The sequence below is a fragment of the Rhipicephalus sanguineus genome, unplaced genomic scaffold, assembly GCF_013339695.2.
Source record: "Rhipicephalus sanguineus isolate Rsan-2018 unplaced genomic scaffold, BIME_Rsan_1.4 Seq691, whole genome shotgun sequence".
Classification (NCBI taxonomy): Eukaryota; Metazoa; Arthropoda; class Arachnida; order Ixodida; family Ixodidae; genus Rhipicephalus; species Rhipicephalus sanguineus.
The window spans coordinates 1-144,179 of record NW_023615777.1 but is presented as its reverse complement, the minus strand read 5'-3'; the positions used below and the strand labels follow the sequence as shown (position 1 = coordinate 144,179).

General features: G+C 46.2%; 2 protein-coding genes across 2 annotated transcripts; one reads left to right on the top strand and one right to left on the bottom strand.

Moving 5' to 3' along the window:
- Positions 1–67,982: 67,982 nt before the first annotated feature.
- Positions 67,983–108,728, bottom strand: LOC119378105 (protein FAM204A-like). The gene is made up of 6 exons (XM_037647350.2): positions 108,431–108,728; positions 104,440–104,570; positions 101,570–101,663; positions 92,425–92,514; positions 78,712–78,818; positions 67,983–68,324 (listed from the first exon to the last, which is right to left on the bottom strand). The coding sequence occupies exons 1-6, from the start codon at positions 108,569–108,571 to the stop codon at positions 68,282–68,284; spliced, it is 606 nt and encodes a 201-aa protein (XP_037503278.1). The 5' UTR covers positions 108,572–108,728; the 3' UTR covers positions 67,983–68,281.
- Positions 108,729–108,882: 154 nt separating this feature from the next.
- On the top strand, positions 108,883–144,060 carry LOC119378104 (protein quick-to-court). The gene is made up of 8 exons (XM_049411704.1): positions 108,883–108,999; positions 116,619–116,856; positions 117,191–117,417; positions 119,997–120,189; positions 123,340–123,508; positions 132,376–132,480; positions 137,365–137,499; positions 139,173–144,060. Exons 2-8 carry the CDS (start codon positions 116,673–116,675, stop codon positions 139,432–139,434), a joined length of 1,275 nt encoding a protein of 424 aa, XP_049267661.1. The 5' UTR covers positions 108,883–108,999; positions 116,619–116,672; the 3' UTR covers positions 139,435–144,060.
- The last annotated feature ends 119 nt before the right edge of the window (positions 144,061–144,179 follow it).

The following is a 144,179-nucleotide window of genomic DNA, read 5'->3' as shown; positions in this document are numbered from 1 at the left end:
ACACATCGCGCGCTCAAGTGTCCTCCTTGGGCGCCTCTTCAACGAACGTTCTACGTGCGTTCGTAATCTAGGGATGTGCCACCGCTTCATGCAGCACAAACGCGTTTAGAACGCGCTGTTTTCAGGCTGTGCCAAGGCAGCACAAACGCTACAAACGCGTTTCAAACGCACTGCATTGAGGCGTCGGCGCAGGGGGAGAGAGAGCGAACGGCGAGAGAAAGAGCGGAGAAGCACCACCTTTCTCTCCTACACACTCCCACACACGTGGGAGCTCCGGCGAGCTCCCACGATGCGAGCCATACACGCCAAAGCGCGCTCCTCCTCTCCACTCACTCTCCGCTACTCCGCCCGCACCACCTGCTCGGTTGCTAGGGACGAAGATAAGCCGCGCGCGCCGCAGCTGTTGCTATGAGAGAGGCAGTGAGAGCGGAGAGGCGTGCGGACAACGTCGGATGCCTTACATGCCCACGATAAGAAATGCATTCGCATTTAAAACAAGTGTAAAAGACGCCGGCGCGCCTCTGCTCCCTCGCCCACTCGAGACAGCCGTAAACAACCAGCCGCCTGGGATCAAACGCGGCAAACTCTGGAAATATCGAAAGCAACAAATGATGCAACGCCGAGTGACGCCACTGCGAGAGGAATGACGAGAAAAAATTACACATCATCTCCCCTACGGCCAACCATGGTGGGATGCGAAAGCATCGCGAGGGTGCGCATCGAGTTTCCGTTTCTCAGACAGTGGTTGTCGAGGCGTTTGCATTACCGCTTGCCGACGCTGACGTTTACGTTCGGCTTCCCGAGCCTTCCTCTGCTCCACGGCGGTGGCGCTGCCGCTGCAACTAGCGCCGACGTTGACCTGTTCAAGGCGTTTCGCATACCGCTGCACATAGAGAAATGACGGAAGCACAGCGAACGCGCGCTTTCGCAGCCTCGAGATTCGTTTGCCGGCGTTGCCGTTTACGTTAAGCTTCGGAGCGCCACCTGGCGGCTTCTGACTGAACCGCGCCTAGTGTGAATTGCCATGCGTCGTCTGCTAGCCACGTTTGTGTTTGCATGTGCGCGTACGTGATCCAGGTCCTCAAAAGGCGGTTTGTTCCGTTGCGTTAGTGCAACTTTAACCGCTCGTACGTATGCCTAACACGATGTAAAGAAGTTTGCCCTTGATCGGCTGTATATGTACTGCAATAAGATCAGTGAGTGCACTTGTAGAGAGTGCTGTGTGTGGTGTCGTACCCTCCGTTCACGACAGTTATATCAGTGTAGGGCCGCTCTGTGGTTCAAGCGCATTGCAAAGTGCACTTGGGTTCCTAAAGATGAGAAGTATTAAATCTCATGTGAATATAGCGTTTCAGACGCTCGGTGGTAAAGAAAAACGGCTCTCATGCACTTGCGCGTTGTGGTTAGGTGTAAACTTCGGACTGTCGTTCGTAGGTTACGCGACGAGTTTTAGTTGTGTACGGCCCTGGTTTCACTGCAGAGACATATTTCTGTCAAGTCCCGTCCGACACAATTCGGTACTTAAATTGTCCCCTAAACAGAACAGAAACATAGAATGACACGGAAATCGCAAAACTGAGTTGCCTTGCGCAAATAACTTCTGGCGAAATGTATACAAGACACCCGTTTACTAGTTAAGGTACGCGTAAAGAGCGCTGATGGTCAAAATTAATCCAAAAGGCGTACTTTACATTTATGTCGTAGTAATTCACGCGAAGCCACATCTCTTTTTTTTTCTTACATTACCTTGAGCGTTTTGTTTGTTGCGTTGTAATAGTATTGACGAGGCAGCGGACATTATTCGCGTGAAAAAACGCACTTGGTCCCGTGAAATAACCGGACCTTTTTTCCATTATGTCGTGCAAGTAATCAATCGAAGAAAGTTCCCTGCTGTACAGTTACCTTTGTGTACTGTTACTGGATAATAAACCATCGTGTGCGTGTTAAACGTCTCTGTAGCGCTAAAGCGCTGTCATCCCGTAGTTTTCTCAGTAAACCTATCAACTCTCTCCTACATTGGAGAACTGAATAAAATGCGGGTTATTATTTGAGAACGTAATGCACACAGTGCTATTTGAACTCATCGTGCAGGAATACGGGCTTTCTTTTGTTGGGGATTCCAGATGAACCAAAGTATATAATTTCAGTCGCGCTGGAGCAGTGCGGAGTAGGTGAAACTGTATTATCAGGCTGGGCAAAGATACTTTGAAATTGAAATCGTATCGCGATACGATACACATACGACAACACTGATTGTATCCGGTACAATACATTCCAATTGTATCTTAGATACTTCGATACATTCGCAAATTTGTTATTACATATCTATACAATGTAGCACTAAATGCCTTTGCTTATGTGCGCTTGAAAATGTATTAACTGCGACCAATTTTGTTTCATTTGAACGAATGTGTGTATCTCAAATGTTTTGTACTTTTTTTTCGAAAGTCTGCCCTTACGCATAATATTTATTCGAAATACACATATAAATTGCTTCGTGTATGAAGTCCAGTAACGAGCGATGGTGAGGTCCACTAATCCAGCGGTCAAGGTCGGGTGGTCGGGTGGTCGGCCAGGCCCGAGTGCACGTAGGTGACGACGACCGCTTAATTGTAGACCCGTGCATGTCCACAATAAGTGTCTGACTGTTACATCGCTGATTGGGGGCGTCGCAAAATGGGCACGATGTACCGTATGGGCCGCGGTACTTTTGCGCCCAAAGGGTGGTCACGGATGGGGTAAGCGCAGCACCAACGCGAAGCCTCCGCAATGTAACCTCCTCTCGGCGGGTTAAACCACCTGGGAGTCTGACCCACACGGAGGTATAAGACTCGTGTGGTACGTCGAAGCTTTCTTTTTCCCGTTGCATCTGTCCTTGAGCGTCCTCAGGAAATGCGGTAGTGCGTGCGGTGTGACTTGTGGGTGGGTTGCCAAATCAGCTTTGACAAGGTCCGGCAAAGCGGCCCGAGACACCCACTGAACACGTATCCGCACAGATGCGGAGGCAGCAAGATGGTGAATACTATCCGAGAGTGACGTAGACCGATACACTCGTCGTATATCGTGGATAGCTTGCGTCGAGTCCGTACGAATAATGACTGAGAACATCTGTCAGGTATAATAAAGGTATTAGTGCTGCCAATCCGTCACGTATGGCAGCCAGCTCAGCAAGGTGAGCCGGTGGCGCGGGATCCGCAAAATACGAGCATGTCTGCCAAGCCTCTGGTATTGATGGGATACAAGAGCGTGTGAATGGTGGTGCCACTCACACTGGCATCAGTATAGGCGACGAGGGTGGCGGTATCTTGGTGATCGGCACGAAGCAAACGGGAATCTTGGGAGTTCGCCTGGCGTGGATCTAGCTCAAGTATCTAGCTCAAGGTATATTAGTGTCATACCGAAAACAACTCATTGACGTTGCTTTAGCTGCTTACATGACAACACCTATACTCATCAATGACAGAGGTTTTTGCTTGTCGCTTTTGTAATTGATGGGAGTCGCTGCTCTGCTTGCCGACCAGCTATCGGGTTGCCATGTAATCATCAGAACTTCAATAAGAAGCCTCCGCACGATGGTGCAAATGCCACTGTGGAGTTCTACCTTGCCCGAAACGTATTGCGGTTTTCTCAATAACAGATCATCGGACAGGTTTACGTCACCGAGAACATGTGCCGCCTAGAAACGATTCAGACGTATTGTACGGTGGCACAAGGCGCCACAGGACACCGCCGCTGTTCAGACTAATGCCACTTATGGCCTCGAGTATCTGGTGTTAGTAACAGTAAAATAATTTAGGGAAGCCTTAACGAGGAAAACAAAATATCTAAGTGAAATAAAAAAGCGGTTGCGTATCAAGCACAGCGAATACGTATAGAAACACGATACAGGCAGCACCCCCAAGCCAATAAGTATTGTTCGTGTGACGTCCCAAAACCACGATATGATTATGAGAGACGCTGTAATGGAGAGCTCCAGAAATTTGACCACATGGGGTTCTAAAATCTAAATATAAGCACATGGGCCTCTAGCATTTTCTTTCCATCGGAATGTGGCCGCCGCGACCTTCGGGTCAGCAGTCAGAACCATAACCACTAGACCACCGCGGCGGGTAACCCCTAATAGCTATGAGAATTAAATTCAGTGCCTATGGAAAATAGCGTAAAACGGCTGGTTCGGACGCTCATGAGAAAAACGGACCATTTGGTGTAACAAAGCCTCTCGAACAACATTTGCAAATTGAAATGGCTCCTAATAATTTGTGTTATAATGGAAACTCAATTTCGCGATTTTGCCTAGTGGTAACCGAATTTTTGTTACTGTATACGCCAGGCGCACCCGGTTTATTATATATTTCCTCACAACATCGCCATTACATAAGAATAAAATTCAAGTGGACTACAAGTATGTGAACAGTAGCAAAAATGACGAAGACAGTTAAAAGCAAGAATAAATCAAACCTCCCAGGCGGGCTTACCCGCCAGGAGGAGGTGGTGTTGCGGAGACTTCGTGTGGGGGCGGCACTTACTCCGTCGGTCACATATGCCTGGCCACAACATCTGCATGGACCATTTGGGTATACTTGCCCATTCTGTACCACCGAAGCGTCCGCGGTTACAATCAAGCACCTGTTGTGGACATGCCCTGGCCTGAATCAGATACGGCGGCGCTACCTGAGAACAGTGGGCCTTCATCCGACAAGACCACCAGATTATGATTTGTGGCTCTATGGGCCCCATCATAGAGCATTGTTGATGTATATAGCGGAAGCCGGCCTCTACCTGTATATTTAACTGTGTATGCCGTTGGGCAAACTCTCGAAAATTAAAAAAAGAAAAGAAAAAGAAAAACGCACGCCAAGATAGCGTTTGGTAAGTGAATGCTTGTTCTGTTAGATCCAGGATCAGCACCTAGCTGTGGTGCTATTCGCCGCGACATCGGGCTACAGGTGGCAGCTCCGTGGCCGCGCTAGTGTGGATAGGAGGTTGTCGGCACGTGTACAAACGTGCACAACAGCAATTCGTTGTGAGCGATGTGACCCGATTTCCGGCAAACAAAATGCGTTGACTACAGCTTTGTGGTACTATGTGCGCTCTTCATTCCCGAATTAATGCACGAAGCGCGCCGAACGTTAGGATTACTTGTGAGAGAAGCGCATTCTGGCAACGAACGGGTTGCTCGCTTTCCGCGACAGTCGGCGTTTTCGCAGTGAGTGACGTTTTCTTGTTGTTTTATTTGTACATGTTTAGCTTGTGTTCCACCTACTACGCACTGCTGTATAGCGCGACTGAATTAACTATTTACTTCTTGTCAGGGGCGTAGCCAGAAATTTTTTTCGGGGGGGGGGGTGTTCAACCATACTTTGTGTATGTTCGTGCGTGCGTTTGTATCTGTGCGTGTATATGTACGCAAGCGAAACTGAAACATTTTTGTGGGGGGGGGTGTTGAACCCCCCAACCCCCCCCCCCCCTTAGCTACGCCCCTGCTTCTTGTTCATTTGGATGCCCCTCAACAGCACGATGAGTTGAAATAGCACTTTGTGCACTGCCTGCTCAAATATTCATGCGCATTTCTTATTCAGTTCTCCATGAAATGTAGGACAGTTGATAGGTTTCCTGAGGAAAGCTAGGTGGCTGACAGCGCTTTAGAGCTACAGAGACGTTTAACACGCACACGCTTGTTTTTATTCCAGTAACAGCACACAAAGGTAAACTGTACAGCACGGAAATTTCTTCGATTCATTACTTGCACGACAGTAATGGAACAAAGGTCCGGTTATTTTACGGGACCAAAGTACGTTTTTTCTTACGAGTAATGTCCGCTGCCTTCCGTCAATCTAAACAACGCAACACAAACGCTCAAGATAATGTAAAAAAAAAAGATGTGGCTTCGCGTGAAATTACTACGACATAAATGTAGACTACGCTGTTTGGATCAATTTTGACCATCAGCGCTCTTTAACATGCACCTTAATCTAAGTACACGGGTGTTTTTGTACAAATTTCGCCACAAGTTAAAATTGCCCAAGGCAACTCAGTTTTGCGATTTCCGTGTCATTTCATTTTCTGTCCTTTTTAGGGGATAATTTAAGTACCGAAGTGTCAGACGTGACATAACAGAAATATTTCTCTCTAATGAGACCAGGACCGTACACAACTAAAGCTCGTCAAGTAACGTATAAACAAACACCTAACCATAACCACGACCTCCTCTATAACACAACGCTCAAGTACATGCGAGCCTCTTTTTTTTTTACCACCGCGCCGCTAAAAGGCTATATTCACATGAGATTTAATACTACTCATTTTTAGGGCAACGACGAGTGCACTTTGCAACACGATTGAACCACAAAGCGGCACCTAATCTGTTATGACACTCGTGAACGTAGGATACGACGACCACACACAGCACTCTCGACAAGTGCACTCTCTGATCTTATTACAGTACATAGACAGTCGATCAAGGCCAAATGCTTCTTTACTAGTGTTAGGCATACGTACGAGCAGCTAAAGTTGCATTAACGCAACGGAACAAACCGCCTTTTGAGGATATGCATGACGTACGCGCACATGCAAACAAACGGGGCTAGCAGACGACGCATGGAGCAATCCACACTAGGCGCGGTTCAGTAAGAAGCCGCTAGGCGACGACTCCGCTCGATCTCGCGGCCAATATCGTTGGAATAGTATTTGCATAAAAGTTAATCTCATTTCATTTATGTCGAACTTACATATAAAGATCCTTCAAATCACCGTTGTGGGAAAACGACGAGACGCAAAGAAACCCGCCATTCTTGCATTCTTCAGACTTCGTAACGAAGCACCACGCAAGAGAAACTTCGATAAAGGCACTACAGCGGCATCAGAATGTGTGCGCGAGAAACCGCGCGCATTGGAGTACGCGGCACAGGACAGTTCCTAAGTGCCAAGTGTCACAGCACTGACACAACTAAAAAAAAAGCCATAAAACAAAAGGTCGGCTGGGCGTACGTTCGCGCGCTTGTCAATCGAGACGACGTGACCTCCCCCACGTGACTCTGCTCCACCAATAGGGGCGCTCACAGCTCATCGCCTATCCTCGCTGGAAAACTCTAGTGGGAAGATAGAATAATGTCACGGCCTTTAGTTCTAATATGGTGACTGATGTGGCAGCATTATCAGCTTGAGAAGCGGCGTTCAGCCAGCGTTTATTGTTTCGCACGGTGATGGTGCGATCGCAGTATCTTGTATCTTAAGATACACGATACATTCTTCACTGTATCGGAAATACAGATACTGATACATGTCTTGCGAGACGTATCGCGATACAGATACAGGATACCCAAAGAGCATCTAAGATATTATCTAAGATACAGGTACCTTCGATACTGGCCAGCACTGGGGAAACACAAGCTGAACATGTACAAATAAAGCAAGAAAATGTCATCCATTGCGAAAACACCGACTGTTGCCGAAGGATAGAGAGCAACCCTGTTCGTTGGCAGAATACGCTTCTCTCACAAGTAATAGTAACGTTCGGCGCGCTTCGTGCATTAATTCCGCAATGAAGAGCGCACATATTACCAGAAAGCTACAGTCAACGCATTTTGTTTGCCTAGCACTCCTTTAATGCACAGTTTTGTTTTTCCTATTTTCTCAGTTTCAAGTTTTTGGTCTCGTTACATCCTTCTGACAAGCGTTTCTGAGCTTTGGTACACTTGATATTGATCATTTTTGTATTGCTGAAAAGCTGGATGCTTAGTAAGCACAGAAGTGCCTTATGTCACTGTAGGAAAGTGTAAATTAATACAAAAATAAAATGAAAAATATCTTTTCTCAGTAACCGAATGGTGAACTTTGAAGCTTCATAACTTTTGTTGTAGGAAAGCTAGAACCATAAAATTTGCTTTTTGTCTCATTGATAAATGTAGATTGCAATGACATTCAATTCAGCGGGATCCGAGTAGCCAGTTTATTAAAAAGATGATTAAATAACATTTTAATTAATGATTAATTAAACAATTAGTGGTAAGGGGTACATGAAAACTTGAGTTCATATTTGGCTTGTACAAATGTAAATACATGATCACCAAAGTTTTCATCGTCCTAACTTAAATAAAAAGATGCTTTATGTCAAAATACCTGTCAGATGCTGGCTGTCTGTAGCAGCATAAAGGCATCACAGACAGCACTAGGCCACTCCATCATGCCAGCTCGGCGTTCCGCTGCAGGAGGAAGCCCAGTATTAGCAAATGTGTGCAACGATTATTCAATTTTCAAACATGTGATGAGCTGTATAACACTTTTTCATGGTATTAATTTTGGTTACAGTTACGTTCTAGAAAAGTACAACCGATTGAATCCACTATGGAAATCGACGGCGCATGATGCAATCAGTCGATAACACTGGGATGCCTAAAAGGTGTTTCATAGTCTCGTGTTATGTCCGCACTTGTGCTCTAGTCACCATTACAATACACTAGCCAACAGTTTGGATGGCAGCGTTGGTTTTATACGAGCAAATATATTGGCCTCCAGGACATAGCGTGCGCCACCTCAGTTGTGACGTCACTCATAGGATGCAGGGTTGAGTCGTCTGTTGAAACATGACATTTCCTGTGCTTTGGCCACCACGCATGCTTCCTCCTCGTTTTGAAGCTCATTGCTTAAAGAAGCAGTATGACCCGATAATCCAGGCAAGCAAACCACGACTCGGCGCGCCCGGTCGCACCAGTGTGTCTAATTAGCATGCTACAATCCTGACCTAAAGCCGGTGCAGCTGATGCCATGGAGGACGATGCAAGTGATGTCGCGAAAGCTAAGCTGCTAATATATTATGACATACTTTCCCTGTAATAATTCTCAGAATTACTATAAGACAAACGAGTGAACTTGCAACAATGAGGGAAACGTGCCGCCAAACAGTAATACCATTACGCGTTCGGTGCACATGCACTACTGTCAACAAACACGTGGGAATGGTGAGCCGAGTGCATTGCCGCACATACATAGAAGCGCTGATGGGATCTGCAAAACAAAGGGCCGATATCCCCTCCACTGCTCTTTCTAGTTGTGCTCCGACTTGATTGAAAATCATCACCATTTTTTTTTTTTTACTTTTCGACTTGATTTCACTTGTTGGCAACGTATCGATGTTAGTTTTCAGTGCCTTCGATGCAAGCTTAAACGTGATAAAATGTTAACGTTTCGTAAGGAACTTGCCATGAGAGATATTTGATACATGGGTGCTTTTCTATTTATGTATTTTGTTAATTTACAGTGAACCTGTCGTTCTCCAGCATCACCCGCGGTACGCTGCCGGGAACACTCACTAGCACCCGTCAGCTGTTATTGAACATCTTAGCTGTGGCGGTGTACACGAAATCCTCTGTCCTCGTTTGTATCGTGCTGAAACCATTCAACATGTCTAACGAAATCCTCTGTCCTCATTTGTATCGCACTGAAACCATTCAACATGTCTAACAAAATCCTCGTCACAAGAGTGCTTGTTGCAAACCTGCGAGTTAGCGTTGGCGGCTTTTCCCATTTTCAGCTTTACCAGTCAAGTGAAGCAAATTTTTTTAAATGCGAATGCATTTCTTAGTCGGTCTATGTGAGCCTCTCCGTTCTCACTCCCTCTCCCGTAGCAACAGCTGCAAGCGCACGCGCTCCTCTCGCCGTTCGCTCTCTCGCTTCTCTCGCCGTCCTCCCTGCGCTACCGCCTCAATGCAGTGCGTTTGAAACGCGTTTGTAGCGTTTGTGCTGCCTTGGCACAGCTTGAAAACAGCGCGTTCTAAACGCGTTTGTGCTGCATTGAAGGCGGTGGCAACATCCCTGAGGTGATTACGAACGCACGTAGGAAGCTTTCGTTGAAAGAGGCGCCCAAAAGGGAGACACTTGAGCGTGTCAATGTGTCCAGCTTTACGCCATTAAAATTACTACGCCCTGTACTCTCGGCGCAAGAAATGCATTCGCATTTCCTCACGATTTCCTTCGGGGAGGTGGGGGCATTTTTTACATTTGGGGTATTAATGAAAACTTACAGCGGGATCTGTCGTATACGTCTGGCATTGCGGCACCGAACAGTATACCAGCAATATTGCAAATCAGTTCTGCGGAATCCCGCAAGGTGGCGGAAGGGTTAAGAAAGGGAAAATAGACAACCACCCGTTTGTAGCACGAAGCCACAAGGAAATCCATACGGATTTCTCAGAAATAAAGCCTCTTAGTTGCCGAAAAATTCGTCCTGGTCCGGGGATCGAACCCGGGACCAACGCCTTTCCGGGGCGGTCGCTCTACCAATTGCGCTAACCAGGAAGCTAGCAATTGGCAGCGCGAGGGCGAATTCGTCGACAACTCGAAGCAACTGGACACATATTGCAAATCAGTTCTGCGGAATCCCGCAAGGTGGCGGAAGGGTTAAGAAAGGGAAAATAGACAACCACCCGTTTGTAGCACGAAGCCACAAGGAAATCCATACGGATTTCTCAGAAATAAAGCCTCTTAGTTGCCGAAAAATTCGTCCTGGTCCGGGGATCGAAACCGGGACCAACGCCTTTCCGGCGTTGGTCCACACATTTTGCAATATGTGTCCAGTTGCTTCGAGTTGTCGACGAATTCGCCCTCGCGCTGCCAATTGCTAGCTTCCTGGTTAGCGCAATTGGTAGAGCGACCGCCCCGGAAAGGCGTTGGTCCCGGGTTCGATCCCCGGACCAGGACGAATTTTTCGGCAACTAAGAGGCTTTATTTCTGAGAAATCCGTATGGATTTCTTTGTGGCTTCGTGCTACAAACGGGTGGTTGTCTATTTTCCCTTTCTTAACCCTTCCGCCACCTTGCGGGATTCCGCAGAACTGATTTGCAATATGTGTCCAGTTGCTTCGAGTTGTCGACGAATTCGCCCTCGCGCTGCCAATTGCTAGCTTCCTGGTTAGCGCAATTGGTAGAGCGACCGCCCCGGAAAGGCGTTGGTCCCGGGTTCGATCCCCAGACCAGGACGAATTTTTCGGCAACTAAGAGGCTTTATTTCTGAGAAATCCGTATGGATTTCCTTGTGGCTTCGTGCTACAAACGGGTGGTTGTCTATTTTCCCTTTCTTAGTATACCAGCAAGCTGAAGCTGCTTGCACGCAACCTAGCACTCCTTTTACGGCAACAATAGCTGGCCGAATTAAGCTTCACAGGTTTAGGATTGAATGTTGCACACCGCAATTTCACCCTAACGTTCTGTTCCACAACAACACACAGCAAGGCGAGCAGGAGCGTCCTATCTGTGACGTCAAAACGATCGCGGCGCCAGCCTCCAGTGGAGGCCCTCGCAGCCAATAGATTATATCTGTCATGTTGATGCTATGCCATCCTTGATGAGGTGTGCCAGAGATGTTATTTGCAGTTTTTAATTGTAGTGTATTAATTAATATATAAAAATACAAAAGGCAACTTGCCACTGTTAGGGACCGAACCTACAAGCTTCCGACAATGCGTCGGAGAAAGAAGCCACAACTGGTCGTGGTTTGTTTGAAGCTTCGTGAAAGAAAAAAGAAACGCACTTTATATCTCTCTTGGTCGGCAGGGGTGCTGTTGCTGTCTGGAAGTGGTGAAGTACTGAGTCACCGTGTTAAATGGACTGTCTACCGTCCTTCATCGCTTTCTGTTTTGTACCGCAATAGAAAGCATACTGCCTGAAGTGTCTGACCTTGCAGCGGTTTCTCTGAAAAGTGAGTAGAAATTTCTAAAACAGAATTTTTCGATCTGCATTCGGTCTTCTTCCACTGGCGTGAAACATGCCCACAATACTGGTTGATGGGACGGGATGACAATTGTAGTGTCGGTAAAAATTAAAACCGAAAGCACATCTGGTCTCTGTAGGATTACTTTATTTTCGCTGAACACTAATGTAATGAATGTAACAGTCGTTTTCAGCACGCTAGCTGTTAAATGAAGCCTTATTATACGATTACTGAACACTTGTTTTGCAGTAATCGCAGTCTATGCGTTTATTTTAGCACTACTGCCGCAATCCAAGCCAAGTTGACTCATGAAAAAGATGATAAATGCACGCCTTCACAGCGCATCACCTGTGAGACATCCTAACAACAATATAGCGGCACATTACGACCAGTGTGGAGGGCCGCATGGCATAGCGCATGAGTAGAAGCAGACGAAATCGAAGACGGCGCCGCAAGCAGCACTACCGAGCGCCTTTTTGGATGCGTGAGAAAAAAAAGCAAAAAATTACTCTCTGACTCAACCGAAAGCTGCCTCAAGTGCGTAAGAGAGAATTTCAAGTTATACATGTTTGTTTTTAAGCAAAATGAGTCTGCCTGCGAGGACTTCTTGTCCTACCAGTAGATTGACCACATCGCTGTTCGGTGACGCTAGCGGTCATTCTTTCACGATTTTCAACATCAAATTAAAAATATAGTTCCTTTTTTATGGCGCAAAAGCATGCTCGTTGCCTCCGATGTGACGAACGATTTGCTCATTTTCACCACAATCAGAAAATTTTTTCCGAGCGGTAGACAGTGCCTTTAAAGGGCCCCTCACCAGGTTTGACAATTTTGAGCTGACGAGCGCAATGCATGCACTGGGCGTTCACGATTACGTCTGCCAAAATTTGCAACGCTACGCGCCACGTAAATGGGTCAAATTTCAAGCTGAACGCCGCTTGCCCTTCTTCTCGCGGCCGCGCGCCCAGAGAATGAGGGGATGACGTACATGAGAGAATGGCCCTACGTAGATGGTAGTGCTGTGACGTCGCTCCTCTACGTAGACGACTGTGCTCTCACGTCGCTAACAGTAGCACGTGACACTGCGATAATTATTTGACACGACGTGTAGTTGGTGTAATTTGTTGCTTGATTGGATAAATAAAACTTGAGAGCAATAATCAAACACACAAACGGAATGTGTGCGTTTTCTGTTTTAATTTTTACTGCGAATCGCAGCGAGATTCGAGACCCGTTTCGCACGCGTTCGTGTTCTCGCGCTTTGCGCATCGTGCAGACGCCACCCTTTACAACGAAACTAATTTTCTACCGCGTTCCAGCGCTCATTAGGCTCATTTATCCTCCCGCATCTAACTAGATGTTCATGCGGCACACCGCTAGTCTCGCGTCCGTAAAAATGTTACAGCTTTCGTGCTCAATAATAGGTTGAAAAGCCAAGTGACGGCGGGGTGCTTCGGCATAGCTTGCAGAGATGAAGCTCAAAGAACGCTGCCACAACACCGCTCGCGTCTCGGGGGCTCGGGCTGGTTCGGGCACGTCATGCGCTCGTGACATTTTGTGCGCATGACGTGTTTCATGCGTATGCGTTATTTGATCCTCCTGCTCGCGTGCCGAAGAGGGCAGGGAAGGGATTTGGCTTGCGAAGGCTACGCGGGGCGAGCGGCAAGGGTTTGCAGCTCGCCTCCTCGCATCATGGTTTCGCGCCGCTACAAATTATTGTTTTTCTCAGCTTCTGACCGACCGATTAGAAATATTCTTCTGGCATAATGCTCTTAATTGGGCTCGCAACAACTTGCAATGTCTAACTAAAATTCGTTAGGTCACCTGGTGAGGGGCCCTTTAAGGAGTGCTTCGATAGCTTCAGTGCAGCAGCGGCTTTCGGGGCAGTATTTGCATGAAACTCTACGGTCAGTGCAATGCGGTATACAAAGTGATTCAGTTCGATGACGATGCAGTTACGTGCTTTGGCTGTCCTGTCGTGTTAGCATGTGACATATCCCTATAGCAGTGCAGCTTTCACATGCACCAGTGGTGTTTCTCCGGAGCCTACTGCTCGGAGCGTGATAATACCGAGTAATAAGCATCACCAAAAGGCAACGATGTTGATGGCCGAATGTCACGCAAGTGAGTGCTTTGGTGCAGCTAGACACGCCAGCGGGAAGTAGAACGCCTCTTTGCATTCACGGCTCAGGCTACAAACCCTGCCTCGTGTTAAGCACAGTGCGGTAGTGCATGCATGAGAACAAGCATAGGTTACCCTAATACTGGGGAGTGCACCCTGGCATTTCTCTCCCCAAATGAAGAGTTTGACAATGTATATCATGTATCAGTGTCTATTACGTTATTGTTGTCGACATCCCGGCATGAAACAATATGCAGTGTTCAGATTTACATTAACAACTTCAGCTGCCACAGGGTGTAATCATAACCTAGGCGTTAGTCGTGATGATAGAGATGTGCCACTAGGTGTCAAAGGGGGTGCATCCACGTCAAACGGTGCTACAGTTGCCAAACACTAATAGACTCTGGGCAAGCTCTCATATATCAAGAGACAATAAACAATAAAGTACTTCTGTGAAGCACGTTTCACTTTCGTGTTATACCGATGCCTATGATTGAGGCATCAACCGTGTTTTGCTTAAAGTGCCTGCAAAAATATTAATTTTTAAAAAGACGCTAATCGATAGCGATTAATTGATTAATTTTAAACCGGTGAATGGTTTTGTTAATTGATTAAAGGAATGAATGGATTATACGTACTTCGTTTGTGTCATGTCATGTGGTTTCTGTTTAACATGCCTAATGGTTACTGCATGTTTGCTTGCTGACATCGGATCGTGCTATAAGCTAGATTTAAAGGGACACTAAAGAGCAAAACGATTTTTCTCATATTAGTAAAGTACTCTTTCATGATACAAAAAACGCCACGTTTGCTGCGAGAAGACGCGTAGTAAGCAAGAAAACGGGCAAGAACGAAATATGGGTGGCAAGGCCACCTTGAAGTTTCCGCACCATGGCCGTGACGTCGCATGTTTTGACGGAGCTCCTAGAGCTACGTAGTTCTTAATCGGTAAAAGTGAAGTACATTGCCCTCTGAGGGGGACATAGACGTAACATACCAAGTTTGGAGTAATTTTGTTGAGCTAATGGCGCCAAAATACGATAAATACACTTTGAAATCCGTGACGTAACGCGGGGAGATTTCGGCGTGAAATTTAAAAAATGAAACTTGAACTTGATTTTCTCCTCCACTAAAAACCTATGATGGCGAAATTAACATTAGACTTCTCAGAGCACAGTTTATCTACCTAAGCCGATTAATTGTTCCTCTTTAGTCTCCCTTTAAGGCATGAGGAAGTAGTCAGTGTGCCTGTTTATTTCACGTCACATGCAGAACTACTCGATTTACAGTACGTCTATACGCATTGTGACACTTGCTACAAGTTAATAAAGCGTCATTCGTGCTACTGCCACTAATGCACGCCACAGGCCCTTTGAAAGCTAAGAGATAAAAATGAGATACCAAGAAGGAAACACTGGCTTGTTTTCACCTGACTAGCACAACAAGACCCACCTTTAAGTCACAACTTGTCAAATTAAATAACTTTGGCTGTAGTAAGAAAGACAACCAGTGCTATAACGATAGTTCGAACTCACTTTCTGCAGTCTTGAGTTCGAAGTTGCGGTGAAGGTGTACAGAGTACACCCATCAACCACAAGACAGGCCACCGCGCATCGTAGCATAAGCTTGCCAGCTCTTCCTCCTGCAATGGAGAAGGGGGTGTTTGTTTCGTAAGTTGAAACATATGTCAATGCTATAGCAATACATCACACATCCACAGCTGTACTCCTCCTGAAGAAAGCAGAAAAACGTGAGATCGATAGGGGGTCCGTCGAGGTGATACAATTCTCGCTGCTATGCCCTGCTTGTCTAAAAGAAGTACAAGGCTAGATTGGGAAGAAATAGGAATGAATATTAACGGAAAATATCTTAGCGATTTACGTTTGCAGAAGACAAAAACGTCTCAAGGCTTAAACGAGAAAACATTTATGTAGGGTTGAGGACGAATGTGCCGAAGAGAAAGGTAATAAGGTGGTCCGGCGAAAAAAACGAGAATTCCTAATACAGCGGGTTGAATCAATAACGACACCGAGGTCATCAAAGCACTCCTTCACTTCCTAGGAGACACTGGAATTGGATACGTGGCTGTGCAGGCCGTCAGTCGAGTCCGCACTTTGCTTTCATCTTCATTTCCCATTTTTTTCAGCCCCTTCACAATCCCCATACATTCTCCTCGAGGCATGCCCAAATATGGTCGCAGAAATAGCCTTTTTCGTTCCCAACCTCTAGCTACTTCTCTCCAATGCCGAATGTAATGCGTCAGGAAATGTGCAGAAGGCGTTGTAGACGTGAAACTGTGGCTTAATTGTTTATAGATTGCTAAGCGGAATCGCGAGACCAAGTTGGTGAAAGTACCCGCGAAATCATTGCACTAATGATGAATAGCTCACGTGTTGTGTATTGAACACATAGAAGCTGCCTATGTGAGTCCACCGAGCAAATACGACGGATGCAGCAAATACAACGACCGCCGCTGCGTGCTCCCGTGGATACGTGTTCGCTGGGTAGGCGACCACTAAGAGCAGGGTGACTCCCGAAGCAATGGTGAACAGGAGGGAGATCCAGGTGAGGATGGCTCCCAGCAGCCATAGTGCGCCGGCGCCTCTGTGTATGAACTTGTGCGTGATGCAGGCGGCAATGACGATCCTGAAGAAGCTTAGTGCTGAGCAAAGGAAGGCCCAAGTTGTCATTTCCTCCCTTATGCAGCGTGAGACGGTCACGTACCCGCTCTCCTGTAGTATGAAAAGGCAGAAGGAGTATTTACATTATTTTGGTACCCAGGAACCATGAATGTGATTAAACAGAACTACAAACACACATATGGTTACTCACTTCATCTTGATCTATCAAGGCCGTGACCGTTTCGTTGTATTGGAAAAAGGCAAAGAAGCCTACTGCTATGTAAAACAAAGCGCTAATCAGAGCAAGCAGCATTTTTAACCTTACGCGATGGTCGCCTTGTTCGAACTGGACGAAGAGCGCGTTCTGGGGGCACCCGCGTGCGCGAGCATACCAAATCACTTCGTTGTCTTCTCTCAAGAGGCTTTGCCGGCCTACCTCGCGTGATCAATTTCTCATCTCAAGAGCGAGTCCCGGTCGATCGGTTCAGGTGCAAGAGGACATCGAGCACATCTCTAAGGAGAAAGATGATAGCGTGAAGGAAAAAATATAAATAACCACAGTAATGCAGTACATATGGTGCGAAGGGGTTCGGAGTGTTGCTTATCACTAGGGCTCCGTGTTTTCGGGTAAATCCGAAAATATCCGATAAACACTAGCCGCTAAAATTTTTGACGATTCGGATTTATCTGACAAACTCCGTTTTTAAAAGATCATTTTCAACGTTCAAAGGGCATTTTCAAAGCTGAGAATCATCAATCGAAAGGAGCGCGCCTCCATCAGCGGCAGCAACCTCGTAAAGTATGCTTGCGTCTTTTACAACGAGCTTTGAAGTTGTAATACGAAGGAACGTAGATGGTTTGCATTCAAGTATTTGTGCTTGTGTGTATATGTGTTTGAGCGTTCCAACCTTATAGACATCTAAAATACACTTAGTGTGTTCGTATGTTTTCGTGTTCAGATATTTCATTTAAGACTTGGGAGTATTGAGAATAATAATAATAGTAGGTCCTTTATTTTTCATCAAGAAGGTGCGGGAGGCTGGGAGAAAAAATTTGCAGTGGCTTAGCTCGGCTATGCCAGGATATACGTAGCGTTAGAAAAGGTCCAGCTGATTATTCGTAGCTTTCCAGATTGTCTACGAATTATTAGCCTTCTGTTCATTCTTCGTACGCTGAACCGCTAATTGCCAGGCAACTACTTCGGGATCCGATGAGATAAGCTTCTCGGCTCTTCTGCACCGTTGAGCAGCATTTGCGCTCTCCTTCATGGCGCTACCCACCTGCAAACGCCAGTCAGAGGCGCTATCAAGCGGCTCCAGCGCAGTGTCAGACGGCGACTGCACAGCGAAGGCGAATAGCTGCGCGCGCGCCGGCGCCAGTGTGTGCCATTGCTACGACGCCACTCCTCTCGAATGCGCAGACCAGCAGCGGCGACTCGCGTGCGGTGGTGGAGGAGTCTGCGCGCGTGCCGGGGCCAGTGTGTCTACCGCGGCTACGACGCCACTCGGCCACTCCTCCCGAACGCGCAGACCAGCAGCGGCGAGTCACGCGCGGTGGTGGCGGAGAGCGCGTGAGATGCCGGCTCCGGTGAGCCAGCTGTGTGACATCTCTGATCCTCGCGCATGCGCAGCACGCTCATGAGGATCCACGCGAAATCGGCTCCGGCTAGCCAAGTGTAGCTAACGCTACAAAAGCTGGGAAACAGCTTGGCGCCTGCCCCAAAAGTACAGAAAAGTGCGCTTTGGCGAGTTTACAGCAGTGCGTTATAAAAAGGTTCGATTTCAATAACTCGATGGCGCTGAGGTTTCTAAGTGATACAAAAGGGTTTATTTACATATTTACAACTGTTAGGGAGCTAAAGAAGGGTGCTTCATCTATCCTTGCTCGAATGTCTCCTCTCTCCTTGGCCGCCGAGTTCCCCCGCGCCGGCACTCTATCTCCCTTATCGTTCCTGTTGGCGGTGCCCGTTCTCACGCAGGCGTTCCAATCACCCTGCCTCCACCGTTGGGAAAACCAACAACTGAGGCGAAGTTTTCCTTCAACACAGCGATAACATAATTAAAACGAAATTTTTTCTATGCTTCGGCTGTGATTTTCATCCATGCCTTGCGACTACGCACTGTAGCTCTCTGCGGTGCAGGCCGCCTATGCGATGCTGTCGCGCCTTGAGCTTCAGCATTGCAGAGGAGTTCACCGCTGAGCAAGGGCTCTAATGCTTTCATTCTACTCTGCCTGGCATGGAATTTACGTCATCTACGACGCCAATACGGGCGGGAACCAGCAAACGTTTTATGGGCCGATGAAACGCTCATCCTGTTTCAGAAAATTGATTTTCTTTCGTCGAAAAGGAACAACATGACTGCTCAGAAGTGTGAACTGTTTCAGTTGGGCAAAACAGGAGAGATAAAAAAGGTTTACGCTATAGTCTTCGATTAACTTGCTTTGTCTAGCTTATCATATGGTAGCTTGCAGCAATCGTGGCGGTTTGCGTTACCGCCCTACGTTACCTACAAAAAAAGTTAACGCATTACCATTACCATTACCATTACCCAAAAAAAAGGAACGTACCATTGAGTTGATATACTGACTCTAGAGGAAAAGCGGGCCAATGCTTTGAAACCTATAACCGCATGGCTTCCGCCATGATGGAACAAAAAGAACGGTGCCAGATCCTGAGACGCTCGCTATATTTAACGACAGTAATCTACCAAACGAAGCTAACTACGCGCTGTTGGCGCTATGTCAGGGAACAGGGGCGTAGCCAAGGGGGGGGGGGTTCAAACCCCCCCGAAATTTTTCAATTTTGCTTGGGTATATACACGCACACATACAAACGCACGAACACACATAATGTATGGCTGAACCCTCCCCCCCCCCCGACAAAATTTCGGGCTACGCCCCTGTCAGGGAACATCTGCTGCGTTTTGATGCGTGAAGCCGTGTGTTAGTGTAGCGTTGTCTGTTCAGCTGGCTCGATTGATAACAGTTACCATTTGCACCTGTTTGTGCATGGTTTGTACTAGGCACGCGCTACCAATAATGCATAACGAATAGAGTTTCTCCCTTCTCTGGCAGAAGGGTCACACAGCGGATTCGCAGCTCGAAACAAAGAGCGTAGGCCGTGGTCGCGTGGTGCTTCGACTTGCAATGAAGAGACACCTGTATCCACATTCTTTTCCAGCTCATTGCTGCCGTACTTCAGCGAAGAGAGCCATTGTCACAAACGAGCGCGTCAATAAAGCGCGCGCGCCGCCCCTTTCAGACACTCTAAGAAAAAAATCGAGTATTTGGGGAGTATTTCTGCCACACAACAATCGTCATCAACCGCGCGTACTTTCCTCGCGTTATCACCCCGGTCCAGGTACTTCCCGGTCACGAACGGCGCGCGCGTTATCAGCGTGACGTAGCATTCTTGACACGAAAATGACGAAAGCCGGATTTTCAAGAGAGGAAACACGAGCAAGTCAGATGACGATTATTGTGTGGCAGGAACACTCCCCAAATACTCGATTTTTTCTTAGAGTGGACGACAGCGAGAAACCACGACGCCGGCCGCTCGCACAACAAGCGCGCGCAACGAAAAAATTCCACAGCATATCCACGGGGTGAATGATGAGTGGGGCGAAGCTCTCGTACGGCAGGATCTTGGCGGCGGCGTCGCGCAGCTTCACGCCCAGTACATCATCAACGACGTGAGATCGGGCCGGTTTATACTAAAGGGTCGATGAGAGCCATGGCGACTTGCAGCTCACTTTAATTTTACATGTACGCTGTGAATTTTTATTGTTTAATCACGCACAGGAGAAATCTCACCAGTCACTACCTTGGAGGTAAACAATGGCTGCTAATGGGGAATGAGAGACAGAAGTAGTCGGCTTTTAGCTAACACTTACACTTCTACTTCTAACGTCTCCTACTGGAACATTTCAATGGCTGCTAATGGGGAATGAGAGACAGAAGTCGGCTTTTAGTTAACGCGCACGCTGCGAACTTTTTATTGTTCAACAACGCACAGGAGAAATCTCCCACCGGCACCACCTTAGAGGTCAAGATCTGGTACTAGCGTTAAGACTGGTTATGCACTACGACGGGGACGAACGGGTGCCGCTTTAAGGAGCTTCGCCCCTAAAATGCCCCCACCTCCCCGAAGGGAATCGTGAGGAAATGCGAGTCCATTTCTTGCGCCGAGAGTACACGGCGTAGTAATTTTAATGGCGTAAAGCTGGACACATCGACGCGCTCAAGTGTCTCCCCTTTGGGCGCCTCTTTCAACGAACGTTTCCTACGTGCGTTCGTAATCACCTCAGGGATGTTGCCACCGCCTTCAATGCAGCACAAACGCGTTTAGAACGCGCTGTTTTCAGGCTGTGCCAAGGCAGCACAAACGCTACAAACGCGTTTCAAACGCACTGCATTGAGGCGTCGGCGCAGGGAGGAGAGAGAGCGAACGGCGAGAGAAGGAGCGGAGAAGCACTGCACCTACCCTCTCCTACACTCTCTCCACACACGTGGGAGCTCCGGCGAGCTCCCACGATGCGAGCGCCATCACACGCCAGAGCGCGCTCCTCCTCTCCACTCACTCTCCGCTACTCCGCCCGCACCACCTGCTCCGGTTGCTAGGGACGAAGATAAGCGCGCGCGCCCGCAGCTGTTGCTATGGGAGAGGGAGTGAGAGCGGAGAGGCGTGCGGACAACGTCGGATGCCTTACATAGCCCGACTAAGAAATGCATTCGCATTTAAAACAAGTGTCAAAAGACGCCGGCGCGCCTCTGCTCCTCGCCCACTCGAAACAGCCGTAAACAACCAGCCTGGGATCAAACGCCCGGCAAACTCTGGAAATATCTAAAGCAACAAATGATGCAACGCCGAGTGACGCCACTGCGAGCGGAATCGACGAGAAAAAATTACACATCTCCCCCTACGGCCAACCATGGTGGGATGCGAAAGCATCGCGAGGGTGCGCATCGAGTTTCCGTTTCTCAGACAGTGGTTGTCGAGGCGTTTGCATTACCGCTTGCCGACGCTGACGTTTACGTTCGGCTTCCCGAGCCTTCCTCTGCTCCACGGCGGTGGCGCTGCCGCTGCAACTAGCGCCGACGTTGACCTGTTCAAGGCGTTTCGCATACCGCTGCACATAGAGAAATGACGGAAGCACAGCGAACGCGCGCTTTCGCAGCCTCGAGATTCGTTTGCCGGCGTTGCCGTTTACGTTAAGCTTCGGAGTCGCCACCTGGCGGCTTCTGACTGAACCGCGCCTAGTGTGAATTGCTCCATGCGTCGTCTGCTAGCCACGTTGTGTTTGCATGTGCGCGTACGTGATGCAGGTCCTCAAAAGGCGGTTTGTTCCGTTGCGTTAGTGCAACTTTAACCGCTCGTACGTATGCCTAACACGATGTAAAGAAGTATTTGCCCTTGATCGGCTGTATATATACTGCAATAAGATCAGTGAGTGCACTTGTAGAGAGTGCTGTGTGTGGTCGTCGTACCCTCCGTTCACGAGAGTTATATCAGTGTAGGTGCCGCTCTGTGGTTCAAGCGCATTGCAAAGTGCACTTGGCGTTGTCCTAAAGATGAGAAGTATTAAATCTCATGTGAATATAGCGTTTCAGACGCTCGGTGGTAAAAAAAAGGCTCTCATTGCACTGCGCGGTGTGGTTAGGTGTATAACTTCGGGACTGTCGTTTATAGGTTACGCGACGAGCTTTAGTTGTGTATGGTCCTAGTCCCACTACAGAAATATTTTTGTCAAGTCACGTCTGACACTTCGGTACTTAAATTGTCCCCTAAAAAGAACAGAAAATGGAATGTACGGAAATCGCAAAACTGAGTTGCCTTGCGCAATTTTACTTGCGACGAAATTTATACAAAAACACCGGTGTACTTAGATTAATCCAAATGGCGTACTTTACATTTATGTCGTAGTAATTTCACGCGAAGCCACATCTCTTTTTTCTTTACATTACCTTGAGCGTTTGTGTTGCGTTGTAATAGATTGACGGAAGGCAGCGGACATTATTCGCGTGAAAAAACGCACTTTGGTCCCGTGAAATAACCGGACCTTTGTTCCATTAGTGTCGTGCAAGTAATCAATCGAAGAAAGTTCCGTGCTGTACAGTTACCTTTGTGTACTGTTACTGGAATAAAAACCAGCGTGTGGTGTTAAACGTCTCTGTAGCGCTAAAGCGCTGTCATCCACGTAGCTTTTCTCAGTAAACCTATCAACTCTCCTACATTGGAGAACTGAATAAGAAATGCGGATTAATATTTGAGAACGCAATGCACACAGTGCTATTTGAACTCATCGTGCAGGAATACGGGCTTTCTTTTTGTTGGGGGGTATCCAGATGAACCAGAAGTAATACATAATTCAGTCGCGCTGGAGCAGTGCGGAGTAGGTGAAACTGTATTATTATACAGGGCTGGGCAAAGATACTTTGAAATTTGAAATTGTATCGCGATACGATACAAGATACTACAACACTGATTGTATCCGGTACGATACATTCCAATTGTATCTTAAGATACTTCGATACATTCGCAAATTTGTTATTATATATCTATATAATGTAGCACTAAATGCCTTTGCTTATGTGCGCTTGAAAATGTATTAACTGCGACCAATTTTGTTTCATTTGAACGAATGTGTGTATCTCAAATGTTTTGTACTTTTTTTTCGAAAGTCTGCCCTTAGGCATAATATTTATTCAGAAATACACATATAAATTTGCTTCGTGTATGAAGTCCAGTAACGAGCGATGGTGAGGTCCACTAACCCAGCGGTCAAGGTCGGGTGGTCGGCCAGGCCCGAGTGCACGTAGGTGACGACGACCGCTTAATTGTAGACCCGTGCATGTCCACAATAAGTGTCTGACTGTTACATCGCTGATTGGGGCGTCGCAAAATGGGCACGATGTACCGTATGGGCCGCGGTACTTTTGCGCCCAAAGGGTGGTCACGGATGGGGTAAGCGCAGCACCAACGCGAAGCCTCCGCAATGTAACCTCCTCTCGGCGGGTTAAACCACCTGGGAGGTCTGACCGACACGGAGGTATAAGAGCTCGTGTGGTACGTCGGAAGCTTTCTTTTTCCCGTAGCATCTGTCCTTGAGCGTCCTCAGGAAAATGCGGTAGTGCGTGCGGTGTGACTTGTGGGTGGGTTGCCAAATCAGCTTTGACAAGGTCCGGCAAAGCGGCCCGAGACACCCACTGAACACGTATCCGCACAGATGCGGAGGCAGCAAGATGGTGAATACTATCCGAGAGTGACGTAGACCGATACACTCGTCGTATATCGTGGATAGCTTGCGTCGAGTCCGTACGAATGATGAGCTGAGAACATCTGTCAGTTACAAGAAAAGGTATTAGTGCTGCCAATCCGTCACGTATGGCAGCCAGCTCAGCAAGGTGAGCCGGTGGTGCGGGATCCGCAAAATACGAGCATGTCTGGCAAGCCTGTGGTATTGATGGGCATACAAGAGCGGTGTGAATGGTGGTGCCACTCACACTGGCATCAGTATAGGCGACGAGAGTGGCGGTATCTTGGTGATCGGCACGAAGCAAACGGGAATCTTGGGCGTTCGCCTGGCGTGGATCTAGCTCAAGTATCTAGCTCAAGGTATATTAGTGTCATACCGAAACAACTCATTGACGTTGCTTTAGCTGCTTAACATGACAACACTTTATACTCATCCATGATAGAGGTTTTTGCTTGTCGCTTTTGTAAATGATGGGAGTCGCTGCTCTGCTTGCCGACCAGCTATCGGGTTGCCATGTAATCATCAGAACTTCAATAAGAAGCCTCCGCACGATGGTGCAAATGCCACTGTGGAGTTCTACCTTGCCCGAAACGTATTGCGGTTTTCTCAATAACAGATCATCGGACAGGTTTACGTCACCGAGAACATGTGCCGCCTAGAAACGATTCAGACGTATTGTACGGTGGCACAAGGCGCCACAGGACACCGCCGCTGTTCAGACTAATGCCACTTATGGCCTCGAGTATCTGGTGATTAGTAACAGTAAAATAATTTAGGGAAGCCTTAACGAGGAAAACAAAGATATCTAAGTGAAATAAAAAAGCGGTTGCGTATCAAGCACAGCGAATACGTATAGAAACACGATACAGGCAGCACCCCCAAGAGCCAATAAGTATTGTTGCCTGTGACGTCCCAAAACCACGATATGATTATGAGAGACGCTGTAATGGAGAGCTCCAGAAATTTGACCACATGGGGTTCTAAAATCTAAATATAAGCACATGGGCCTCTAGCGTTTTCTTTCCATCGGAATGTGGCCGCCGCGACCTTCGGGTCAGCAGTCAAGAACCATAACCACTAGACCACCGCGGCGGGTAACCCCTAATAGCTATGAGAATTAAATTCAGTGCCTATGGAAAATAGCGTAAAACGGCTGGTTCGGACGCTCATGAGAAAAACGGACCATTTGGTGTAACAAAGCCTCTCGAACACATTTGCAAATTGAAATGGCTCCTAATAATTTGTGTTATAATGGAAACTCAATTTCGCGATTTTGCCTAGTGGTAAGCCGAATTTTTGTTACTGTATACGCCAGGCGCACCCGGTTTATTATATATTTCCTCACAACATCGCCATTACATAAGAATAAATTCAAGTGGACTACAAGTATGTGAACAGTAGCAAAAATGACGAAGACAGTTAAAAGCAAGAATAAATCAGAGAGCTCACCTTGGCAGTACGTTAAAGGCATGTTGCAGTAAGCAGACCAGAAAAAAAACAATATAGATTGGTATGTAATGTATGAGATGTAATAGAAGGACAGCTAAGAAAGAACTTCTTTTAACAATCAAATTAGGATTTTAAAAGCTTTGAATAAAAGAAAAGAAAAACGCACGCCAAGATAGCGTTTGGTAAGTGAATGCTTGTTCTGTTAGATCCAGGATCAGAACCTAGCTGTGGTGCTATTCGCCGCGAGATCGGGCTAACGGTGGCAGCACCGTGGCCGCGCTAGTGTGGATAGGAGGTTGTCGGCACGTGTACAAACGTGCACAACAGCGCTTCGTTGTGAGCGATGTGACCCGATTTCCGGCAAACAAAATGCGTTGACTACAGCTTTGTGGTACTATGTGCGCTCTTCATTCCCGAATTAATGCACGAAGCGCGCCGAACGTTAGGATTACTTGTGAGAGAAGCGCATTCTGGCAACGAACGGGTTGCTCGCCTTCCGCGACAGTCGGCGTTTCCGCAGTGAGTGACGTTTTCTTGTTGTTTTATTTGTACATGTTTAGCTTGTGTTCCACCTACTACGCACTGCTGTATAGCGCGACTGAATTAACTATTTACTTCTTGTCAGGGGCGTAGCCAGAAATTTTTTTCGGGGGGGGGGGGGGGGTGTTCAACCATACTTTGTGTATGTTCGTGCGTGCGTTTGTATCTGTGCGTGTATATGTACGCAAGCGAAACTGAAACATTTTTGTGGGGGGGGGGGGTGTTGAACCCCCCAACCCCCCCCCCCTTAGCTACGCCCCTGCTTCTTGTTCATTTGGATGCCCCTCAACAGCACGATGAGTTGAAGTAGCACTTTGTGCACTGCCTGCTCAAATATTCATGCGCATTTCTTATTCAGTTCTCCATGAAATGTAGGACAGTTGATAGGTTTACTGAGGAAAGCTAGGTGGCTGACAGCGCTTTAGAGCTACAGAGACGTTTAACACGCACACGCTTGTTTTTATTCCAGTAACAGCACACAAAGGTAACTGTACAGCACGGAAATTTCTTCGATTCATTACTTGCACGACAGTAATGGAACAAAGGTCCGGTTATTTTACGGGACCAAAGTACGTTTTTTCTTACGAGTAATGTCCGCTGCCTTCCGTCAATCTAAACAACGCAACACAAACGCTCAAGATAATGTAAAAAAAAAAAAAAAGATGTGGCTTCGCGTGAAATTCAGCGCTCTTTAACACGCACCTTAATCTAATTACACGGGTGTTTTTGTACAAATTTCGCCACAAGTTAAAATTGCCCAAGGCAACTCAGTTTTGCGATTTCCGTGTCATTTCATTTTCTGTCCTTTTTAGAGAATAATTTAAGTACCGAAGTGTCAGACGTGACATAACAGAAATATTTCTCTCTAATGAGACCAGGACCGTACACAACTAAAGCTCGTCAAGTAACGTATAAACAACACCTAACCACAACCACGACCTCCTCTATAACACAACGCTCAAGTACATGCGAGCCTCTTTTTTTTTACCACCGCGCCGCTAAAAGGCTATATTCACATGAGATTTAATACTACTCATTTTTAGGGCAACGACGAGTGCACTTTGCAACGCGATTGAACCACAAAGCGGCACCTAATCTGTTATGACACTCGTGAACGGAGGATACGACGACCACACACAGCACTCTCGACAAGTGCACTCTCTAATCTTATTACAGTACATAGACAGTCGATCAAGGCCAAATGCTTCTTTACATCGTGTTAGGCATACGTACGAGCAGTTAAAGTTGCATTAACGCAACGGAACAAACCGCCTTTTGAGGATATGCATGACGTACGCGCACATGCAAACACAACGGGGCTAGCAGACGACGCATGGAGCAATCCACACTAGGCGCGGTTCAGTAAGAAGCCGCTAGGCGACGACTCCGCTCGATCTCGCGGCCAATATCTGTTGGAATATTATTTGCATATAAGTTAATCTCATTTCATTTACGTCAAACTTACATATAAGAGATCCTTCAAATCACCGTTGTGGGAAAACGACGAGACGCAAAGAAACCCGCCATTCTTGCATTCTTCAGACTTCGTAACGAAGCACCACGCAAGAGAAACTTCGATAAAGGCACTACAGCGGCATCAGAATGTGTGCGCGAGACGCCGAGCGCATTGGAGTACGCGGCACAGGACAGTTCTTAAGTGCCAAGTGTCACGGCACTGACACAACTAAAAAAAAAGCCATAAAACAAAAGGTCGGCTGGGCGTACGTTCGCGCGCTTGTCAATCGAGACGACGTGACCTCCCCCACGTGACTCTGCTCCACCAATAGGGGCGCTCACAGCTCATCGCCTATCCTCGCTGGAAAACTCTAGTGGGAAGATAGAATAATGTCACGGCCTTTACTTTTAATATGGTGACTGATGTGGCGGCAGTATCAGCTTGAGAAGCGGCGTTCAGCCAACGTTTATTGTTTCGCACGGTGATGGTGCGATCGCAGTATCTTGTATCTTAAGATACACGATACATTCTTCAATGTATCGGAAATACAGATACTGATACATGTCTTGCGAGACGTATCGCGATACAGATACAGGATACCCAAAGAGTATCTAAGATATTATCTAAGATACATGTATCTTCGATACTGCCCAGCACTGGTGAAACACAAGCTGAACATGTACAAATAAAACAAGAAAATGTCATCCATTGCGAAAACACCGACTGTTGCCGAAGGATCGCGAGCAACCCTGTTCGTTGGCAGAATACGCTTCTCTCACAAGTAATAGTAACGTTCGGCGCGATTCGTGCATTAATTCCGCAATGAAGAGCGCACATATCACCAGAAAGCTACAGTCAACGCATTTTGTTTGCCTAGCACTCCTTTAATGTACAGTTTTGTTTTTGCTATTTTCTCAGTTTCAATTTTTTGGTCTCGTTACATCCTTCTGACAAGCGTTTCTGAGCTTTGGTACACTTGATATTGATCATTTTTGTATTGCTGAAAAGCTGGATGCTTAGTAAGTACGGAAGTGCCTTATGTCACTGTAGGAAAGTGTAAATTTATACAAAAATAAAATGAAAAATATCTTTTCTCAGTAACCGAATGGTGAACTTTGAAGCTTCATAACTTTTGTTGTAGGAAAGCTAGAACCATAAAATTTGCTTTTTGTCTCATTGATAAATGTAGATTGCAATGATATTTAATTCAGCGGGATCCGAGTAGCCAGTTTATTAAAAAGATGATTAAATAACATTTTAATTAATGATTAACTAAACTATTAGTGGTAAGGGGTACATGAAAACTTGAGTTCATATTTGGCTTGTACAAATGTAAATACATGATCACCAAAGTTTTCATCGTCCTAACTTAAATAAAAAGATGCTTTATGTCAAAATACCTGTCAGATGCTGGCTGTCTGTAGCAGCATAAAGGCATCACAGACAGCACTAGGCCACTCCATCATGCCAGCTCGGCGTTCCGCTGCAGGAGGAAGCCCAGTATTAGCAAATGTGTGCAACGATTATTCAATTTTCAAATATGTGATGAGCTGTATAACACTTTTTCATGGTATTAATTTTGGTTACAGTTACGTTCTAGAAAAGTACAACCGATTGAATCCACTATGGAAATCGACGGCGCATGATGCAATCAGTCGATAACACTGGGATGCCTAAAAGGTGTTTCATAGTCTGGTGTTATGTCCGCACTTGTGCTCTAGTCACCATTACAATACACTAGCCAACAGTTTGGCAGGCAGCGTTGGTTTTATACGAGCAAATATATTGGCCTCCAGGACATAGCGTGGCGCCACGTCACTCATAGGATGCAGGGTTGAGTCGTCTGTTGAAACATGAGATTTCCTGTGCTTTGGCCACCACGCATGCTTCCTCCTCGTTTTGAAGCTCATTGCTTAAAGAAGCAGTATGACCCGAGAATCCGGGCAAGCAAACCACGACTCGGCGGCCCCCGGCGGCACCAGCGTGTCTAATTAGCATGCTACAATCCTGACCTAAAGCCGGTGCAGCTGATGCCATGGAGGACGATGCAAGTGATGTCGCGAAAGCTAAGCTGCTAATATATTATGACATACTTTCCCTGTAAGAATTCTCAGACTTACTATAAAACAAACGAGTGCACTTGCAACAATGAGGGAAACGTGCCGCCGAACAGTAATACCACTACGCGTTCGGTGCACATGCACTACTGTCAACAAGCACGTGAGAACGGTGAGCCGAGTGCATTGCCGCACATACATAGAAGCGCTGATGGGATCTGCAAAACAAAGGGCCGATTTCCCCTCCACTGTTCTTTCTAGTTGTGCTCCGACTTGATTGAATATCACCATTTTTTTTAACTACTGATACGTTTACTTTTCAACTTGATTTCACTTGTTGGTAACGTATCAATGTTAGTTTTCAGTGCCTTCGATACAAGCTTAAATGTAATAAAATGTTAACGTTTCGTTAGGAACTTGCAATGAGAGATATTTGATACATATGGCCGCTTTTCTATTTATGTATTTTGTTAATTTACAGTGAACCTGTCGTTTTCCAGCATCACCTGCGATACGCTGCCGGGAACGCTCACTAGCACCCGTCAGCTGTTATTGAACATCTTAGCTGTGGCGGTGTACACGAAATCCTCTGTCCTCGTTTGCATCGCGCTGAAACCATTCAACATGTCTAACAAAATCCTCGTCACAAAAGTGCTTGTTGCAGACCTGCGAGTTAGCGTTGGCGGCTTTCCCCATTTTCAGCTTTACCAGTCAAGTGAAGCGAACTTTTTTTACATTTGGGGTATTGATGAAAACTTACAGCGGGATCTTTCGTATACGTCTGGCATTGCGGCACCGAACAGTATACGAGCAAGCTGAAGCTGCTTGCACGCAACCTAAGACTCCTTAAACGGCAACAATAGCTGGCCGAATTAAGCTTCACACGTTTAGGATTGAATGTTGCACAGCGCAATTTCACCCCAACGTTCTGTTCCGCAACAACACACAGCAAGGTGAGCAGGAGCGTCCTCTCTGTGACGTCAAAACGATCGCGGCGCCAGCCTCCAGTGGAGGCCCTCGCAGCCAATAGATGTACATCTGTCATGTTGATGCTATGTCATCCTCCATGAGGTGTGCCATAGAGATGTTATTAGCAGTTTTTAATTGTAGTGTATTTATTATTATATAAAAATAAAAAAGGCAACTTACTACTGTTAGGGACCTAACCTACAAGCTTCCGACAATGCGTCGGAGAAAGAAGCCACAACTGGTCGTGGTTTCTTTGAAGCTTCGTGAAAGAAAAAAGACACACACTTTATATCTCTCTTGGTCGGCAGGGGTGCTGTCGCTTCCTGGAAGTGGTGAAGTACTGAGTCACCGTGGTAAAGGGACTGTCTACCGTCCTTCATCGCTTTTCTGTTTTGTACCGCAATAGAAAGCGTACTGCCTGAAGTGTCTGACCTTGCAGCAGTTTCTCTGATAAGTGAGTAGAAATTTTTAAAACAGAATTTTTCGATCTGCATTTCGTCTTCTTCCATTGGCGTGAAACGTGCCCACAACACTGGTTGGTGTACGGGATGACAATTGTAGTGCCGGTAAAAATTAAAACCGAAAGCACATGTGGTCTCTGTAGGATTACTTTATTTTCGCTGAACACTAATGTAATGAATGTAACAGTCATTTTCAGCACGCTAGCTGTTAAATGAAGCCTTATTATACGATTACAGAACACATTTTTTGCAGTAATCGCAGTCCATGCGTTTATTTTAGCACTACTGCCCCAATCCAAGCCAAGTTGACTCATCAAAAAGAGACGATAAATGCACGCCTTCACAGCGCAGCACCTGTGAGACATCCTAACAACAATACAGCGGCACAGTACGACCAGTGTGGAGGGCCGCATGGCATAGCGCATGAGTAGAAGCCGACGAAATCAAAGACGGCGCCGCAAGCAGCACCACCGGGCGCTTTTTTGGATGCGTGAGAAAAAAAAAGCAAAAAATTACTCTCTGACTCAACCGAAAGCTGCCTCAAGTGCGTAAGAGAGAATTTCAAGTTATACGTGTTTTTTTTCAAGCAAAATGAGTCTGCCTGCGAGGACTTTTTGTCCTACCAGTAGATTGACCACATCGTTGTTGGGTGACGCTAGCGGTCATTCTTTCACGATTTTCAACATCAAATAAAAATATAGTTCCTCTTTAATGGTGCAGAAGCATGCTCGTTGCCTCCGATGTGACGAACGATTTTCTCATTTTCACCACAATCAGAAAATTTTTTCCGAGCGGTAGACAGTCCCTTTAAGGAGTGCTTCGATAGCTTCAGTGCAGCAGCGGCTTTCGGGGCAGTATTGCATGAAACTCTACGGTCAGTGCAATACGGTATACAAAGTGATTCAGTTCGATGACGATGCAGTTACGTGCTTTGGCTGTCCTGTCGTGTTAGCATGTGACATATCGCTATAGCAGTGCAGCTTTCACATGCACCAGTGGTGTTTCTCCGGAGCCTACTGCTCGGAGCGTGATAATACCGAGTAATAAGCATCACCAAAAGGCAACGATGTTGATGGCCGAATGTCACGCAAGTGAGTGCTTTGGTGCAGCTAGACACGCCAGCGGGAAGTAGAACGCCTCTTTGCATTCACGGCTCAGGCTACAAACTCTGCCTCGTGTTAAGCACAGTGCGGTAGTGCATGCATGAGAACAAGCATAGGTTACCCTAATACTGGGGAGTGCACCCTGGCATTTCTCTCCCCAAATGAAGAGTTTGACAATGTATATCATGTACCAGTGTCTATTACGTTATTGTTGTCGACATCCTGGCATGAAACAATATGCAGTGTTCAGATGTACATTAACAACTTCAGCTGCCACAAGGGTGTGTAATCATGACCATGGACGTTAGTCGTGATGATAGAGATGTGCCACTAGGTTTCAAAAGGGGTGCATCCACGTCAAACGGTGCTACAGCGGCCAACCACCAATAGACTCTGGGCAAGCTCTCACATATCAAGAGACAATAAACAATAAAGTACTTCTGTGAAGCAGGTTTTACTTTCGTGTTATACCGATGCCTATGATGGAGACATCAACCACGTTTTGCTTAAAGGGGTCATGAAGCACCCCTTGGGCTGATTGAAAAAACACATCCTGCGGAAAGCTGACACGGCTATGAACTGCTCTGCCAAATATTACAGTCGTGCGCGCCGCGTAATGGCCACAAGCGGAGCGCGAAGTTGCCGTTTCCCCAGGCACCCTCTTTTCAAACAGAGGCCGGTTCTCACTCTCGTCGGTGGGCGGGGCGTCTGTCCGCTGTACGTCGCAAGAGACATAGCATGCTTATTGGCCGATAGCCGGCGTAAATCGAGAGCGGCGTTCGGATCAGATGCGCTTCTTGCCGCGGGGTGCCGCCACTTGCCGGTGCCGCACTCCTCAGTACACGGTAGCCGCACTCGCGCAAGCGAATCGCAGCGGGAGAGCGATCGCGTTTCATGACGCGCGCTGGCGTAACTTCTTTCCCCCATGCCATCCCTCCCTGTCTAGCTTCCAGTGCGCTCGTCGGCACGAGAAAAGAGAGAAAGCGCTGGGAGCGTGCGCCAAACCCCCGTAACTCCGCTGATTCTTGACGGATTCGAGAAATTTTTGTGGCAATCGATTCGGGAGGCAGTACACTCCGATACTGAGGCCATTAGATCATTACTTGGAAAAGTGGTTCATGACCCCTTTAAAGTACCTGCAAAAATATTAATTTTTTAAAAAGAAGACGCTAATTGATAGCGATTAATTTATTAATTTTAATGGTGAATGGTTATTTGTTAATTGATTAACGGAATGAATGGCTTATACGTACTTCGTTTGTGTCATGTCATGCGATTTCTGTTTAACATGCCTAATGGTTACTGCATCTTTGCTTGCTGACATCAGATCGTGCTATAAGCTACATTTAAAGGGACACTAAAGGGCAAAACGATTTTTCTCATATTAGTAAAGTACTCTTTCACGATACCAAAAACACCACGTTCGCTGCGAGAAGACTCTTAGTAAGCGAGAAAAAAGGCAAAACCGATTATGGGTGGCAAGGCCACCTTGAAGTTTCCGCACCATTGGCCGTGACGTCGCATGTTTTGACGGATAATAATATCTGCGGTTTAACGTCCCAAAACCACGATATGATTATGAGAGACGCCGTAGTGGAGGGCTCCGGAAATTTCGACCACCTGGGGTTCTTTAACGTGCACCTAAATCTAAGTACACGGGCCTCAAACATTTCCGCCTCCATCGAAAATGTTTGAGGCCCGTGTACTTAGATTTAGGTGCCTACTAGGGACTACGTAGTTCTTAATCGGTAAAAGTGAAGTACATTGTCCTCTGAGGGGGCCACAGACGTAACATACCAAGTTTGGAGTAACTTTGTTGAGCTAATGGCGCCAAAATACGATACACTTTGAAATCCGTCACGTAACGCGGGGAGATTTCGGCCCGAAATTTAAAAATGAAACTTTGAACTTGATTTTCTCCTCCACTAATAAACCTATGATGGCGAAATTAACATTAGAGTTCTCAGAGCACAGTTTATCTATCTAGGCCGATTAATTGATCCTCTTTAGTCTCCCTTTAAGGCACGAGGAAGTGGTCAGTGTGCCTGTTTATTTCACGTCACATGCAGAACTACTCGATTTACAGTACGTCTATACGCATTGTAACACTTGCTACAAGTTAATAAAGCGTCATTCGTGCTACTGCCACTAATGCACGCCACAGGCCCTTTGAAAGCTAAGAGATAAAAATGAGATACCAAGAAGGAAACACCTGGCTTGTTTTCACCTGACTTAGCACAACAAGACCCACCTTTAAGTCACAACTTCTCAAATTAAATAACTTTGGCTGTTAGTAAGAAAGACAATCAGTGCTATAACGATAGTTCTCACTCACTTTCGGCGGTCTTGAGTTCGAAGTTGCGGTTGAGGGTGTACAGAGTACACCCATCAACCACAAGACAGGCCACCGCGCATCGTAGCATGATGCTTGCCAGTTCTTCCTCCTGCAATGTGAGAAGGGGGGTGTTTGTTTCGTAAGATGGTCGCCAAGAAGTATCTGAAACATATGTCAATGCTATAGCCAATACATCACACACTCCACAGCTGCTCTACTCCTCCTCAAGAAAAGAAGAAAAACGTGATGGATAATGGGGACCGTCGAGGCGATACAATCTCACGCCTGCTATGCCCTGCTTGTCTAAAAGAAGTATACAAACGGCTAGATTGGGAAGAAATAGGAATGAATATTAACGGAAATTTACGTTTGCAGAAGACAAAAAACGACTGAAGGCTTAAACCGAGAGAACATTTAAGTAGGGTTGAGGACGAATGTGCCGAAGAGAAAGGTAATACTACGTGGTCTGGCGAAAAAACGAGGATTCCTGATAGACAAGCGGGTTGAATCACCCAGAACGACACCGAGGTCATCAAAGCACTCCTTCACTTCCTATGAGACACTGGAATTGGATACGTGTCTGTGCAGGCCGTCAGTCGAGTCCTGCGACTTTGCTTTCATCTTCATTTCCCATTTTTTCAGCCCCTTCCCAATCCCCATACATTCTCGTAGAGGCATGCTCCCAACTATGGTCGCAGAAATAGCCTTTTTCGTCTATCCGACCTCTAGCTCCTTCAATGTAATGCATTAGGAAATGTGCAGCAGGCGTTGTAGACAGTGAAACATGCTGCTTAATTGTTTATAGAATGTGCTAAGCGAAATCGCGACGACCAAGTTGGTGAAATGTACCCGCGAAATCATAGCACTAATGATGAATAGCTCACCTCTGGCCTTCGGAAGATCTCGAAACTGCCGATGTGCGCCCATCGAGCAACGACGATGCAGGCAGCTAGGATCCCTAGAGATGTAGCGTGCTGGACACGATACTGGTCGGCCGGAAAATACACCTCGGCTTCCAGGCTAATTCCGGCGGCCACAGTGAGTAGCAGCGAAGCGCAGGTAAGTACCGTGCCGAGAAGCCAGTGAGCGTTGACATTGCGGTGTACCAGTGTCCAGGTTACCGATGCAGCGGCGACGGCTCGGCTCACTGCCAGTACCCCACTTATGACTGCCCAGGTTGACGGGTGCACTCTGATGCAACGGGATATGGTAACGTAGGTCGTCTCCTGTAGTATGAAAAGGCAGAAGGAGTATTTACATTATTTTGGTACCCAGGAACCATGAATGTGATTAAACAGAACTGCAAACAACATATATGGTTACTCACTTGATCTTGATCTATCAAGGCCGTCACGGTTTCGTTATACTGGAGAAAGGCATAAAAGCCGACTGCTATATACAACCAAGCGCTAATCATAGCGAGGAGCATTTTTACTTCTACACGATGATCGCCTTATTCGAACTGGACAAAGAGCGCGTTCTGGGGGCACCCGCGTGCGCGAGCATACCAAATCACTTCGTTGTCTTCTCTCAAGAGGCTTTGCCGGCCTACCTCGCGTGATCAATTCTCTCCTCTCAAGAGCGAGTCCCGGTCGATCGGTTCAGGTACAAGAGGACATCGAGCACATCTCTAAGGAGAAAGATGGTAGCGTGAAGGAAAAAACATCTCCTGCGAAAGGGGACCATGAGTAGATGCGAAGCCGGAGCACTTGCACGATCGCGTTCCGTTGGCGTTCGTTGGGCATGCTACCGAGCTCACGTCGTGGAACACGAAGAGCGACGCTACGCGCGTCGTATCTTCCATCTAGCCTGGCCGTTATCTCAGAGGGCGAGCGGGTAACGCGGTCGACAGGCGGGCGAGAGGGGGCAGCGTAGGAGAGGAAAGAGAAGGGGAGGGGGACGCGCATGCTCTCGAACTCATCGCGGCGTTGCGCAGGAGAGAATTTCGGGATGTCTAGCCCCCGTTTCAGAGGAAGAGTGGAAAGGAGGAGGGGAGAGGGAAAGTGGAGAGGGAGTGGGGAGAGGGTGAGTGGAGAGGGGAAATGGGAGAGGGTAGATGACAGGGGGAATGGTGAGGGGAGGGGGAGAGGAGGTGTGTGGAGAGGGTATGCGCATGCGCAGTAAGGGTGGTCACGCCGCACACCACCACCGGATTGAACTCCGCCTTAAGATACTTCGCATCTAATATAAATAACCACAGTAATGTAGTACACATGGTGCGAACGGTTTCGGAGTGTTGCTGATCACTAGGGCTCCGTGTTTTCGGGTAAATCCGAAAATATCCGATAAACACTAGCCGCTAAAATTTTTGACGATTCGGATTTATCTGACAAACTCCGTTTTTAAACGATCATTTTCAACGTTCAAAGGGCATTTTCAAAGCTGAGAATCATCAATCGAAAGGAGCGCGCCTCCATCAGCGGCAGCAACCTCGTAAAGTATGCTTGCGTCTTTTACAACGAGCTTTGAAGTTGTAATACGAAGGAACGTAGATGGTTTGCATTCAAGTATTTGTGCTTGTGTGTATATGTGTTTGAGCGTTCCAACCTTATAGACATCTAAAATACACTTAGTGTGTTCGTATGTTTTCGTGTTCAGATATTTCATTTAAGACTTGGGAGTATTGAGAATAATAATAATAATAGTAGGTCCTTTATTTTTCATCAAGAAGATGAGGGAGGCTGGGAGAAAAAAAATTGCAGTGGCTTAGCTCGGCTATGCCAGGATATACGTAGCGTTAGCAAAGGTTCAGATGATTATTCGTAGCTTTCCAAATTGTCTAGGAATTATTACCCTTCTTCTGTTCATTCTTCGTACCCTGAACCGCTAATTGCCATGCAACTACTTCGGGATCCGATGAGATAAGCTTGTCGGCTCTTCTGCACCGTTGAGCAGCATTTGCGCTCTCGTTCTCCATGGCGTTACCCAACTGCCAGTCAGAGGCGCTATCAAGCGGCTCCAGTGCAGTGTCAGACGGCGACTGCACAGCGAAGGCGAATAGCTGCGCGCGCGCCGGCACCAGTGTGTCTGCCATTGCTACGACGCCACTCCTCTCGAATGCGCAGACCAGCAGCGGCGAGTCGCGTGCGGTGGTGGAGGAGTCTGCGCGCGTGCCGGCGCCAGTGTGTCTACCGCGGCTACGACGCCACTCGGCCACTCCTCCCGAACGCGCAGACCAGCAGCGGCGAGTCGCGCGCGGTGGTGGCGGAGAGGGCGTGAGATGCCGGCTCCGGTGAGCCAGCTGTGTGACATCACTGATCCTCGCGCATGCGCAGCACGGCTCATGAGGATCCACGCGAAATCGGCTCCGGCTAGCCAAGTGTAGCTAACGCTACAAAAGCTGGGAAACAGCTTGGCGCCTGCCCCAAAAGTACAGAAAAGTGCGCTTTGGCGAGTTTAAAGCAGTGTGTTATAAAAAGGTTCGATTTCAATAACTCGATGGCGCTGAGGTTTCTAAATGATACAAAAGGGTTTATTTACATATTTACAACTGTTAGGGAGCTAAAGAAGGGTGCTTCATCTATCCTTGCTCGTATGTCTCCTCTCTCCTCGGCCGCCGATTTCCCCCGCGCCGGCCACTCTCTCCCCCTTATCGTTCCTGTTGGCGGTGCCCGTTCTCACGCAGGCGTTCCAATCACCCTGCCTCCACCGTTGGGAAAACCAACAAGTGAGGTGAAGTTTTCCTTCAACACAGCGATAACATAATTAAAACGAAATTTTTTCTATGCTTCGGCTGTGATTTTCATCCATGCCTTGCGACTACGCACTGTAGCTCTCTGCGGTGCAGGCCGCCTATGCGATGCTGTCGCGCCTTGAGCTTCAGCATTGCAGAGGAGTTCACCACTGAGCAAGGGCTCTAATGCTTTCATTCTACTCTGCCTGGCATGGAATGTACGTCATCTACGACGCCAATACGGGCGGGAACCAGCAAACGTTTTATGGGCCGATGAAACGCTCATCCTGTTTCAGAAAAATTGATTTTCTTTCGTCGAAAAGGAATAACATGAGTGTTCAGAAGTGTGAACTGTTTCAGTTGGGCGAAAGAGGGAGAGATAAAAAAGGTTTACGCTTTAGTCTTCGATTAACTTGCTTTGTCTAGCTTATCATATGGTAGCTTGCAGCGATCGTGGCGTTTTGCGTTACCGCCCTACGTTACCTACAAAAAAAGTTAACGCATTACCGTTACCATTACCGAAAAAAAAAAAGGAACGTACCATTCAGTTAATATACTGACTCTAGAGGAAAAGCGGGCCCATGCTTTGTGTCACGTCTATTCGCTGCCCATCTTCTCGCACGCTCACTACAGCGGACGCCTCTGTTTCCGCTCACCAGATGCCTCTTCCGAACAACTTTTCTATGCTGCGTCCTACGTTTATGCCCGACAGTGGTTTCTTGCACGACCCTCTCTGCATCCAAATAATTACAACCTACTTGACGCGTTTTCGCAGCGTTTTTTCTCCTTGGTCTTACGCGTCTATGGTTCACAGCTCGAGCAACTTTCCTTGCGTCCTGATACTTGAAACCACTTTTCGCTACCCTTGGAGCTGTATGCGTCCCGTTCACTTTTACGCGCTTACCACCCTGCGTATGAGACGCTCCATTCATCCCACTCCTCTCTGCTGTTTTCTCTCCTGCTTGAGACACTCTTTTACTTTGAGTGTGCGTGCTCATCAACGAAGAGCTATACTCTGCTTCCCTGCAGTCTGGAGGCGTCGCGTTCTCTACCTCCGTGCCCTCCTCAACAACACAGGCATGCAGCTCACTACTCGTTGCTACATCATCACTATATGCAACACATGGGTCCTTTGTCTTCTGCTCATTCCTAACCAGACTATTCTCATTTGCACAACTAGTGTGCTCACTGCCCCTTTGCTCAGCGGAGAGCGAGCTCTGAATATCGGGCACACTGACTTCTCGCAATGAAATATCTATGGGCCTTCCCTCATTGTCCAATGTATCCTGTGGCTTGTGCCAGTCGCAGTTTGCGCTCTAGTTCCTCCTTTTCCCGCGCATACGCTTCTAGCGCTATGGCGCGTTTTGCCTCGCGTTCGGCGCGACTTGCCTCGAGACCGGCGCGTCTCGCCTCGAGATCGGCGCGTCTTGCCTCAAGTTCGGCTTTGCCCTCCTCTATCTTACTCTCCCACTCTTCTTCAATGAACCTGAGATCCTGCTCTCCATTGAGCTTTCTCTCCCGAATGACTCTCACAATCTTCTCCCAACCCATATCCATCCTTGCAACCCCCGACAATACGTGACTGGGCCCAACGCTGGAAAAGTCCTGGCAGGCTCGCCACTTATTGTGTCACGTATCTCGGGAGCGCTTGCAATGTGTGATGGGATTGGGAGAGAGAGAGAAAGAGTCGGGGGACACCGTGGTGGCACTGCAAACAAACCTTTATCTAACACACCACGCCACCCAAAAATGAACACTCAAAATTTACAATATTGGCACATCAGGAAATTCCTAGGCTAGTACGCTAACGCTGGCAAAACATTGAAAAGCATTCTAGCTCTGCTTGGCTCCTCCAGCCCGAAAGTCTGCCCACTATGGCCTCTCAGTCACTCGCGATACTATAGTGTACTAGAATAAGTTGTACACTATACGCGATACCAATGGAGCGTTCTTACGGTTCGCGGTGTCCGCTGACTCGGTTGGTGGTCCAAAGTCGACGCCCAGTCCCGTCGTCGCAGCTCCTATCGACGTCTCCGGGCCGTCGCCGTCGATCAGACGCCTCGCTGATCGTGTTCCTCGCCGATGCTTCCTTCCTTTCGGAGAAAACCGGTCTCTCCCAGTTAGGCCTAACTGTCGGCCTCTCCTCGGTGCCACGGGCTCTAACTGTCGACGTGGCTCTCCGGTAATTGTCGGTGGGTCGCCGTCGTCTTGCCGAGCTGTGGTAGTGCCGCAGGTGCCACGAGAACTGCGTGATGAGGCTGCCGCAAGCCCGGGACGCCTCGCTCGGTAGACCCCGAGGTCGACGGCCACCCTCCCGGGGCATGCACAACGCTGCCTCCAGAACTCAGCCCTGCTGTTCCCGTCGCGGACGCGACGCTAGCCTGCACCACCTTGCTCCTCGACGACTCCACCGAATCATGACCAACTCCTCTTCTGTGGTCCCTCACCTCAGCTCGGGTCGCGTGGCACGCGCCTTTCTCCGGCCAATGGCTTGCGTCGACGTGGCGGGGGTGCACACCATCGGGTACTTTTCCATTCCCCGCACACCATCGACGCCTTGCGCTGTCCGGCACGCGCCCCGTGCCCCTTCACTCATGACTATAGTGTACTAGAATAATCTCCTAGTGACGCGTCCAGGAGGCAGGGACAATAGGCCGGTTGAAGCAAACGCCAGTAGACGCCACTGGTGGCGTTGCTGCGCTTTTTTCTAGTCGCGGAGCCAATTCGCGCCGGTTTGGGCCGGTTCAGACGCGCTTTGCAGCTGCTTGCCTCGTGCGCGTCCCCTGCGACGCTACGTTCAACGTCGTAGTTCTTTAAAAAAAAAAGAAATGGTGGATGACTTTTTTTTTCTCCGGACGCTTACATGTGGGATGCTTCCATGTAGTACGAAAATAGCTTTGAAACCTATAACCGCATGGGTTCCGCCATGATGGAACAAAAAGAACGGTGCCAGATCCTGAGACGCTCGCTATATTTAACGGCAGTAATCTACCAACCGAAGCTAGCTACGCGCTGTTGGCGCTATGTCAGGGAACAGGGGCATAGCCAAGGGGGGGCGGGTTCAAACCCCCCGAAATTTTTCAATTTTGCTTGGGTATATATACACGCACACATACAAACGCACGCACGAACATACATAATGTATGGTTGACCCCCCCCCCCCTGAAAAAATTTCTGTCTACGCCCCTGTCAGGGAACATCTGCTGCGTTTTGATGCGTGAAGCCGTGTGTTAGTGTAGCGTTGTCTGTTCAGCTGGCTCGATTGATAACAGTTACCATTTGCACCTGTTTGTGCATGGTTTGTACTAGGCACGCGCTACCAATAATGCATAACGAATAGAGTTTCTCCCTTCTCTGGCAGAAGGGTCACACAGCGGATTCGCAGCTCGAAACAAAGAGCGTAGGCCATGGTTGCGTGGTGCTTCGACTTGCAATGAAGAGACACCTGTATCCACATTCTTTTCCAGCTCATTGCTGCCGTACTTCAGCGAAGAGAGCCATTGTCACAAACGAGCGCGTCAATAAAGCGCGCGCGCCGCCGCTTTCAGACACTCTAAGAAAAAAAAATCACAGCATATCCACGGAGTGAATGATGATGAGTGGGCGAAGCTGCGGAGGTTCATCGGTAAACCGTGAATCTTCCGTGAATTCTGCCCAGTACATCATCACCGGCGTGAGATCGGGCGCGTTTATACTAAAGGTTCGATGAGTTATGACGACTTGCAGCTCACTTTAATTTTACATGTACGCTGTGAATTTTCATTGTTTAGAAAACCATTGCTTTAGAAAGCATCTGGCGTCTTTCGTTAAGCAGCTGGCGTCTTTTCATTTTGCTTTAGAAACATCTGGCGTTCTTTCGTTTTGCTTTTAGAAAACATCTGCCGTCTTTCGTTGGTTTATTTCATCAATCAACGGCGTTTTGAACAAAATTTTTATTGTTTAATCACGCACAGGAGAAATCTCACCAGGCACTACCTTGGAGGTAAACAATGGCTGCTAATGGGAATGATAGACAGAAGAAGTCGGCTTTTAGCAACAATTACACTTCTACTTCTACTAACGTTTCCTACTGGAACATGCCAATGGCTGCTAATGGGGAATGAGAGACAGAAGAATTCGGCTTTTAGTTAACGCGCACGCTGCGAATTTTTTATTGTTCAACAACGCACGGGAAAAATCTCCCACCGGCACCATCTTGGAGGTCAAGATCTGGTACTAGCGTTACGACTGGTTACGCACTACGACTACGACAACTACGAGGGACGAACGGGTGCCGCCTTAAGGAGCTTCGCCCCTAAAATTGGCCCGAGCGTCAGCTTCTCCGCAATGCATGGTTGCTAGCGGCGTTTGGAAAAGAGATGCCCAACTCTGCTACGTAAAGGTAGCATATACAGTAACTCTAGCCCCAACTAAGTGGTTACAATAAAACTTTTTGTTGGGCTAGTTGGTTACAAACCGGTCACAGAGGAAGGACAGACCCACGGCTTTAGGAGCTTCGCCCCTAAAAAAATGTAAAATTGGGCGAGTTGGTGGACGCTGGCTGTATTTCACATTATAGCGCAGAGAGACGAAGCACAAGTGCGGTACTCATGGATCGAAACGCGAAAATTCAGGGCCAAGTAATGCATGTACTTTCGTTTTCAGTGTTTCCAGTTCGTGTAGTATCGGTGCAATTTTGACTCGAACGCTAACGTCAGAGCTGCAGCTAGACGTCGCGGTTATCACGAGAAATTGCTCACAGCATTCGTTATAATGAAAAATCACAGCATATCCACGGAGTGAATGATGATGAGTGGGCGAAGCTGCGGAGGTTCATCGGTAAACCGTGAATCTTCCGTGAATTCTGCCGAGTACATCATCACCGACGTGAGATCGGGCCCGTTTATACTAAAGGTTCGATGAGTTATGACGACTTGCAGCTCACTTTAATTTTACATGTACGCTGTGAATTTTCATTGTTTAGAAAACCATTGCTTTAAAAAACATCTGGCGTCTTTCGTTAAGCAGCTGGCGTCTTTTCGTTTTGCTTTAGAAACATCTGGCGTTCTTCCGTTTTGCTTTTACAAAACATCTGGCGTCTTTCGTTGGTTTATTTCATCAATCAACGGCGTTTTGAACAAAATTTTTATTGTTTAATCACGCACAGGAGAAATCTCACCAGGCACTACCTTGGAGGTAAAGAATGGCTGCTAATGGGAATGAGAGACAGAAGAAGTCGGCTTTTAGCTACCGCTGCGAACTTTTTATTGTTCAACAACGCACAGGAAAAATCTCCCACCGGCACCACCTTGGAGGTCAAAGCGTAAGACTGGTTACGCACTACGACTACGACTACGACTACGAGGGACGAACGGGTGCCGCCTTAAGGAGCTTCGCCCCTAAAATCGAGTATTTGGGAAGTATTTCTGCCACACAACAATAATCGTCATCCACCACGCGTACTTTCCTCGCGTTATCACCGCCGTCCAGGGGCTTCCCGGTCACGAACGGCGCGCGCGTAATCAGCGTGACGTAGCATTCTTGACAGGAAAATTACGAAAGCCGGGTTTTCAAGAGAGGAAACACGAGCAAGCCAGATGACGATTATTGTGTGGCAGAAACACTCCCCAAATACTCGATTTTTTTCTTAGAGTGGACGACAGCGAGAAACCACGACGCCGGCCGCTCGCACAACAAGCGCGTGCAACGAAAAACAAGTGTCAGAAGACGCCGGCGCGCCGATGCTCCTCCTCGCCCACTCGAAACAGCCGTAGACAACCAGCCGCCTCGGATCAAACGCCCGGCAAACTCTGGAAATATCTAAAGGAACAAATTATGCAACGCCGAATGACGCCACTGCGAGCGGAATCGACGAGAAAAAATTACACATCATCTCCCCCTAAGGCCAACCATGGTGGGATGCGAAAGCGTCGTGAGGGGTGCGCATCGAGTTTCCGTTTCTCAGACGATGGTTGTCGAGGCGTTTGCATTACCGCTTGCCGACGCTGACGTTTACGTTCGGCTTCCCGAGCCTTCCTCTGCTCCACGGCGGTGGCGATGCCGCTGCAACTAGCGCCGACGTTGACGTGTTCACGGCGTTTCGCATACCGCTGCACATAGAGAGAAATGACGGAAGCGCAGCGAACGCGCGCTTTCGCAGCCTCGAGATTCGTTTGCCGGCGTTGCCGTTTACGTTAAGCTTCGGAGTCGCCACCTTGCGGCTTCTGACTGAACCGCGCCTAGTGTGGATTGCTCCATGCGTCGTCTGCTAGCCACGTTGTATTTGCATGTGCGCGTACGTCATGCAGGTCCTCGAAAGGCGGTTTGTTCCGTTGCGTTAGTGCAACTTTAACCGCTCGTACGTATGCCTAACACGATGTAAAGAAGCATTTGCCCTTGATCGGTTGTATATGTACTGCAATAAGATCAGTGAGTGCACTTGTAGACAGTGCTGTGTGTGGTCGTCGCACCCTCCGTTCACGAGAGTTATATCAATGTAGGTGCCGCTCTGTGGTTCAAGTGCATTGCAAAGTGCACTTGGCGTTGTCCTAAAGATGAGAAGTATTAAATCTCATGTGAATATAGCGTTTCAGACGCTCGGTGGTAAAAAAAATGCTCTCATTCCCTTGCGCGTTATGGTTAGGTGTATAACTTCGGGACTGTCGTTTATAGGTTACGCGACGAGCTTTAGTTGTGTATGGTCCTAGTCCCGCTACACAGAAATATTTCTGTCAAGACAGAGAGAGAGAACATTTATTTACACCCGTCGAGAATGACGGGGGAGGATCGCTTTGGCCTCTGCCCCCGTTCATCCCCCTAGCCGTCAGCCGGAACCCCTTGTTGCTCGGCGGCGGTCAGGGCGAGACCGATGACTTGACGTTGTTCTTTGGCATCTTGGCTGCGTAATAAGGCCTCCCAAGATTCTACGTTTCTGCCTGGCTCGTTGTAGCAAGGGCAGGTCCAGACCATTGTTGGGGATTTATCAGACTGCGGACTCCGCTAAGGGTTTTTAATGGTCTTTATTAAACTACGCGACTTGAAACAAAGGGCTCCAGGCCCGATTGAGTATACAAGCGGTTTTCCGAGCAGCTTCTCTCCTTGGCTGCCGGAGGTCGACTCTCGTCGTCTCGTCGACGCTCTCCCCCTCCAAGACGATGACGACCACGTGACCAGGCTGCGGCTTCCAGACGCTAGCCCCTGAGATCAAAGGGCCCGAACACAGCGGCACTCGGTCGACCGGAAGAGGCGCGAGGACAGGCAAGCAGTTCTCCGTAACCATTCGGAGAAAGAGCCGTGGTCTGCACCGTCAGTTTCACGACCGACACGGCGGTCTCAGTCTCGCGGGGTGCGAGGAAATGGCGTGCAGGCATCCCGGTCCGAAACGCCGATAAATCTCGGACGGAGCCCGCGAAGCTGGTGTCACGTAACACCGCCACTGGGGCGCGAGTGCGCCCGTCCCGACCGAGTTCCTGGGAGCGGAACGCAACACCATGTGCACTAGACCCGCAGTGCTATTACAGTGGGCACATCGGGAATCAAACACTTCCGGGTGCCATTTACTGAACAGGTGAGGGTTTGGAAACACCCCGGTTTGCAATTTTCGCCACATTATTTCCTCATTTTTGTTCAGCTGTATAGCTGCCTCTGGATAGATCTTACGGTGGGATTTATAATGTGAGGTGATTTCATGGAACGTTCGTAGTTCGTCTCCTGTGGAGAGGGGTTGCTCGAGTGGAGGCGGCGAGTCAGCGGCGATCGACCGGAAAGTGAGCCCTCGGGCGATCGAGTGCGCCTTCTCGTTCCCCTTGAGACCTTGATGGGCCGGGGACCATATCAGTGAGATTTGCTCTGTGGCTACTGGTCCTTGTCTCGGAACTTTGGCGGCTGCAGCAGAGATCCTGCCCATGTCATAGTTCTTAATGGCTGACTTAGAGTCGCTGACAATCACTCGTGTACCTTTTTGTTTTATCGCCAGAGCAATCGCAAGTTCTACTGCCTCAGTTGCAATTGTGTTTTTAAAGGTGCACCACGAGACCAGGTCCCCACTCTCGCGAACCACCACCGCTGTGTATGCTCCCCTTCTTTCGTATTCAGCAGCGTCCGTGTAAAGCACGTCGGATCGACCTTCAAGTTTAGCCTGTAGGGCTACAGCTCTTGCTTTGCGTCTGCCTTCGTGAAACACCGGATGCATGTTTTTCGCCAGCGGTGTAATTTTGAGTCTGTCCCTAGTTGATTTAGGTATGCTAGCTGTCTGTCTGGAACACTCCGTGGGCTCGAACCCCAAGCGCTCCATGATTTTGCTTCCGGTTTTACTTCTCAAAAGCCTTTGATGCTGTGACATCGTGGCGGCTTCTATGAGCTCATCCAAGGTATTGGAGACGCCTAGCCCAAGAAGTTTTACCGTAGAGGTGTTCGGGGGAAGCCCTAGTGCAGTTGTGATGCCTTTTCTTATAATGACTTCAATTTTATCTTTCTCTGCTCTACCCAGTTTAAGATAAGGGCAACGTATAGTACACGGCTTATCACGAAAGTTTGAACCAACCTCAAAAGATTGGCTTCCTTCATCCCCGCATATTTGTTAGAAATGCGCTTAAGCAGGCGGCACGTTTGGTTTGCACTAGCTTCGAGTCTCCGGATAGTTTCAGTGCTTTTGCCATTTGCTTGTATGCGCAACCCTAGTATTCTAATACTGCCTACGGTTGGAACAGCATTGCCATTCACTCGTAAAGCAATATCACAACCCCTTCCAGGGGGATTGTTTCTTCTCCTTTGTTGTGATGGTAGAAAAAGCGCCTCTGATTTTTCTGCCGAGCATTGCTGTCAAGTCACGTCTGACACTTCGGTACTTAAATTGTCCCCTGAAAAGAACAGAAAATGGAATGTACGGAAATCGCAAAACTGAGTTGCCTTACGCAATTTTAACTTGTGACGAAATTTATACAAAAACACCGGTATACTTAGATTATTCCAAATGGCGTACTTTACATTTATGTCGTAGTAATTTCACGCGAAGCCACGTCTTTATTTTTCTTTACGTTACCTTGAGCGTTTGTGTTGCGTTGTAATAGATTGACGGAAGGCAGCGGACACTATTCGCGTGAAAAAACGTACTTTGGTCCCCTGAAATAACCGGGCCTTTGTTCCATTAGTGTCGTGCAAGTATTTAATCGAATGAAGTTCCGTGCTGTACAGTTACCTTTGTGTACTGTTACTGGAATAAAAACAAGCGTGTGCATGTTAAACTCTTCTGTAGCGCTAAAGCGCTGTCATCCACGTAGCTTTGCACAGTAAACCTATCAACTCTCCTACATTGGAGAACTGAATAAGAAATGCGGATTAATATTTGAGAACGCAGTGCACACAGTGCTATTTGAACTCATCGTGCAGGAATACGGGCTTTCTTTTTGTTGGGGGGTATCCAGATGAACAAGAAGTAATACTTAATTCAGTCGTGCTGCAGCAGTGCGTAGTAGCTGAAACTGTATTATACAGGGCTGGGCAAAGATACTTTGAAATTGTATCGCGATACGATACAAGATACTCAGGCTAGAAGTATTTGAGATAGAGATACAAGATACTACAACACTGATTGTATGCAATACGATACATTCCAATTGTATCTTAAGATACTTCGATACATTCGCAAATTTGTTATTATATATCTATATAATGTAGCACTAAATGCCTTTGCTTATGTGCGCTTGAAAATGTATTAACTGCGACCAATTTTGTGTCATTTGAACGAATGTGTGCATCTCAAAAGGTTTGTACTTTTTTTTCGAAAGTCTGCCCTTAGGCATAATATTTATTCAGAAATACACATATAAATTTGCTTCGTGTATGAAGTCCAGTAACGAGCGGTGGTGAGGTCCACTAATCCAGCGGTCAAGGTCGGGTGGTCGGCCAGGCCTGTTGCACGTGGGTGACGACGACGGCTTTGTTGTAGACCCGTGCATGTCCACAATAAGTGTCTGACTGTTACATCGCTGATTGGGGCGTCGCAAAATGGGCACGATGTACCATATTGTCCGCGGTACTTTTTTTTCAGTGGTTATTGAGGAAAGGAAAAAGACACCTAATTTCTGTCTGCCTTGAGGCGACACGGCGCAGTGCCTTATAGGGGTGGGGGATGGGGATAAAAAGAAAAGTAGAAAGAAAGGATAGTAGTAAGGGCACAGCAGACGGAGAAGAAAGAGATAGGCAAGATGGGGTGGGAGCCGGTCACAGGAGTTCAGGGACGGGACCACGATCGGCTAGAGGCACGGTGCACATCGGCGACGGAGCGGCGAAGCCCCGGTCGTTGAGAGGCGCACGGCATGGCGGACGAGGCAACCGTCACGGGGCGTCTACGGCGAGGGGCACTAGTACGTCCTGAGCGGGCGAACAGGGCATCGCGGGACACGTCCGTCTTTGATGAAATCCTCCGAGCAACCGTACTTTTGCGCCCAAAGGGTGGTCACGGATGGGGTAAGCGCAACCCCACCGCGAAGCCTCCGTAACGTAAGCTCCTCTCGGCGGGTTAAACCACCAGGGAGGTCTGACCCTCACGGAGGTATAAGAGCTCGTGTGGTACGTCGGAGGCTTTCTTTTTCCCGTAGCATCTGTCCTTGAGCGAACTCAGGAAAATGGGGTAGTGGGTGCGGTGTGACTTGTGGGTGGGTTGCCAAATCAGCTTTGACAAGGTCCGGCAAAGCGGCCCGAGACATCCACTGAACACGTATCCGCACAGATGCGGAGGCAGCAAGATGGTGAATACTATCCGAGAGCGACGTAGACCGATACACTCGTCGTATATCGTGGATAGCTTGCATTGAGTCCATACGAATGATGAGCTGAGAACATCTGTCAGGTATAAGAAAAGGTATCAGTGATGCCAATCCGTCACGTATGGCAGCCAGCTCAGCAAGGTGAGCCGGTGGCGCGGGATCCGCAAAATACGAGCATGTCTGGCAAGCCTCTGGTATTGATGGGCATACAAGAGCGGTGTGAATGGTGGTGCCACTCACACTGGCATCAGTATAGGCGACGAGAGTGGCGGTATCTTGGTGATCGGCACGAAGCAAACGGGAAACTTGGGCGTTCGCCTGGCGTGGATCTAGCTCAAGTATGTAGCTCAGTGTACATTAGTGTCATACCGAAACAACTCATTGACGTTGCTTTAGCTGCTCAACATGACAGCACTTTATACTCATCAATGATAGAGGTTTTTGCTTGTCGTTTTTGTAATTGATGGGAGTCGCTGCTCTGCTTGCCGACCAGCTATCGGGTTGCCATGTAATCATCAGAACTTCAATAAGAAGCCTCCGCACGATGGTGCAAATGCCACTGTGGAGTTCTACCTTGCCCGAAACGTATTGCGGTTTTCTCAATAACAGATCATCGGACAGGTTTACGTCACCGAGAACATGTGCCGCCTAGAAACGATTCAGACGTATTGTACGGTGGCACAAGGCGCCACAGGACACCGCCGCTGTTCAGACTAATGCCACTTATGGCCTCGAGTATCTGGTGATTAGTAACAGTAAAATAATTTAGGGAAGCCTTAACGAGGAAAACAAAAATATCTAAGTGAAATAAAAAAGCGGTTGCGTATCAAGCACAGCGAATACGTATAGAAACACGATACAGGCAGCACCCCCAAGAGCCAATAAGTGTTGTTGCGTTTGACGTCCCAAAACCACGATATGATTATGAGAGACGCTGTAGTGGAGGGCTCCAGAAATTTGACCACATGGGGTTCTAAAATCTAAATATAAGCACATGGGCCTCGAGAATTTTCTTTCCATCGGAATGTGGCCGCCGCGACCTTCGGGTCAGCAGTCAAGAACCATAACCACTAGACCACCGCGGCGGGTAACCCCTAATAGCTATGAGAATTAAATTCAGTGCCTATGGAAAATAGCGTAAAACGGCTGGTTCGGACGCTCATGAGAAAAACAGAGCCTTTTGTGTAACAAAGCTTCTCGAACACGTTTGCTAACACATTTGAAATGGCTCCTAATAATTTGTGTTATTATAATGGAAACTCCATTTCGCGATTTTACTTAGTGGTAAGCCGAATTTTTGTTACTGTCTACGCCAGGCGCACCCGGTTTATTATATATTTCCTCTCAACATCGCCTTTACATAACAATAAGTTCAAGTGGACTACAAGTATGTGAACAGTAGCAGAAACGACGCAGACAGTTAAAAGCAAGAATAAATCAGAGAGCTTACCTTGGCAGTACGTTAAAGGCATATTGCAGTAAGCAGACCAGGAAAAAACAATATAGAATCGTATGTAATGTATGAGATGTAATAGAAGGACAGCTAAGAAAGAACTTCTTTTAACGATCAAATTAGGATTTTTAAAACTTTGAATAAAAGAAAAAATCACAGCATATCCACGGGGTGAATGATGATGAGTGGGGCGAAGCTAGGGAGGGAATCATCTGTAAACCGTGAAACTCTTCCGTGAAATGCGACAGTACATAATATAAAGAGTGTGAAACATCGTGTATATATTAAACACAAACTTTATTGTACTGTTGTTTACGTGGTCCCTTCATTATCACTTGTGATCGGTGAAATGCAAGGAAGAAGTCCGCTCCGAGCAAAGAGCGCCAAGAGCGACCGCAGTCCCCGCTCGCCCTGTGCGAATTAAAGGCAAGGCTAAAAGAGGGCAGGGACGCGCGTTCCACGACGCGAGGTCGGTAGAAGCCCAACGAAAGCCAACGGAACGCGATCGTGCAAGTGCTCCGGCTTGGCATCGCCTCATGGTTCCATTTAGCGTCCCAAAACCAAATATATTGCTCAAGGTGTGCCTTGCGTTTTTCGTAGAAATAATTTCTTTATCATGTACATTAAGACGAAAAGTTGAAAGCTCACTAGAGTGTATCGCCCGCAAAGTATGTCTTTTAGTGTGATTTAACTCTCGTACGGCAAGGTCCTCGCGCCGTTGCCGGCCCACCTCGCCCGTTGACGATCGGGCGAGGTGGCTACATACAACTACTACTACTACACTTTAAGAAAAACATCTGGCGTTCTTTCGTTCTGCTTTTACAAAACATCTGGCGTCTTTCGTTGGTTTATTTCATCAATCAACGGCGTTTTGAACAAAATTTTTATTGTTTAATCACGCACAGGAGAAATCTCACCAGGCACTACCTTGGAGGTAAACAATGGCTGCTAATGGGAATGAGAGACAGAAGAAGTCGGCTTTTAGCTAACACTTACACTTCTACTTCTACTAACGTTTCCTACTGGAACATGCCAATGGCTGCTAATGGGGAATGAGAGACAGAAGAATTCGGCTTTTAGTTAACGCGCACGCTGCGAATTTTTTATTGTTCAACAACGCACAGGAGAAATCTCCCACCGGCACCACCTTGGAGGTCAAAGCGTAAGACTTGTTACGGACTACTACGACGATGACGACTACGAGGGACGAACGGGTGCCGCCTTAAGGAGCTTCGCCCCTAAAAGAAAAACGTACGCCAAGATAGCGTTTGGTATGTGAATGCTTGTTCTGTTAGATCCAGGATCAGCACGTTGGAATATTATTTGCATATAAGTTAATCTCATTGCATTTACATCAAACTTACATATAAGAGATCCTTCAAATCACCGTTGTGGGAAAACCACGAGACACAAAGCAACCCCCCATTTTTGCATTCTTCAGACTTCGTAACGAAGCACCAGGCAAGAGAAACTTCGATAAAGGCGCTACAGCGGCATCAGAATGTGTGCGCGTGACGCCGCGCGCATTGGAGTACGCGGCACAGGACAGTTCCTAAGTGCCAAGTGTCACGGCACTGACACAACTAAAAAAAAGCCATAAAACAAAAGGTCGGCTGGGCGTACTTTCGCGCGCTTGCCAATCGAGTCGACGTGAGCTCCCCCACGTGACTCTGCTCCACCAATAGGGGCGCTCAGAGCTCATCGCCTATAGGGTGCCTTGATGCCCGCGCGCTCCGCTGAGGGTGAGGACAGGCGCGTCGTCTGCTACGACGGCCGCCATTGCGAATCCCGCCGCAGCTCGGCAGCATGCGAAACGCGCTACACAAAGCGCTTGCGGTGCGCGGATACATCCGGAAATAAGTGCACGCTAGTGAGCTTACTCTTTTTCTTTCCTTTTTTGAAGCTTGGGCAGCTTTTATTGCTGTTGTTGCCTAAATGTTTATTAAGGAGGCATGTAATTCATGTGAGCTGACGGCCTGTGCATGTGTTATGCTCTAGAGGTAGACGTAGAATCTGTTATGTTGAAAACCAATCCTCTTCCTTACGCCGGAAGCGACAAAGTCTAAAGCCTTACTTAATTTTCTCGTAAGCTCTGCATTCCAAATACACAAACAATCGTTTAAAGTATTTGTACACATGTCAGCAGCAGCAGCAGCAGTAGATGTATCTGAACACACACACTTTAGTGTTGCGAAGCTACCTAAGCGCGATTAAGGTGGCTCATTTTGCTAAGCTTGCGAACGATTTACTCGCTTATTGTAAATGGCATCATACATATTGTACACAGAATAAAGGGCGGAGGGGCAGTATGGTGCGAATATCCTGCTAAAATGAAACGAAAGCTTCTTTATAATTGTTATTGCTGACATTCCTTGCCCACAATCTGTAGCCGCTACTGTATCGGCACTCGAGTTGCACCTTGAGTCCTTATCAAAACAATGAATACGTTGTTGAGTAGTACGCCGTAAAACTTTGCATGCGCGCAGTATCAGTGCGTTTTTCCTTCTTCTTTTTGTATCTGCAGTTTGTTTTTCTGCAGGTTTTCTCGCATGCCCAATTGCATGCACATATTATTGAGTGTTCCCAATACTGTTTTACACTTTGTGTGGCAGATGCACGGCGTCGTTTATTTGTCTCTTTTATTAATAATAATATCTGGGGTTTTACTTGCCAGAACCATGATATGATTATGAGGCACGCCGTAGTGCAGGGTTGCATGAATTTTGACCAACTGCTGTTCATTAACCTGCACTGACATCGCACAATACACGGGCCTCTAGCATTTCGCCTCCACCTAAATGCGACCGCCGCGACCGCGATCGAACCCGTGACTTTCGGGTCAGCAGTCGAGCTGTGGCGGACGTATTTTTTAAGGCGAAAGCCTTAAGTGCCTCGTCAAACGAGAAATTTGACCGTCGGCGTCCCGCGTCTACGGCGTCAGCGTACCACGACGTTGGGGACGAGGGATGCAAAAAAATAATCGTCACGTGATGACGTCATCATGGCTTCACAAATTTTGGCGTGACGTCATATGATGCCGTTATCACATGACTTCGTGGCTTGGTCAAAAGTGAGCAGATCACGGAGGCCGTGCAAAACCAGGTGAGTTGCCTCCGATCTTGGAGGCAATGCAAAACCGCGCTTTGTGCGCAAAAAACTGAGAAGAAGAAGATGGCTTTCGCTTTCGAGCCGTCTTAAGCGAACGCATAAGGGAGCCTGTGAGTTTTTGTTTCATTAACTGGTTTTCCATGACGTACTCATTGTACAACTCGACTTTGTTTCTTGTATTTTTTTACAGACATAGCGTTTCTACTGCACACAATGCTTCCCCGTCTTCTTGTTGATTTCATGCGTCTTCTTTGTATAGACGCTTCGCGAAAACTGTTTGTATGCGCATTCCTGTATGAGCTTACATTATTAATAAAGAAATTATGCTTGCTCAAAGAAATAAGATACAGGATGTCTTTGTGTGTGTGTGTGTCTGCGTGTGTATGTGTGTGTGCGCGCGTGCGTTAATATCCAGTGTACAGGGTATTTATTTGTGCGCATTAACGCTGCGTTGACAGAAGCAATTACACAAATAAAACGCAAATTACACATTAAAACACAACTGCCACTAGTCGATTCACAGTGATCGTAAATGAATAAAAAAACAGGAACTTCGTAATTATTTAAGACAGGATGAAAATGTAACCTTGAAACACAGAAACAGGAAGGATAAAAAACATTTAACTGCACACATACATACATGGACATCAGACCAGCACAGAAGGCGTACTTGAAACACGGAAAGGAATATAAAAAACAAGAACCTGCCGTGGTTTTAGTTATGGTGCTTGACTGGTGACCCGAAGGTTGCGAGATGGAATCCCTGCCGCAGCGGCCCCATTTCGATGGAGGTGAAATGACAGAGGCCCGCGTACTTAGATTTAGGTGTATACGTTAAAGAACAACAGATGGTCAAAATTTCGGGAGCCTTCTACTATATACGGCGCCACTCATAATCATATCGGGGTTCTTGGGACGTAAATTCTCACAAATAATTATTATTAGGAAAAAAAGAAGGATCTGATCTGCAGACAAACACGCATAATTTATTCCGTGATATATTTCAAATCACAAAAATAGCGAAAGCAAAAATGAAAGGCAGATATAGGACCAACCAAGTGCAGTAAAGAACGTTTGCCAAGAAGAATGCAGGATTCGTGCACACGTGAACCAAAGGATTTTAAGCATGTAGCTGATATCAGTATGTCCATTTATTACGCAAGGTTAACGCCGGCAGAAGTTATCCTTGCGAGTGCATTCGAAATACCGGTCGGAATCTTACGCTACAAGTGCATAATGTGTTCTTCGGATGACGCTTGTCACGTTTAATTTTTACTTTCCAAAGAAACCTCGTATCTTCTAAAACGATAGAGCTCCCAGCGTTTCTGGAATGATTGGTGCACTGCGGCACGCAACATCCGGCCATGGTGACGGTAGCGAGCGCATAAAACTGGAGGGAAACGAGCACCTACCTAATAACAGCACGCGCGCCACGCACAAGTGACCGGGCGGGGGATTCAAAATGGCGGCCACGCTGCCGCCAAGGCCGCGGAGGCGGCACCTGCCCTTTCAAAAGCTGACACCACTCTAAGCGGGGGCGCGCGCATCGAGGCACTCTAATCGCCTATCCTCGCAGGAAAACTCTAGTGGGAAGATACAAGAATGTCACGGCCTTTAGTTTTAATATGGTGAATGATGTGGCAGCAGTATCAGCTTGAGAAGTGACGTTCAGCCAACGTTTATGGTTTCGCACGGTGATGGTGCGATCGCAGTATCTTGTATCTTAAGATACACGATACATTCTTCAATGTATCGGAAATACAGATACTGATATATACATGTCTTGCGAGACGTATCGCGATACAGATACAACATACCCAAAAGTATCTAAGATATTATCTAAGATACATGTATATTCGATACTGTCCAGCACTGAAACACAAGCTGAACATGTACAAATAAAACAAGAAAATGTCATCCATTGCGAAAACACCGACTGTTGCCGAAGGATCGAGAGCAACCCTGTTCGTTGGCAGAATACGCTTCTCTCACAAGTAATAGTAACGTTCGGCGCGCTTCGTGCATTAATTCCGCAATGAAGAGCGCACATATTACCAGAAAGCTACAATCAACGCATTTTGTTTGCCGGAAATCGGGTCAAATCGCTCACAACGAAGCGCTGTTCTGTGCGTTTGTATACGCGCCGACGACCGCCTATCCACACTAGCGCGGCGACGGTGCTGCCACCTGTAGCCCGATCTCGCGGCGAATAGCGCCGTTGCGAAGGAGAGTGCAACGGGAGCGAGCGCGCGCAGCATTATATACGAGCGCACATCTGTGGTGGAGAGAGAGAAACGGGAGATGAGAAACGAAGCGGACGCAGCGCTCACGCCACCTCCTCCACCCCACCTCCTCGCGCTCACGCTAAGAGAGCGGAAAGAGTTGGCGCATGCGTAGTGTGGGTGCGGATGCCGCAGAACGGACACTGCCCCGAGCATGAGATGCTTCCGCATCTAAAATCTCGCCCTTTCCCTATCTTTGGCAGTACTGCACGCCGGAGAACAATCCCGACGCTTCTGGAACCCGGGGGAGAGGAGATAAAAGCGTGCACCGACGACCAGCGAGCAGTCAGTCGGTTCGGAGATGGTGAAGTTGGGTTGAGTGCGCTTCTGTTAGCCAAAGAAGACGCGTTTATGATGTGCGGTCAGTCGATCGTCGATCTGGAAGAATCGGATGACGACGCTGTGTGAGCAGTGGCAAGTTACGGGAGTGTTTCCTGGAAGAGAAACATTCGGGAGTAGAATGGAAAGTTGGGCTAGTTGGAATGCATTCACGATTGATGCAGCGCTAAAGACGAAGACTAAGACTAAAGGAAGACAGAGTGCACAGGACGGGCGCTGTCAGCGCCCGTCCTGTGCTCAACAAACCAAGCTCAATCCACATAGTTCTGAAAGTGAATGGAAAACAAATGCAGTGAGCATTTGTTTTCCATTCACAAACAAATGCAAAGTGAACACCAGTGCAGCTGTTGATGTCATCCCAGCTAGACATGTCAACATACAGCGAATATACAACTGTGCACAGCGGTCTGTGACCGGCTGTGGTTACTCGCTACAATTATAAAAGCCCTCATATTGACAGGCTGGCTGCAGCCTGCAGATAAGTGCCAAATACCCCGAGACGTGCACGTATACTTCACATAAAATGATGAGCTCACAGTTGAGAACAACCGCATATTCACAGGATTGCGCCTAATTGTACAGATGTCGCTAAAAGGTTAAACTAATTTGAATTAGCACTCGTCGTATTTTGAAAGAGCTGCCGCACTAGAATGACTCTGCAGCATTAGTGCTGCTACAACCCAAAACAGTTGATGCAAGGGAAGCAAGGAAAATGAAGAGGCAAAACACAATGTTTCACCATGATCAACAAGCGAATGATTTGCTTGGCCCAAGACAAGACCACGGCATGTCACAGTCCAACCATCAAAATGAAGAGTATGAGCCAAAGGCAGAAGTTTAAACAGGAGGAAGCATCCTATTTGAACACTGAAGTAAATGAGCTGACCAGCACAAGTCAGCTAAACCAGACAGATACTCCTTTCAGATTTCAAAAAAACGATACAGCTCCAAATATGCTTGGCAATTTCACCTGATTTCGCTTGATACGTTGAAGATTTATCTCCGAAAAATGAACGATTTTGCAAGGTGCAACCATCCTGTGGCCAGTTTCCGTCCTCCTAAATCCTCTGCCTCCTCTCTCTGTTGTACAACCCACCTCTTTCTTTGTGAAGCTAGCTCAATCAATTAAGGTAGGTTGTGTCTAGCACCCTCAGGCTCGTCGGGCTCCTACACTTCTGAACAATCTGCATTCTTACCTACATATGGCACACCTATTCTTGCACCTAAGCGCTTACATAAGCTCAACTAGCCCACGTTAACAACATCCCAGGGTTATATTACCCACTAAATAAGACATAACAAAGTAGTTACAAAGTTTTCAGGATCAGCAGTCGTATTAAATGGAGGCAAAAGTACAAATTGCCTTTTAAGTTCTGCTATGGGTGCACATCAACAGTCACCAGGGGGTGGAAATTATTCTAGCAACCCCAACTACAGCTTACTCATTGTGAATATTCTGGATGTTACTTCCTCCCACTTTCCTTTATTTAAAGTTTCTATATATGAAGTTAATGAGAACTAACAGACAGCCATGCCAAGGAAAGTATAGGGGCTGTTATTTGTAGTAATTAGAATATAAATGTGAAGAAAGTAAAGTGGACGAAAAGATAACTTGCCGCCGGCAGGGACCGAACCTGCGACCTTCGAATAACGCGTCCGATGCTCTACCACTGAGCTACGGCGGCGGTCATCTCCCCGTCCACTTTATAGGCTATATATGTGGATTGAAACTTAGGAGTTTAATTATATACTACAAATACAATTACTACAACTTAATTACTACAAATAACACCCCCTATACTTTCCTTGGCATTGCTGTCTGTTAGTTCTCATTAATATTGTGTCTAACAAAGAAAAACGAGCCCATAAAAGTAATCTTTCCTTCATTCATAGCAAGGGTCTCGTTCTGGCAGACATGATGCCTTCAGGTAGTATGCGAGGGATTATTGGTCAGCTGCCTGCTCGTATATAGATCACGTGCTACGTGACGCCAAAAAGGCAGGAAAAAGAGTGTTCCACACTCGCCGCCATGGCTGCGACTGGCGCTGACTGACAGTCCTAAGTTTCAATCCACATATATACCCTATATAGTGGACGGGGAGATGACCGCCGCCGTAGCTCAGTGGTAGAGCATCGGACGCGTTATTCGAAGGTCGCAGGTTCACTGCGCTGCTTCACTCTCATTTACTTAGCATTCACGTGGGCCTCTGAACTTTTCTGTAAGTGGCATATTGTGTGCCAATTATAAAGCAAAAGGAACATCTACAAACATTTTGTGGTTTGTTTCACACTGCCGATTTTCTATGCTGGCATTGTTCAGGCTACGAGCACAAATGGCACATGGTTAGGAACTTTTAGATGTGAAGCATCGTATAGCGGAGTTCAATCCGGTGGTGGTGGTGGTGTGCGGCGTGACCACCCTTACTGCGCATGCGCAAACCTTCTCCACTTCCCCTCTCCACTCCCTCTCTCCTTTTACCCTCTCCACATCACCTCTCCCCTTCCCTTTCTCACCACCCTCTCCACTCCTCCTCTCCCCTCCAATCTCTCCTCCCCTTTTCTCCTCTCCCCTTCGCCCCTCCCCCTGTCCACATCACCTCTCCCCATCCCCCTCCTCCTTCCCTTTCCCCTCCCCTCTCCACTTCCCCTCTCCCCTTTCCCCCTCACCACTCCACCTCTGAAACGCGGGCTCTACATGCCGAAACACTGCTTCGCATCGCCTCACGGTCCCCTTTAGCGGGAGATGGTGTGATTTTTTTCAGTGATCCTAGGTGCCAGTGAACAATGAAGCAGTATGTAGGACTACATACACTCGCCAGCAATTTTTATAATTATCTGCTTTCATAACCACCGCCCCGCCACGGTGGTCTAGTGGTTATGGCGCTCGACTGCTGATCCGAAGGTCGCGGGATCGAATCCCGGCCGCGGCGGCTGCATTTTCGGTGGAGGCGAAAATGTCTGAGGCCCGTGTACTTAGCTTTAGGTGCACGTTAAAGAACCCCAGGTGGTCGAAATTTCCGGAGCCCTCCACTACGGCGTCTCTCATAATCAGATCGTGGTTTTGGGACGTTAAACCCCAGATATTATTATTATTATGCTTTCATAACCACCAGTTCTCACAGCGCTAATTTCATCAAGGCCATTCTCATGTACTGCGTGAGAAAAGTCACCTCCACTTGACATACCAGTTGAAGCCCTAGCTTTCATGCTTATTGTGAACCCGTGCTTCGTTTAGGTTCAGTCGCAAGGTAGACTGCACGCACTCAAACTTGTGAAATGAATCCACACACTCTTGCTTGGATTCCTGAGCATATTTCTAAAATGGAGGCTTTAATTCTTTAAAAAAATGACAAGTAATTCTTTATCAACTTGTGGAGCAGACACATCTCTTCGACAGGAGACACTGATGTTGCATAATGTCAGTACATGGTGTGTGTCAAGACGTCTTCCTTCGATTAGGACAGAATATTCGAAGTTAGCATCAAACTAGGCGTGAAAGGCATGCAAGAAGAACCTTGGCACTTGTGCCCATTAAATCATCATTATGGGTGATGACCCAGCAGACTCTCACTGAAGTCTGCAGCCAACTCGATGAGTCATCAGATCTTATTAATATGCAATCATTAATTCTTCGGCTTCTTCCCCAGAAAATCTGTCGATAAATTAACACCATGTCCTTCCCATAGGTATACACAGAATCCCGCAGAACAAGAGAAGGGGAATTGACTAAGGGGCTCGTTTCTTTGTTTGACGCAACCTAATAAAGCCAGCTGATAATGAAGCTATATAAGCAAAAGCATAGGGGACAGTGATTGTACTTTATTATTGGACTGCAGCATTTATGACATGAAGGGAAATTTAATAAAGTGGACAACAAAAAAAAAACAACTTACTGCTCGTGGGGCCCATTGGTGGCAAGTCGTTTTAACTCTGAAACTTTGAACTATGTATGGCATCGAACCCTCAACCTCCAAAGTGTGTAGGAACTCGAACACAAACCTTCCGTGTAGGTAGGGTATAGAAACCGACCGCTGAAGTTTATACACAATCGAACACCAAACCTTTCATGCATGACAGCTATGAAACCCTCAATATATTTGATGCATGTAAGGACTCAAACCCCGAACATTCCAATTTTTTAGGGCATTGAACTGATGGTCAGTCATGGCTAAGCAAACACAAAGCAGGGCGATTCGTTGGGCAAGTTGGTGATCCATAATGTTACTAACAGCGCAAAAAAAAAAAATGACGAAGGACCAGGAAGAAGGACCAGGAAGTCTGTGTTTCTTCCTGGTCCTTCGTCCTTTTTTTTTGCGCTGTTAGTAACAAAGCAGGGGTCAAACAGGTCAAGTGATGGTCAGTACTAGACAGCAGAGATGAGCATGTGTCACTGTGCATCCATTGACAATTCCCCAGAAGGGTGTTTGTGCCAATTTTTCTTGCTTCGGCACTGCTCCAACTTCACAATTTCCGCAATAGGGCGATGGCCTTGCAGCAAGCATCCATTAATTAGGCACATTAGCTCCAAGAGGAAAACAATAATGAGAGCACGCCGCGGGGCGTCTGCTGTTTTGTTTGACCCCCCATATCGGTTTGTTTGCCCCATAAATCTGACGTCACTTCCGCCACACTTTTCGCAATGCATTTAGATCATGATTGAGATACGATAGGGCCTCTCCTTAGTTTTACAGCGAAAGCTGTTGTGAGATCATTTCACCGGCCGTTTTTGGCGCCGTAGTTGTCCGCCGCCGCTGCCGCTGCTGCCGCCGCCGGTGTCCGTAACCAGTATCGCTCGAAATAAGAAAAAAAAACGAAATAAGAAAACAAAATCCAGGATGGAACGAGGTTCGAAACTGGGCCTTCTGCGTGGGAACCCAGTATTCAACCTCTGAGCCATGCCGGTTTTTTTTTTCTTCATTAATTACTTTCGCACCTCATACAAAATATTACAGTGCATAAACAGTACATACAGACGTAAAGACCGGACCTCTGAGCCATGCCGGTGCTTGAAACTGATTTGCGAAACGATCATGTACAGGCTTCATGTCGGGAAGGAACCACATTAGGATATGCAATATAGCGTGGTAGGAGAGTAAAATAAGCACCAAGCGTCGCACAGCGCGAATTCTGTAACCAGGCGTCACACAATGCGAATTGCGCAACGAGTAGGTTGTTGAATGCTTCCAACCCATTACAAAGGGCTCTGCCATAATTCTTCGTCGTCATCAGGTACAGCATCAACAAAGTGCGCATAATGCCTTACATGCGTTTAGCAGGTACCACGTCTCTCCGTAGATTGACGAAAAATGACACAGTGCCTGCTGCCCTACTTCTAAAAAAAAAACGATTTATAGCGTAGTGGATTCCTCGCAAGTGCACTTGTATTGGTTGCCAAGGAAGCCCATAAGCGCATGATCCGTTTCCTCGGGGTCTCAGTAAAATTACACTTGAATTGGTTGCCACGGAAGCCCATAAGCGCATGATCCATTTCATCGGGGTCTCAGGAAATTTACTATGATTTAGAGCGTAGTTGGTTCCTCGCAAGTGCACTTGTATTGGTTGCCAAGGAAGCCCATAAGCGCATGATCCCGTCATGCTGTATGTTATACAGCATGACGGGAGAGGGAAATAGCGACCGGGCGTCAGCCAATACAAATTACATAACTGGTGGGCCGTTTAAAGCTTCCAACCCATTACAAAGGGCTGAGCCATAATTCTTCATCGTCATCAATCGTCGCGTCAACAAAGTGCACATAATGCCTTACAGACGTGCAGCTGGTGGCTCGCTTCTCCGCAGAATGACAAATAATAGCTTAGTAGGTGCTTCCCAACTTCACAAAAATTGGGATTTATGGCGTAGTGGGTACCTTTCTAGTGTACTTGTATTGAAGCCCCAAGAGAGCTTACAACGGGCTCTAGAAACGCCGCTCTTTCAGCTTTCGCTGTGACTGTGCTGCGGTTTCAGCGCAGGCCTGGCGATTTTTTTCCTTCCTCCATGTTCGCCAGACTCTCCCCATCGACGGCTCTGCCGCCACCTAGCGCCAGCGCCAGCGCGCCGTCAGCGCCGCGAGTGGTCACTCAGTTGTCAAGTGGCGTGCTACGAATTCTCGCTCTCCTTCTGCTGCGCCCGAGTTTGGTGGACGTGCGTGCGCGCGATGGCGACTGGTGCAATAAAGCGCGCCGGCCTCAAGAAAGTAAGCAGCGCAGGGTTTTTTAGAGCTTCCAACGAAAAGTAGGGACACAAATTATGCCGCAGCAGCCACGTTTTCGACGTGACGGAAGAGAGCACGATCGGACAGAGTATTCTGAAAGGGCGATGCGCGCGACAGGCCAACCTGAATTAGGAAGCATACGCCGTCATCATCGAGGTTTGTGCGCACGCTTTTTCATCATTTTACCTGCTTATTACTGAGTAAACGATGACATTAACGTCAAACATGTGCTGTCGCGTGATGTTGCAAAGTCCATTCAAATAGGTCGCGAAGCTTCGGGCGATAAAGGGTTCAGAACCTATTGCCAACGACACCAGCAAGGGGAGTTATGGGTACTGCGATTGAAGCGCGACTATGTTTGGAGGGAACAACACAAATACGAAAACAAGTTTTTATTCAAAGCGAAGCAATCTTTATGTTTTAAACAATTACATTTTCTTCCGAACAATATTATGTAGTGCATGGGCCAAGAAGGTAGGATAGTGTTTAATTATTACGAAACCTTTTTCTTAGCGCCCCCTGAGGAGAGGCGCACGTCATTGTCATTTAGTGCAGCCCTTGCGGTGCATGGAAAGGCGCGCTCGTAAGTTCATCTGCGGCGACACGCCCCCTCAGGTGCTCTGGTGTTTCGCACTTGCATGCGTTTTGTGATTATTGTGGTGAGAATTTCATTCTGGTTTGCGCGAAGTTGCGAGGTGCGTTTCATCGTTGGTGAACGTGTTGGCTACGGTGTTCAACGGACAACGGCACGAGGCGGCTAACATTTCACGCCGAATGCTATCCTCGGTACTCGTGGAAACGATGTGGTGTTCCAAGGATGCAATAGCAACACGCGTACGCATGGCGAGCCCTCTCTTCTAGATAAGACACCGGAGCAACGGTTCGGAGTAGTGTGCTTGCTGGATTTTCATGGATCAGTATTCCTGCTGCCCAGTTTCCTTCGTCAACACGCGGTGCCTACTATATTTCCCGTTATCGGTGAGCAGATCGCTAAGTTATCTGTCGCGCTATAATCACTACATTTCGCATGTCTTGATACGTTACACGTAAGGTTAATTTATCGGAACAAAAGGCAAAACATAGTGGACGTAGTGTACGCACTTTTTGTACTTGCTCATTGTGTAGGGTGTGTTAAATTGAGTTATTGTGATGATTGAATAAAACTGAAATATCATCATTTTGGCGTCACCAGGCGTCATTTATACTCGTTAGAACTGAAGGACACATGCAATGCGCTCTTTTTAAGTCCCCTGCGCATGTGCGAAGCAAATAAGCAACGCTGCAAACATGAGAGGTACGCTGTTGCCTACTTTATTCACGCCGTGGAAGATGACACCAACGCAGAATAAAAGCTCAGAGAATAAAGTTTCCTGGTAAAACCAAGGCGAATTGCACGACGGTACACTTAAACACCGCTGTTTAGTCACGGGTCGATATTAGTTTAGCTAGCGTTGCCTTCAAGCGCATTCGCCAAGGGCTTGCCGGCTCGCCGTAGCGCGAGTCCTTAGCGACCAGGGGCCTAAGAAAAATATTTACAGGTCAAATTCCGCGCTAGTGCCAACAAAATGACGTCACTTTTTACCGGATATTGCGTCACATCCGCTTTATTTTTTGTTCCGCCGGAAGTGTTCCCTCCTCACACAGATGGCGCTAAGCCCCATGAGCAGCTAAGGTCCCTCCATGAGCAGCCGATGAGCGGCCATTTTCTGAACGTATGGGCTTCTATGGAAGCTTCGCTACCATTTACATTTACCTTGGATGTTGTCTTGAGGGCAACAGAGTGCGATAGGTGCAAGTAGTACGTACGATCGCCTCCCGTGTTAGATTTAGTGATGCCGTAACAATTGTGCGAAGCTTTCTATGCTGCAGTTCCGTTTGTGGACGTTGCTCGGGCCGCATGAGTGCTTGGGTAAACCTGTTACGTGTCATCTTTGCAAGCGATATCTTAGCCGTCACGTAGCATAAAAACAGCGTGGCACGGCACCGCTTGCATGCGCAGCGATGTCAAGGGGCAAATGCAATACAGGTGTAATGAAAGTTAAAATTCGTGCGGTCCCTTATGCATTGTGCCACGCATCCGGCTCAATTGTTCCCTAGCTACTGTTCCCGTTTACGAAATGCGCTGTCTTGCTTATACGTAAGGCGTACGAGTAACATTTTTTACTTGCAAATGAACATGACTGAACGATACTCGCCTTTATGTACCTATCAAATTGTCTGAACTACGGTCCGCGTAACAACGCACGTACAGCTAAGCGACGGCGTCCAGTAATATGACAACATAGTCATCGCCGTGAACTGCGAGATAACTGTTGGCTTATGTACGTAAGTGCACGCGCTCTGTAATATGCATGTGTACTTTTCAGCAATAATTACTTTATACTATTAACACTAAAAACGCGTCTTTTTCAATCGCACTGCCCGGAGGCCAGGTGTAACTTGAGTGTTCTCTTTTTCAGCTTGATGCAACTATATGTTGATCACCAGAGCTCACTGCAACTGTAGGGGTGGTGTTAGCTGAGGATGATAGCTGAGGCCAAGAGGTCTCGCTCATAGCGAGACCTCTTGTTCTCAGCTATCGCCGAAGTCTTGCAGTACATCGGCGTAAAAACAGCAGAAGCGTACGAGAGAGAAGCTGGATCTGTCGATGACTCTCCGCCAACAAAATGTAGACTGCAGATCCGAGACCACTTTGCCGGCTGCCACTCGGTTCCGTTTGCACTGTAAAAATACCGGTTCACTTGCGTGGAGCGTAAATGCACAGCGAACTAGCTACAACATGTACTTCATAACCATGCACAGGATTCCTTACTTCACACGGCGTACGCTGCGAATCCACCGTTCCCGCTGGCCTACGAGGCTTTCTCGCCCCGGAAAACGGAAGAACTTTGTTCCAGGAGGGCATTTGTTACAACTAGTGGTGCAATTGACGACGCAGCAATTCATGCGCGACATTGCAAAACTCTTCCAACAGCGTGACATGGCTCGGCCGTGGAGCGGCTGCTGCACGTATCATGCCAATTCGTTTCGTTCACTCGCACAGCGGCGCCACCAGCTCAGTGCACGTTCCCCATATATATATATATATTGTCACGTGATTTATTCACGTACAAACTGCGAGAACGCCGTGGAACGTCAAGGGCCAAGATCCAGGGAAGCGCAAGCTCGGGGCGCGTGGCTGTCGCTCGCACTGAGGCTTGCTTTCTTCGCTCTTCGTCGTCGTCACGTACTCTTCACTACATTGGCCCCTGGTGAATAGCGGAGCCATCCTGGCGACCTAAGGCGTTGTCAGTATAGCGGGGTCGTAATAGGGCTTCAGGCGGCTGACATGGACGATTTCCCGACCACGACGACGTAAATCGTGGGATGCTGTCAGAGGCTCAACCTCATAATTGACAGGAGACGTGCGAGAAAGAATGCGGTAGGGCCCCTGATATCGGGCACGTAATTTCGAGGAAAGGCCAGGAGTGCTCGATGGGATCCAGAGCCAAACGAGGTCACCAGTCGTGAAAGTGAGAGAGGTCGGTCGGTGTCGTGCCGTAGCTTCTGGTGGCCTTGGTCCTCGGTGGTCAGCGAACGGGCTAATCGTCTGCAATCTTCGGCGTATCTGGCAACGTCAGAAATCGCAGTATATTCAGACGAGTCCGCCGTATAGGGAAGCATAGTGTCCAGCGTGCAGGACGGGTCGCGTCCGTTAAAAGAAAGAAAGGTGAGAACCGGTGGTCGCGTGCGTTGCGGTGTTGTACGCGTACGTGACGAACGGCAGGACGGTGTCCCAGTTGGTCTGGTCTGATGCCGTGTACATTGTCAACATATCACCGAGTGTGCGATTAAATCGTTCCGTGAGGCCATTCGTCTGCGGATGATATGCGGTGGTCATTCGATGAACGATGTTGCACTGGACGACAAGGCCTGAATAGCGTCAGACAGGAAAACACGCCCTCTGTCGCTCAAAAGTTCACGGGGAGCACCGTGGCGAAGGACAAAGTTGCGTAAGATAAAAAACGCAACCTCTCTTGCGGTAGCCGTTGGAAGTGCTGCAGTCTCTGCGTAACGGGTGAGGTGGTCCACGCCAACAATGATCCACCGATTCCCAGAGGAAGTCGGGGAAGCGGGCCATATAAGTCGATGCCGACGCGGTCGAATGGACGTCCCGGACAAGGTAGAGGCTGAAGTGGACCGGCTGGGCGTTGAGGTGGAGCTTTACGCTGCTGACAAGCAGTACAAGCACGTACGTACTTGCGCACGAACGTGTACATGCCGCGCCAGCAGTATCGCTGACGCAAGCGGTTGTAAGTCTTCAGAGCGCCAGCGTGAGCGCTTTGCAGGTCGTTGTGAAAAGCAGTGCAGACTTCTGTGCGCATGTGGCGCGGGATCACTAGCAACCACCTCCGACCGTCAGGTGCGTAATTACGCCGATAGAGGAGGCCGTCGCGGAGTGCGAAATGCGTGGCTTGACGACGGAGAGTTCTTGACGCTGGACGAACCAATGAACCAGTCAGAAAGTCGACGAGTTCCACGCATTCGGAGATCCACGCATCCTTGCGTTGCTCCGACGGCATGTCTGCGAAGTCAAGGGGCGTCAAGACAGCTGACGTGGCTGACGGCGAAGCTGTGTCAGACGGTAACGGTGAGCGGGATAGCGCATCAGCGTCCGAGTGCTTGCGGCCGGATCTGTACACAACACGAATAGAGAGTTTTAGCTAGTTACGGAAATACGGTACGCAAATACGCTACGCGTATGACTATGACGGTACCGCTCCTGCTTTCCAGGTCGTCGACCTTTTGCCGGCGAAGGCACCCCAACACTACAAAAGCTTTTTGAAAAAATTACTGTGGGGTTGTCACGCCTCATTGTTGCCCGTCAGCCTACGCATTGTTAACGAGACGCCTGTCGTTTGGACGAGACACCTGTCACTGGAACGGGGAGCGGCAAAAGCACAACGAGCGGGAAAGGAGGAGCGGTACCGTACTGCCTTACCGTATTTGCGTACCGTATTTTCGTAACTTGCTAAAACTCTCTAATGTCGTATTCCTGCAGCCGAAACGCCCAACGACCGAGGCGGCCTGAAGGATCTTTCAGAGATGAGAGCCAACAGAGCGCGTGATGGTCCGTGACTACTTCGAAGGGGCGGCCATAAAGGTACGGACGGAACTTGGTCAAAGCCCAGATTATGGCGAGGCACTCTTTTTCAGTGACTGAGTAGTTGCACTCCGCTTTCTTCAGGGTTCGACTCGCGTAAGCAACAACGTACTCGTCGTATCCTGGTTTCCGTTGAGCCAGTACCTCTCGCAACACCTCCCTCCCAGCACCTCCACCAAATGTCACGTGATTTATTCACGTACAAACTGCGAGAACGCCGTGGAACGTCAAGGGCCAAGATCCAGGCAAGTGCAAGCTCGGGGCGCGTGGGTGTCGCTCGCACTGTGGCTTGCTTTCTTCGCTCTTCGTCGTCGTCACGTATTCTTCACTACAATATATATTATATATAATATATATATATATAATATATATATATATATATATTGCGTAGTCGTGAGACGCGGAAGACCATTTTCACAGCAGACGCGTAGGACAAATTTTTTATATATTGACGTGATTGCTGTGTTGAAAGAAAACTTGGCCACCGTGGTTCGTTTCCCAGTGTGCTGGCGACAGTCACCACTGTCGAAATCGGGGGCGGAGGGGGCAGTGGGGGTGCTAGCGCCCCCCTTGCCCCCCCCCCCCCCCCCATAGATACGCCTATGAATGCACTGCTGTGCCAGTGACGTCTTCCTTCGTACGCCCGCATCACGTCGCTAGGGCCGCCATGTTGAATTCCGGCAGTGTCATTCGCTTTGTCGATGGTGTTGTGCATTGTAGTCTGCACAGTGGGTGCCAACCAAGCAGGACTCTGCTTACGGCAATGTTTCACTTTTTTGTGACCTAATGTATTTTATCCACCCTGCATAGACTTCGTGTCCCCAGTATGTATTAAGGAAATAAATAAGCAAATTTCAGTTGAGAAAGACAATAGCATTAGTGTGACTAAGCGATCTTTTATCGCAGAAAAAGTCACCGATAGCAGTTACATGGAAACAATTTATTTTTCTAGAGAGAACTACTTTATTGCTTATTAGAAGAACAATACACCATATATGACACCAGCCTTTTTTTTTCTTTTTCAAATTTATTGTAGCACAATAAGGTACCGATAAAGCGTGTGCTGAAGTACATGAGCATGACGACACCAGTCGCTAAAATCGATGTGTCGGCACACCTGCAGTTATACGCTGGCAGGACCACAGTAGGCAGTGAGCGCCTGCAGATGACTGTAGGATCAGGTTTTCATGTCAACAGTGGAACCACTGTCCGCCTGCAATGCCACATCCATGTGTCCATGAAGAAGTCATTCAGTCACATGTTTCCTTTCATCTGCCACCGCTCTTTTGCTTCAAACCTGCAAGGTAAATCAGCAGAACGCAGGATGACTATATATGTATCGTGCTCTATAAAGAACAAATGAACGAGTTAAGTGGTATGGCGTTAAGTACTTAAAGTGTGGCGCAAACAAAAATACTACATGAGAAAACAAAGATTGTAATTCATGAATGTTAGGTAATTCAGTTCTTCATTTCCCATTTAACATCAAGTGCAGCCTTCCAACTTTAAACTGATAAATAAAAAGTGACACTTTCGCCCCAAGGGTGAAGCAATGAATGCGATAGCGACAAAATGAAATTTTATATGAAGACAAGCGGCTAACCCCATTAGCAACCGAGCTGGCGTAGCGAAACGTGGCCGCTGCATCGAGCGAAGCGACCTTCGTGTTATCTACCGCTTCAACGGAAACTTAGCGGTGAGAAAACCGCACCCGCAAAGGTATGAGCCGTCCGCGACCGCGCCCGCCCGATCAAATTACGCAGTCCCTGCTGGAGTCCCGCAGCCACCCCTCCAGAACCACCCCCCTTGCATCCGCATCCCCGTGGCCTTTCGTGCGCCAGAAGACGGCCGGGGTGTTTCCTCCCCGCTTGAACCATGATCGCCGGCTCCCTTCGCACGCTTTCACTCGCACATAGAACATGAGACGCGCGAGGCGATGCTATCGCCCTTGCACTATATACGTAACTTCACGGCGACGGCAAATATCCGCCTGGGTTTTCCATACAATTGCTATCGCCATAATAATACTACTAATACTTTATTAGCACAGAATGGCTGCAGATGCTCGTTAGCCTGTAGTGTGCAGGCCCAGAATGGGGACCATCTTGGACCTGACTTTAGTTCGTCTTTTCTTGGGCTTCCTATAGACCGTTTTCACGGAGAGGAGGAGCGTAGCCTCGAACCGGTGTATTTTTGCCGCTTTCTCTCTCTCCACCTCGGCCGACCGCTGCCGCTGGTGTGTGCGGATTCCCGAGTTTTGCACTGCGTGGTGCGTGAGAGGTCAGCATGTTTCCATTTTTTGACGCGCTGAAGCGATTGTGCTGCCGCAAATCGAAATGTCGGACGAGAACAAGTCGACAAGCTACCACTGCGCTGCGTTCGGCTGAGGCAACAGCAACGGAAGCCTGAAAGAGTGGCAGCCAAGGCATGCGAAGTGCACAATGCTTTTAAATGACTTCGCTTCTCTCAGGTCGCACGCCTTCTTCACCCGCAAATAGTATATTATATGTGGTGTCTTCACTTATGGCCACATTTTCAAGTCATCACACCAACTTGTGATTGTGCTTGGGTGCTGGTACACTTTATCATCTGCACCAAAGAGAACCAATGTCAAGGCTGACGATTAATACACAAAATGTTTGGCCAAGACTCATAACATCAACCTCTCTGATTCTATGCTACAGCACATGATGTACAATGCCTGCGGTTAGAAAATGTTCCATCTTTGTGCGTGCAATTTCGAGGTTATCGAATTTCCAATCTACACTTTCCAATCTACATGACAGAAAGGCCTGCATGACATGTATGCTTTGGCGCAGGTACGCGTCTCTAACGTTTTGTCGAGAGCACGTTCTTTCTCGACTTGACAATTTTGTGACGATAACTAAGGTAGCGTTATGACAACCGCACCTTTTTTTTTTTTCGCGCGGCAACCTGGGTGTCGTGAATAATCGGCCCACGTTCGTTAAAGCCAGGTCGTTACTTGGACACGTGCGCTCATCGTAATGCTTCTCAAATACTCGCCGGAAAACAAACTGACAATAATGTTACCAAAAGCGGGCGCCCTTTCGGCGTATCGCTTGTGGCGGCGGCTCGCGCCGAAGCGAACTTACGCCATGTCATGCTTCCAGATGTGCAACAGGCTTAATTTTCATTTTATCATCGTGTTGTTTCTACGTCGAATTTTGAGCTCACCCGTCGTACATCTGTTTCTTATCCTGTGCAACGATCAGAGGCCACAGGCTTTTAACTACGACGGCGACACGAATGAACACAGGCATCGGTGTTTGTGCTCCTGTCGTTCCATGAACATTGTATTGCAACGTGCCAATCGGAACCAAAATGGTCTGTTAGGGATTAGAGTTACGTTTAACTTGAATAATGACGGCTCGGAAACGCGGGAGTCATCTTAAACACTAATGCGCGCTCCTGGCGCGCAGACGGACAATGGCCTACGTGTTCGCTCGTCTCCATTTACGTTTCTACGATTCCCTCGAGTTGTCCTAAATGTTAACGCTCTCTTATAGCGCATATTCCAAGAACCGCACCGAGGTCAGCTATAACAAAATATACAAAGCAATTGCCAATAGAGAGATGCTGCTTAAGAACTGCATTGGCATTCTACTCATCGTCGGCGCTGCTGCGGGAACGTCTCGTGGGCCGCCGCTGCTTGCTGTTTCAGCCATTTTGAAGCTGACAGCTAAGCGATTATTTACCAGCACCTTTAAACTCGCGAAGCGTTGCTCTGTTTTGCCCGTGTACCGCGAAGAACAGCAATGCCTTGTGAACTGAGCGTACACGCTGCATACACCGACGCGGAACCCCACACACCGGAAGGGCGGCGAAACATCGCAGACGCTAGGTGGCGCTGCGGCGGTGACAGGGATGCCCTTTGTCCCCGCTGTTATTCATGCTGTACATGGCGAGGATGGAAAAAGCGCTAGAAGGTAGCAACATTGGATTTAATTTGTCACACAAACAGGTCGGAGCGATGGTTGAGCAGAAGCTTCCAGGTCTATTTTATGCTGATGATATTGTCTTATTTGCGGACAGTCAAGATGATATACAGCGACTGGTAGATATATGCGGAAGGGAGTGTGAGGCTCTAGGACTAGGATTTAGTGCAACAAAATGTGGATTGATGGTATTCAATGATCACGGAGACCATACGGTCTTAATACAGGGCCAAAAAATACCGAGGGTAAGCGAGTACAAGTACCTCGGAGTATGGGTAAATGAGGGGGACAGATATATGGAGGTACAAGAGAAAGCATCGGTAGCAAAGGGAAAGAGGAATGCTGCAATTATGAAGCACAGAGCTTTATGGGGATACAATAGGTACGAGGTGCTTCGAGGGCTGTGGAAGGGTGTGATGGTTCCGGGGCTTACATTTGGGAACTCAGTGTGTGCATGAAGTCAGAGTGCAATCAGGAATGGATGTAAATCAAAGAACGGTGGGCCGCCTCGCGTTGGGCGCTCACGGGAAGACGACAAATGAGGCGGTAAAGGGTGATATGGGATGGACAGGCTTTGAAGTGAGGGAAGCTCAGAGCAAAATGAGATTCGAAGAGAGGCTGAGGAAAATGAAGAAGAGTAGATGGGCAGAGAAGGTTTTCGGGTATTTGTATAGAAAAAGCGTTGACACGCAGTGGAGAAAAAGAACTAGGAGGCTCACCAGTAAATATGCGGCTGGCAGTGCGGGCGATATGGCAACAAGGAGCATTCAGCGGAAAGTCAGAGAGGCGGAGAGGACTTATTGGATGACAGCGATGGAAAAGAAGCCGGCACTGAGTAACTACCGAAAAGGAAAAAAACGAAATAAGGAGGGAGGCATTTTACGATAATTCAAGAGGAAGCGCTTTACTGTTTGAAGCGAGATCGAGTTGCCTTAGAACGCGTAGTTATAAAGCGAGATTCAGTAACGAAGAAGAACAATGTACATGCTGCGGGGGAACTAAGGAAACAATGGAACATGTACTGATTGAATGTGGCGATATTCACCCAGGTATACGTGTGGGCACGAGTCTACATGAAGCCTTGGGTTTTAGGGACAACAATGGAAAGCTGAACACGCCCGCGATAGAAATAAGTAAGAGACGGTTAGATTATTGGTGGCAGAAAAGTAGAGATAAAGTACAAAAATAAATAATTGGGGGAGAAAAAAAAAGGTCATTCTGCCTTAAGAGGCAGAGAGATGGACCGTGAATTTATATTTTTTTGGTATAATAACATAAATTTAATCAATGTAGATAAGGCATTAGGACAACATGAAACAAGGAATTTTTTTTTTGTCTTTTTCTTCTTCGAGCCTGGTGGCAGACATGTCACCGCCCCGTTATAAAGGGGACGCTCATAGCATCCATCCATCCATCTTTAAAAATGGCAGCCTCCTTGTGAAATTGGTGTATAGCAGGATATAGCAGGATTGAATCGCGTGTTTAAGGTACCATACCTTCTCCGCAAAAGAGTAAGGGGAGTACAATAACGCACGCGTGCGCACGCGCGCCGGCGCGCGCGCGCGCGCACACGCACGCACACACACACACACACACACACACACACACACACACACACACACACGAGTACAAGGTAGATGCACCAAGGCACCACAAAATATACCAATTACAGTATTAAAAAAATGCAGACAGTAAACCGTTTCAGAAAAAGCTGAGTCCTCTTACAACGACCGCATTCCAGTGTGCTTACATTATCGTTATGCTAGCGATTAGGATCATGTTCAGATATAACTAATATTTAAAGCAATGCAACATAAAACACCTCAAAGCTAGATCACAAAAATAAAGCCACATGTGAAGCGAAAAACGAAACTCAGAATAGGCTTTCTGAAGCTTTAAACACCCAGGACTTACTTACGGGGTAGCACAGCTATTTGACCTAGTTGGAAACGGTTCATCCTTGAGAAGCGCGAAAGAAACACAGGGACTAAGATGAGATAAACACAGGACAAGCGCTTTCTGACAACTAGTTTTATTAAAGAAAACTCAGACTTCTTGTCCTAACAGAACTGCGCACGGTACACGAACATATCAGTGCACATAGTGACACTCGTGAAATGGCTAAGCAGTCACAAAAAGGCAAATAATATTGATGTCTCTTTGTCAGATATGGAAATGGACGGATGACTTACACAGTCGTCATTGTGCTGTGAAATGAAAAGCACTTCTACGATTTCCCTCGATGTTTGGTTACAATGTTTAAAAAGAGTATCAGTGTTTTTAACGAGGGGGGTGCACTCGCATTGTTGCAGTGAAGCGCGAGGTGTGTGTTAGGACGCCCTTTCAAACTTGTCATGTGCTCTCTTATTCTAGTGTTCATACACCTGCCGGTCTGACCTACATACACGTGCCCACACGTCATGGGAATCCTATACACTATTTTATTGTTGCATTCTACATAGTACTTGCTTTTGTGTGCTACGGTGCAGTCTTTACCACTTTGCTCGCTTTCATATTTTTGCTTTACTCTGGAGCACACACTGCCAATTTTGTTTTTTGCCGAAAATGCTACTTTTATGTCATATATGCTTGCAACTCTTTTTAATCGATGGGGAAGGCCATGTACGTACGGAATTACAGACACTTTTGGACAGGGATCAATCTGCCTGTCCGTTTCTCTTGCTGGTTGCTTATCACATTTAAAATACTTCAGAAGTCGCCCGCAAGATGCTAGCAAAATGGTGTGTGGGTACCCAGCATCCTTCAGCCGGCCAATTTGGGATGCAAAAGCATTGTTCACAGAGTGGAAACAAGATTTTCGTAATGCCGACCGCAAATGTGATAAGCAACCAGCAAGAGAAACGGACAGGCAGATTGATCCCTGTTCAAAAGTGTCTGTACCCAATGGACAACGAATATCCTGACGACGTCCGAAGAAGAGCCTAACGTCCGCGTCCCAGAACGGCGGTTCACGGGGCGTGCAGCGGACGTCGCGTTTTGGATGTCCAAAAAAGGTCTTCCGACAGACGTCCAAGAATATATAGCACGTGGACGTTTTCAATAATACAGGCGTGGATATCAAGAGGACGTCGACAGGAGATGGCCGTGCGGACATTTCAAAGCTGTTTGGATGCAAACCGCTACACGCTAGTTCATCTGACAATGCGTGAAACTGATTTTGCAACATATGGAAACCGCCGCTAAGTTTTATCTTTCGGAAAATATTTGATTGAGGAAATAATTCATGGATAATTGTGCGAGCATGTATGCATTGCATTCGTGGCATTTCTCGCGATTATTTACGTGCTTAGGAGAAAGGTGAATGGGTGACGCACATACGTAACGTGACTGCAGTTTCTTCCCACGAAACACAAAACCTCTAAAAAACGTCTTAGTTTACGAGAAGACCAAAAATATATGCATTTTTTAAATATAGCATTAATTCGCCCCTCAAATGTGCTTGCATACTCTTTATTAGCATTTTCAACAGCTACGGCATACCCAGAGTCTATTTTGCCAAAGAAGTTCATAACGCCTAGTTCGAGACATTTTTCAGACATTTTATCTGAAAGTACGAGTGCACAACGACTATCTCAATGATTCTTCGAATGTTTTCTCGAGAAGGGCCTATATACAAAAACGGCATGTCAAAAGAGCGGTTACGTCGGTTTTACTCAAACAAATGACGCAGACAACCATACCCCCAAAATAATTTGTTTCACAACGATGCCTCTAACAGCACGCTCGCACAGCAGCGACTGACAACAGTAGTAAAACCGGCAAAACGCAGGCACGCACGCAGCGCACCCGGCGCACCATGCGGCGCACCGTGCAATCAGCTTCGGCGGCACTCATGTTGAAACGTGTCCTTCGCGATCGTGCTGTGCACCGGCGACTGCGGAGACGCCGTGACGCCGTTGGCGTCGTCGCGTCGTTTTGCGTTGGCAGCAGCACGGCTGTCATCGTTTCGCATTTTGTGTAGCGTGCCAGCTTTTCTGTACGGTTCACTGGCTGTTATCTGGCATGAAGTAACTGTGCTCATGCCATTTGCCGCATATTTTCCATCAGTGATTCGTGAAACCAGCTCTACTGTGTGTTTTCGCCGACGGTCCGTTACAACAATGGCCTGATCTGCTCGCCACCTTCGTTGCAGCTAGCAAGCAGCTATTCGGATAACTTACTTCTTTCGGTAAGTGAAATTAAGTGCGCCTGACTTTTCGTCATTACTGCTAGAACTTTTGACAGTTCTTTGCTAGTGGTTGAATCTTGGTCGAACGCGAAACTATACGGAGACGCGCCGTTGCGAATCGTAAGCCAGACTTACTCGCCCTATTCCAGGTCGGTCATCTTGTTCTTCTGCGGGTTACAGCTCGTGTGTGGGTGGGTGTATGCGTGCGAGCGAGTGCTTGCTTGCTTGCTTGCTTGCTTGCTACAACCATGCCGGCCTATCGCTGACAAATAGTGCAACGATTCTACAACAGGTGCCTCGCTTTGTGAGTAGTTATGACTGTCGTTAATAAATACATGACAGCATTTGTGCACATCTGTAATTGGAAATCTGTCTTTAGAATGACTTGATGCTCAATTATTTGTTGTAAATTATAACTAGCTTACTTGCTTCTTCTTGTATGCAGCTTTTCTTCACCGCTGTTTGTACAAGACATGAGGCCCGAGACCACGCCAGCTTGTGTGAAAGCCAGCGCAGTTTCTTTGACGGGACCTGGAGTGCATTCATGCATAACTTGAATTTATGTTGCTGCTGCGTCAATCAGCTTCACCTTGTGCGGTCACCTTTTGTCGTATTTTGTGCCACATTCGGTGCGCTTTATTCATTAATAAAGCCGCTTTTACAAGATCATTGGATAATTTATTGTTTCTGATAAGCATGATTATTTGTGCGCCATACACTAAACGTCATTTATGAAGTACGTGTTCATCCTCTGCATGTTCAGATTTATTATTTGTTCAGTAGTAAACCGATGTGAATTCTACATGGAAATTGGATATAAGTGGTGCGTAGAAGAAAAGTAAGGACACAAAGAAGCGCTTGTTTGTGTCCTTACTTTTATTGTCTGCGTCTCGATTTTTGAGCTGTATTTACAATGAGCCCATTGGTGCCCCGCTGGATATAGTGAGGCTTTTGGTCATTATCACGTCCAGAGCTGTACTTTCTGTGGATTTTTGGGTACCTTCAGGATATGATATCCTGAAGGTGCCAAAAATACACAGAAAGTCCAGCTCTGCACGTGATAATGACCAAAAGCCTCACTGTGTCCAGCATATGGGTCATTCCACGGACGTTTCCTGGACGTCGGTTAAGATTTTTACTGAATTTGCATACGTCCAAGCACGTCCGAATATCCGGTTTTGACGCCCGGTGGGATTAACTCGGGATGTTCAATTCCTTTGCGCCATATAGTCCTGCGGACGTCCCGTTGAACGTCCCACGGTATTTGTCGTGCATCCGCCGGATGTACGTAATGTCCAGTAAAGTGGTCCGATAGACGTCCCAAAGTTATTGGTTGCCCATTGGGGTAATTCCGTACGTAAATGGCCTTTCCCATCGATTAAAAAAAGTTGCAAGCAAATATGACGTAAGAGTAGTATTTTCGGCAAAAAACAAAATCGGCAGTGTGTGCTCCAGAGTAAAGCAAAAACATGAAAGCGAGCAAAGTGCTAAAGACTGCACCATAGCACACAAAAGCAAGTATGTAGAATGCAACAATAAAATAATGTATAGGATTCCCATGACGTATGGGCACGTGTATGTAGGTCAGGCAGGCAGGTGTGTGAATGCTAGATTAAGAGGGCACTTGACCAGTTTGAAAGGACGCACACCTCGCCCTTCGCTGCAACGAATGCGAGTGCACCCCCCTCGTTGAAAACACTGACACTCTTTTTAAACATTGTGAGTGTGAAATGAAAAGCGCTTCTACGATTTCCCTCAATGTTTGGTTACAATTTGTAACCAAACATCGAGGGAAATCGTAGAAGCGCTTTTCAATTCACAGCACAATGACGACTGTGTAAGTCATCCGTCCATTTCCATACCTGACAAAGAGACATCAATATTATCTGCCTTTTTGTGACTGTTTAGCCATTTCACGAGTGTCACTATGTGCGCTGATATGTTCGTGTACCGTGCGCAGTTCTGTTAGGATAAGAAGTCTGAGTTTTCTTTAATAAAACTAGTTGTTAGAAAGTGCTTGTCCATGTTTATCTCTTCTCAGTCCCTGTGTTTCTCTTGCGTTTCTCAAGGATTACTTACGGGGACTCTTTGCACAAGATCATGAAATATGTGCACGTTCAACAAGAAAAGGAGAAACAATGTGAAGAGATAAGTATGTATACTATTCGCTTATAATGCAAAACAGGCACTGCATCCAACACTAACGTCATTTGCAAAGCCTATGCTGATTCTCACAAGTGAAAGAAATGTACTTCTTTCTGACGTGTTCTAGATGCTGAACTGGCGCAAGCCACAGTTCAAGATAGTCTCGACGTTTCTTCCTCCACGGTTTAACTGCATCGGTCGAAGAAGTGGAATTCTTTTTCTCCTCTCACCTCGGTACCCCTTTTCCTTCGTACCGCAAAGGACGCGTGCACGTTGCGCAACAGGCAACGAAAGGGTCCTCACCTCGGGCTTGCCGTGGCGAAAAAAAAAAGTATACTGCGAAAAGCAGATGCTGCTGCAAACAACTAGGCCAAATACTGCGACAAGGAGAGCTTACAAGCAGAGCGCGGAGTTCCCTCTTTTTCATGCGCCCTCTCTTTAAGTGGAGTCCTGTCATAACTCTCTTTTGGAGCTGACAACGCGAGCTGTATGTCATCATACAGCAGATTACCGCTCTTGGGCGATATCTCACAAATCAGGAGCGGCGTTTGGATCAGATGCGCTTCTTGCCACGGGGTGCCACCACGTGTTGGCGCCACGCTCTATTGTGTGCTAAAATTACACAGCACTAGCGAGTACCGGAATCACACCGGGAGACGTTTCATGACACGCACTGACCATGTGCAGCTTCCAGCCCGCTCATCGGAGAGGAAGTGCTAAAGGCGTGCGACAAATTCGCTTTAAATCCCCTCGTTCTTGAGGGATTTGAGAAATTTTTGAGGCAATAGATTCGTGAGCCAATAAACTTCGATGCTGAGGTCATTCGATCATTACGTGGAAAAGTAGTTCAGGGCGCTTGATGGCTTCGATTTTAAGGCTAAACACTATACACACAGGTAAGCCTTTCTGGTTTCCGCTGAACGTACACATTCTCCTAAATTTAGTGACTTAATTCAAAATTTGTGTTTTGGTGCAGTTGACACCGCTCGAAGGTTAGGCACGAGATGGCACAACGGTTTTATTACTGCTATAGAGTTACTGTATATACAGTAATTTTAATTACTGCCAGATCTGGATGTGTAAAAAATCGCCCAACCGAAGGCATTTTGGCAATAACGTAGTGTGTCGACCAAGCAAAACTTGTGTGGCTCAGTGTATATGCGTATCAAAATGAGGCTGCGTGTTCTTCGCAGAGGCTACTGAGAAAAATCCCAAGGAAAAAAAGCCATCACTTGACCAAATACGTGGCTCCATTATCACCACTTACGGCATGTGCTGCTGAGAACAAACACACGAAGCAAAGGCACATTGAGACATAATAAATGGACCAACTGTGTAAATTGGGAAAGAAGCAAATTTCGTAGGTTGGCAATGGCGTAATAATGAGAGCTCACCCCCAAGGTAGCTTGGCCTGCCTCTTGACGTAGTCCCTCCTGCTCTTGGCCTCTTGCTCCTCAGCACACCGCTTGGCAGCAAATGCATCGGCAATCTTCACAGCAAACTGTTGAGGGGTGAGCACTTAGAATGAATACAGAATATTTGCGCCAGAAGCAAATTCGACTGGATTTTAATATGCACTGCATTCAGCTGAAAATTTGTAGTTGAACAACCAAAATTTCACTTCTTGCCAATAGCTTCATAGGAAGCAGTCACAGAGTACAGTTGGACCTCGTTATTAAAACACTGATATAGTGAATTATTTGTTATAGCGAACTAAATACGAACTTTCGTTGGTCACGCTTCATTTCAGTTACATTAATTTCTTCATAACAAAACCGAACACTCGAGAGCCACTTCGAGATCGACTGTAATGAAGAAACAGGATAGAAAATTGGGCTAGTTGGTACAAATGCATTCTTGATGCAGAGCTAAAAGACAGACTAAGAAGGAACATTCACACAGGACGAACGCTTACTCGCAACTGAAAAATTGATTTGAAAAGATCATCCAAGAAAAACAAGAACAAGAAAGACAAGTGAAAAACCGTGTGCAAAAGCAAAAAAATATATATAAAAAGAGGGGTATTGATGTCGAAGATCTAGTTTATTCGCTCGAACAAGGTGAACTTATGCGCAGCGTCAAGGAAGCAGTTACGGAACACAATGACGAGTTGGAATTTACACAGCGGTGTGGGATGAGCTTAGAAGCATTTCTTGAGTTGCTGTTGTTTTATCTAAACAACACGTTTGTAGAATGGAATGATTAGTTGTTTGTGCAGAAAACAGGAATATGCATTGGCTCGAAAGTCGCTCCTGTGCTAAGCGACCTGTACTTGAGCCGAGTTAACCGCAGACTTCAGGATAACCTCAAGGATGTGGCTAGTTAGGTATTTCGCTATGTAGATGACTACTTAGTGTTTTTTTTCTTGCATTAACTACAGTAGAAGGGCAGCCGATATCCTGAAAGTTTTCCGTGAATGCGGCTATGGATTGAGGTTTACCCTTGAGCTGGTTAAGGACACCAAGCTACAGTTTTTAGATTTATGCCTTTCATTCGAGGGCAGTCATGTTTGTCGGCATTATCTTCCGAGATCGCAGAAACCCCTCCCTCCATTTTCGTCCCGACACTCGAAAGTGATAAAGAACGGAATAGCGTATTCCGCCCTGAAGTCTGCTTTGGCAAAGTCTTGCGAACATGGCATGGAGCGTAGTTTCTTAACACAGATCCAGAGACTTCAACAAGCGGGTTACCCTGACAGTGTGCTGTCTAGTTGCAGTGAGAGGCTATCGGGATGGGTAAAGGGTCTGAACCATTCCAACGAAAAGGTAACAGTGTTACCTTATGTACACAAGCTATCCCATGGTCTTAGTATTGTAGGCAATAGGTACAGGGTTAAGACAGTGTTCTCTGCTCCAAATAAATTTTCCGGAATCTGTCCTCCCGTTAGGAGAAAAATAGAGCACAGTAGCGTGTTAAGTGAAGGCTGTGGAACGAACCATGTAAAGTCTACGTTTGGCCGTGTAAGTGTGGGGTCGTCTACCAGATCCCACTCACTTGCGGGAATTCTTACGTGGGGCAAACAGGCAGATGTTTAAATGTACAGGTCGGCCCACTGTTAGAGGGAACACGCGAGCGCGTGGCACATGCTCCGCGCAGCGCCATGCACAGGAAGCGGCGAAAACAAAGCGCATGTGCAAAACGACTCAGAGGCGGCACATGCCGCGCGTCGTCTGCTACTGAAACCGCACGTCAAGAGGCATGCGAAAAGTTTGAATGAATTCCTACTGATAAATCCCCACACCCAAGGATAGGTTTGCTCGGTTTCAGGCCTGGGCTAGTTGGTTCATGGTTGCAACAGAGGAAGAAACAGTGTAAAACATTTGACGGAACACAAGACGAAGAAAGTACGACGGCAGCGCTGTATCTTGTCCTGTATCCGCCTCGTGCATCGGTATGGTGGCGCCACCGCTCGGCTAAGGCGGTTGTACCCTCTCCCAACCCCCCATAGGATCCCATGCATTTTGAATGAAGTTGGCGATTCCGTTGCGCAAAAACAAACTAGCGCCATCTCTTGACATAACGCCACACCGACAATGCAACACCTCCTCTTTCTTCCACCGACTGGCCATGCTCCAAGCTAACTCCTCTCTCCACTTTCTTTTATTTCTTTCGGTGGCCGTGAGAGCGCGCGCTGTGCACTGTGACTGTGTAGTGGACAGCGCACCCGACAAGGCCGGCTGGGCTCGTCGCTTTCGTCGCGTCTTCCTTGAACGTTGCAACGTTAATATTGTGTAAGGCGGTGGCCACACGTCGGACGATGAACCCTGATTTCGTTCAGCAGCCATTTCATCAACGGCAATGTTTCAGACGCCTCAGTTGTGTACTTTTGTGTTGGTTGCTGGACAAGATGGCTTCCTGCAAGACCGCGTTTTTCCAATTCAGCTGTGTGTGTAGTTCTCGGCGTCGCAGCAGTTTGATGACGCGAGGACGTCAACTGATGCTACATCGTGGGAACCGCTGAAGCGACTGCAAGCTTCACAACATTGTGCCAGAATATTCTAGCGTACTGTACGCGCACGATTGTGCTACACTTAAAATACCACGCTTGGCCTCGCGCGTCAACCTGATACGCCTGTGTGCAACAAGTGTGTTGTTATCGTTGTTGCGTCGGTTAATATTGAATTGCAATTGGAATACTGTTCTTGCAAAGGTAAGTGAAGCTGTAAGTAGTTGCCCTTCTATATGCTCGCTACTCCACGAACATTACTTCTAGAATCGCATTTTATGTTGAGCTGCACATACCAAAGGAGGATCTAGCATACGAGATACATTACACGCGTGGGCATTTCCTACATAAGTCTGAGTAATGCCACGCGTGCGCATTTCCTATATAAGTCTGAGTAATGCCATGCTCAATTTAAAGCGCATGCGTTAGAGGATTGTGGCTTCAATGGTGAAAGTGATTAGATATTCCGAAATATGTGATTGCAATGCAGTTAGAACTTTCCCATATGTTAACACGGTCTGTGAACAAAAAAAAATACGCTGTGTGAATGTCTGTTGGTCATTTGCTAAAGTACTTTCACGCATTATTATGCAGCTGTGTGACGGCTGTTAAAACGTTCAGCAAGTTAGATTTCAGTTTTCTTGGCCTAGTTGAGTGCTACGAGTGTTGGGCGAAGATAAAAACGCGTGTCTTTTGTGCGTTTCTTAAGCAGGCATACAGCAGTAATAGTCATTGTTGTTGTACTGTTCGGGGTGTTCAATAAAACAAGAATGCTGTTTTGTACTGTTTCATCTGTGTTAACAGATCACGCAAACAACTTGGACACATGCACGTAAGAAACGTACGCAGTGCATCGCGCGCACGCATAAAAAACGGGCCTGTCATTTTAAAACAAATAATATAGAACAATTGACGTAACAAACGGCATGGTTGTCTAGTGGAGCAGCGTCGGCAGTACAAATATCAAACCAGAATGAAAAATGAATAGACAAACGGCGAGTAACGGATGCTTTGCCAGGCTTTGTCCACGGCTTCTATGAGCCGCGCGTACCCACCTTTCGCCACCGTTCGCCGTTGGTGGCGCCACCGGTACAACTCAAAGCAGCAGCGCACGAGGCGGATAGCGCTGTTGTACTTTCTTCGCCTTCTGTTCCTTGAAATTTTCTGCACTCTTTCTTCCCTGAATAATGAGGGCTGTGGTGCAAGTTAACGGTGACTTGAAGCGCTACACGGCCATCAGTGCGAATGTATTTTGTCTTGTTTGTGTGTTTTTTGTTGCTTCCTAAAAAGCTTAAATAAATGTTGTGATCTCCATTTTTCATGTCATGCTACAATTAGGAATGCGTCATTCAAACTTTTTGCGCGGCTCACCACTCCTTCCAAGTGCCCGCGCTGCTGCGTCCTTGCCGTGCAATTGCACAGCTGTTGATGGGCGATTGCACAAATGCACGGCAGAGCCGTAACAGCGCGGCCATGCGCGAGCAATGAAGGGGCGTTTCAGTAGCAGACGACGCGAGGTACGTACCGCCTCTTCGTTTGTTTGCGCATGCGCTTGGTTTTCACCACTTGCAGTGCATGGCGCTGCGCGGAGCGTCAGCCACGCGCTCGCGTGTTCCCTCTAACAGTGCACCGACCTGTACGTTCAAAGGAGCATAACCAGTTGCTGAAGAAATCGGATGCTTCGCATCTCGCGTCGCACTGTTACACGTGTGGTTGTTCTCCAGTGTTTCCAGATACGAAAGTCTTGTCGTCACACAAATGCAAGGTCACTCGAGAGGTGATAGCCTTCCATATCAAAAGAATGGGTGACGCATGCATCAGTCAGGCATCATTGTCACCGACGGAAAAGGAGTTTTCTTTTCTGCTGAGCACATGTTCTGTGAAGTAATGCTTATGTTAGTGACTAGATTACCCCTACTTTTTATATTTTTTTTGCTTTTGCACACGGTTTTTCACTTGTCTATCTTGTTCTTCTTGTTTTTCTTGGATGATCTTCTCAAATAAATTTTTCAGTTGCGAGTCAGCGTTCGTCCTGTGTGAATGTTCCTTCTTAGTCTCTGTCTTTTAGCGCTGCATCAGGAATGTAACGAAGAAATATTCGGTTCGCGCAAAGGTAAAATAAAAAAGCAAAATAAGTATTGAAAGACAATTCTCGACCGCATTTTTTAAATAGTTCGAAAAAAGTCATCATCGCAAAGGCGAAGCAATGAATGTGATAGCAACAAATTGGAATGTCACCCAAGGGACGGCAAGCAGCTCGAAACTTGCAGCGTGCCGCTCAAGCACAAAGGATGCACGTAAAGAACACACACTGGACGAGCGCAAACTAACAACTGTCACAGCTCGACACTTGCAGCACTCTGCTCAAACACAAGGAGAAGCGCTCGAGAAGAACGCATAGGTATACACAGGACGAGCGCGAGCGCTAACTAACTGTCACAGTCGTTACTTTGCACTTGAGCAGCGCGCTGCAAGTGTCGACTATATGCACAACCAACCAGTAGCGTAGGCAGAAATTTGCTTCGGGGAGGGGGGCAGGTGAGTGTGGTCGAGCGCCATTTTGTGCTCTCTATCCCACGGCAAAAAAATGGGGGGAGGGGCACGGGCCCGGTGTGCCACCCCCTGGCTACACCACTGCAACCAACTAACTAGCCCTATACTTTGGCTCTTCTAGTTAGCAGCTCACTCCTTTCGCAAACGCGGCCACTGCAGCGAGCGAAGTTACCTTCGTGCGGCCTATAGCTTCAACGCAAGCTTTGAGGTGAACACACAAGACCTACAAATCTTCTCCCTCACGAGATAAGTGCCCGAGCATGGGCGACCACGCCCTGTAGGGCATAGTACAGGTCGGACGCGCGCATCCCAACTCCTGCGAAACCCGAGCGCCGCGACGACCTTCAAAGCGCGCCCTTCGCGCCATCTCGCGGGTGATAGTGAACACGCTGAAGCACCTCCGAGCTCTGCGTGCCACCAACGGTAAATGGTGTATATAAATAGCTCACTGTTAGTATGCTGGATGACGTGTACTATATGGCCCAGCTGTCTAATAGCGCGCTGTGGAGCGAGGGGCCGCAGGTTCGAATCCCGGTGGCGCGCGTCAGAAAATTTTTCTTCATAATTATTTTTATTTGTGGCTTATATATATATGGAACATAACGGCGACAGCAAAAACCCGCTGACAGTATCTATATAATTGCTATTGCAATAAAAGTTGCGGAAATGTTCATCATCCAGCGGGGAAAAAAACGCATTTGACTGGCTGTACAACCATATGCATAGAACGGGATAACTTGAGACGCTCATGAGACGACGAAGGGCGGTGTACTGCGTCCTTGCCCCAGCCAGTCATCCGATTTGCAATAGCCAATTCTTAATCTACATTTACAACGAATATCGGATATGACGAAACAATTTACTGTCCAGATGCTACTTCACAATAACGACGTTCCACTGTACTGTGTTTTCTCAATTGTAACACAGTCATAATTGTAAAGAGAGGGGTGACCATTCAGTCTGTTCATGGAAAAAAAAGTAAAACCATGAATGTGGTAAGAGGTCATATGGGAGAAACCATTTGTTTACGAGATATAAAAACAAAAAAAAATGCGGTCCTGTAAAGGGGTGAAGACCGCATTTTTTTAAACTTTCGGGCTCATTGCCCGGATGTCTCGTTGACGATGCCGTGATCTCGTATGAATGTTCGTATGTTCTCATTGAGATCCCCGGATACCTTGTTTGAAGTGCCCGGATAACGGCGCTGGCATTTTGGCTCGAGGTCACTCGAAGGCCACCCACAACGGCAGCTAAAAGCATTTCATGCTTTAAAGGAAATTCCGGCAGGTCCCACGCACCATGGTAATCGATGTTATGCGAAGCAGTCAGCGAGAAGCTGCCTTTGCCTCATTTATTAGCTTTGGACCAATCGTTACGAGGAGGGTCGAATTGCCAATTGCCAAGTGCCAATTGAGTTGTGTGCATTACGCAGGCTTTCTAGGCATGTCGACTATGCCATAATGACTAAAGTGTAGTTTATAGTCTGACGTAACATCAGCACTCACTTTCGAGCGCAGACATCACTTTCCTAGACATGTGCATCCTACACGTCAGTGATGAGGATATCATAAGACTCAGCAGGGTCAAGGAATGCCAAATTATAAGTTCCAGAGTCATAGCAGTACATATGCAACATCTATTGCATTGTTATAAGAGAGAATAGCCAACACCATACACAGCTTAATTAAGTCAACGCTTGTTAACAGTGGTCATGATATGTTTTGTTTTTGACCCTTTCAGACGCCGCCTATGAAGAACTGTCTGTAAATGCGTCAAATCCATACAACATTACTTCAAGGCACTCGATATTCTATTGCAACAAAAATAATGTCATAATATGCTAATTTATGTGTGTTATACTAATTATTCCCAATTAAATTGTAACTAAATATATATTTATTCTGAAGTCATTCACGCCTTGTTTTTGCATAAATATAATTGACTCAGGTAAGAATTTTAGTGCGAAATCGTTTTCGGTTATGTCAATTTTGAGCAAAGAAGAATTATACTTTAGACGTGGCTCGCGGGAAGCGGCACGTCGAACGACTCGTAGTAGTGCCTTCAGCAAAGTAACCATATGCAACAGTACACTGCAAAATGAAGTTAAATGAAGACAAATTTATAATGCAGGAGGTTCAATTCATCCAAAATTCAGTCTATCTGGCTCTTTCTTAGCCACTAGTCGATAGAACTAACAAAAACAAGTGGTGTACACAATTGTGTACATAGCGTGTCAAAGAGTTAATTTGCGACATTGTTTGCGGGCATTATGCCAGTACCGTCATGGCCCGTAGATTCAGCGAAATCTATTGTGGAGTTGCGAATTTCATTCACCACTATTCACTAGTTTAACAAATCCTCGTAAGTTGGTTTAATCACCAAAACCAAATAGAGTGCATAACTTTGTCCCATTGGTAGCAATACAGCAGTTAACTGCCAGCAGCTCCATTCCGACTGCTTTCAATGAGAATTTGTCCTTTTTTTCACTGAGATTCTTTCGACGTTGGCATCAGGGGGAGCGAGCTCAGCGATATACGAGAGGTGACATCCCTTTTTTTTTTCACCGATGCAGATTGCTTCCAAGATATTATCCTTGTTGGCAACGTCTGTCTTCTGCCCGATCATGACCGCTTGGAAGATCAGAGGTTGTCGTATTTAGCACTGCCGCTTCTGCGGCACGAGCAGAGCAGAACGTGGACTATAGGCTGCACAGAGTAGTGCACGATTTGAAGCGCCAGGCTTCTCACATGCCATCTTCCACTGGCATGCAGGAAGCGAGGAGAGCATTCATGTGCATCCTTTCCTCCGAGCCACTGTTGCAAAGAACACTGTTCCGCTTCATCGCATGCTCTGAACACTGTTCCGCAACGCATGATTTTGAAAAATTCGCCCCCCCCCCTCCTCCCAAAAGAAGTGTGTAATTTAATGATCTGACCAATGACACCAACAAAAGTCTAAATTTATTAAGGCAAAAGCTTTAAGTGCCTTGTTTAGTGGCCCCATGAGCGAAATACGGCATGCGAATGAAATGGTACGAGAACCATGACCTACGTCACCGGTGACGTCATGTTGTGGTTCAATAAAGCACTCCTTTGGGCTAGTTGGGGCAAGTTGCTGTTTCATGTTCATACTTTCACCCTTTCCCTCGTTCTTTTTCCTTCTTTCTTCAGGCAGCCTCAGATGGCGCCTCACGAAAGATTAATTGTTCTGGTTGTGTTTTTCTGTACTTGCATAAAAAAAGGGTCTCGAGAGTCTTGACCTTTTTCACACTGCCCACAAGGGATTAGAATTCACATCAGAGACACCAAAATGCGGAAAGCTCCAGTATCTAGATTTACAAATTCAGGTTGGAGAATCCTACGCGTGCTGGTCCTATAAAACTAGGCGGGAAAAACCGATGCTGTCATTCGATTTGGGCCACTCAAAGCTAGTGAACAGAGGCATTGCATCAAGCTGTTTCACACAGACCTTGAAGAAGTCATGCTTCCATTGCCCAGAGGGCAGCCTCTGAGCCCAATGTGCACGACTGCGTTCAAGCGGGTTTCCTACACAGGTTCTTGTTTCCATAGCAGAGAAATGCCTGAGAGAGCTGAGGCCTCGTCATGCACGGAAGCAAAGCAGGGAAAGGAAAAAAACAGCCGGCATTCATTCTGTACATACACAACATTTCCCACAAGCTTAACGGCCAAGCGCCATATGGGAGTAGTGTTCTTGGCACAAATAAAACTCAAAGGCCTATGCAAGAGAGTGAACCAAGACGAGGCTAACACGTCGCAAAAAGCTAAATGCAAAATAAGACACCAAACAAATTTTGTCGAGTGCTCTGTTGGCGTGGTTTACCACATTTCCCTGACCTGCAACAATAGCTACACTGGTCAAAGAGGCAGATGCCTGAACACTAGATTGAGAGAGCACCGCTATGCATGCGAACAGATTAGTGGGCTAGAGAACTTGGCCTCGCACTGCAAAGAGTGCGGATGCCAGGCCTTGTTCGAGCAGACAAAGGTCTTGTTTCGCACGCTAAAACAGCAAAAGAGAGAACTAGATGAAGCCTACAGCATGGCATCGGGAGAATTCGGCGCATGCGTAAGCACTCCAACTTTGTCACTAAGCAAAGTTGAAATTGAATTCTCAAGCAACATGTTCCGGCCCTTGTGCAAATGAGGGAGCTGAGGAGCGCTGCGCAACATTTTTACGTGCACCATTCTTGATAGCAGTCCCACTTCTCTGGTTTGATCTATCTTTTTTCATGTTCATACTGTGAACCCTTCTCTCGTTCTTTTTCCTTCTTTCTTGAGGCAGCCTCAGGTGGCGCCTCATGAAAGATTAAAGTGACACTAAAGGCAAATATTAAGTCAGTCGACGTTGATTGTTGAAATAGCGTTCCAGAAACCTCGTAGTGCTTTGTGTGTAGAACAGCTAACTTTGGCAACTGCTGGTCGCTGTGAAGGCGTGTAAATATTTTAGTATCACCTGGAAAATTAAAGCATGAAAAAATTTCGGGGTGGGCTCAGAACCCCCTCAACCCCCCCTCCCCCTAGTTACGACCTTGGCAGAAGCGCGTGCCCAGCTTTCCATCTTACCCCTCGCAAGACGGCTGCCGGCCACTTTCACCGGCTTCATTCGCTTCCATATAGCCTTGTATAGGGACCCGCTTCCCCAGAAGTTTTATTACAACCTCCTTGAGTGGCACATGAGCCGGCCCTTGAAGAGGATGACGACGAAGACAGTGTTCCTACTAAGATGTCGCCATTTCAAAAAATCAAAGGAAAAGGTGTTTTGAAATTTTGTTAAAAAAATTACGAATCCCACTTAGTACTCTGAATATTCTGTCCTTTGGGGCTGCTACATCGGAATTTAGCAACAGGAACGTCTGCGGGGCCCTCAGCGAATTCTTGGGAGATACAAGGAGATTACCTTGCTAGGTCATTGATCAGCTCTCTTCCCAAACCAAGCTTAAATTCAGCATTTCATTATTAAACAACATTAATTTAACCTACTTAAGAATCATGTATTATGAATAATTTTAAATAATTCGAGAAATCCTATTAATTTCTTTCCCTTTTTTCTTTTTAAGTTTTACTGTGTATCAAAAATTTCCATATTTAAAAAAAAATCACGTTTTTTTTACCCTGCATAGGCCTTATTTTTCATTTACAATAACCGCCGGCTTCTTGGCCAATCCGGGACCCGTAGTGGGTAAGAGCCAGTACAGAGGTACAAGCAAGCAAGCAAGCAAGATGCTGACCTGCCACCACAACAATTATGGGTGCTAGGACCGCAGGAGGTGTACCTCAGGGACCAGCATCAGCGCAACCGCATGGTTACCCCTTTTCAAGGACCACGAGAAGTGTATTCTGAGAACCTGAGTAGGGTACGGCGCCGCATGCAGCAACCTCTACGGCAGCGTCCCGTGTAATGATACGTGTGTGGCGCGTGTTTTATTTAAAGAGGCCCCGGCCTGCAACACTTTTTAAGCATGGTCAGGCAACGCTGCCGATCGGTAGTCGAAGCTCCTGAGAACACGCGAGCCAAACATTATAGCGTGGCAAGCAGCTTGGAATCAACAATTAATGCTCAAAGTCAGTTGAAATCATTCTCTCTTCTCTACAAATGATGCCATAAACCCAAATGACCGCGCCATAAGCCCAAAGTTCACGGCCATTGGCTCATTTGAGCACCATGAGCTGCATAGTTGCCGTGGCCGCCACGTGCCCGCACTCGCTAAGGTGACTTAATGTGTCTGCGGCGGCACTGGCATCAAGACACCCTAGCGCTCACATTAAAAGTAAATCGTGCATAAAAAAAAAAAAAGACAAGTGCTCAAGGTCATCAGGCGCGCTGACGAATGGAAGCACCCTCTTGCCCCCTCGTCATTCCCCTCCCTGCGTAGCTTTCAGTGCGCTCGCTGGTACGAGAGGAGAGAGAAAGCGCTTGAAGTGCGCGACAAATCCCTGCGACTCCGCTCGTACTTAACGCATTCTAAAACTTTTGGCGGCACTCGATTCGTGAGGCAATAAGCTCTTTTATTGAAGCCAGTTGACCGTTACTTGGAAAAGTGTTGTCGGGCCCCTTTAAGGCGAAACCCTTAAGTGTGTCGTTGCGCGGCCCCATTGGGGAAACACGGCAGGTGAATGAAGTGGTACAAAAACCGACGTGACTTACGTCACTAATGACCTCAATGTGACCTACATCACTATAATGACATCAAGATGAACAACTAATTAAAGCAAAATACACTTTCACTCCGTCGCGGGAGTCCAACCCAGGCCCACACGCACCGAACATGAGTGTCGCAACTACTTGGCATGGCACTCAGGCGTCATACCCACGATGCAAAACAAATCTAGAAAGAGCACACTTTCTATGAAGGATTTGTAGAATTTCGTGGCAGTGGAATAAAAGCCCTCTGCTGGACAAGATGCAAAGTCAACGTGGAAGAGTGTAGACATCAGGAAAATTCAAATTTAGCCAGACTTTGATGCCAAACATGCGCTTCTGAGGTCGTGGATGCGCTGTGTGAAGTCCGCGTAATAGCGCCGCGTGCTGCACAGTGGTGGTGTGCGTGGCCAACCTGCGTGGCTTAAAGGAGTACTGACACGATTTTGAGACATCGCAAAAGGGACATTTTTCATTTCCTTTGTATGCAGTGTCAACGCTGTCCACACATCGGTGTCGGAGAACACGTATAAAATATTTTAATTTGACTTTGAAGTTTTCGCCGCTGAGCGTCTGCAAGCCAGCCCCGCTGCAATGGACATTATCCCGACGAGGCAAGACAGTTCCCCCGAGTTTGCGAGTTCTGCGTCCTGCATGCCGCCTAAATCGCAGTAATCACTGTCAGGGTCACTGGACAACAGTTCACTCGTCGTTGTTTATGTTCACCACGAGCAGATGACGGATTTGCCTCTAGCACGTCGCGAGTTTCTGTATCCCCGTGACGTCACACTGACATGAAACGTCACTGAGAAGCCGCCCCCTCGATGTCGAAACTGAAAGTGTCTTTTTAATGTAGCGGTAATTAAAATATATACGATGCATTCCCAGGCACCACAATACTCGTTTTAGGTTTCTCGACACCAGTATTTTTATTTAGAGCAACAATCGGAAAATTTTTAAAATTCGTGTCAGTACTCCTTTAAAAGGGGCAGCCTGCACGCTGTCATAAGGAGAGGTTCCTTTGGCTGTCGCGAAGGATAGACGCTGCCACCCGCGCTGGCAGATTGCTGTTGCCTAGCTCATGGACTCCGTCTCTCTGTTTCGTGTCCCTGGGCCGATTTTTCCGTATGAGCCATAGTTTTGAACAAATCGTTGTTGTTTGTTGTGATTTGAAGCTTCCGTCGTCCTTGCTTTGACTACGGACGGGATGCAGCAAGCCCAATACCCACAGCGCATGGCACGGGGCCGTTCGAGGTGCTTACAAACGCTGCGCAGATGAAATGCGCCATGCTCATGCCATCGAAAACAACGTTCTAGGGAAGGAGTCAATGTACAATAAAACTCTGTGGTTACGCATGACCTAGACAACTGCCAAAGGAAATTCTACATGGACTTTAACTAATGCATTACCAACTGTGTGAAGCAGGCGTTTGCCTGCTGTTAAGATAGTGTAACATACTGTAGAACTTTTTATTACGTGTCACAAGAACACTCGAATAACATGGAAGTAGAGAAAACTAATTTCAATAACGAAAAAAAATTCATTTCGTTCAACCCTGGATCTGGAAACCACAGTTTGATGCCACGCTGGCAAAGTCTTCTTCACAGTGTCGGTGCGTCACGCGTAAATTCGAAAGAACTGCAGGTCCAATGCACTGTGGTATTACGGGTTAAGCAAAGCTATTGTGCCTATTTTGCCGCCATGGCTTGTCAAAAACCTTGGGTGTGGCCCCCTGTGGTGATAGTCTAAACGCAATATAAGTTGATTAGACCACGCAGGCTGTCAGTCATTTCAAAAGTCATTATTACCGACTCTGTTCAGTAGCTGGTGCATGCTACTATGTGTGAGTGTACAGAGATGCATGGGCACATGGAAAGACTGCCACACATACATGTGAGCCTGCTGGTATATATACTATATGCACGCAACTACTGCAAACATCTTAATTCTATGCGATGCAGGAGGTGATTGACAGTTACTTTCACATTTTTCTGTTGTGACACCACAGCATAAAAATGTGCATAGCTCCAATTGCAATTAGGTTTCGCTTCAGCAGCGGGCCTTTGTGTTGATGCCAGACACCAATAGAAAGTATAGTGACACTGAAACCCTTGCTGCTTGCATAAGATCAAACCCATAATGTGGTACACAATCCAAAAATGACAGTTGAAGTGCGCATGTTATTACGGTCAATCAATCAATCAACAAACTGTTGGCATGTTTTAAGTTTGTGCGTGCATGTGCCATTTTTTTCTGTCTGTCTCCACTTCCTGCCTCTTCACTTAAAAATATAAAAAAGACAAGAACAATCATGACATAACATCAAAAAGAAAATGTCATATGCTTACGCCTACTCCAAAGAAGGTGACCCATTTTCTAGGACACCGAGGGAGCTCATTCGTGCAACAATAAACAACATGTTTGAAAAGGTGCGCCTTCATATCTCACCTGCCGGTTGGCCAAGTGGTCACTCAGCATCTCTGCCTTGTCAAAGTCGCCATCGGCAATGGCTGTCTCGACCAGCGATTCAAGCTCCGTCTGAAAGTGGGCACAGGCCTCTTGTACCACAAAGGAATGAGCTCTAAAGAGGGCCTACAGTTTTGTCTTTGAAAGCCTCCCATGGGTGAATACAACCCTGCTTTTCTGTTTTGCAAGGGTGGTATGGGGTGCAGTTAAATCGAGTTCCAGCACAATTATAACCACTGAGAATTACAGGGCCACGGAAATGCCAAGCCTGTCACGTACGACTGCAGCTATTCTCAGTTACCCTGAGGAACTCATGTTTTTGGTACACCTGCAGGCGTGAAACTGTCCCTTAAGTGTGCCTACATTTATACAGCTCTTCGAAGCAAAAAGGCTAAACGATTATAGTGCTAAAAAACATGCAAGCACAACAAGGGGGAGCAGACATTGGACTGGCGCCAAGGTAAACGTGACTGGTAGCCAAGCTTCCATAGAAGCCCATACGTTCAGAAAATGGCTGCTCATCAGCTGCTCAAGGGGCTTAGCGCCATCTGTGTGAGGAGGGAACACTTCCGGCAGAACAAAAAAATAAAGCGGATGTGACACAATATCCGGTAAAAATATGACGTCATCTTGCTGGCACTAGCGTGAAATTTGACCTCAAAATAGTTTTCTTAAGACCCTGATCACTAAGGACACGCGCTAAGGCGAGCCGGCAAGTCCTTGACGAGTGCGCTTGATGCTAGCTAAAATAACATTGACTCATGACTAAACAGCGGTGTTTAAGTGTACCGCCTTTTAAATCGCCTTGGTTTTACCACGAAACCTTATTCTTGGAGCTTTTATTCTGCGTCATCTTCCACAGCGTGACTAAAGTAGGCAGCAGCGTACCTCTCATGTTTACAGCGGTACTATTTGTTTCGCACGTGCGCAGGGTCCTTAAGAGCGCATTGCTTGTGTGCTTCAGTCCCAACGAGAAGAAATGATGCCTCGTCATGCGAAAATGATGACATTTCCGTATTATTCAATGGTCACAATAACGCAATTTTTTCGCACCCTACACAATGAGAAACAAGTATTGCAATAAGTACAAAAAGTGCATACACTACGTGCACTATGTTTTGCCTTATGTTCTGATAAATTACCCTACGTGTAATTGTAGTGCGACAGATAACTTAGCGATCTGCTCATCGATAACAGGAAATATAGCAGGCACTGCATGTTCACGAAGGAAACGGGGCAGCAGGAATACTGATCCACGAAAATCCAGCAAGCACACTACACCGAACCGTTGCCCCGGTGTCTTTTCTAGAAGAGATGGGTTGCCAGTAGGCTTGTGCGAATAGTAAATTTTAGGTCCGAAGCGAATTCGAAGTGAATAGTGATTTGGTCGAAGCGAATTTCGAAGCGAATTCGAATAGTTTTATATCACATATTATAAAGAAAAATGAGCATATTTGTCATGACCCAACTAACCAGCGCAATATTTTTAAAGTTGAAACAAGGCATATGCATATGTCATTCTTTTTGGTTCGAAGGGAAGTGGATGCAACTTTGAGTAATAGCAGGATTTGGCTTTCGGTAGAATGCAAGTGATAACCTGTAAAATATGTTAGGTTTTAAAATTTACTATACTTAGAGTATATAAGCCGGTATAACAAGCTTTTAAGCTTAAAAAATGATGAATCGATGTGAGGGTAATGCAGTAAAACCTCATTAACCCTTTACTGCCGGTTGTCGCGAATTCGCGACATACCGAAAAACGCCGATTAATTAACAGACGAAACGCGTTGATGCCTTCACCGGCGGCCGTCACGTATTTGCGGCGAACGTAGCTTTCAGCACGAGACATCTAGCGCCATTGCATGTAAGGTATTGCAAGCTGGAACCCAGTGTTGTGTATCAGTTGCCGGAGAGCGCGGAGCACGTGCAACAGCTCTCACTTCTTCGTTGTTTTCTGCGCGAGAACGTAAGTTCCATCTCCTATAAAATTTTTGCGATATGCACGCCTACAAGAGATTGCACACGACATGTTACGTTGTTTTGAAGTACGTTATTTTCCTGCGCAATCCTCGCTTCTGTGGTATGTCGCGAATTCGCGACATCCGGCATTTGAGTCAGTCAGTGATGACTGCTGGTATGACACGTTCATGATGGGCTTCCGCTCATTTTATGGCGAAAAAAGCTCGCAGGCGCTTGCCACCTGAAGATAAAAGTGACGACATTTGTCTCAATGACAGCGAAGACGACGATGTCGATCCTCATGCACAAGCACGAGTGTCTTCGTCGAGCAGTGAGGATGAAGACGAAGATGTGGTAGACCAGCCAAGCTAGTGCCTCTTCAAAACATGCAGTGCGGTTGAAAAAAAAAGACTGTCAAGAACAGCGGGAAGTGCCACACTAGAAAACAGGTCATCCTCAATGTGACACTGTCCGAGCTCCTATATTGAATATTTCAAGGAATTTTTATGACACCTTCACATCACACATCATTCAGCAGAGCAATCTGTTTGCGACGCAGAAAAATCCGAACAAAGGACTGGCTCTGTCTCGTAGTGAGCTAGATCTATTTCTCGGTGCCGTCACACTCATGTCATTCTGTCGGCTCCCAAGAAGTCGGCTATACCAGGCGGCGGAGTCTAGGGCACACAGGGTGGCCGACACGATGTCACGTGATTGGTAGGAGGAAATAATGTCAAACTTGCATTTACCAAAAATGACGACGCCAAGTTACGTCGCCCTGAAGAGATCCGCTTCATTGATGCGGCGATGCCGTACTTGCGTTGCATTGAACATATTGAGCTACTATTGGCTTAAGTGCCAGTTGTCGCGAATTCGCGACATACCTAAAAGTATGCATTAACGTTGCATTTTGGATAACACAACTGCTGATTTAAGTTAAGGGTGCTATTTAAAGCTGAAAAATGAAAAACAATTTTTTTCCTTCGGCGCTTTCATAATTCAGGCATTAAAGGGTTAATTTGAACTCTGTTATTTCTAAATCCCGCATAATTAGAAGGATTTTTTTGGCCCCGTATTTTGCAATGTAAATTTGAGTGGATAATTTGAAGTGGTGGTGAGTACCAGCGAGGTTAATTCGAAAACTTTGGGTGCCATGTGCCAATTCCCCGATCCCGATTTAACCGCAAATCCGCAGAAACGATGGCCCTTAGAAGCCACAAGGCAATGCAATGTGGCGGTACTAATGAGTGACAAGTGAAGCATCCCAGCCTCGCTGCTGCCAGCACAAGAAAAAACACCATGCCTGCGCTGAAACCGCAGCACAGTCACAGCAAAAGCTGGAAGAGCGGCATTTCTAGAGTCCGTTGTAAGCTCTCTTGGGGCTACTAATACAAGTACACTAGCAAGGTACCCACTACGCCATAAATAACAATTTTTGTGAAGTTGGGAAGCACCTACTAAGCCATTATTCATCATTCTGCGGGGAAGTGAGACACCAGCTACACCACTGTAAGGCATTATGTGCACTTTGTTGACACAACTGATGACGATGAAGAATTATGGCTCAGCCCTTTGTAATGGGTTGGAAGCTTTACACGGGCCACCAGTTATGTAATTTGCATTGGGTGATGCCCGGTCGCTATTTCCCTCTCCCGTCATGCTGTATAACATACGTTGTCGTGGGAGAGAGACGGGGGAGCGAAGAACTTTACTGAGACCCCAAAGAAATGGATCATGCGCTTATGGGCCTCCTCGGCAACCAATACCAGTGCACTTGCGAGGCACCCACTACGCTATAAATCACTGTACTTTTTGAAAAGTAGGGAAGCAGGCGCTATGCCATTTTTCGTCATTCTACGGAGAGCCGTGGTACCTGCTAAACGCATGTAAGGCATTATGCGCACTTTGTTGATGCTGTGCCTGATGGCGATGAAGAATTATGGCGGAGCCCTTTGTAATGGGTTGGAAGCATTCAACAACCTACTCGTTGCGCAATTCGCATTGTGTGATGCCTGGTTACAGAATTCGCGTTGTGCGACCGCTTGGTGATTATTTTGCTCTTCTACCACGCTATATTGCATATGTTAATATGGTTCCTTCCCGACATGAAGCCTGTATAGGACCTTTTTGCAAAGCAGCTTCAAGCACCGGCATGTCTCAGAGGTTGAATACTGGGCTCCCACGTAGAGAGCCCAGGTTCGAACCTTGTTCCATCCTGGAATATTTTCTTATTTCGTTTTTTTTATTTCGAGCTATAGTGGTTACGGACTCCGGCGGCGGACAACTACGGCGCCAAAAACGGCCGCTGAAATGATCTCATAACAGCTTTCGCTGTAAAAACTGAACAAAATGTGGTCTCGTGATCAGCTGAAATGTGCGCCTGCGGAAAAGACGTGCTTCACTGCAAGACAGCAGTGACACGCGGGCAGCATGACTCATGCTTCTATCAACGTCAGCGCGTCATGATTTACCCATTCTTTCTGGGAACATACAGAAATTAATAAAGGGTGATCTGACAGAATTCGCGATGTATGCGAACCTCCGAATGGCGGTTGTTCCGGCAATTTGCGCATTTGCACTTCTGGCGGAGTACTTGCCTGCAACGCCTACTTCGAAAACTCAGTTCGAAAGCTTCAATGAGCATCTTTTCCACCAGAACACATCGCAATCCATCACACTGGTCATTATTAAATTCTTTATTATTGCGATAGCAATTATGGACAGTCTCGGCTGGATTTTGCCGTCGCCGTCGCCGTCGCCGCCGTCATGCACCGTATATGTATAAGTATGTATATATATAAAGGCCCCAAAGAAAAATAACTCAAAAAATGCTTCCGAGAGCGCGGAATCGACCGGGATACTCTTGCTGATCCGCAGCGAGCGGCGCTCCAACTACGCCACGAAACACAGATCCTCCACGACGCTAACGGCGAGCCTTATATTACACACCATTTTAGCGCTGACGGACTCGAGACAGCAGCGATAATAATCGTTTCTTCATTACCAGCGAGGTGGCGCTAGGATCCCGACGGGGCATTTAAAAGTAGTCGGCGAGCTCTGCTCGCTTCTTCTTATATTTGCGCATGGGAGAAGCTTGCCCTTCCGCTGGTTCTGCTCGCGCGGTCACCTCGTGTGCGGGGGTCGAGGAATGTTTCACGCTTTCACCGTGATGTCCGCGCTCATGTTACGGCGCGTACGAAGTCACTCGAGCTCAGGACGCCGCCAAACGAACAAACAGAAGATGAGCGCGAACTATCAAGTGTCACAGATCGACACTTGAAGCACGCTAGTTTCCTTCGCTGCTTCGGCCGCCTTTGCAACAGAAGCGCTGTTCCAACTGAGACTATTAGTTCCTTGCTATCGCATTCATTGCTTCGCCCTTGCGGCGAAACTGTGACTTTTTTTACCAGAAAGAATGGGCGGATGGTCGCATCATGATGCGCTGACGCTGCAAGGAGCAGGTGACATGCTGCCCGCGTGTCACCACTGTGTTGCAGCGAAGCACGTCTTTTCCGCAGGCGCACATTTCAGTTGGCCACGAGACCGTTTTAGATGCGAAGCATTTTATAGCAGAGTTCAAACCGGTGGTGGTGGTGGTGGTGGTGGTGTGCGGCGTGACCACCCTTACTGCGCATGCGCAAACACTCCCCACACACGTCCTCTCCACTATACCTATCCCCTTTTCCCCTCTCCACTTCCCCCCTCCCCTTCTCCGCTCCTCTGAAACGCGGGCTCGACGTACCGAAATTCCCTCCTGCGCAACGCCGAGATGAGCGCCAGCGCATCCCCTCCCCCTCTCTCTCCTCTCCTATGCTGCCCCCCCCCTCGCGCGCCTGTCGACCGCGTTCCCCGCTCGCCCTGTGAGAATTAACGGCCAGGCTAGAGGGAAGACACGACGCGCGTAGCGTTCCTCTTCGCGTTCCACGACGCGAGGTCGGTAGCATGCCCAACGAACGCCAACGGAACGCGATCGTGCAAGTGCTCCGGCTTCGCATCGCCTCATGGTCCCCTTTAGCGGAAAATGGCGAAATTTTTTTTTCCTCTTTCTTTCTTTTTCTTGTGCTGGCAGCAGCGAGGCCCGCCGTTCCCCCGGTTTAGCGGCAAAATTGGGACTAGGTATTGTTGGAAGACATAACCCTTGTAGCCACAAACTAGCAGGAACAGCAAACGACCAGCTCTCATTACTTCCAGTAATTCAAAGTTCCTTGCATCCTGCTTTTTGTATGTTCGGTTAATTCGAAAACCCGCTTAATTAGATTTTTCACAGTCCTAGTGACTTTGAATTAACGAGGTTTTAGTGTATGTTCATTTAAACTTGGAAGTGGGGCTTCGCGACAGTGCAGATTTCTCCTGGAAAGGTGTATTCATGTTATAGCACACCTTCACTGCAGTAAAACCACCTTTACAAGCGGTTACATGCGGTTTATATATGTCTATTCGTTCATATCGAATACTTCGAAATTTCCTAGAATTTAAATTTGTTTCGAAGTGAATTCGAATACTGTAATAGTCGTTCGAATATTCGAAGTGCCCGAATATTCGCACAAGCCTAGTCACCAGGCATACGCGTGTTGCTACTGCATCCTTCCACACCGCATCGTTTCCGCGGGCACAGAGAAAAGCGTTCGGCGTAAAATGTAAGCCGCGTCGTCCCTTTGCCTGTTGAGCACCGTAATCAACACGTTCACCAACGATGAATCGCACCTCGCAACTCCGCGCACAACAAAATTCAAGTTCTCATGGCAATATTTCAGAGAACGCACGCAAGTGCGAAACACCAGAACATGTGAGGGGGCGTGTCATCGCAGACGAACTTTACCAGCGCGCCTTTCCACACACTGCAAAGGCTACACTGAATAACACTGACATGTGCCTCTCTTCAGGGGGCGCAAAGAAAAAGGTTTTTCATAACAATTAAACACTGCCATATATTCTTGGCACATTGTACCTACATAATATTGTTCAGGAAATAAATGTCATTTGTAAAACATAAAGATTGCTTCAGCCTTGAATAAAACGTGGTTTTTCGCTATTAGTGTTTGTTCCCTCCAAACATAGTTGCGCTTCAATCGCAGCACGCATAACTCCCCTCGCTGGTGTCGTTGGCAAAAGGTTCTGAACCGCTTTTCACCCGAAGCTTCGCGACCTGTTTCTATCGACCTTGCTGGTGCTACTAACGACTGTTTATTTGAGTCCCACTCACTGAGTCACGTTGTCATGCTGTTGCACATGTGCAACATCGCATTGGAAAAAAACTAATAAAATATGATAAAAATGTGAATACGCAATGACACCAGCAGTGTATAAGGTGCAACTGACAGCTGCACAAGCCAAAAGAAGCCCTGCAGAAATTGATATTCAGAAGCATGCAAGGATATTGCAGCCTCGCTTATACACACACCATCATTCTTTCTGAAAAATAATGCGGCCAAAGCAAGCCAAGATGAACAGCTCTGGCTTTTGCCTAGTATCTCGGTGTCACGGAAAATTTGCTCACACCCACATGCAGAGATGTGCACAACTAAATGCACCTAATTGTCCTCTTTTCTGCATTTAGTGCATGCTCCCTAAGCCAATCATTGATTCATCTTTCGGTATGGCCAATGTACAATTTCTCACACGACATGGGAATGGAGTAAACAACTCCAACAGAGCATTTAACGAAAGGGTTTGCATGCCTGGTGCTGCATCTTCATTTGCTTCCAACGCAGATTCAAGGACAATGTTTTTGCAGCTTATTAGGGGCAGAGAAAAAACCAGAGGCGCTTCATGCCTGCTTGCCACCTTCTTGAAACCGTGTGACAAGGTGTGCACGTATGGCATGACCCACTGGCCTCCTATTCAAATCCCAAGCCTGCGGCCCCACCCTCTCTGCTCCATATTTGAGTCTTTGCAAGAGCGACTCGGCGACTGCTACAATGACCTCTGAAGGGTAGCCTGCCGCCAAAAGGCAGGTCACTTGCCAATCAAGGCTTTCCTGCACGCGATGCGGGCACGACTTTCTGAGAGCAGATTTCAGGCACTGCACAGAAATTTCCCTTTTTATGAGCTTAAAGAGGGCCGAGCCAAAAGGCAACAACTTTCTTTTTGGCACAGGGAGAATACGCCCAGCATACATGAGGTGCATGGAATTGCAACTCATTAGAGTTAGGGATCTCGTGCGTAAAAACAAGCCCTCGTCCAACATGACTAAAAACATCCAAAATGTCTGACATAATGTTAGGCGAAGAAAAATCACTGTGCCTGGTTAAAAGTGCCAAAAAATCATCTACATATCTCAAAACTTTTAAAACCGACATCCCATTAAAAGCAGCATGCAAGGAAAAAAATCAATACCCCACAAAAAAATATAGCATAAAACAGGAGCTACGCATGCTCCAATACACACATTTTGTCATTGCAAGTAAGGTTGCTCGTCAAAAACAATAAGTGTGACGCTGCGATAAAATTCGAGCAAAGTTATGAAATTGTCAGTGGAAACCGCTGCGTAATTTTGGAAATCACACTCATCGTTCTTTTCAATGTGGGACTTAACTGCCTCTAGAAGCTTGTCTTGAAGCACAGAATAATGAAGATCTTCTATGTGTATTTAAACTCAGTGAGTGTGACTCAAACAGTTGTTAGTAGCGCCAATCCATTGTCTGCTCCCCCCTTTTTGTGCTCGTCATTCTTTTTTAGCGCTCTTTGAGTGTCCATGGAAAGCAAACTAGCCCATCAGTCCTTTCTGCTAAAGTATATTTTCTAAGAAAGGAATTTCCTCAACAGTAGAGCGGAGCTGATCTGCTTCAGTTTGGTCCTCATGCTTGAGGTTGTAGACTAGTGTCACCTGCTCAGGCGGTTAAGCAATGGATTTCAAGCTGTGTTCACCCCAAGTTTAATCCACGAATTAGGAGTCAAATTGTCTACCACGAAAATACGCAATTTACACAAATACTATGAGGTAAATGTTTCATCAACCGCGAAAATTTTGCCTTACTGCAAAGCAGACGAAGATTTTCCCTTCCAAGAATCTGCCTTAGTCTTACTCACTATTCTAGCCAATGGCTGACAAACTCTGGTAGCGACCACAATTAACTCGTTTTGCACACAGCACACAATTTTCATAAGGAGCGTCAGGGAACAAAAGCTAAATGAACACATAAGAGTTGCTGGTTATTATGCAAATTACCTTGGGCCCGCAGCTCCCATGAGGTACTGGACCCTCAAGGTGGTCGTTTACGGTGAGGAAGGGGCGCACCTGCTGCCACTTCTGCTGATCCTCACTGTGCAGAGTGACAGAAAGAAATAATGGCATCATTTTTTAAAAAGCCAAAAAGACAGAACACTGTAATTTCCAATAAAAGTCACAACTGCATGGTATGAGAGAGACAAAAACATTCAAAAGCAGCATGAATAAAGATGCTTTATCAATACTGAAACACAACGTCTTCATCGTTGAACGGAATGTCCATGCTGATTCCCAATCACAGCCTTCATCCGGCCCATATATGCAGCAATATGGTTATGCCAGCATGCATTGACAGTGTCTGAGCAGTTGCTGAGAACAAGTAGTGAGGCTGCAGTTCTGTTTGGTTCACTGCAACCAAGCAGCTTGTAACGTCTTTGAAATGTACACTTTAACAAAAGAGCAAAATTTTAGAAATCGTTTGTGGCACTTATGGAAACTCTTTAAAGCCAATTATTTATTGCTCAGAAAGCATCCTCCAAACTGCAGTGCACCCACTAAATCTAGCTCCGCTGCAAAGTTACTTCAAAGTTGAAAAGTCAACACTAAAGTGAAGGCCACATTAGTCATGCGTGTACATAACTAGTTGCTGTAGTTACTGTGAACACTCTAGAGATACTTTAACAAAGCGTTATGTTTTATAGTAGCTGTAATACGTTCTAGTAGTGTAATTTTGTACTCAATTTCAGATACCGAGGGTGACTGGTTGCCAGAGAAGTTTATTGTCTCAGTACATGACTTGTGAAACATATTGGCACTTTGACATCATTATTTGCCGATTTTGTGGTAGACAATGCAAAACGCAGGCACCCAAGAGTTCAACATTAAGGTGCTTTTGTGCAACCACACAAGATGGAAGTTTAGCAGAAGATGAAGGTTCGACATGATAACTCACTGAACAACACTTCATTAAAGTATCTATGCACTGTTTTTCATCATGAAATTGAACAACAAATGCCACTGCAGCCAAGAAGGGGGCTTTTCTCCATCAGGGCAGAGGCCGCTTTCTTTATGTTTTCATGTATGCCAAAACTCACTTCCCACCCTCCACTTTCAACGGGAAAGGAGAAGAGCTGAGAAGCATAACTCAAATCAAAGTCCTCGAAAAACAACAAAAATATAAAAGGATGGGGAACGGAAAGGGTGGATTGTGATAACAGAGCCGCGATCACAATTCCAAATCTTAGTCCTCAGGGTAGAACACTGAGTGAGTTGGCAGGTGTTTGTCTATGCGTATGTACAACACTTCACGATGTACTTAAACAGCTGCCCCAGAAGGACACATGTTGGAGGAAGGGACAAAGGACCTCCTCTCCCTTTCCCACATTCCTTTCCATTTGGACTTCAGTTGCCCTTCTCTTCAGACAAGCCTACCCTCACACCTCAGTGAGAGTGGACAAGAGTCAGCTAGACACACGTAAAAACTTGAAAAGCAAGCACTGAGATGGGGCTAGTTGGTAGCTTCCGAAAGCGCAAATGAAATGACAACATATCCTGTGTTCTCCTTTCGTGGTGCTGTTTATTTTGCACTTTCATAGACATTGGCTCAAGCGAAATACCTGGTCCAACGACTTTTTCAACCATCTTATTGCACTCAGATGAGGCGGGCATTCATGGTCGACTTGCGCTGGGTTAAGTCAAATGGGGATGCACAAGACGAGAACGCTTCTTTCTACAACTTTCCACCTGCACCATAACTACAAAGGACAGAAATGAAAACGACTGTGTGGCATGATCAGACGTGGGCACCCTAAGGAGGGCGTTTCACCTTCAGGTGGCAAGGTGAGGATCAGCTCAGAGAAAATGCTGAGGGAGGGTTGACACAGCAACGCAATGGCACTGACAATGCTACGTAAATGATGACACCACTTACTAGCTTAAGTTATATTAAAATGTTTTGGCTGCCTTCACAAAAGCACCAGGCATATTTTTGTTTGTGATAAAGATTCCTCGTTGGTTGCTAGCAATTCTTGTCATTGGTTCTTTCATTTCGTTGAAAAGTTGAACTGTTATATCTGAACCTATTGTACGTAAACCTCCACACAGTGAGTGATCTTGTTCACGGAGCAAATCTCTTGTGACTTCATATTCAAGAAGGTTCAGTACTAAAACAAGACACAGTGGACAAAAAAGCGACAAGGACAAGTGCATGCCGCACTTGTTCTTGTTGCTTTTTTTGTCCACTGTGTCCAGTTTTAGCATTTAATCTTTCTGATTATGAATACCAACTAGCCTGCTCTCATTCCTTGTCGCTGTGCACAGCATCTGAAGCGTCCCTTCAGGCGATACCAAGTATTTGCACTGCTTTCCAGGCACGATTCCAGAAAGGTTGCTTTCCTGTAAGTTGAACACATCTAATATACAAATTTCTTCATTTAAACCACCTCCTCACTAAATAAGATTAAGCACTACCTCTTGGTACACATGTGCAATATCGTTTTTCCATAAAGTTTGTGTTGTTTTAAATTCAGGCATTGAGGTTTGTTCAATTGAATTATATCTGAATTCTATGTTCCACACATTACCTGGCTTCAAAGGTTAGAAAAGTTTGCAAATTACTTCACCAAACTGAAGAAGTCCTTTTCAGCATGACTCCAACGTATGTGCATTTTGCCAATGGAAATGAATTACTTTGATAACAGAAGATCTGTAAATTGTTGCCAGTGGGTTTTTTCAGGCAATTCTCATTTATTGCGACACATTCTATGTTCTGGAAGATGTGTACTTTGAGGGGTTAAATGCTGCCATTAACAAGGAATGATGGCAGTGACCTCTCCAGGTTATATTTATTGCCAGCTACAGCCGGGCCTCACCTATTGCTGCCCTCGGTAGTCGATGCCTGCTGCAGCCGCCTCCTCATGCGAGCCATGCGACGCTGCTCACTTCGGCTCCGCTTATTCTTCTGACGCAGGCTGCTGGCTTCCAGGCTTGCAATGGCCAGCTTCTGCATTGCGACATCATAGGTTCACTGTAAGAAGCAAACTCATACACTGTAAGGATGCAACGTTTATATGAGTGGCCAAGAAACAGGTTGGTACCATAGTCTCAAGGCAGGCAGCGTGCATACGAGACCAAAATTTTCATAATAAAGGCTACTTCACCCTGACTTCACCAGATCAACGGAAAGCAGAGTGGAAGGGAAAAACAGACACAAGTGCTGCCTGCCAAATGAACTTTATTATTGCAGACATACGAGCACACACGTACGCCCACTTGATGACAGACGCAACGACCAAAGTAAAATTACAATGGCGAAACCGACACCCATAATCCCAATACTATATAGTTTTCCTAAGGCTCCCTTAGCTTGCTGTCCATTCTCCTCACGCCGGCTTCCTTGCATGGGATTTGATGTGCTCAATATTAACCTGTATATCTGCTGTCAGGGAATCCTGGAGAAAGCTCCATGCTTTCTTCTGCTTCAATATACGCCTTCCGGCACTTGTCATTCTACCATGGAACACAGTGCTTACTAAACAATCCACTTGTTTCGGGAATATATTACAACACAGCATTAATCAGAAAAGCTGTAGGTAGTTGATGGCCCTATTTATGCTTAAAAGCACTAGCAGCCCACTTTATAAAAGAACATTCCCAAGTGTTCTAAATCAACTGAGTCAACCTTCCAATCAAGTACCCGTGGAGGTCACTGATTTGATTTTGGTGCGCTCAAAACTAGCGGGAAGTGGTTGCTCTCATAAAAACTTTTTAATAACATCCATTTAAGATGAGGCTAAAGGGTTGGAGATAGTACAATGCTAAGACCTATAGATGAATAGGTTCTAATTGCAAGACAATATGTTGGTTCATTGAGATTCAATAAACATTAGAAGAAAAATGAAACTGCTCAATCAAATGGTCTTGTGCATGACAGTGAGAACTGTCCCATGGGCTGCTGCATGCTCTGAAATCTCCAAACACCAGACAAGGTCAAGATAATTAATCTATTAAAGACTCGAATTCCTGCTTGTGGAGATTCTAATGTGGGGGTATATAAAGAGAGCAAATGGTAATCGCTTTACTTAAGAGCCCAGATAGAATGGCCACTGCTTCAAGGGCAGTTTGTAGTTGTAAATGCTGACACGCTATACTTCTGTCAGCTACTGTGTCTACACTGGCAGATGATGCGATATCACTTTACAGAGGAAGTTCATGCATCTAGAATTTAGGTGCATCTCCTGTACACACAGCAACATTGGGCTGAATTCCCATAGAAGTGTTCGGATATCATCAGAGGTTTTTTTTATTTCATTTATTTATTTGTTTGACAATACACGACTGTTGCCAATACCTGACTATGCCTCCAGCACCATGCGGTACATTCGTCACACAATGCAACCGCATTGGAAAAAAGAAATGCAAGAGTACAATAACATTATGAAGAACTAAAAGAAAGCTTATACAAAAAAAATAAACAAATAAAACAAGGCAACAAAAGTGTATAAAATAACATACACATCTCATTACAAAGCACATGTGGAATAAAAAAGAGCAAAAGTAATGCAGACACCGGTGTTCCATATGGGAACATATATACAGACTCCCGTACATAAATAGCCACGTGAATAGTCACATATATAACACTTTTATACATACACATAAGGCAAATGAAATAACTATGTACATTCAAGGCTTCAAGCCACTTCTCTGTATGACTAAGCGTGCTCAAGGAAGTACATCTTCAACCTCTTTCTGAAAGATGATGTGGAAGAAGAATGCACTGTCGAGCTTAGTACTTGTGGATGAATATTTAGCAGATGAGAGATTTGCCGTTTTAACAGTCACTGGCCATAGATAGTTCTAGTTTTTGGTTTCAGAAAATTGAATGCCTGATGTTGTAGTTTCGAATGCTGTTAGTATAGGTAGCAAGAAATTGGTAAGGGTCATTTGTATATTTCGTAAATATAAGCTCAGAGAGACGCTGGCTATATATTTCACGAATGCAAAGAATATGCTCTCATGAAAAACAAGAGGATACGTGTCCATGGTATGATAAGTTACGAATGAAACGAACAGCTCTTTTTTGCATGAGATACAGGTTATTTAGATAAGACGGCAACGTATCTCCCCAAATAAGAACACAGTAGTGCTAACAAGAATGAATTAAGGAAAAGTAGTATACTTGACGCTTTAAGGGCTTGAGTAACAAGGTCCAATATCTTTTAGCGTACCTATGTTGCTTACAAGGAATTCTATGTGTGGTGTCCACCGTAAATGTTCATGTAATTGCACTCCAACGAACTTATCTTGAGAGACTCCTTCCAATACCTGCGACTTAAATAAAAGTGGAGGGGATGAAAGAAGTGGCTTATTAGTGGCACGGAATGTAATGAACTCAGTTTTGGTGACATTTAAATTTAACTGATTAGCGCTTAACCAGACCTCTGGTGTTCCACTGTGTTTTATGTATCCGTATTGATTATGAGTTTGTGCTGTGTGTTCAAAAGGTTGTTTAACTTACAGAGCCCTTTCCAGGCCCTGTAATGTGGAATTTATATTTTCTGGAGTGACCAATAGGATCACACTGGTCCTTATACGTTGGCTGAGCCGACAGGCTGGGTGTAGCGTCCAGTGCATCTTGTGAGGCACTAGACATGCGCTTGTGTGAGCAAGAAGTTTTCTGTGAATGTCTCGCCTCCGAAGAAGACACCTCTGCGCTTACCAGCCTAAAGGTCAATGTGACCGCATTAGGGTCGAAGCTGTACTGGTTGTTACCAAAACTAGCAGAGGTTACCAATGTTAGTGGAAAGTTTGGGGAGGCCAGGGCAGCCTTGGCTGCTGTCACCATGTGGGTAATGGCAGTCCAGCCCTTTCGCTTCACATGGTGCAGGCTGACACCTGTTGTGGTGGTGCCCCCTGTTGCACAACCGCATGAACTCTTGCCAAATGAAAGTATGATACAGTGAGAGTAACTGTCATGCTTCTCTAAATGTTATTTCTTTTTACCTTGATAGTAATAATTTCCTCTTCTTTTTTAGACTTTCACAGCATCAAGAGTAGGCTAGCTGACAGTGGACAGTGCCACAGCAGTAGTTTGCTGTGTGGTCATCGACGCCACACTTCGTACAGGTTACCTTACCACAGCAATTGTGGGAGACGTGACCAAATTTCTGGCACTTGAAGCAGCATCGAGGGTTCAATATGCAAGGCCCGACTTTGAGGTGTATGTACCCTATTTCAACTAATTCTGGGAGAATGCTTGGTGCAAGTTTTGAGAATCCCATGGAGTGCCAAACAAACAAATAAATTGTCCGTAAGAAAAATCAATCCTGGATGTTCTTTTGAAGCAAAGATAATGATCGTTAAAACCACGACCTAGTCCATGGGTTCAAACGCCCATATTCAGATCACGTCATGCGAGTCAGTGTTCAGTGGAGAGAAAGTCAATGTTAGTTAAAATGGAATGCATGAGAAAAAGAGGCAGGTCATGCACAAAATGGTATTTTGGAGGCAACAGGGAAATAGGTAGGCGAGCTTAAAGAACTTGTATTAAATAGACCTCACTGACCTGCGACTTGGCGGTGCATAACAGCAGAAAGGTTTAACTTGCAATTGCAGTTAAAAAAAAAGGAAAAAAAAACGGGCACCCGCAGCCTTGTTTGGTTCGGAGCGCGACGTCAAGAAGATGAGCTGCCTCCTCGATTTGTCGTTCCAAGTAGCACAAGAGGGCCTGTATGCTTGTCTGTACTCACGCAATGCAGCGATGAACACTCCTGTGCAACTCAAGTACGACTTGTGCGATCTGCAAGACGTGAAATTAAACAGCCGCTGTACTGTACGAAACTACAAAATGTCGAAACCAACCTCTTCCATGCGAACAACCGTCGTACCAGGAGTGCCTGTGGTGGCGCATGCCGGCACTTGCGACTTGGGCTCGGCCTTTCTCTTTCTTGTGGCAAAGACATCGATCTCGCTCAGGTCAAGCTCCTCATCCGTAGAACTCATAATGACCGCGCAGCGGTTTGTTTACCTCTAGGCGTTCACAGCGACGCAGTGTGCCACAGTCCGTTCGTCATAACGCCACGACGGGTGAGAACACGTTCACGCATATCAAACGTATTAGCTCGTGTGTGTGTTCAGTAGGTCGACTACCGCCGGTACCGCCGGCACTCTTGCATGGGCCTGTCGATGCGAGTTTCATTAATTTTATAAGCGGTGTCTGCAACTCCGCAACTTGCGTGGCGCCGCCTAGCACGCCAGCGGCAAGGTTGACCAGGTGGCTCCACCTAGCAGTCGCTTCCTTGTTTCCGGCTTTCCGTTTCGGACTTCTCAGCTGTTTCAGCCAAGCGTTTCGGCCAAGCATCAGCGATCTCTCCGCGTCAACATCGTGCGCTTTGCTGGACTCTGCGAGTTGGGAGGATTGGCCCAGGAACGTAAGCGTTACCTATACTAAACATTACGCTTTGCGGACGTGTGTACAGTGTGTAAGTTGCTCGTCTTCCCAGCCTGATGGTCCGTGCGTGGCCCGTTTCTGGCGCTCCGCAGTGCTATGCAGTGCCACGAGCGCACGATGCGAATAAAACTTTTTTCGCGATATTCCGTAGAGTATTGAAGTACACTTGTATGACAACCTTTGCAGCGTTTCCTTCGTGGAAGAAAGAAAGACGAGGAGGTCCCCGTGGACACGTATTTTTCTTTCCTGTTTCTGTGACCTAGATATGTCAAAACACTTCGCGTGCTTCAAGAGCGCCGCATAAACTTATTTCGCAATAAATGTCTCTCTCGTTAGGTTCGTCGCCTACGCTTGAGAATTAATTAGCCTATGAATTATAGGGTGGCAGTAGCAGTCGTTGTGGTGTGATAAGCATCTTTGAGCAAGTAATAAGCTTCACGCAGCACCGAAACACAAAAAGTTCTCCATATGCCATTTCATTCGCATAACCTTTAAGTGCCGTGCAGGTGTTACTGAAAGGAGTTGACGAGAACAAAAAGGAACAAGTTGTGAAACAAGAGAGAAGGGGCAAGGTTGATATGCTAGAAGGATCAGGGGGTGAAGTGAAAGGGAGGGAAAGGCTGAGTGTGTGCCCCCCTTCTCCTCCGGTCCACATTACCTGCTAGCCCATTTCATTCTAGACATGTCGTATGCACTGCCGGAATGACCCAATTACGAACATTTATTTCATGTATTGATCACAAGAATGATCACAAATCACAATATTGATTACAAAAATGTCGGGTTTTTATTTTGTGTGCCATTCTTAGTGTTCACACAGCTTGGTGTTCAACCCCCCTTGTGAAAATGGGAAGCTGACCTTTACTAATGACACGTTGGAGACTTTCGGCATGTTGGGTGGAGACGATAGAGGTGTAGCTCTGACTCCGGGGTCAGAGAGAAGAGATTCATAGTTAACAATGATTGGTTGATTTTCATTAGTGTAATACCCATCTTGCGATATACACGTACACAGGACAAGTGAAGGTGCATGGAGCAGCTACAAAGGTTTGATGCTTTTTTTTTTCTTTCCCCAGTTGGGAGACACTAGTAGTCTGATGACAGCTTGGAACTCAGCACAGCTAGAGATGCAAAAGAAATGACGAAACACAAGCGCTAGCTATCAACAACAAAATACGCATGCAAGCCGCATTCACAGCAGTAGCGGAGCTTTTCGCCACATGACATCATCGAAGCAATTTTAAAGTTTGGTTGGTTTGTGGAGTCCCAAAGTGACTCAGGCTATGAGAGATGCCGTAGTGGAGGGCTCCGGATAATTGCGACCAGCTGGGGTTCTTTAACGTGCCCTGAAATCGAACAGTACAGGGGTCTCTGTCATTTCATCCCCATTGAAATGCGACCACCACGGTCACGAACAAACCCAAGTCTTTCGGGTCAGCAGACGAGCACCACTGAGCCACTGCAGCGACCGATTTGAATAGTTATACCACACCAAGAACAAAGAGAAATCCCAATAATACATTTCATATGAAGTCATTTCTCAGAGCATTAATTGATTTCTTTAGGAGACGGTGGTACTGAAGGTTCGATTATGCATAGGTCAGCAGCGGGTAGGATGTGCTCAGTTTATAACTTGGTCATCATCATCATCCGTCAGCCTATCTTATGTCCTCTGCAGGACAAAGGGCTCTCCCATTGACCTCCGACCCACCCTGTCCTGCGTGAGCTTGTTCCATCTTATGCCTCTAAAATTCTTAATTTTATCACTGCACGTAACCCTTTGCCGTCCTCTGCTGCAGTTCCGAACTCTTGGTATCCATTCTGCTGCCCTAACGTACCATCGGTTATCTGGCTTTCATTTACGTGACGTAGCCAGGTTCATTTCTCCTCTTAATATCAACTAGCCCTGTTCATTCTCTGATCCACTCTGCTGTTTATCTTTTAGTTCGACTTCTATCATTTTTTGTTCCATTACATGTTCGCTTGGTGGTTCTTAACTTCTTGAGTTTCATTGTTATTCTCCACGTTTCTACCACATTTGTTAGAACTGGCAAACAGCAATGGTTGTACGCATTCCGATTTCCACTTTAGTGACAGTGGTAAGTTACCAGTCATGAGTTGAGAATGTCTACCGCATCCGCACCAGCCCATCCTTGTTCTTCGGTGAATTTCCTTTACATGAGTAGGCTCACCTGTTCGTGTTTGACATAGATATACGTACACTTCTACAGACTCTAGGATCCGGTGTGTCTACCGCAAACTCTCACTCTTTTGTTGTAACATGTAGTACTATTTTTGTTTTCAGCATCCTCATCTTGAACATGTGCAATAAGGCCAAGCTACAAAAACTTGAGTAGCGTAGGACCAAGGGCAATAAAACTATTAGGCAACCAGTCAGCCACATTAATGTCCACGAGTTCTGCTTATTTCTTCGCACAGTTTTTTATTGGATTACGTTATCTGAAGAACCAGTGAACTCTGTCTCATTGGATTCATTTGCTCAGTGTACTGGAAATATTACTTATCCTTGAAGTTGGAGTCTAATATTGGAATATACTTCAATTTAAATGATATTCTCTTGTATCAGCAACAATTTATGTAGAGTGCATTGCCGTGTCTTTCTGTTGATTCCTTCTACAACTACGCCAAGCAATTCAATGCATCTAACTTTATTTGCTGTTTGTATTCCTTCTATAAATTCTGCATGGTCCCTAGAAGGGCCTACAGTATCTGTAAATAAATAATTAAAGTAAAACCTACCTCAACACTGTCTCAGTTTAGGTCCTTAATAATTTTTTGGCAATTCATTGCTGTCATTGCTGAAGGGGAAGACATCTGCAAACCGTAAATTTATGAGATATTCTCTGTTAATATTTATTTATTTATTTATTTATTTATTTATTTATTTATTTATTCATTTATTCACAAAATCCCCACAGGCTCCAGCAGGAGTATTGTGTGAAGGGGGGATTATACAGTGTATAAGATCACATAAGTGGAAGCATTAAAACGATACATGTTATGCTACATAAAGCTATGAAACAACGTTATATAATTGTTAGCGAGAGCAAGTGTGACATACAACTAATAAACAAAATTTTTGCCTATTTATCCCTATTTCTTCCCAATCTAGTTGTTTATATATAAAACTTCTTCTAGACACATAGTGAATAACAGTGGAGGGATTGTATCTCTTCGTCAGACCCCTTCCTCAATCGGGATATTCCTGCATTTCTTGAGGAGCAGAGTAGCTGTGCAACCTCTGTATATATTGGCTATGGCGTTCACATATGTTTGAAGTCCTTCTCTGTGACACATTGCCTCCAATACTACTGGTAGTTCTGCCAAAGTGAATGCATTTTCATAAGTAATGAATGCCAGATAGGGTTTTTATATATTCACACATTTCGCCTTCATGTGATCAATCATATAAGTGAAAGAATCTTAGATTTCTGTTTGTTTCTGCCGACAACTGTGGTGTCCTCTAGGAGAGGGTGGCATGCACAAGTTTTTTCCAACGAAACGCTAGAAAACTGCAAGTGGATACATTTTTCACTTTGTTTGTGTGCTCCCACAAGCGTTCATTCACTTCCTGTCTAACTTGTATAGCATTTTTTGTATGATGGCAAAATCCGCTAGACAAGTATAACAGCAGTGCAACAAACCGATTTTTGTGCTTCCTATTGCAAACTGGCATTTTAGTCATTACCAGACTAAGCCATGTACAGGGTTGTCTTTCCAGCGCCAAATAAGCTATGCAAGTCAATTAACTACACCAGTCACCCATTAAACATGTCTGACTAGTGGTTATCTACATGTGGTATCACCAAAAGTATCCAATATTACTGGTACCTCAATGGTACTTAACAGTAATCTGCCAAAATCCTCATGGAGCAACTAAGTGAGTTTTAAATGCAATTAACTGCATAAGCACTCTGGATGAGTGCCTACTGCAATATTTCCGTATTCAAAGTAACTTGGATGGAAAGATAAAATAATGAACCGGTCAAAAGGATGACGGATAAAAGAGAGAAGTGGCACACACAACAACTGGACTATGAACTGTCTTGGTTAGCTTCTTTTGTTATATTTCTGTTTGAACAGCGCTCTTGGTTTTTCTGGAAGATGGCATTTGTTAATAAAGCACAGCTAGTAGTCCATTTGTTGTGTGTGCCACTTCTCTTCTTTATCCTTCTTCCTTATGAGTGGTTCATTCTTTTAGCGTTATGTACCAACTGACCCAGACTTCAACCTTACTGGATGAAAAGAGTGTGTCTCACTACTTATGGTTGGTTACAACATCAGAAAAAGCATAAGTTCTGCCCACAGCCCTTCCTGTCCCAGCCAAGCAGAACTTGCCTAGATGCTCCCACTGACCTCCATTAAAAAGGCTGGACAGCGCATCCCCGCTCTGCAAGGCGGGTGCTTGTGAAGCCACCGGAAGGTCCCCTGTTTGTCCCGGAAGCTGGCGTCTTCTGTCCGTCTCGGTCGCGCAATTCAAATATTCTCGGGTGGCAGCTGTTGTTATGATCGTTTTTCTTTTTTGTTTTTTCAAACGCTGCGATTACGCCTCACTTTAGATGCCGACGAACGCTACACGAAAGATGACAGACGCCGTGCCGACACCGTCCGAATACGGCGGAGTGCTGCAATGTAGAAAATGCGTAAAAAGTAATGCAACTTTGAGGTACTTACGCGTGAAATGTCTTCCCTGACGACTTTTCCGGTCGATTCGTACAGTTTACTGCGCTACAGGCAGGTATTTCTTTAAAAAAGAAGAGAAAAGCTCTCTTCCGGGACAAAAACGGCGGCTTCCGGTGGCTTCACGCCCGCGTGCTCGATGCGCCATCCAGCTCCTCCTAGTGGAGATCAGTGAGATGCTCCATTCAATTACATTTGCTTATTTCTGTAAAATCAAGAACCTTTTAGTATTCATGATGGTTGAATTTTCCATGCGGATATACATTCATGTCGCTGTTTTTACTGAGAAAAATGTGAGTGAGACCACATATTTCCGCATTTTTTACAGGACTGCTTTAGATCACAGCGGCATGCATTTAAAATGAGTTGGGGGGAGAATTTGAGCAGTAATTAACAAATGTAGGCTAGTTAACTTTTAAACCAGAACAGGGAAGGACTCCAACCGAATAAAAGACTTGAGTTTCTTTATACGGGGTACCCATATCTGCTTAAGTATTGGTGAATGGGCAATGCTCCTAATTTTTACTGATTAATGAAGTCCAGCTAATTTCATGCAGGAAACCAAAACCAATTTGTCAAAGAGCACTATTGTCTCGATGTTCTGTAATGAGGATGAGTAAGTGTCCTTGACAAGCTGCTTCTTCATTGTCTGTGCTTTCACGAGGATGCAAATTGCAGATTAGCATCCTTGATTGTCCTCTTATTGTTTCAAACTCAGAAAGCAAACAAACGCTTCTCTGCTCATTCTTTACGCATAGGTGCCTATTTTATCATGATGTTTTCAAGCTACCTATTCGCCTCGAGATCTTTGAGTGGCGCCCTCTCGCTTGTGACGTCAGAGAGGGGACTCGGGTGCCGCTCTTCGCGCGTGCGCTACGTGAAGGCTGCTCAACGCTACCGGCCAGTCTGTCCTGCTCGAGATATTGAAACATTAGTGGGCAAGTTCATAAAGCAGTTTGTACTGAATGTTCAAGCAAAATGGCCAGCGAAATCGAGTGGAGTTGCCGTCAGGAGCATGTTCAGTGTCGATTGCTCCTGGTGTCGTCTGCTAGCCATCAATGTGTACAGTCGTACCCAATATGACTTGCAACACGGGAGCATGTGGCCACACGAGTTAAAGATTTCGCATTCCTTCCACCAGCCCTTATTTCTACATCTAAACGCTGTTCTCTCACTGGGGGATGTTCCCAAATAAGACAATAATATTAAGTTACAGAAATGCATCAAGTTTAAGCTATGCGCAATTATTAAACTCATGAGGCCACGTGCTCCCGTGTTGCAAGTCATATTGAGCACGACTGTACATCTGCATGTAGGCGACAATTTCTTTTCGCGACTGTCCTAGCTGTGGCGCACTCAAAATGACTCAAAATAGCAGCACTGTGCAATCGAAAGCATGAATCTGGCTCACGAGCGGCAAACTGCAAGAGCGCATCTATCTCTAATCATAAGGGTGCGAACTACACCATGCGCACCACTGCTGGCATTTTATTCAGAGCCGATAGTACGTGTGACAAGTTTTAATGTGCAGCCAACTTGTCCAATGTACGCTAGTTGTCCGCAATAACCCGCTGGTCAATGAAGTTATCAATTTTATTTTGTTGGCAAACGTTTTTTGTACGTGACTACACTTGGGAGTGGAGTGTGAACTTTCGTTCAAGTCTGTTTACATAATGCTAACTTTTGCGAATAAGCCGTAAAATTGATCGCGCTTCACTTCCAAAGCAGTGCAGACTCTATTTAACTTGCTTGGCGGGACGTTTGCGCTTTCACGTAAGCTATTTCAACGCCATCCAGCGCCGTGAGTGATGCCTCGAGTGTGGTGGCATGATCCTGACCGCGATGGCTCTGTGTATATAGAAGATACGTTAAATATGTTAATGTTTCTTAACCTCCTGTAACGCTAGCAGCCATTTAAAGAACTATCATTACAAGAAAATACATCTAGTAGTCGGGGAACACCATGCGATGTCCGAACTATAAAGAAAATTCTGCTGTTCTAGCCACAGCCTAGCAGACGACAAATGCCAAATCCCCACCTTTGCGTCACCGAAGCGCCGTTCGCAGCTAACTTTCTACAGCGCGACTGGACACGGATGGAGAGGAACATGCAAACATACACACAGCGCTGACTTTCAACTGGTTTCAACTGGAACATTCCAGTTGAAAGTCAGCGCTGTATGTGTGTTTTAGTGTTCCTCTCTGTCCGCGTCCAGTTGCGCTGTAGAAACTTAGCATGAACAACCAACTAGCCCGCCAACGCACTTTGGCCAATTTCATTCACAGCGCCGCCATTGGTGGCACACCAGGCGAATACAAAGAAACACTCGAGGAGGAGACAGTCCGGAAGAGCCTGGCACTAGCTGTATAAAGTAGGATGCACAAGCATTCATTAAACTGTATCAACCAGAAGAGCTGTTTGCAGGTTTTGCTAAGAACAAAAAAAATTAGGCTGTATGATTGATGCTGCCAGCTTTGTTTGTACATTTGACTCTGCGAAGGGATGTTGAATGGTAGGAACCACTACGCAGAAAAAAAAGTTCGGTTTCTTGACTGCAGTATCCACCATGCACAAAAAAACTGTGAATATGGCTGAAGGAACAGCAGAGAATAATTGGCAAGTTCTTCATGAACATGTGTGCCTCTGCAGTGAATGTTCATCCTAGTATTTCTATAACAGAATTTGTTGCTGGGCCATTTGGTTCACAGTGCTAAACTGCAGAGTGCAAATTTGGTACGGGACACAGAAGAGCAGACACAGCACTTAGCACTGGTCCTGTACTCTTCTACATCCTATACCAAATTTGTAGTTTAGCTAATATTTCCATTTGCTAAATATTACTCCAGGCTGCAGCGATAGATGACACCACAGTACACTGGTGTGCTCTACCTCTGCAGGACATTCTCGGACTGCCCTATTCCAGTACACCTTCTTGACTCGGTCGGTTGGTGATGGAGGCTGACGGCCGCAGCCGCATCCCGAGCCTTCTGAGGCGCAGTGCCTCCGTGCGAGTTCGGGGGGAGCGGCATCCCAACGGGTGCTGCCCGTCTGCCGATGGGGACTCGGTGGGAAGCACGGCCAGCCTGGTGTCCTGTGGCTCGGCCACTGCCCAACCAGCTTCCTCGCAGCAGGCAGGTGGGTCTCTCCCGCAGGTCCACTGCACTATCCTTCATCATGCATGCTGCAAGGCTGATACCTGTTCAGCCATATTTATTAGTATAACACTCACAATGAATGGAATCACTTGCCATTTAGTATTGCTAGTATCATTGATCCAAACAAACATTATGCCACTCTTTGCCATCCTCGATGGCCTTCTCTTGATGCCCATAAATTGTCAATGCTACATTGTCAGAGGGGATTGCGCTTGATAAAGTTTCCTCTTTGATCATTAAAAATGGTTTGTCCATGGCTGCCACAGGTGCTAGCAGTAAGGTCCTTTAGAAGACCCCCTTGAATGTATGTGCAGCTCCAGTGGAGACTGCAGTGTCGTGTCACCGGCGAGGCAGTTGCCGTTCAGTGCTACACTGCCAGCGGCCAGTGGACACCGACACTTACCTGACACCCACGCAACGCAAGGACCGTGAGCTGCGACAGTTGCGTGCTGCCTTGGCACGAGCCACCACAGAAGCTCGCTTGCGTGACGAACGTTTGCGTGAACTTACAGCACAGCTACAGTCTCTGCAAACTTCACAGGCGAGTGTTCCATTGTTGTTGTTATTGTTTTGTTCTGGGACTGCTAACCACATCAGCTTACTAATTAAATGAAAGAGCATGGTGCCACATGTGCCATCAAACTTGAATATCACTCCATGACACCTCCCATGTTAGCTTAGCTGCAAGGTGTCACATTGCTTAACTTGAGGACGCGAGTTCGGCTCCTGGTGGTGGCGGCTGCGATTTGATAAGGGCAAAATGCAAGAACACCCGTGTACTTAAAGGAGCACTGACATCAAATTTACGCATGTCAAGATTTTTGCATACACGAGTAGTTATCTACCCCCTAGTAGCGATTCGCGGCCGAAAATGCAACTGAGGGACGAATAACTATCTGTTTATATTTATATAACCGGTATCTGGCACGATTCAAAACGGCCGGCAAGCCGCCATTCTTAGCGCTGGCAGTGCTCCCTCGCGGTCAATTCCAGACCGCGCCCCAGTTTACCACTTGTCTACAGAAAGGAGTGACGTGAGGATCAGCTGCTCAGCTAACATTTCGTCTGCTAGGCGCGCGCGTTCAGTCATGCCTTGTCACCAGCATCGCCGTCGTCGCCGTCAAAAGTGTCGACTAGCGTTGAAGACGGCATTCTGGAACTTAAAATCACCGCGATACGCGACGTCGTGAATCATTTTCGCTTCGACGCTTTGCAAAACGATTCAAAAATGGACGCTGTTCCAAGCAGCAACGAGGAGGTGCCCGGGGACGCACGCTTGGGCCATACTCGCTGGTGTGTCTCAATTAGCTATATCAGAGAATTTTAGCGTGCACAACATTCCGGTATACGCAAAGGGTCTATGGAATATCGGCATAGCGAATGCACACCAGCGGACAAATAGAATACGATAGGTTTCTACAATAACAATTCTGCGCCACCAGATGGCCCCACCTATCTGGCCTCTCACGGTTACGGCTGCAGTAACCCGGTATTACGCTAGCGTAAGGAAGTCCACGGACGAACTAACATTCACTAATAACGCTACATACGTGTTACTTGTTAGCGATGATATTTATCTATAGGCTGCTCCACTTCGATAACTGTGGTCGTGTTGGCGTGTACCGTACGTGTAATGAAACGCCACGCACTTTCCGCTTTTTCCGCGCCTCGACGAGCAGGTCCATACTACGTAGCGGTTCCCCAATGTGCTGGCACGTAGTCGCTCCGATTGATCGCACTCGCGCTGAGGATCACACGACAAATCAGTCGATACGACACGATGAATCACAGGCACGGATCGGGACAGCGAGGAGAGCCACTGGCTGGGAGTGAGAGCCGGTGAGAGCGTTGCCTGGCGTCGGCGGCACAATAAATACACTCAGATCGTCGACGTCATTGTTACTAGCGTATCGTCACTCAGGATAGTATGGTCGGAATGTATCACACTTGTTACGTAGCACTAGTGTCGATGTCGCAGCGTGATCAATCTTCCGTTGAGCTTTCGTACGCTGTTTGCCCTCGAAATAAAATTACTTCCGCGTGACGGACGCCATTCAAATTTGGCCAAGGAGACCTATGCCTACCGAGCAATCAAATGAAGGGCACATCTCGACTTTGAAATTTGATGTCAGTGCTCCTTTAAATTTAGGTGCACGTTAGCGAAACACCAGGTGGTCAGAATTAATCCGAGTGGCCCACTACGCCATGCCTCATAATCATATTATGGTTGTGATATTTAAAACCAGAGAATGTCTTAATCACTGCATGACCTTGAGCACTATGTAACACTATGTGATGAGGAGTGCCAGTGGCCGAGAGCAAATGCTTTGTGCTACTGTTGTATCACCATTTCAAATGGTATTCTTGTTGGTCTGGGAAACATTAATTTTCATTAATTTGATTTGTACCATGCTTCTAAGACATGCATTGTGTGGTCTTCAGCACTAAGTGCCAACACACATTGTACTCACAGAAAAGAACTCTTGTTTGTAGTAAAAGGCGCATGCTAGTTCCAGCTGCTTTCAATGATAACTTATTTTCTTCACTGAGCCTTTTTTTTACTTTGGCATCATGGGAAGTGAGCTCAGTTATATCCAGATACAATAGGTGATATATCTTTCTATTCACCAATCCAGCTTGCAAGATACTAGCCTTGTTGGTGACATGTGTTTCCTGCACGATCATGACCTCTTGCAAAACGAATGAGAAGTCATTGTGCTTACTAGTACTACCACCTCTAAGTTTACTGGTGCTTGTCACCTGAAAAGCAGCACTAATAAGAAACCAAATCGGGTGCCGTTGCACGGCACGGGCAGCACAGAATGCCAACTACTCTGCGTAAACTAGTGCACCATGCGGCGTGCCTGTTCTCCCCTCCCACTCTGCTGCTCTGCATGCGAGGAGAATTTCATTGTCTTGAAGTCCTTTATATCAAGGTTTGACTGCAATTGCATCAGCCTACAAGGAGTCCTAGAAACATTTTAAGGTTGAGAGTATATCACGCACTCATAGGAACCAGGCAGTCTGATACTTTCATACATATGATGGGTCTGTTGGACCCACACATGATGGCCGACGGTTAGAAAAGTCATCCGAACATTGCACTCGATAATCTTCTAGGTGGCACTGAGTCATGCTCAAGCAAATGATTCGCTGCAGGACTCGTCGGTCGGGGGTTCTGCCGCGGAAGAGCGTGCTGCAGAGGGTGTCTCACTGGGTGACAGCGGTGTGAGCAGTGACGTGCTGCCCTCGCACCCCGAGAGTGTGCTAGAGGAAGAGGACGGCAGTGGAGCACAGGGAGAAGCAGCCTCTGGTGAGTTGAAGGACATGTTACAGGCAATGTGTAATTAGGCTGGTTTGTTGTGCACTGACAGGAGGAGATAAAAACTTGGTTAGGTTGTTAGTCAGGGACACGTTTCAGTCCTCTTTTCGTCACTTTGTTGTACTATTTCCTTCAAGTTCAGCTTTTATTGCACTTTCCTTGGAGAGTTGACTGGATTCTTACGACAGTCAACCTTGAACCTTTTCACAGAACTTGCATGTCTCGTGTGTCAGTGATGAGGAGACATACTGTGACTTTTCATTGTTTATCTGCTACCCTTAGGGCCGATAGGTGGATGGGAAAAACCAGATCCTCACAAAGAGTTTTGGGCTGTGATGCCTTCTGCATTGACCTTCAGTTTGAAATGCCATGCTCCCATATGGGCACTCTTGTCTGTGCTGTCTCTTTCATCGTGTTCGATTAGCTGTCGCAGCCCTTTTTTCTCGCAAATTGTTGTGTAACATCTCGTAGTGCTGTGTAGCTTAATTGAATAACCAATGCAATCGCTACTGGACGGTTACGAAAGGTGGGAATGGTCATCCTTCATTTGAGTGGGATACAACCCCAGAATATGCAGGTTGTTTCGGAGCGTAGTGTGCTTTTCAGACGTTTTGTGCTATAAAAACATTCGTGTGTCATAGTGTCACGTAATATCACGACATGCAACATCTTGTAAATCTTTTTTAATGTTTCATACTGGTGAAATTATTTATTTACTTTTATGTTGCAACGATAATATCTTTGCTTGCATGAATAAAATATTTCTTCTTATTGAATTTGCTGGCCATATGGTTATCTGTACGTTGTAAGCACATTTCGTGCATATTTCTAAACATGAAAGTGTGTTTTTATTACGATCAGTTTTCTGAAAATTTTCCAAAGTTGTAAATGTAAACAAGTCTCATAGTTTTCTGGTTCTTCTTTTACAGCTCTAAATATTGCTTTACTTGAGCATTCATTCCCTCGTGGCATTTGAACTTTGCTTCAAGGCAGCGAAACACTTTGCACACGACATATATGTTTCTGTCAAGTTCAACTCAAAGGTGTTGGCAGTTCACGCTTAGGATTCTCATAAGTATCACTCACTGTTTTAAAAGCAACACCAATTGTTTTACATCCTGGTTGATTAGCACAGTAACTGAACGGGTGTTTTGTTCTCTTGGCCCTTTTTCCGCTCTACATTTTCCATATACAGTAGACTCCCATTAAGATGAACTCGAAGGGACCGCGGTCATCTGTTCGTCTTATCAAGAGTTCAGCTTATCAGAAGTGCCCCCAAAAAAGAGATGCTAACATGCCAAGTGCATCCAAAGATGTTACTTGAAAACACTGAATGGAGTAGACTTACAATGGGGGCAAAAAGACAAGAAAAAGCATTTATTTGACTCATCTGGATAAAAACTATGCCTTCAAGCAGAGTATTTACACGAATCGTATGAGCAGCTGATTTCGCGGGTTCAAAAATGAGAAATTTCATGAAGATACTGCTACCACATTTTAATGATAAAACTGTAGCACGCTCCTATGTTGACGATTACAAAAAGAGAGAGAGAGAAAGAGAGAAGCTCAATTTTCCTTCAAATAATGTAAATTTATTGTCCTGGCAGTTCCTTTCCTTCTGTGAGCCTGTTTTGCTGGCTCTAAGATCACTTCTGGATACGCCTCGGTCGCGTGCTGTTGCCTTGACAAAGTCATGATACGCTGAGTTGCTTAAGCAAGTCTGCAAGGTTTTCTTCGAGGTCCGAATATTTTCTCGTTTTCGGCCCGTAGTAACTTTTCCTGATCTACGGGCGGCTGAAGATATCCCATTGCTCTACTCACGGTCACAAGCCTCGCGCACACGAAAAAGACACGACGCAGCTATATTCAGTGTACAAAATAGGCTTCCCTTGTGGTGCACTTCCATAATCAAAATGGCTCATCACAATTTGCACTTCACTGGGAACAGATACAACGCGCACAGGTTCTACACGAACCAACGCGAGCTGACCACAAAATGTGCTCGGCCGCCATTGTGTGACGGCGATGACAATGGACCTGACCCCCCTGACAGCAAACGGGGTTTCGCTTTCGTACTCGTTTGTAATGCACAGACAATTTTTGTTCCCGTTGTCGCTTTTTCTTTATTTTTTTTCCCTTCACTCCCCTTGCGTTTGCCCCTCTGACCCCGGTGGAGGGGCCCCAAGCTCTTGTGTTCTTCTGTTCCCCTTTGTACTCCAGCTGGGAAACCAAAGACCAGAGGGGGAATACAAAAGGATGCAATGGCTTGGGGGTCCCAGTTGTAAATCCCCCACTATTTTTGTTGCTTTCTTTGCTGATAAAGCCCACACCTCCCCCACCCACAGGCTGGTGGTGAGGGGGATGCCGGCTTTATCCACTGAACTTCCTTTTTCTCGGTCGCCTGAATGCCCCACCAAGACTGCAGTGTTCGTTTCGCAGAATCGCCAGCGTTGTCGATCACCGCGAAGTTCGTCTTAACAGAAGAGTACAGTTGGGTGGTTCGTCTTAAGTGAATTTTTTTCTATTGAGTCTATGGGAAACCAAACAAACGGTTCTCTGTTGTTCGGCATAAGCGAGAATTCGTCTTAACAGAGTTCGTCTTAATGGGAGCTCACTGTATATTTGATAGTAAGTAGGCAGTGCAATGATAAGTGCCATTTTGTAGTGGCATTCAATGTTCCATGACATTCCAGCTCTTTGTTTGACCACTCTTGATCTATTCTAATCTTCATCATCCCCTGAATTCCTGTCTTGTTTGGCAATATATCATATGTTTATCCTATCACTAGACTGTAGCACCTATTATATATTTAGTATTCAACAAAATAAACATTTTTCATCTTTGGTGCTCCGAACAAATAAATAAGGTCCTACGTGAGTTTAGACTGTGTTTCAGGCTTTTTGGAAAACACTGCCATAAATGTTCATTAATTGGTTAATCGACGAAAAACTCATCAGTAGTGATTAATGGCTAAGTCAGAGAATGATTAATTGTGAATCGATGTTTAAAAAATAATTGGTTTTCCTTGTTTTCTGCCTCACACGCGCTGCCAGAAATCCGTTACGAGACTGGTGAAGCATGCCTGGTCCTGTAGCAATCGATGTGTCTCGTCACTCGACTTTGCATCGCGTACACTGCAGGGTTGCCCGAGAGAGCTGCGAGCGGAGACTCGGAGGACTCGACCGAGTCGCTCCCCGAGGAACGGCGCCATTCTTCGGAGACGCTGCGCCGCAAGTACCGACAGCTGAAGCATCGTTACGAGCAGCGCACCGAAAGCCTGTTGCAGATGCTGGGAGACCTGAATGCCAAGTGCGTAGCTGCGTCGTCACACTGCCACGGTTGAGAACAGAGTGAAGTTGTTGAGCGCATTAATTGTCATCATCGTCAGCCTGTTTTTATGTCCACTGAAAGATGGATGCCTTCCCAGTTCACGAGGACAGCTTGATGGGCTAGTTGGTATTGCATCTTGGAATTACTACAGTGCACACAGATTGGGATAGAGTGAAGGAGAAACAAGGCACAGCTCTAAAAACATTGTCTTGTCTCTTCTTCGCTCTCTTCCCATTTGTGTGCGCTGTAACCTTCACCTAGTTTACCCAGTCCCTGTCTCACGTGAGCCGATTCCATTTTAAGTGCGGAGCACTTTAGGGGCCCGGGCATTCTTATGCTGTAGTCGCTTGGCGTAATGCAGGCAAAACCACGTATAAAAATAGAAAAAAACCAGCAAGCAAGTAAGAAATAGGTAGAGAGAGAAACAAAGGGAAAAAATAGGAAGAAAAACAGAAATAAATAGAAATAAAGAGAGAAAAAAAATGGAAAGGGAGAAAAATGAAGGAGAGGAGGAAAGAAAGAGAAAATATAAAGAGAAACAAAGAAGGCTGCCCAGCTCTGTACTTCCTTCAGGCTTGGCACCCCTAGTGCAAATACGCCTTATTTTTATGCCTGCAAATTTCTTAATTTTATCACAAACCTAACGTACCCTGGCCACCTTGGCAGCATTTTGTATCCCTTGGTTTTCATTCTGTTGCTCTAACTGACCACTGGTTATCTGTCCAACGCATTAGGTGGCCCATTTTTTTCTCTTAATGTCAACTAGAATATCGCCTACCCCTCTTGTTTCTCTTACCCACTCTGCTGTCTCCTTACCTCTTGATGTTATGGCGGTCATTTTCCATTTGAATCATCGGCCACTTCATGCTCCTCACCCGTTATCCTCAGAGTTTCACCCTCATATGTTAGTACTAAAAAAATGCATGGATTTTACATTTGCTTTAGGAACAGCAGTAAGCTGCCGTTCATGATTTGCAGATGCCTGTTGTATTCACTCTAGCCCATTTTTATCCTTCAGTCAATATCCATCTTTGGCTTGCATACTTAATACGAGGTCTAAACCATCTTTTGAAAGCACATAATTAGCAGTCAGAGATAGTGCCCACGATTTATTGCTTGCACAACCTATTTTACTTCTTAGTTTCTTGTTTGCGTTTCATTTGTCCATGACTGTACCTGCACAGTGCATGTTTAGCAACGATTGCCTGTTGCCAAGTAACTAATTTTGGTTACGAGAAAATCTAACGAGTTTCTGGATGGTATGTGGTTGATAGAGCATTAAAAGGAAACATAAGTTGAAGCTCAGAGCCCGCAAATGAGAGGACTGCACTATGTGCAAGAAAGACATGCTACTCTGCCTGAAAAAAAGGGCTCCGTCTGCCGGCATGGTTTCCACATCGGACATCTATTGTGGAATTTCGGTTGCTGCCTCGACGCTTCGTAGACAACCATCAACACACTACCGTGGAACAATAACAATAGTGGTTCCTTCTTTGCGACTAACCTGTCTTATCTTGAAGCCAACTTATAGAAGCTTGCTGTAAAAATACGATTCTTTCCTTTGCAAATCACAGTTGCATGTGAAAGGGCCTGACACTTTTGCACGTGCAATAACATGCCTGCCATGATGCACCATTCAGGCTGATTTGTGCGTAACATGAAGCAGTGGGCACAAAACAAGGCGTCATGCAAGGCCTCTCCATTGTCCGGCATATGTAGTATTCTGGCAATCAGAGGCCTACTTGATGTCCTCTTGAAAGCATGCGCTTTTGTGTTATGGTGCTCTTTCGTTGCATTATATGATGATAGAAAATGCTCCCTCTTTAGGAAATCTGAGAAGATTGCAGTGCAGAAGGCCACACTAACTAAACACACGAGAGCTCCTAAACTGATGTTAAAAACAGCACCACTAAGGACAGAAGGGAACTCTCCCATCGTTTGTGCTGTTTTTATTTTTAGCTTTATGTGACCAACAGAAAATTCTCCTGAGGCACACATTTGCAGTGTGGAGGAATTAACTGCTGACTAGGTATTTCATTATAACCAAGCACTACAGAGATGCCTAGGCCCACAAATACTCTAATGTGATGTTCTTTTTTGTTTGTTTTTTTAAAGAACACTATCAATGTGAAGAACACCTCTCTAGCAACATGGCAATTGGCTCTCATTCATTTGATACTTTCCTTCCCTTAAGGTCAGTTTACGATGAAATGAAACTGTGGTGAAGGGCTCCTTTAAAATAACAAGGATCTCCACAGATGGATTAATTAGGTCATCATCGTAGGCAATGTCCTAATCTTTGAATCTGCTGGCTAATCAAGTGTGTGCGCTTATCAAGTGGTAGCAAAGACACGCTTCTGCAATTGCACGGTGCACATGCATACACTGATTAAATAAATCATTAATTTGCAGGAGGTGTCTGAGTGATAGTTGTGCCACCAGAAACTCATTATGTAATCGTGCCTCATTGTAAGTACACCAGGAAAGCCATTGCGTTTATTTTCGTGGTGATGGGTTATCGCAAAACATTAGTACAAATTCCCTGCTCGTTGACAGAGTGAACAAATTAAAGGGAATGGATAGAGGGGCTTGTTCTTTTCTAAGACAGAACTGTGTGAAGCCAAAACACAGCGAAGCTAAGGAAAACAGAGTGGGTGTTATCTGTAGTTCCTTTTTTTAAAATTGAAATGTAATAATTATGAAAGTAAAGGGATATGAAAGTGGACAGCAAAACAACTCTTTGCTAGTAAGGACTGAAGCCCATGTATTTCACACCTAGAAATACCCAAGAGAGTGGACGGGGAAATGAATGCCACCATAGCAGAATTGGCAGTGTACCGTGTGTGTAATGCAACCGTTGTAAATTCAATTCTTACCAGCAACCAGGTATTTGTATGGTGCTAGTTCCTAGTGACATAATGTTATAGAGCAGAGGTTGACCTATTGTGACCCTGAAGTAACGCCATAATAGGTGTTATGAAAGCCGGTTTAATAAAAAAAAAACTGATAAAGAGGTAGTAATTGTTCTAGTTAATGGTTGTATAGGAAAGATAGGCTCATGAGGAGTGAGGGAAATGTTTACATAGTCCTGTGGATAGTTAATTAAAACCTACTCAAAAGGGCCACTTACACACTGGAGAGAGAATGAGAAGAGGAAGGCAGGTAGTAGCAGGTAGTAGCATACCAGATAATAGTATCTGGTATGCTACTCTGCACTGGGGTGGGGGAAGAGGGGATTGGAAAGAGAGCAGATGGAGAGACATAAAATAAATAAGAAAAAAAAAGCAATTGCATATACACACGAGAGCATTCCACTCAGAGACTAGCAGAGCTCAGGAAGCATAGTAGCGCTTGTACGTGCACCCTGAAAGCACAGAGAGTGCCTATAGGTCTGCAGTAAGTGAACATAGGAAAGTGACGTTTGGTGGGTATATAGTACCAAAGTGCTGGGCTGGGAAAGAACATACTTACCTTGCGTAGTACTTAAGTAGGACTAATTGAGGGTCTCGTTAGGCCATAAAATGTCTTTAGCTTCGTTGCAAATAGAGCTAGGAAGACTAGGTTTGGGGTGCAGATACATGCGCAACAGTAGGCTGCTCTCAGTTGAGGGTAAGGGAAGGGGTGAAGTCACTCGCTGCATCCGCATGTAGTGTGTGCTGCTCCCTCCGCTCTCGTGGTGGTGCTCGGTGCTGTCTGCTACACCTGCATGCGCTCCACTGCGCTCACGCCACACGCGTGTAAGGCACATGGCGTGTGTTTCTCACCGTGCTTGCGTGATGGCACGCACATTGTGCCCTCCTCCTCTTTCTTCGCTGTTCTCTTCTCATTCGGTGTTCTCTTGCACCGATGTATTTGGACGTGTCAGCAGTCACCTGGCCGGATCCTGAAAGGCACGTTTGCACTACACCGACACGACACCGATGAAGCCACGACACAGGTGCAGATGATCTGTGGACGAGCTGGTGGCTGATGATCTAGCCATACTATCTGGCCATACTAGGTCGATACCAAGGCTTCCAAAGACAGTGTGTAATTCTAGCGCAACATGATGGCAGATCAAAAACACCATCAAAACACATTGCCCGACTTGTTATCGGGTTGTATGACATACTGCCGCTAGTAAAAAACATACACAGAAGAGAGACACAAACAGGACGACATATGGGCGGCATTGGTATTGCTTGCTGTATGATGTACTTGTTGTCGGGAAGTTGTCGTGAGAGCCGGGACCGAGCAAAAACACACCTTGCCCAAATCAAATGTGCAGTGCTTCGAACCTCGGAAGGGGCGATCATGGGGGAGATAATGGAGGCCCCTGCGATAGCCCCAGGCAAGTGGGGCATTGGCCGTGCACGCTTCCTGTGTGACAAGAGAATTGGCTGCCAGCGCAACAAGACGCTGATGGCATCTTTGCCATACAGCTGCCAGACTGCTGCCATCATTCGAATGTAAAAAAAAAAAAAATTCGCGCAGCTTGCACTAAGTCGTGCAAGGCTGGGTCACAACAGAGCTGGTCCTGGCTGGGCTAGGCCTCTCATATCTCTCTTTCCCACCCATTGATATACTGTACTATACTGTACATGGCTGTGCTTGCTCTCTTTTTTTTGCCATCCTTTTTTTTTGTGTTTGTGTCTTTTTATCTCTTTCTCTCTGTGTCTATTTCTTTATCTGTCTTTCTTCCCTTTCTTTTTCTCTTTTGTTCTCTTTGTCTTTATTTCGATGTCTGTCTTTCTCTCTCTCTCTGTAATCATTCTCCCCTCCTCACCCTCCTCCCTTTCCCACCCCTTGCTGTACTATACTATACAAGACTATGCTATGCTCTGCTAGCGTGTCTGGATAGCCAAGTGGTTACGACGCTCGCCTTCAGATCGTGGGTGCACGGGCTCGAATCTCGCTTCGCCAAGAAATTTTTCGCCAACAATTTCTCTCTTTCGCTTTCTTTCTCTTGCTTTCTCTCTTTATTCCTCTCTCTTCGTACTTGTTCTTTCACCCATCGGAGTTATTGGATCCCACGCCAGACAAATTGGCACACGTGTTCTGGTAGCAAAGCGGCAGAGGAAGGCGACGAAGAAAAGGACAAAGAGAGTGTGGGCTATGTCATGATGATGATAATTTTCTATCTACGACACACGGCAAACCTCAGCCATAACAGCTCTGCTGTAATACAGACTTCCTGCATCAGTCCGCTGGCGGAAATTGGCGTGGTGTCGGTCTAGTGCAAATGCACCTGTAGGAATGAGACTTGCGCTTGGTTGTGCTTGCTCCGTACACACTCCACATAGAGTTGTCTTCATAATGTCTCTTTAATGGCAAACTAAAAGTTTGCGATCCTTCTTCTCAAAGCTTGCTGAAGGGGTACATTCCACCCAGAGTTGCCATCACAGGAAGTCAACCCAGCTAGTGCTATTCCTTCCCTTAACGTGGCTAACGACACGTAAAATTTTTTTCAATTAACTTTCTTTCCTTTTACTTTCATAATTACTACTCATCTATTTAAAATGAAAAAAGATACTAGGAACGCCCCCTGTGCTTTCCTTGACTTCACTATCTGTTCGCTTCATTTAGTAAGAAAAATTATATGAAATAAATGAAGTAACCCAGCTACGCATGCACAAGAAGAAAAGACAGACACACGTCTTCTCTTATTGTGTATGTGTCCAAGAAGCTGGGTTACTTCGTTTCTTTAAGTATCTACCAACAGGCCCAGCAACACATTCTTCTGTTACATGAAATGTTTCAGTCCCATGTAAAAGCCGTGCTTCGCAAAAATCTTAGAAAAAAAAAACGCCAGGCCTGCGCGAGTATACTCGGTTTGCCTCTTTAAATCAATCCTTGCCAATTGTGATACATTTCTCGTAAATAAAAAATAATGTGGGTGTCCCCCCCCCCTTTATGGAGAGAACATACCAGTAAGTATAATGGGCAAAAAACAGTGCGCAGACGGACGGGAGGAAGAAAGAGATACACAGAACATCTTCGTCCCGTCCATCTGCGCGCTGTTTTTTGCCCATTATGTATCACCAACCAGCCCAACTTTCAGTCCTGCTGCAGTAAGTATAATTGTAGTGAAATTTTCGACAAAAGAGGGAGTCAGTGTCGGCTCGTGTCTCTTTGGCAGCATCTCAGCAGCGCAGCTATAGTGAGTCAGCGTGCCATGTGCGCATGCTATTTGACAGAAGAAGAAATTCAGGAGTTCTTGACTAATTCAGACTATGAATGAAATGAATAATTAGTGTCTCAGTGGCTCTCAATTAATTGGTAATTATTTATTAAAAATGAATTATTACTCTAATTGATTTATTGCTTGTATTGAGTGCTACTTTTATTCTGTTGAGATAATCCCCTATAAAAATGTTTACATGTCCTTAATAGCAACCTACTGCATTGCTAACAGAACATTTCCACATAAAGTGCAGAAAAAAAACAAAACTGCATGGTGCGTGCAGTAGGGCCAAAAAAACCCGGCAGTGAAGGTGTTGATAAACGAGCGCTGGCACTCAGCTGTCCCTACAAGTAGGGCATTGGCACAGTGTATGTGGTTTAGCTTCATTTACTGCTTCACTGTTCTGTTACAGCACAACCATCAACTTTAACATTCAGCGCTTGTTGTTTAGCGTGTATCCGCACGACGGACTTCTCCGCGGAAATCTCTTCTGCGGACGATCGTTCCGCCGCCCGTCCGGCTGCGAAGCACATCCAGACAACGGACAAAGCGAGTAGACGGACGCGCCGAAGAAAAAAATATGGCGGCACTGTCTGAAGCGAGAGCTGCCCGCTTCGAATCTTTAAGCTCTTCGTCGCGCACTGCGTGGGCTGTTAGTCCCAAACTGACAATTGTGTCGGCTTTAGGTTTGTGTTCTCAAGCTTCGCCAGCAACGTATTCATGACAATTGGGTACTGTTTCCGAGCGCTGTACTCGTTTTCTGAGAACTGTAGGCTTAGCGAGTGCCTCTATTGGCAGAACATGAGCTTGGTGATTGGGATAGCGGAAAAGACTGATTTCGTCCGTCGTGTGAATACACGCTTACCAGCACTTTTCCGTGTTAACCAGCCCTCTTTGTCTAGTTGTGTGCATTCTATGTCCTTCAGTATCATGAACGAACTTGTCCAGCAACAAGTTTTATTCATCTTCAACGGCTTGTAGTATTTCATCCTCGACACTTTGCAATTTTTGTTCACCAAGCAAAAAAAAAATACACAGTGCATGCCAGCATGCTATTCAGTTGCACCCATTTGTTTTCCTATTGGAGCCACTCGCTTACACTGTTTTGAGGCAAAGAGGCGTAAGCCCATAAAAAGATTTTCAATGATGTTTTCTTTTTCAAAATTTCCCATACAGATTTTTAATTTACCACTGCTTTGTTTATGTGTAAATTTTACTGAAAAATATACTATGCACTGCCCATATCACTCAGTGTAACACTTTACGTTGTTACACGCCTAGTTTGTAAGGGAAAACAAATTAAAATTACACTCTATAGTCGGGTACAACTTTAGAAGGCAGCGGCGTTTCCACCTCAAAGGCGGATGCACACGAGCCTCCACCAAGAGGCGCGCACTTCAGGTGATGTCATGAGCCGGACGGCCAGTTACCCCGCCGACGGAGAACTACTATTTCTTTAGTCGCGGAGGCAATTGGCTGCTGCGTTTCAGTCATCTGGGCGGGACCTCTCCTGTCTTTTAAAGTTGTACCCGACTATAGTGATTAATTGAAACCCATTGTGAATGTCATATTTCCAATACTGCAAACACCAGAGTGATGCAGACGTGCAGATTTCCTGTTTTTGTTTTCTTTTTGTTTTTTGCTATCATGGCAAGCAATAGCACAGTGTTTTACTGAACAATCTGGATAATGAAATGCGACCCAATTTGAACAGAGAAAAAGCAGTGGCAAGTACAAAATAGTTTTTAAAAAATGTTCTTTTTTTGCTTTTAATAGAAAAACATTGGCCACTGTAATTTACAAATGCATTAGTCCTCAAGTATAGGAACTTCCAAGCTACTGCAAAATTCACTTGCTTAATGACCAAAATCCAAACCAAACTTGTTAATTAATTCGTTGGGTGCATTGAATGAAAGTATTTCAAAGGACCAACAATGTAAGGTGGCAATGAGTTTTAAGATGCGGTGTCCATTTTATGAACGTATCTAATTCAAGTCAATAAGTACATCATGCTATCACAAAACGTTAGCACATCTTTAGTGGTAGGGAAAGGATGAAGTGCAGCCACAGATATAGTGTAATGCAATGACTGTGCTTAATTAGATTTTTTTGCATTCTCAGTGCACTCGGCGTTGCTGCTTTTTCTTTCTTTAAAGTCATGTTTTGACCTACTAGGTGCCTCACCAACTAGCTAGGCAAACTAGTTGCCTCACCTACCAGCTACACAAACTAGTTAAAGCGGCACAAACTAATTGTTTGCACTGCTTTAACAATAATGGAACCATACCAACTAGCCCATTTGTCAACCTTGCCAATTAGCTAATACCACAGTCATTGGAGAAGGTGCAGAAGGATTCAATAATACAGAAAGTTGAGCTAGTTGGTAAGGATTCTTCAAAGAGAAGGCAAGGCGCGCAAACACGGACACAGGAGAAGAGAGCAAAAAAAAAAACAGGAACAGTGTTTGTGTTTGCATGCCTTACTGTCTTTTGTGATGCAGGCTTCAAGTATCTTTAATGAATGACCAAGGTCATTGACAGAGCTGTTTGCTTTTTCTGTTTGGTTTGCTTTTTTGTGTGTTCTTGCCTTGCTCGCAATTTGTGTTGCCGTTTTGTTGTGTTTGTGCATGATCCAGCTGTTTAGTTGTGTGGCATGCCTGCCTCTTGCATGATGGAAAAAACAGCATTGCGGAGAGACAGCCATGCGAGCCACCACCAGGCCCGTCTTCCAGGCAGGCAGATGCGCTCTGGCAGCACGTGTCCACATGCCAGTCGACATGCATCACCAGGTGCATTTCCTTTCTTCTCTCGGACCACTGGCGCACTCGGCTTTTGAAACATTGAGGTCAACACTTGTGAGGAAGTGCAAGGTGATACAGATTGCACTCCCGTTCATTCGGCCTTGTTGGGATCAAATCAAATCGGATCATTTTACAGCGAAAGCTGTTATGAGATCATTTCTCCGGCCGTTTTTGGAGCCGTAGTTGTCCGCCGCCGCCGCCGCCGCCGCCGCCGGTGTCCGTAACCAGTATCGCTCGAAATAAGAAAAAAAACTAAATAAGAAAAAAATTCCAGGATGGAACGAGGTTCGAACCTGGGCCCTCTGCGTGGGAGCCCAGTATTCAACCTCTGAGCCATGCCGGTGCTTGAAACTGCTTTGCAAAAAGGTCCTATACAGGCTTTATGTCGGGAAGGAACCACATTAGCATATGCAATATAGCGTGGTAGAAGATTAAAATAAGCACCAAGCGTCGCACAACGCGAATTCTGTAACCAGGCGTCAAACAATTGCGAATTGCGCAACGAGCAGGTTGTTGAATGCTTCCAACCCATTACAAAAGGGCTCTGCCATAATTCTTCATCGTGATCAGGCGCAGAATCAACAAAGTGCGCATAATCCCTTACATGCGTTAGCAGGTACCAACGCTCTCTGTAGAAAGACGAAAAACGGCACAGTGCCTGCTGCCCTACTTCTAAAAAATTACAATTATTTATGGCGTAGTGGGTTCCTCGCAAGTGCACTTGTATTGGTTGCCAAGGAAGCCCATAAGCGCATGATCCACTTCCTCGGGGTCTCAGTAAGATTACAATGATTTATAGCGTAGTGGGTTCCTCGCAAGTGGACTTGTATTGGTTGCCAAGGAAGCCCATAAGCGCATGATCCATTACCTCGGGGTTTCAATAAAGTTCTTCGCCCCCCCCCCCCCTCCCGTCTCTCTTCCACGTCAATGTATACAGCATGACGGGAGAGGGAAATAGCGATCGGGCGTCACCCAATGCAAATTACATAACTGGTGGGCCGTTTAAAGATTCCAACCCATTACAAAGGGCTGAGCCATAATTCTTCATCGTCATCAGTCGTCACGTCAACAAAGTGCACATAATGCCTTACAGACGTGTAGCTGGTGACTCGCTTCTCCATAGAATGACGAATAATGGCTTAGTGGGTGCTTCCCAACTTCACAAAAATTTTGATTTGTGGCGTAGTGGGTACCTTTCTAGTGTACTTGTATTGTAGCCCCAAGAGAGCTTAACGGGCTCTAGAAACGCCGCTCTTCCAGCTTTCGCTGTGACTGTGCTGCGGTTTCAGCGCAGGCCTGGCGTTTTTTTATTTCCCAGAAGAGAACAGATTCTGGGGAGGTAGACTAAAACGCGTTCTTGGGCTAGTTGGTGCATGGTCTGACAAAAATTTGGAGGCACAAAGGAACAAGGACAAGAAATGACAGGACTGGTGCCAATGGTGCACCAGTCCTGTCATTTCTTGTCCTTGTTCCTTTGTGCCTCCAAATTTCTGGGGAGGTACACTAGCTAAAAGTTAAGATGGATTGACATAACGGACCAGGTGGCGGGCGGCCAAATCATGTGACAACAGGACTGAGCGTGGCCTGGCCACTTGCACCATACACGCATGCGGACCAAAATGAAAGGGAGAGAGCGTGGGCCGAGGCTAGTTCAAGCTGCCAATGATGCCGCACGCATGTTTTCAAAGAGCCGCCAGCATGCTCGGTTGCTGAAAAAGGAGAGAAACAAACGATCTTGTTGACATACCACCCCCCGCTGCTGGGTACGAGGAGCAATGGGCTGCGAAAATGTTTTCAGCATTTCTCGTCCACCCTCACGGACCTACCATGGTCTCCCCAAACCAAACGTAGAGGGTCACATGATGATGGGTCCGCTGGCAAAAAGAGCTGCTTGGTCTGTCGTGTGAATCCACCTTTATGCACAGCTTGAATCTGAGAGCCCTTCACAAGGCAACTGGGACTAGGACAGATGTTACAAAAGACATAATAGGATAAATATGACATGTTTTCGCAGTTTCATAATGTCAAAATGGATTAAGGGAATGAATAAGTTACTTATGTTAGTACATCATATACATTTTAAATTCTTAAAGGGACACCAAAGGCAAATATTAAGTCGACGTTTATTGTTAAAATAGCGGTCCAGAAACCTCGTAGTGCTACTTTTGTGCCAAGGAAGTGCTTATTTTGAAATAAAATCAGTTCCAGTGGTCCACATCGCATTAGCGCAGTTCAAATCACCCGCCTGAAAGCGATCTTTCTGACGTCGCTGTTGCAGTGCCCAACGTTGCCCACCTTTACTGCGTGGCGGCGTGCTCTGGCGGCATGCACCATTCGGGCATCCGGCAACATCATATGCATGCAGCATTTTGTCGAACTTTCTGTCAGAGCTAGCAACTTTCACGAGCGTGCAAATCTCACACGGCAGTACATGATACCGAAACTACCACTGAGATGCGACCGCATGAGCCAAGCCGGGCACCGGGCGAAGCGCAGTTCGGCGAAAATGAAACCTTTGAACCACGCGCAACGTTCTCCATGGCAACGCCAAAGATGTTCTTTTTTCCATGAATCAAACAGAAACGAACAAGCAGCATTTTATAACGTCCCTTGATGCACGGAAGGTTCTTTTTTTATTGCAGCTAGTTTGATTATGAGTGATTAATTGTAGTCGAACTCTCTCACGTCATCAGGATCATTTCCAAAATGTGCCGCTCGTGGCGCACATCGTGTGATACATTTAGCGTAATTTCTCGGTTAGTAGGGCACTGCTCTTAATAATATTGCCGTTTTAGATGTTGTCATACATTGAGCTTTCACCCTGACATAAATTGTTACTTGCTTTTAGTGTCCCTTTAAGAAGAAACATGTAGATAGATGCCATAAAAAATAATAAAGGAAAGATACAACTATCGAAATAGCCATAATTGAAAAATAATAAGCAAGATATCACAGAAATTGGTATAATATACAAATGTTGATTGTGTTGAGCAGCATTTTGCATTCTACAGAGATATAATGAAGTCGGAAAGGTATTTATACAAAAATTTAGTTCTTGATGTGTACTATAATGTACATTGTAACTCGTATAGTGTATAACAACATCATAAGATGAAACTGTTCAATTAATCCTACATGTTGTTTAAAACGAAGTGAAAAAGGAAGAGTGTGAACATTACTGATTTGTTCAGCAATGTTCGCACCACAGTTCGAGTGCACATCCAATTTTCTTTTTGTGGGAGGTAAACTAATATAGCTTGAAGTGACATTCAAGCTCCTAAACCAAGTGCAAATCAAGTGGTGTCTATTTTTTGAGTGAGAAAACAGAGAAGCACCGCTGACTTCAGTGATTCCTATGGCTTTGAACTTTATACTTGATTCTGGGGTTGTACGTACCAAAACCACTATGTGATTACAAGGGTAATCATGGTGGGCCACGTTGGAGAAATTTTGACCACTTGACATCCTTTAACATGAACCTGAGTTGAAGTAAACTGGTGTTCTCTGCCCCTTATAAAATGTAAACACTGTGGCTGGGAATTCAACCCATGGCTCAGCAGCACGACAGCTTACCTGCTGCACTACTACAGTTGGTACAGCAGCACATTTTATGGACCTCATTTGCAGTATTTTTTGTTTTGTTTTCTTATTGAAGACTGCTCATACCCACTATGCTGGACTGGCCTAGTTAAACATTGCTTTCCTCTAGTAGTTGATGCCTAGAGTTTGCTAGTTTGACTGAGGTGCTAATTCTTTTGGACACCAAGTACACATGATGTGAGTTGCTGCCGCTAGATTAACAAGTAAAATGACTTCCCCTTTAGTGTTGCTGCAAAAAAGCACAACAGGGAGAGAAAGAAACAATGTGGAACCCCTGTTTTGCTTCATGCTGTACCACTTGGTATTATGACAAAATCAACCACCCTCAAACCAAACCCTCTTACCTTTTAAATGTGATTTCATAGCCAGACTGAAAGTGGCTTGTCATCATTGTCATGCATTGACATCTGTATTCACCATCTTGTGATGTGGCAATGTCCATGACCCTGTTACAGTTTTACATTTTTAGATTGCTATCAACTCTATAATTATGGTGTAAAGCATCAGTTTATGAAGGGTGCCACAAGTATTTAATTGCAGCGCCTTTCAAATGCATGGCCTGTTCAAAGTAGGCATGAAGAAGGCCGAACACGTCATGACATGGTGGTCACGATTTGATGGTGTGTTTGGAGATGAAGTAAACCATTCCTCCATTTTGTTGGTAATTAGGCTTCTCTGATGAACGTGACAGTGCTTAGCAGAGCTTGTATGCTGGAAGGAAGGAATACGAAAAGGAGAAGGCAGGGAGGTTAACCAGACAGCGTCCGGTTGGCTACCCTACGCCGGGGAAAGGGAAGGGGAGTAGAAAGATGGAGAGAAGAGAGAGGGGGGGAGCGAAAAAAAAGGAACTGATCATAAATGCATGACGCGTATGTGGCGGTGGCACTGTAAAAATAGTCACAAGCGCTCACAAGCGTTCACACAGGCCCGTAGTCCTTAAAAAGCAGAAAAGTGCTTTAACTGCCTTGTGGGCCGACGAGCGATGGGGACGGTGCTCCAGAAGCATCTGCACGGAGAGCGGCCGATCGTCCAATCGTCGCATCGCATTAGAAAGAGTTCGTCTTTCGGAGGCAAATCGAGGGCAGCGGCATAGCAGATGATCAATGTCTTCCTCAGTACTGCTCAGTATGCTTCCTCAGTATGCTGGGGTGATAAAAATGCCAAGAGGGCGATGATGGCCAATGTACGGACAAATATTTCTGGATATTTTCGATTCATATCCTTTAGAATGCTCGCTGACTGGGCAGACATTCATTTGGCTGTTCTCCACAGGTACCTGGAGCTTCGGCCAGCATACGAGAGCACTCAGGAGCGCCTGCGCCACTTGGAGCGGGAGCTGTCTGAGGCACGGGCCGAAATTGAAAAGCAAGAGCGCTGGCACAGCGAGATGTACCTCAAGATGTACAGGTGAGGCCTGCTAGTTTGGCTGCTGCAAGGCCTGTTTCTTAGGCAGCTGTAAGCCAAAGGTTTATTTTACGAGTTTCTTAGCTTGTCATTTCACAGTTCTTCTCACATCTTTCGGTATGCATTGCACTCAAGGTGCTTGCAAGATTATAAAGAAATAAATGCACTCTTCCTCACAGCATTTCACATCTCAGGCATTTTGCCAGTGCTTTAGAATATAAAAATACTGTTCCTGTAAAGCATTTCTAGCTGCTATAATGGTCTGATGCCTTGCTGTGCTGCCTATCCGTGAACAAACACTGACAAGGAGTAACTTTCATGGAGCCAGCGGTAAAACTAGAAGAGCAGCATGGGAAAGATACATCCTAGATGAGCAAAAGCTTTTCAGTCGTGAAGCTTTCTTTCTGAGAAATATCCGTTTTCATTGTAGCTTCATGCTGCTGATGGGTACAGGTAAGCACACTTTTTATGTAGTTATTATGCAGCAAACAGCCATAACCTTATTGAAAGAAAGGGTCTCCTGTTCACGGTACGGTTCATCTTTGTTGAGTGAATGCTATAGAGCATGCGCTTACGGAAACAGCACTTCTCCATATCTTCCCACCTAACCTTTGATTTCTGTGGCAACTGATAATTTGTTCAGTTGATAATATCAGCAGGGGTGTGTGAATGTTCGGCTTTGGTTTCGAATGGAATAATTCTATTTCACTTTCCGATTCATAGTATTCGTACTTACGAATATAATTCTAAACGAACAAATAGTGGTACTATTTTACCACGTGTAACCCGCCTGGAAAAGGGATTTCGTTGCAGTGTGGGGCCACCGTGCTGCAAAACCATTCACTCGGGGGAAATCTACACTGCCATGAAGCCACACTTCAAAGTCAATCAGGGATGCTCATTACTTGTGCCCTAATAATAAAAATAATAATTTTTTTTTAAAGTTTGAACGCGTGTTATGTTGACTTATATGGGCTAAGTACGCAAATTTTAATATGTAACATATCTTGTGAAAAAGGAAGGAAATGCCGACCATAATAAAAATACCTTAAAAACAAACAAAACGTTTTGTTCCTTTGTTTACAATGCCTTCTGCTGACCAAACGAGATTCCGTCAAACCTGGATTTCATGTAACATATCTTGCCACCTCTAACTAGCACCCTACTGCTATTCAAAAGCCTGCTACTCGTTAAGGTTAGCCTAGAAATTATTGTATACTAATTGTCTGTTGATTATTTTATGGGCTTTAATGTCCCAAAGTGGCTCAGGCTATGAGGAACGCCATAGTGGAGGGCTTTGGATATTTTCGACCACCTTGGGTGCGTTAACGTGCACTGAAGCCGCACAGTACATGGGCCTCTAGCAGGATGGAGGCGAAATGCAACTGCTATGGCCGGGATCGAACCCGCGACTTTCGAGTTGGCAGCCAAGCACCACAACCACTAGACCACTGCAGCGGCCAACACTAATTACGATTCACTTTGACTTCACTTAGAACAAAAAAAAAAAACCGATATTCATACAAGCCTAACCCTAATTCATGTTTATTTTAAAGGAGATTTATATGCCATTTTCGCATGTCAGAAAAATGGTAAAGACATGCATGTGAGTGCATTTCGCAACGGCAATGAGGCAGAAAAGTTTTATACCATGTTGTCGTCTCGCAATCTCTCAGGAAGGGCCAGGAAGCAGCACAGTTTGAGCGAAGCGAGGAAGTGCAGCCCAGTCCGTCAACACTGCCATCCTTCCGGGGCGCACCCAGCACAGAGCGGCAGGCCGAGTACACCCTGCGCTTCCTCAAGGATGCCGTGTTCTACTTCCTGACGGACCGGTCCGACTGCCGGGGACACCTGAGCGCCATCCAGTCCATCCTGGGCTTCTCGGAGGCCGAGCGCGCAGCCGTGGCCAAGGCGTGGCGGCACAGGGGCCGTCTCTAAACACTGTGCCGCCAAGGTGCGTCCTTGCAAACGATTAGAAGTGTAACGGGTGCTGTTGTCTGAACGTGTTCCAGCCACATTCTGGTGCTCCAGCACTTTCGCACCTCTCCTATTACAGTTTATTAGGAAGAGGTCCCTGATGGGCATGTGTGATGCTCGAATGATTCCTGACCCTTATCAAAATGTTGACTCCAGGTACACTGCTTGTTTGACAACCTCTCATCACACATTCATCGAAAGAGTTGCACGAGAAGCAGTGACAGCGGTCGGGAATCCTTGAAACGGGAGGCTGCATTTAAAATTAAATGGCAGCTATTGGTCACACACAACCTGACCAATCACGTTTTGCATTGCACTTTGCCACCGAAAGCACGAAGACTCTCTAGACAGGCTCTTAATTTAGAATGCCCTTGAAATATACCAAAGAGTTTTTTCTTACAATTGGTGACGAGCTGCTGCAGTTCAATCATCACTGTGGTCAGTATTTTTATTTCTTTCTTTTTTCCCCGTGAAGGGCTGCCTTGCAGCATAATTTGAAAATATGAATGGCAACTCTGTGACAACTCTATTAATATTCTGTGATTATAGATGTATCTTGACCCTACTTTGTGAAGTCATCGTGTAGGTCACTGTGGATGCCAGACCGTGCATCAGAGTAATGCTGGTACTGCATACAATGCGAGTTTCCTGTCTCTTGCTATAGTACTGTAATGTTGTTCGAGGTAGCCACTGTGGGAGAGCCACATTCCATCAAGAATTGAGCCCTTTTGTTGTCGGTACTACTCACACGCAAGCCTATCAAGTTGAACAAGCTATGTCACCAAAGGCAATGTTTTGATGAAAAGATGACAGCTTTCTTTTTTTTCTGCCTGTTTAACATTTGGCTGCATGAAGTGGTAGTTGCAATGCTTGATTTATTTCTTGTTTTGAAAGTCCCCCGTCTGCTATGTGACGTTGTTATATTCCGAAGAGTGGTCAGTGTATAGCTGTTAATTTATTACGGGCAAGGCTAATCTTTTTCATAGCCTGCATCTTCTGGCAAGCCGTCTCCAGTTGAGGATACTAAAGGCATTTAGATTTCGTGCAGCAACTCTGCAAATGAAGTCTGATGTCTGAAGTGTTCTTCTACCCTTGTTGTAACGACAGAAATTAGAATGCACAGAGCCGCCGCATTTGACAACTGACAGCTACACTTCCCAGATTAGGTTTAGTGTTTCCATTTCCACAGCTGTACCTCTACGGCTCATAATGTCACAGAATGTGTGTATGTTTAATGGTAAACATAAGAAAATAGCAGAAATAAGGTGAAACATCTTAAGGGCACCTCCCTAGCACCTTTGCAAATGTAGATTACACACTGAAAGTCGGGAGGCACCACCTAAGGAGACCTTTACCAAAATAAGTTTTCAGACTGGTTCATTAGGTTGGAATGTTATGGCGTGTTATTGGACTTGTTATCATGCCTCTGAGTGGCTCGGTTCACTGCAAGAGTGGACGCTCTCGTCTTTTGCCTCGGCTAGGGTCTACAAGGGGCAAAGCCTCCTGTGTCCTTCCAACTGCTGATGAGGAAGGAACACATCATGTTCGTGTGACAAGATTCTTTTCTTTTTTTCCTTCTCTTTCTGTTTTGCTTCGTGTTGCATTCTCAGTGCTAACATTGGATGAAGAGGTGAATCCATGAGCCATGGTCAGTGACATTCCAAGTAGCATCTTTTAGGTAGGCATGCATTATGACTTCTCTCGCCAAGTGCATCTCCCACGAAAGGGAGCATGTGCAGCCTTCTGTTTTACATTCAGAGCATTTTCTCGCCATGCAGGCCTGTCATAATTTGCTGGCACGATAGCTTCTGACTGACCTACACGCCATGTTTGTTTGTTTTCAATGCTCAAAACTGGTGAGGAGTGCTACACTGATTACACGGGGTATGCATTCAACGTGCACGAATTACAAGACGTTTTTACCCGAATGTTTTCTGTTCCCCACTCGCTTACACCTGCTCCACTCGAGCATTTGTACGAGGCAAGAATTTTTTTAGCTGAGGATTAGACGCTCATGGCAGGTTTTGTCTAGTCTGCCACCTGGTGGTAGAGGATGAGACTATGTACATCAAGGAGTGTGTAGAATATTGAAGTTTGTCAGTGTCTAAGCCGTTTATTTTTAAAATTTTTACAAGTTTTGCAGCAAATGACATCAAAGATGGCATTTTTTTTAGCTTCTTCTAAACATTGGTGCATTGCCATGCGAAGCTGCGAGGTTGCTCTGTACCCAAGTTGTGATGTTCACAAACGCGCTATTGGTGCTGAGTCCTTACCCTAATCTCGATTCCTTGGGCATTGTGTGTCAGAGAAGCAAAGCATCTCTCGAGCAAACTAGCAGAACAGCAGCCTGCTCTGTTTGGCCAGCTGTCTGGTAGAGCTGGTCTGTTCACACCAAGCTTAGTGTTCAGCATGTGCACCCTGGCAGAGGTGAGCAGGCCGTACGAAATACTCTGCTCAGACGTTCTATATATCAAATCTCTTTGCTTGTTCAAATGTTCTAGCTGAAAGTGGCTCTGTTAACATATCACCATGATGGCTGAAGGAAAAACATAGTTTAAACCTCATTTTTTCAGCTTAGCTTCTAGCAAGTTTTATACGTGCAACAAAACGGGGGTGTAAGAACATCGCGTGTGAAAAAAAAAACTTTAAAAACAAATTCATTGAATGCATCTGCAGTGTACCGCATTCCTTCGTTGTAAAAACTGCTTCACTGTTTCCCAACACAAGAAACAAAGACAACAGAGACACTTACAGTGATGAATCAGTGTCGTGTGTGTTCCTTTCGTTCTTTTGTTCGTTGCGCTGGGAGACACCAAATATGGTGCTCCAACTAGCCTCTTGCTCGACCTTGGTAAAAGCTACCAGGAGATGCACAAGTGATAGGTTTCAGGAGCACAGTAGCAAAGTTAAGAATGCTGTGGGGAAATGTTGTGAGCAGGAGTGAATAGCAGAACGTGGGGTTTTGTTATGCAAATAAAAACGTAGCAGCATTTGGTGATGCATGCATCAATAATTTATCCATTTCATTATCAACGAAGAAGCTACTACAGTGAAACCTTGATGTGGCAAACTTCAATATAATGAAATTCTCAATATTACAAAGTATTTAACTTCCGGTTCTTCGTGTATGTGGAAAATTGTGTATTTTTAACATCCGTATGACAAAGCACGTTTATCAGCAATTTCACTGCAGCAGCTCCTGGTAATTGAACCTTGAAGGAAGCGATGAAATTGTTCTAATTATCTGGCGGGTAAAATCAAGCAGGTGGCGGCACAGACGGTAAAGTGTACCTCTTAGTTATAAGGCAGCATTTCACCCAATTGCAACACTTCTTGGAATCCTAGACACACATATTTTTTTATATGTCGAAAGTAGAAAATGAACTTTAGAATGACATTGTAATGACTAAACTATGTATAAATGAAATGCCCACACATTTTTCTTAGCAAGAAAGAGAAGACACCACATATTCGATGCAGGTATTTAGAAGAGGACAAAACCAGTGAACCTTATCTTCGGTTGTCCTCAGTATTAGGCAGCACTTCGTCGCCATGAAAAATAAGATATGTTGTCCTCTTTACGTTTGATAACATGTTTAATGCCCTGCATTGATCGACCGACTCAACAATGCCAAACGAGACGATGGCTCACACAAGATTGACCACTCTACTAGTTCACCCTGTAGTACATGCAAATATCTATAATGTCGACAACATGTGATGCAACTTGTTGCTGCTAGCTGAACAGATGACTTATGATTTGAAAGTGCACTCGTAATCAGAGTGAAAGTGGCGATTGTGTTGCGCAAGTTGCCATCCACAGTGGTTGCCATCTTGTGATGGTGGTGAGGCTGCTGGATCTAACTATATATTATTGCAAATACTCTTTTGGTTTCATGTTACGCTGCATCACTCAAAGGATTTTCAGCCGGGCTTTCTTGAAAATAAAAGCGTAAGAATTTGTTAAATGGTGTTTTCAATATGGGACCACCCTTTTCGTGTTAAAACATCCCAGGGGCAGGTCGAAAACAGGCTACTTCGACAGGAGACGACCTTTGTCTGGTGCATTCACTGTTTCCCATACGCCACGAAGTCAGGTGCAGCTTTTAATACGATCGCCATTACGTTCACAGGAGCATCACCGGCCAAGCTCTGTTTCTCTGGTGAGGGCTAATTTCGGGATCAATATAATGAAAATTTGGTGCCATATAAATGCATGAACCAGCCAGGACTTTTGATCGAGCTTGAATTTACTGGAGCTTAGTTAACAACAGTCTACTTTATAAGGAAGCTTTGCTGCTGTTGGAAAGGAAGACCGAAGCAATAAACTGAAACTTCTGCTGGTTTTAGTGGTCAAATGATTGAGCTGCATGTATTTTTTGGATATATATACATTCATTTATTTATTTAGTTAGTCATACTCTTAAGCTTATGGCGAGGGTCGTTACAAGGAGGGTACAGTGAATGGAATTTACATAATACATACATTTCATAATGGTGAACTAAAGTGTGACAGCGTTATCTTGAAAGTGATTGTGACGCCTCAGGAATGAATGGTAGTGGTGGTTTGACATTACTAGTGAAAATTTGTTTCTTTGAACCCAAGTGGTTAGAATGGTGCAGCCTAGTGGCAAGCAAGGTTCTTCAATTATACCAGTTGCGAAGCTGCGTTCCGAAACCCGGAAATGCCCGTGGCCAATTCTGCG

Coding starts and splice junctions, on each gene's coding strand:
- LOC119378105 (XM_037647350.2), bottom strand. CDS start 108,571: ATGAGTTCTACGGATGAGGAGCTTGACCTGAGCGAGATCGATGTCTTT. Junction 101,664..104,439: donor ACTACCGAGGGCAGCAATAG/GTGAGGCCCGGC, acceptor CACTCTGCACAG/TGAGGATCAGCAGAAGTGGC. Junction 92,515..101,569: donor ATGGGAGCTGCGGGCCCAAG/GTAATTTGCATA, acceptor GCCCACTTTCAG/ACGGAGCTTGAATCGCTGGT.
- LOC119378104 (XM_049411704.1), top strand. CDS start 116,673: ATGGAGGCTGACGGCCGCAGCCGCATCCCGAGCCTTCTGAGGCGCAGT. Junction 117,418..119,996: donor AGTCTCTGCAAACTTCACAG/GCGAGTGTTCCA, acceptor ATAATCTTCTAG/GTGGCACTGAGTCATGCTCA. Junction 123,509..132,375: donor CTGGGAGACCTGAATGCCAA/GTGCGTAGCTGC, acceptor TGGAAAAAACAG/CATTGCGGAGAGACAGCCAT.